The sequence below is a fragment of the Genypterus blacodes genome, unplaced genomic scaffold (genome assembly GCF_046128005.1).
Source record: "Genypterus blacodes isolate CSIRO-AG114 ecotype Tasmania unplaced genomic scaffold, CSIRO-AGI_Gbla_v1 ptg000027l_1, whole genome shotgun sequence".
Classification (NCBI taxonomy): domain Eukaryota; kingdom Metazoa; phylum Chordata; class Actinopteri; order Ophidiiformes; family Ophidiidae; genus Genypterus; species Genypterus blacodes.
The window spans coordinates 3552681-3656993 of NW_027466840.1; the positions used below are offsets into that span (position 1 = coordinate 3552681).

General features: G+C 44.0%; 11 protein-coding genes and 1 non-coding gene across 16 annotated transcripts; 7 read left to right on the forward strand and 5 right to left on the reverse strand.

The window, feature by feature from the left end:
• Nucleotides 1-245: 245 nt before the first annotated feature.
• creb3l1 (cAMP responsive element binding protein 3-like 1) lies at nt 246-26926 on the forward strand. 2 transcript variants are annotated; one of them, XM_076143671.1, is made up of 13 exons: nt 246-642; nt 8065-8197; nt 9590-9676; nt 16777-16931; nt 17033-17114; nt 18403-18596; nt 18877-19023; nt 20029-20087; nt 21319-21387; nt 23687-23789; nt 23895-24066; nt 24153-24312; nt 24688-26926. In XM_076143671.1, the coding sequence occupies exons 1-13, from the start codon at nt 532-534 to the stop codon at nt 24722-24724; spliced, it is 1509 nt and encodes a 502-aa protein (XP_075999786.1). In that variant the 5' UTR covers nt 246-531; the 3' UTR covers nt 24725-26926. The 2 variants fall into 2 exon arrangements, with proteins under 2 accessions (XP_075999786.1, XP_075999787.1); XM_076143672.1 differs by lacking the exon at nt 9590-9676.
• Nucleotides 26927-27185: 259 nt separating this feature from the next.
• harbi1 (harbinger transposase derived 1) lies at nt 27186-29920 on the reverse strand. Its single transcript, XM_076143889.1, has 7 exons — nt 29778-29920; nt 29088-29260; nt 28790-28992; nt 28591-28678; nt 28273-28480; nt 28014-28189; nt 27186-27881 (listed from the first exon to the last, which is right to left on the reverse strand). Exons 2-7 carry the CDS (start codon nt 29250-29252, stop codon nt 27681-27683), a joined length of 1041 nt encoding a protein of 346 aa, XP_076000004.1. The 5' UTR covers nt 29253-29260; nt 29778-29920; the 3' UTR covers nt 27186-27680.
• Nucleotides 29921-30030: 110 nt separating this feature from the next.
• Nucleotides 30031-35933, forward strand: atg13 (ATG13 autophagy related 13 homolog (S. cerevisiae)). Of its 3 annotated transcripts, XM_076143888.1 has the most exons (18): nt 30031-30213; nt 30641-30721; nt 30849-30929; nt 31024-31143; nt 31311-31357; nt 31440-31580; nt 31674-31714; nt 31804-31900; nt 32007-32114; nt 32229-32322; nt 32489-32587; nt 33053-33136; nt 33219-33301; nt 33380-33506; nt 33673-33750; nt 33839-33946; nt 34032-34160; nt 34248-35933. In XM_076143888.1, exons 2-18 carry the CDS (start codon nt 30653-30655, stop codon nt 34323-34325), a joined length of 1584 nt encoding a protein of 527 aa, XP_076000003.1. In that variant the 5' UTR covers nt 30031-30213; nt 30641-30652; the 3' UTR covers nt 34326-35933. The 3 variants fall into 3 exon arrangements, with proteins under 3 accessions (XP_076000003.1, XP_076000001.1, XP_076000002.1); XM_076143886.1 differs by lacking the exon at nt 32489-32587 and having other exon boundaries at nt 32007-32120; XM_076143887.1 differs by lacking the exon at nt 32489-32587.
• A 717-nt stretch (nt 35934-36650) lies between these two features.
• Nucleotides 36651-48005, reverse strand: kpnb3 (karyopherin (importin) beta 3). The gene is made up of 26 exons (XM_076143884.1): nt 47850-48005; nt 45862-45942; nt 44767-44959; nt 44387-44489; nt 44062-44158; nt 43870-43974; nt 43251-43373; nt 43009-43129; nt 42734-42821; nt 42406-42512; nt 42163-42287; nt 41928-42017; nt 41575-41748; nt 41272-41490; nt 41054-41137; nt 40811-40943; nt 40597-40718; nt 40225-40321; nt 39879-40051; nt 39598-39709; nt 39450-39505; nt 39241-39363; nt 38635-38854; nt 38316-38544; nt 37975-38116; nt 36651-37474 (listed from the first exon to the last, which is right to left on the reverse strand). Exons 1-26 carry the CDS (start codon nt 47925-47927, stop codon nt 37388-37390), a joined length of 3282 nt encoding a protein of 1093 aa, XP_075999999.1. The 5' UTR covers nt 47928-48005; the 3' UTR covers nt 36651-37387.
• Nucleotides 48006-61322: 13317 nt separating this feature from the next.
• LOC142993061 (semaphorin-5B-like) lies at nt 61323-73598 on the forward strand. Its single transcript, XM_076143669.1, has 21 exons — nt 61323-61500; nt 63018-63117; nt 63311-63356; nt 63625-63687; nt 63819-63917; nt 64033-64246; nt 64344-64629; nt 64721-64856; nt 65188-65395; nt 65491-65698; nt 66348-66465; nt 66780-66964; nt 67049-67192; nt 67275-67422; nt 67512-67737; nt 67918-68133; nt 68285-68455; nt 69766-69915; nt 70035-70070; nt 70210-70421; nt 70535-73598. Exons 1-21 carry the CDS (start codon nt 61356-61358, stop codon nt 70694-70696), a joined length of 3273 nt encoding a protein of 1090 aa, XP_075999784.1. The 5' UTR covers nt 61323-61355; the 3' UTR covers nt 70697-73598.
• A 2471-nt stretch (nt 73599-76069) lies between these two features.
• ddx4 (DEAD (Asp-Glu-Ala-Asp) box polypeptide 4) lies at nt 76070-81578 on the forward strand. Its single transcript, XM_076143724.1, has 20 exons — nt 76070-76090; nt 76177-76216; nt 76613-76672; nt 76759-76809; nt 77117-77194; nt 77349-77438; nt 77643-77696; nt 77935-77970; nt 78050-78091; nt 78266-78301; nt 78399-78541; nt 78710-78862; nt 78943-79097; nt 79325-79454; nt 79562-79728; nt 79827-79972; nt 80069-80168; nt 80242-80512; nt 80591-80698; nt 80941-81578. Exons 1-20 carry the CDS (start codon nt 76070-76072, stop codon nt 81019-81021), a joined length of 1962 nt encoding a protein of 653 aa, XP_075999839.1. The 3' UTR covers nt 81022-81578.
• A 126-nt stretch (nt 81579-81704) lies between these two features.
• ccdc14 (coiled-coil domain containing 14) lies at nt 81705-86181 on the forward strand. Its single transcript, XM_076143914.1, has 11 exons — nt 81705-81867; nt 82461-82516; nt 82719-82788; nt 83192-83264; nt 83371-83484; nt 83831-84448; nt 84568-84706; nt 84919-84995; nt 85097-85219; nt 85366-85468; nt 85624-86181. Exons 1-11 carry the CDS (start codon nt 81844-81846, stop codon nt 86060-86062), a joined length of 1836 nt encoding a protein of 611 aa, XP_076000029.1. The 5' UTR covers nt 81705-81843; the 3' UTR covers nt 86063-86181.
• Nucleotides 86182-86365: 184 nt separating this feature from the next.
• On the forward strand, nt 86366-89242 carry LOC142993136 (uncharacterized). 2 transcript variants are annotated; one of them, XM_076143801.1, is made up of 3 exons: nt 86366-86753; nt 87373-87575; nt 87907-89242. In XM_076143801.1, exons 1-3 carry the CDS (start codon nt 86603-86605, stop codon nt 88420-88422), a joined length of 870 nt encoding a protein of 289 aa, XP_075999916.1. In that variant the 5' UTR covers nt 86366-86602; the 3' UTR covers nt 88423-89242. The 2 variants fall into 2 exon arrangements, with proteins under 2 accessions (XP_075999916.1, XP_075999917.1); XM_076143802.1 differs by having other exon boundaries at nt 86373-86753; nt 87394-87575.
• A 78-nt stretch (nt 89243-89320) lies between these two features.
• On the reverse strand, nt 89321-97438 carry ankrd10a (ankyrin repeat domain 10a). The gene is made up of 6 exons (XM_076143799.1): nt 97122-97438; nt 95976-96128; nt 95414-95505; nt 91313-91557; nt 91120-91203; nt 89321-90963 (listed from the first exon to the last, which is right to left on the reverse strand). The coding sequence occupies exons 1-6, from the start codon at nt 97317-97319 to the stop codon at nt 90578-90580; spliced, it is 1158 nt and encodes a 385-aa protein (XP_075999914.1). The 5' UTR covers nt 97320-97438; the 3' UTR covers nt 89321-90577.
• trnaw-cca (transfer RNA tryptophan (anticodon CCA)) lies at nt 95753-95824 on the reverse strand. Its single transcript has one exon. It is a non-coding gene; the product is annotated as a tRNA-Trp (tRNA).
• Nucleotides 97439-97545: 107 nt separating the features above from the next.
• Nucleotides 97546-101391, forward strand: hsf2bp (heat shock transcription factor 2 binding protein). Its single transcript, XM_076143800.1, has 9 exons — nt 97546-97634; nt 97902-98009; nt 98531-98666; nt 99216-99319; nt 99604-99753; nt 100066-100210; nt 100362-100479; nt 100641-100744; nt 100874-101391. The coding sequence occupies exons 2-9, from the start codon at nt 97962-97964 to the stop codon at nt 101095-101097; spliced, it is 1029 nt and encodes a 342-aa protein (XP_075999915.1). The 5' UTR covers nt 97546-97634; nt 97902-97961; the 3' UTR covers nt 101098-101391.
• A 392-nt stretch (nt 101392-101783) lies between these two features.
• On the reverse strand, nt 101784-103674 carry cryaa (crystallin, alpha A). The gene is made up of 3 exons (XM_076143679.1): nt 103477-103674; nt 103211-103333; nt 101784-102820 (listed from the first exon to the last, which is right to left on the reverse strand). Exons 1-3 carry the CDS (start codon nt 103672-103674, stop codon nt 102608-102610), a joined length of 534 nt encoding a protein of 177 aa, XP_075999794.1. The 3' UTR covers nt 101784-102607.
• Nucleotides 103675-104313: the final 639 nt, after the last annotated feature.

Below are 104313 nucleotides of genomic sequence, written 5' to 3' on the forward strand. Positions count from 1 at the left end.
TATATATTGAATGACGGGGCAATAGGAATCTGACAGTGGCCAGTCAAAGTACTGACATAATATGCATGTATAGTATTTAATTAATATATACTGTATGTTTAAACATACACAACCTTCATGAGTTGAGCATGTGCAGGTTATGGACTGTGGGCGTGGTCTGTGATTGACATTACAGTAGGGGCGGGGCTCATTTGAATATGCATACGCTCGTGGGAGAGAGAGAGAGGCTGCGGACGCACGCGAGGAAGAGTGAGTGAGCTGCCGAACAGCTGCACGAGCGGCAGCGTCCATCCACAGCGGTGATGTCCGACATGTTAAAGTTTGGCTCCAGACACGAACCTGCAGCTGGACACTGAGACCAACCGGACACGACAAGACAGCTCGGAACCGCTGCTGCTGCAAAACACCGGCTGGGAAAACTTCGTTCGTCTTAATGAGTTGTGAGGTTATTCGCTCCCCGTTTTTCCACAAATATTTTTCCGCGCTGCTGTCCGTCCGCTTAGGCAGGTGAAGACAAACAGACACACAGCCATGATGGAGTCTATCTTAGACAGTTTGACAGCGGAGAAACTCTACCCGAGCGGAGGGAACAACCTGTTGGACCTGGAGGAGCTCAGCGACGGAGACTTCCTCACTAACGTGGTGAGCGCTGCGTCATGTGTCTTCAGCACAACTTGTGGTCCTTGTTTTGCTTTGTGTCACTCGTCAGATGTGTGAGGGTCAGAGCGGAGAGACGGACAGCTGTTTGAATGTAACGCACCTTCACCGGCTGTTCCGTTCGGAGCCGGACCTCAGGAGGGCGGTGCACAAACTCAGATCCTGACTGACATCCGGGGAAGCGATACAATATTCTCTCTCTCTCTCTTCCTCTCTCTGTCTCACAGTTTTTCTCTGGCTGTCTTATCTCTCTCTCATCCTCTCTCCCCCCCCCCCCCCCGTCTCTCTCATCCTCCTCGCAGTATCTCTCTCTCTCTCTCTCTCTCTCTCTCATGGGTTACTCTCTCCCCTTATTGCTGTTTTCATCTCTCTCTCTCTCTCTCTCTCTCTCATGGGTAAATTGCCATGTGAGACTGGGAACACAGACAGGATGGAGTTACTGGTTAACTTGCTGTGTGTGTGTGTGTGTGTGTGTGTGTGTGTGTGTGTGTGTGTGTGTGTGTGTGTGTGTTCAGCAGGTGTTCCAGTCCTCAGGCACACCTGGCATTTAAACTGGAGTGTAGCTTCTGTGATTAGGCATGTCTTAAAACACACTCAGGCATGCAACCAGCTTGTTGTCTGCGTGTCTGTGTGTGTGTGTATGTGTGTTCCTGTTGCATTGTGTACGTCAGACAGTTAATTAAGCATATATACTCTCATGTCTTCATTAAAGTGAGCCAGCCCCAATCACTCTTTTGAGTATCAATCACGCGCCCTGCAGGTCATTTTTTAACCAAAAGCAGCATCAGCTTATGTAACTAACCCTTGCACCAAGTCTTGATTTATTGAGGATTGATTGATAAGATCTGAGCCTGACTGATTATTATGGCATCTTCAATATTCCCAAGTAGTAGTTTGTAATTTTCAGATTTCTAAGTACAATTTAAGGCGCCATAAGTACCAGAGATATCATATATAACATGGACATACATGCCTGAACACACACTAGTTGTCACCATGGCTACTACTCTTGACTGTGGCTTTGAGCTATTTCAACACCCACACTACTTACCTGGCTTGGTTCGCTCAGACGTCTACCTCTTCCCAATCATAGACACTGATTTAAGGTGGACCCTCACACCTTAGATGTTAGATGTTCATAACCTTTGCTGGTCTAGAGTAATCATCACAATGCCAGAGAAAGTTTCAAGTTTTCATAATGCCTGGTTATCTGCAGAAAAATATAAATGATGAAGTATTATACGAAAAATTTGGCATCGATGTCTAAATAAGTAGAGAAATGTTGTATGACATCAAACACAGAAGCACCTTTTCGCACCTCGTTCAAAAGCATAAGGTTACCGTGGCAACAGCTAGAACACCTCCTTCCTTTGCAGCGTATCATAAAGTAGCAAAATGTAGTAGGGAAGTAGGGAAATCTTACAAACCTAAGACTTGTCATCATGATGAAAATAATTGTTGGTTAAATTTGAAGTTTGTTATTCCCCAATCTCTCACTCCCTCTGGCTCATCTTAAGCAGCACACACAAAAACACACAGACACTAGACAGACCTCTATTCTAGTCACTGAGTCAGCCCAGCAGTCTGCTTGTGGTTTAACCCCCCCTGTTTCTGGTCTAAATAAAGTAGTCCACTCTGCTGTAAAGCCACCGGGCAGGGCCGTACCACTGCAGAGCACGGGGAAGGATGGTTCATTAGCTTATGTGCTTACATAGGTTCATATATTATAGGCAAATTCAATCAAAAAACAGCTTTTGTTTATTTTTAACTTGGCCCGAGTCCTCTTCCAAAGAGCGCCTGCACGTGATGTTTTGCCCAGTTTTTGGTCCTGCAGAGTGTGAGGCTCAGACACACCATCTGGCCACACCATACATTAATGTCTTCCTCTCACCTCCCTACCTCTCAAAAATAGAATGTCCCAAAACCTCTCTGTTTTTCAGCCGGCTTGGCCCCAGCTGTCCATCAGTCTTTGTCATGTCACAATGCCCAAACTGCAGGATGTCAGGTAATGACGGGCTTCTTAGCACATCGGAGGAAGTGAAGCACACACTTTACAGACTTCAGTCCACAGGAGACTGACAAGATGATCTATTAGAACCAGACAGCAATGGGAAAATATGACTACAATTACTACAATTAACCCCCCCACCACCACCACCACCACCACACACACACACACACACACACTCATAATTTCAGTTCTCTGTGGCCTTTTCTCGCCACATGGATAAATGAGTTTGCAGGATATAATTGGTGGCGATTTGGCATGATCCTGGATATCTGCATGTGTGGTTGAACAAAGGCACCAATAATACCCCCAAGGTTTACCCTCCTCAATCCTCATTAAAGGAGTTAGCAACTTAAGAGACGTTAACATACATTAAACATGCTGCACATACAGAAGAGTGATCAGACTATAAAAAGTAATGGAGACACGGTGATCGCCTCATTTGTTTCCAATGAGCTGTGCTCAGACTAAGGTTCAGTGCAGCGAGTGTGTAGTCACTTGCGTACTTTTTCCCCTCAAAACTGTGTGTGTTCATCAATAGGATTCACACTTGAAGAGCTCCAAGTGTGTCACAGCATTAAACAGTGCTTCTGGACCCTGCTGTCCCCAGGCCTGATTAGCCAGGCAAACATCTGGAAGGATCCTTTTCCGTGTGTTATTGTGTAGCTTGAGTTTCCGATTCTTCAGTTTTTAAGATAACGGGCAGCGTTTTCTGTTCCTGTTCCACATTTATGGCATGTCGCAACCCCTGATTCAAATTAACTTTATTGTCAACTGCATGCAGGATGACAAAGCGGTGTGCTGTTTTCAACCCCCCATCAAAATGCAAGGCTTAGGTCCTGGTCAAATTTGTCCTTATTTTGGATAATAAAATCAATTGTATTTTGAAGTGAGGAGTTTTACCTAAGCCGTATTGCAACATCATATGTACTCACGCACTACATCCGTAGTCTTCTGGCCAAATTATTTTCTCTTCTGAAGCTCCCTGTCTGTCTGGAGTTTGCATAGGCGGTATGCTCAGCAGCTCAGAGTTTGTCTGGAGTTTGCGACCAGGGTTCATCCAGTGTCAAGTTAAGGCAGAGAGATGAAGCTGGCACCAAATATTTGGGGTATGCAAAATGTAAATGTTGAACATGAGCGAACAGAGAAACGTATACGTAATTTCACTTTCACGGCACAGCGTTATGAAACAGCAAAAGCATGCAGGAACACACATGCAAAAGGCGAGGTCAGGCAAGGCCAGTGCAGTGAGTTCACACACACACTCAGTTTCTTGCTTCTACTTTTTTCCCTCAGTTGTCTTCCCCCAGCCACATTCTATTCAACTCTGTTCTACTCTGTTCTATTTTGTCCGGTTCTACTCTCCGTTCAGACCCTGTACTCCAGCTGAAAAAGACACACCCATCTAATTTGCGAGCACAGTGCCGATTGGCTCCCGAGCGGTCAAATGGAATGTGAGCAGGCATGCAGCAGTGTGTGTGTGTGTGTGTGTGTGTGTGTGTGTGTGTGTGTTTGTGTGTGTGTGTGCGTGTGTGCGTGTGTGTGTGTGTGCGTGAGTGTGCGTGTGTGACTGTGTGAGGAGGAAAAATACTTCAGTTTTTTTTACTGACACACACACACAAACATAGACACACTCACACTCTTACTCTCATGTGCAGACTGCTCTTCATGTGAAGCCAAATACAGCTAACCCCAAACCGCTGCAGCCACATCTCACCACATGCAACCAAATACAGTAGAGAACGCTGCCATTTTATTATTTATGACAGCAAAATGACAATACTTTCAGTTGTATTAATTCATTCATTTTATATTAGAAAAAATCCAAAATTTTGTAAATATGAACTCGGTGCAGGAACTTGTTAGAATAGTAGGAGCACAAAGCACCGACCAATTTACATAAGCTACTACTAATATGTTACGCTACTTTTGTCTAAATTGTAGAAAAAGTAACATTGTTAAACCACCTCTGCGTTTTATGTTTTTACGTGAATTTGGACACAGCAGACTGCAGCTACTCGCAAAGGCACAGTTTCCTACCTGAAGCGCACCGACATCTAAATCGATAGTGAGGCTAATACTCAAGTAGGCCGGCTGCTACTGGACCAGAGCTGAAAACTTGACAGCTGTATTGATGTCTAGATACAAACAGAGGCTCCTCATACCGTCTGACTCAAGGCCTGGACGTCCACGGGTCCCTAAACTGTAGGCCAAAGTTGGCGCTTGCACTCCAGCCCGAATGATTTGGCCTGCTTTTTTCTGTTTTACCTGGATGCCAAATGACAGGAAAGCACAGACATGTGTAGAGACAGACCCAGCTAATTACAGGCATCACACAGACAATCTCTCCATTCATAATTAGCTCTGCTGCCGTCTTTTCCAGCTGTTCCTTTCCGTGGTTTACACCAGAGGCCCCTCTCTTCCTAATGGCACGCCAACACTGCAATAAGATATTACAATTGTCAACTAGTTATAACACATATTTCCGTCCCTAATGTGATTCTATTCCCAGACAGATAGAGAATTTAAATCCACGGGTAACGGAGAGTCCAGACAGACCTCCTGTGTTCCATCCTCAGCTCTTGGTGCCAAATCAAGCCATGCCCACGCTGACTGCCTGCTTCGTTTCACATTGCATTTGCCGCCGAGCCCAGCAGTGCACTCATTGGATCACATGGGTCACAAGCAAGTTATAAGCAAGAACTGAACAGGGACAAGAGACACAGGAAACCCATGCAGAGATGGAGATAACATACAGACTTCATAAAGAAAAGGTCCTGCCAGATGCAAACATAGGACCATCTTGCCGTGAAGCGACAGGGACAACCACTGTTAAGCTGCCTCGCCCATTATCACAGAGCTGCAAAATAGCTAAGATTGTTAAGCCGTGTCCCAAATGTGAGTGGGAATGATGGACTCTATTGTGCCACAATGTAACAGAGCAGAAAGGGTGGAGGTAATATTATGTCAAATGTGACTAACTGCTGAAACATCTGGCTGTTAGTTTGTGTCGTAGCTCAGTTTAAATCAAAACTTTATTCGCCATTTGTAAGGCTAGTTAAAGGGGCAGTGTCAATGTTTTTAAATGGGATTTTCCTCCAACAGTAAGCAAACAGGGCTGCTGTGTCTCAGTATAACATTACTTATTCACACAGGATACAGGGTGTGTGTGTGTGTGTGTGTGTGTGTATTTACACATAGAATTCTAAAGGAGTGATGTGTAACATATTTGGTTGGATTAACATGCCATGACTTAGGTTCTAACACTGAACCCCAAACATAACCCCAACAACTTCCAAAATGTGTTTCTTTTATTTTGTCCGGCCTCTACTATCTGTATTTGTCTACTCTTTCTTGGACAGCTGTATGATTCTCAGGGTTACACCTCACACAAACCTAACATCCAAAACACACACACACACACACACAGTACACACACAGCACTCAGATACTCCATGTATGCACTTCTCTTACATTTAACTGCAATATTCTCTGGCCTATACATACATATCAGTTTCCTTGGTTAGTGCATAAAGTACATACTGTAGACTTTATAAGGTACAGCTGTGCAATCCAGTACACAATAGCTCTGCAATAAACTCTGCCATGGGGAAGCTTATATAAGTTTTTGCTGACTATGTCAAAGAGGCGTTGATTCATGAGGCCATATTTTGTTGCAGTGTTGTATTGCAATGCATCGTATTGAAAGGAAACATTTGTAGCTGTTGCAGAGGAACATTGGTCCTTATCAAGATTATGAAACGCAACAGATTGGTTTTCATGACCCTCAGAAGATGGATCACATCTTTGCCTATCCTCCATCCTAGTGTAACTCATATTTGAATGACAGCTTTATACACAATATGTCACAAAAAGATACAGTATGTATGGAAAGTAAAATCAGGTTTTGTGTATATTAACGTTTTAGCCACAAATAACTTCAGCACACACTCATCCTATTCCATTAGTTACATCTGTTGTGATATTCTTCAGTTTTCTGGCAGTTCAGTTCAGTGAATAAAAATGTAAATCCAGAACTGTATTTAATGTTAATTTAATTTTAAGTTATTTCTGTCACTGCGTCTGGTAGAGATGCTGCCGAGCAGTATTGTGTTATGTAGTAATTGGTTCCAACCGACCCATCTGTGTGTGGACTGCACGTGTGTGTTTGCTCAAGACCACGGTGACTCATTCAGTGTGTGTACTTGTGTGTGTGTGTGTATGTGTGTGTGTTTGAACCAGTGAAGTCAGAGCACCGTGCTGTCCCAGGCTTCCAGAACATTGTCTTTCAGCTCTGACTCATTTATCCAGACTGAGAATGAATCTATCACGCTGGTTCACTGGTTCACACTTGGTTCCCCAGTGTCACATAAACGCCTGAAATCAGCATAAATCAATGTGTTCTCATAAGTAAGACACATTTGCTTACATGCATTTCTCCACGCTGACAGGTAAACTAAGCAACTACTCAAGGTCCTAACTACATGACTGGTTTCTTCAGAATGTGTATGCTCTGAGACAGTATTGTGTTATGGCTACACTATACAAAATAACATGTCAATCATACTTTTTAAATGATTCCAAAATGAAACACTATTTCACTAAGTTAGCCACATTCACATTGCACTTCCATTAGCTATGTTACACTGCAATGTCTCCTCGGCAACCAAGGCCATGTGGTGTTTTCATGTCAGTTCCTAGTTTCGTTTCCAAATGAGAAACATTTTCTACCGTTTCATCAATGGGGCTTTGCAGTGCAGTTTTTCAATCGAATGAGACTTCTATACCCCACATATGACGAATAATGTCCAGACTTGGTGCATAAAGGATGTTGGCTCCTTGCATGATATGCCCCTGCCATTAGTGTATGAATGGGTTAACGTGATTGTAAGGTTCTTGAGGAAAAGTGCTTTATAAGTAGAGTCCATTTACCATTGACCATACACACTCCAGCTGATATACAATATCAAGTAAGTAATGAGATGGAGGCAAAGATTGTCACAATTCTCTTTTTACACCTTGCATGTCTGCTCTGCCAGACCACGTACACCTGGTCTTCCTGCTGCCTCTAATCAATGAAATGTTTCTCAATCATCAGTTGTAACGCTCCGTAAATGGGCACCTGCACCTGTAATGCCGACTGTGAAAGCTCATGCAAAACATGAATTAGGGCCTTGTTGTTGAAAAATGGATGGAGATCATCCATGTGCAATGTGTTGAAAACGGGTGAAATGTTAAATTCAAGATGGAGATGAAGATGACAGAAAAGGGCACACACAAGATGTTTGAAAAGACGTTTGATATCACATTAAAGTATTACCAGTTTTGAGTGTTGTGTAAAACCATTTTGTCAATTAAATAATTAACTAAATGCTTCCACATCTCTTTCTTTTTTCCAGCCTTTCTCCGCTGACCAGATGGACGACTTTAGCAGTGAATTATTCAGCAGTTTCTTTGAAGACCATCTATTAGACCGCCCCCTCCTGACGGACAGAACTTCACTTTTACACATGGACCTGGACAGCAGCCCAGGTTATTACTTCTTCTTCTTTTATAATGAAACAGTATTGGGCAAATAAATATCACAGACATTGATATTGCCACGAGAGTAATGCATTAAACCTTAATGTGTGACTAAGGATACTTTGACCTCGGACCTGTCTCCAACCATGTCCAGTCAGTTTTGGGTCTGGGTCTCGCAGTGTGGCTAGCAGGTAGTGGTAGCATCTGGTGCGACTCCCCCATGAGACAGCGGTCAGTTATGAGCACAGCTGCTGTTTTTATCCAATGAAACAACTGGACAGTTAGTAATTTACTGTTGTTTTAAGTTTTAAACATGATAGGGGTGTAATAAAAAAAAAGATTCAGCTACAATTTGATACTTGAGGTAATCTTTCGTCATTCTTGTAATGCCATGCTGATGAAATATGGATAAGAAATGTTGCATATTACTTAGTTACTTATTGGCCCTTTTCCACTGCCGTCAAGGGTGTGATTCCAATTACATCTACAGTTTAATGATTGGTCAGCTGGCCGGTGCACTTGTTGTTAGCTGCCACGCAAAACAAGAAAGAGAGACAAACTGAAATGGATAAAACTTGGGGAAGCACCATTGAACGACAAGAACCAAACTCTCCTTGTTATTTGATAAGGGGATGAAATTCATCTTTCCCCCGCTTATCCTGTCAGGGTGGTGGGGGTGCTGGCACCTATCCCAGCGACCTTTGGGCAAGAGGCAGGGATAGGTTGGATAGGTCCCTGGGTAGGTTGCCAGTCTATCACAAGGCTAGGAAGTTAGTATTGTCATATATTAAATATATTGTATTGGGAGGTCTCTGGCAATTCTCACTGCTAATATTAGTTACAGGAAATTGTTTTCATGTGCCACAAAAGCATTATTAGGGCTGATACTACAAAATCTGTAATTCCAAATTGCATTTCCTCAGTTTTCCTACTGGTCAACAATGTCACTGTTGAAGTCACGCAACAGGAAAATGCACTGGGTTGCTAAAATCCTCTCTGTTGGCTCAACCAGAAACATTGGAAACATTAGACTCCATTTTGGCCCAAACCACAGTCTGGGTTTTCCTCTGCAGAGCTCAGTTGTGTATAGATGACCTTTGTTTCCTGGGATTGCTCCTACAGCAGGTTGCTCCATTTCTCAGACCCCAACCACATGAAGGTGTTTGATGTGAAATGGATGGTTAGGATAGCAACCACTACCTACATCAGTCATGGCTCATTCCATCTCAGCTTCCATGGTCTGAGAGCCAGTTTCTGTAACCTGTTCCCTCCTTGTTCCACTTTTACTGAGTCGGAACTGCACTGGACTCCATGATATGTTTAAATTTTATTGATTTTGTCAATATTCCTTTTTGATAGATAATGAATAACCCCCCAAAAATTGGTATTCCCAACTCACAGATATTCAGGCAGAGCACAGCTACTCTTTGAGTGAAGACTCCGCCCCCCAGAGCCCTGCCCTGTCAATCAAAATGGACCAAGACTCTGGTAGGTCACCATGGCTTCAGCCATCTTCATATGCATTCAGCTGTTCGTAGTTTATCCTCGTGGTCCTTCAGCATTTAGGCTGTTTCCTTATCTGATGGGGCTTTTACAAACCCAGGAACTGTGTGAGGTATTTGTGTGACTGTGTGGCATTTTTCACCAGTAGCATTAGAGCTGCTTGCCTACAATTGTCAGAGCACCGGTCCAAATTTAGCACGAGTCAACTTAGGTCTGTTTTGCATCAACGTAAATGAGCTTGAAATGAGAGTCAGAACATGGATTTCTGAAATTGGTATTGTTTCTGTGTTTCCCCTTCAATTTAATAGGCCAACACAGTGTGACAGAAAATTGCCTTTCTTTATGGAAAAACAATTCAAACGATAGCTGTTTTGGAAAATGTCATAAATTAAATGGAAAATCTATTGTCACATCTGCAGAGCTGGCAACACAGAAAGTTGGAATTTGACAACGGCTGACTTAAAATACACTGTGTGCACTCTGGCGATTATCGGAAGTTTATAAGTTCACAATAGATTTTGTCAGGACACAAACATTTTTAACCCCTGATTCTAACTAATAAACCAGTGCAAAGCTGCCTCCACGGCTTTAAAACTTCATTTTTTTTATGTTTCTGGGAAATGGATAGTTTTGTGTTGAATCACTGTAGGACCTTTCTCTCTCTTTCTCTCTGCACGGACCTAGTTATAGTTTTTTGTTGCAATGTCTCTGAACATGGTTGCAAAATATAACTACCTGCAAACCAACCACTGGAACCTCTGTCTATTTTTAGTCCTTTGGTCAGAGACCAAGCACAGTCCACACAGAAAGAACTTCTGGAAAAGTCCTTCCCAAGGTAGTAGTTCTCTGGGGTAGAAGCACAAGCCTGCAGACTGGAGCAACATGCAAGGCATTCTTAAAGACTGCAAACCAAATATCACTAGTTTTAATAGGATTAGCAATCGAAATTTCGCTGGCACTCATTGACTAGAACTCTTGCCAAGTTTACACTTCACTGTACGATTACGACAAAATGTTTTAACCCCTGTTTGAAACATTATAGTCCCTGTTACTTGTGGTCTAACAGTCTTATAACATGATTGTGTGATTGGCTGAATCCACAGTTCTTTCACATGCAGGCAATACTCCTGGAAGGAATCAATTGGATTCCATCGTTCATATACCTGAGGTGTTGGCCAGTTGGGAGTATGAGGAAAAATACAGTATGTGGAGGTGGCTTTCTCCATTCATCTACATGCTCAAGCCACTTGATTCCCAATCACATTATTAGATCTGTTACCCTGAATAAACGTGATACCTTGAAATGATCTTAATCAGAGCACTGATGTGTGTCTAGCGGTCACTCAGCACACATGAAAGTCAGCTCATCCATGACATCTTGTTGTGTTTGCTTTTCAGTCTCTTTCCTTGTTTTCCTCATCTCGCTCCAACGGTCTCTCACTCTCTTAAAAGGTATTCCATGCCTGTCTTTCTCTCTCTCTTTAACTCTGTCTTTATTTTCTCTCTCTCTTTAACTCTCTCTCTCTCTCTCTCTCGCGCTCTCGCGCTCTCTCTCTCTCCCTGTCTGTCTGCCCATTCTCAGTTCTCCATTTGTCCCTGTGATCCTGCTGTCTGAGCGGCAGGAAGAGTTTTCCTCCAGCTAAGCCCTGCCCACCTAGAACACACATGCTCACTCACACACACACACACACACACACACACACACACACACACACTATGACAGGCATATGGTTTTGAGTGTGCAGCTAAACCCAACAGTAACTCTGTCTCTCTTCTGTCAGGTCATAGCTCTCTCTCGCTCTCTCTCGTTCTCTCTTTGTCTCTCTTCTTCCTATCTGTCTCTGACGTTTCTCTTTTCTCTGTTTTATCTTTTTTACCAAACTCTACATAACTCTCCTTTATTGGTATAAATGCATAGTGACCTGCTGGCTAAAGTATCACAAAAAGATTTTTAACAGCTCACGTGAGTAAATGTGTGTGGAATGAGCTGGTTTGCCAAATGTGACTTGGATATTTTTTTAACACTTGATCTCAAATGATCTCAGGCTGCTTTTAGACAGAAGATTCAGATTGGATCATATATCTTACCATCAACCCAACCTAAAATATATCGTTGGTTCCAAATGTATGATTATGTCAATGCCATAGATAACACAAACCCATAAGTACATCAACATATTACACAACACACGTGAAATGTTTTACTTTGACATAATTAGGTCACATTTTACTTTCTTTCTTCCGTCTCTCTCTCCTGTTCTCTCCCTCTCTTTCTCGAATTGCATAACTGTCATAACTAAGCCACACATATAGAGCAGGTATGTCATATTTCTACTCCTGCATGCACAAATACAATTACATACATAATTAAAATACTTATTACAACAAAAACAAAAGACCAGACTGTTGCAGATGTCCTAGAAATACACATGGCATATTCTTTATGGACCATGAACTCCATGCAATAGCAGTCACCAGAGCCAACTTCATAGTATGAATTATGAACTATGAATTGATTCTTTTCTTGGCTTTTCCAATACATACAGAATAATTTGTTTTCATTTGAGTTCTTGAAATCTTGTGAACATCTGTTATAAATGTGTGAGTATCTGCAGGCAAGCAGGGAATGGACAGAAGCAAAGTCCATGTGATAAGTCAGGTAAAGGCAGAAAAGGTACCAACACATTAAACACAGAAAAACCAGCAATGGAAGAGATGGTTTGACCTATTTAGTTGCAATGGCAATCATTCAACAATAGTTGCCGCTTTGTTGACCAGTATGGCCATAGATGTGGAGATACAACAGGCAGGCTACCCATGTCTTGCTCTAGTAAATGACGTGGATGAACCCACCAGTGATACAACCAAACATTTGATATTTGGATCTAAACCAAGGGGAAGTATCAGCCAAAGCAAAAAGGACAAAAGTTCAGCCTATGGGTCCTACGCAGAGAGCAACCACTGAGAAACTTGGGCCTTAATAGACGCCTTCGTCTCCTGAAAGTTGTACTTCATAATCTTAATGTGATTTCTGTCATGACATGTAATACTAAGGGACAACTGAATTCCTGCCATTACTTGATTTATCGGTGTAGGCTAGCAGGTAGAGTCTGGTTTGTGTTGGCGAAAGCTGGCCTGTCCACTCCACTGAGATGCTTGTTTGGCATCATGGAACAGGTTAATTAACCATGTAGGCTTTTCAGAAGTTGTTGACCTTTCAAACCCAGTTTGTTCTGAATGATTAGATACTTTAAGAGCTGATTTCACACCTGGTCGGTTATGTTTTCCCCTTGTGACGAAGTGGCCATGGCCCGGTCACGAACAACCTTTTGGTATGACCATGATCCGAACTATCTCTGAATAACCTACAAGCTGATCTATAGCCGATGTATGGATTGAGCTGGAACCATTAAGTCTTACGTGTGTGTTGTTTGGGATATGGTCTGACTGATGATTATGACAAGGTGCATATCAGGAGGCATATTATTCAGATTATAAGGTTTTTGATGATGTATTTTATAATTGGTGTGAAACCAATTATTGAATTTGCTCAATGGCTGTTTATGAGTATTAGTATTTTTCTGTGTTTATCACTAGCCATATATTTCTCTCTCTTTCGCTTTGTGTGTGTGTGTGTGTGTGTGTGTGTGTGTTTGTGTGTCTCTTCCCCTCTGTGACGCTTCTCTTACCCATTTAAAAGAGAACCAGCGTGTTTTATTGTCGCTCCCACTGTGCTGCTCCAACTATTATTTTATTGCTGCTTCTGTCCCACTGAGATCAAACACAGTCACCACCTCTCCCCCATTAACTGCCTGGAAGGACTGCCAGAAGCCCTCGGTCATTAACCTCGTGCTTCTGCTCTCTTACCGTTGATTTACACCATCAGGTTCTACTTAACCGTTTCATCTACAGTATCATTTACAGTTGTGCTACTTCTCAATGGAAGATAATATAGGAAAGGTAGACATGCACTTGAAATGTGTGAAAGGTGGTGCAGTAATTAGGCAATGGCACCCTCTTTAAGGTTGAGTATCCATTTCATTTAGTTTCTGTAATCCCCTAAAGTACAAAACAGTTGAGAAGGTGATTATCCAGACCAGCAGTTAATTCATTCAAGCAGATATTTTCCTTTAATTCTGCTTAATCAAACTCTGCCAATAGATGTGTTGTTCCATCTTTCCATACATAAAACCGCCACAGTAGTCACAGATGTAGGAGACAATCTTCCTATTCATCAGCTCTAATACCTTCGCAGCTTCTGGCATTCATTAAAGAATTGATGGTAGAGGGTTTCCCATCAAGCTTTGGCTTAACAAGGGCTGGCAGCTTAATGAGGCTCAGACTAGCAGCAGGTCTGGCCTCATTAGAAGAGGCTTCTGAAAGACTTGCTTACAGAATGGGCCGAGGGAATTTACCATTAAACTGAATTATAAATATTTTTAATATTCAGCAATGTTTGTTAGAATGTCTTGGTGCTACCTAATACCTGTAGTCAGGACCAAAGAAGTATAATGAGTCTATGTTGACAATGGTTTCACACTGGAATCTAATGGAATTTAATTCACATTTACATTTTGCGAGACCCAAACGCGTTCATGAAGAGACACCAGGATAACAGTCGCAGGAAGCTTCTTAAAAAGAGGCAGTGCATTCAAATGAATTCGCTGCGGTTGTGCTCATTTACATAATCCAGTCTGGTGTAAATGCCCCGCTAAATTGAAAACATGCGCCGGCACAGAAATTTGCGTCCTGGACGGTAATTTACATCATGCTTAATAAATCTGGCCCTAAGTATGAACTGTTCAAACATTCCATCTCGCAGATCGGTCACAAATGGCTAAGAAATATGTAGCAGGCTTAGTATTTGGATGTGTCAGAGAGTCCAAAGCCTCTAATGTGAGATGTGTTGTGATAGGAAATGACGGCAGCGACGAGCTTCAGCCAGTGAGAGCTCGACATGGGTAGAGTGGAAATAAGGTGGCAGAATTGTAACACTTGGCTCATTTCTGGTGTGTGGTTTCGTCACTAAATCTGTTCACTGATCAGGCAGTTCGCAAGCTACATGACAGTCGCATGGTGTTTACTTGACGCTTTTAGGATAGATTCTCTCTTTACCCAATTCCCAACAGGATAACAAGTCAGTGTACTGTGACAGACCACCCCTCATTTCCCCTCTACCCAACACACACACATACACACGGCTTGTAAACTTCCAAGCATTTTACCAGCAGAATGTTGCTAGGAAACCAGGATGTGATTAAAGTGACGCTCACTCCTAAAACACAAAACACACAGCAGCCTTGTTAAACTACCACTCTATTTCCCTACACCACTGGAGCCTTGTGGGAGTATGTGTGTTGTGACAGACTTCAAAGCGTATGGCCTGGTGTTTATATCTTATTACAAATCAGGAAAAAAGCTGACTCAGTGAAACATTATACACCCTTTTTTTCGTTATGCAGAAGCAAGAAAATTTGATTATTACTTAAAATAAAATAAGAAAACAGACTGAGAGTGCAAGCATTTCTCTCTAATGTACCTCGAACACCTGAAACATGTCTCTCTATGTACATTTGACTCCTTGGTCATGAACAAACCCCTTTATTTTAGAGATGCTAAGCCATTCACTCATCCATAACAATCTAGATCTCACTGAGTACATGTTCATAGTCATGGTCCTAAATGTTTGAGTTATCCAGCCGGCAGACAAACAAACAGACAACAGCACAACATAACTACAGGGGCCTCATTTATAAAACTTTGTATCGAATCCTGACTATATCACCTTGACAGAGAGAGAAATTTGTACTTGTGGGAGGTTGAGCTGAGAAATGTGTTGTTTTTGTCGATTAAGCAGTGGGAAAAAGTAAAACTTTTCAGAAACTTTTGTGTAAGGATTCCCTGCCAATTAGGCTCATACTACCTGTTTCTTTGTTCCATGTGCACTTGTAGAAACACTCAGGCAGAAACATTCATTTATTGTACCACAATAAACTTTCAAAACCTTTTCTGCATACTTCTACTTCTGTTCTTTGTTCAGTGGGTGACATTGAGTTTTGCAGCGTGTTCTTTGCTTTTTCAGAGGACTGGCTGTTGTCATCTGTTAATGATCTAGCCTAGGACTCCAAATATGCCAGGACTTGTGCTTATAAATATACTCTTTAGTGCATTGTAGACTAAGCAGTGTGTGTGTGTGATCTCAGAGATATATCCGTATTGTGTTTTGGTGGACGGCTACTTTAAAATCACATGCTTAATACCTCCCTCTTGGGTCAGTGTGTGTGTGCTGGGGTCATAATTACACATATTTCCTGCAGTAACAGTTCATTTTCAGGAAAGACATTGAGGACGAGTGGCTGCTTCAGCCCATCTTTTATTTCAGTCAGTGTAGACAAATTATGTAGCACCGTAGCCAGAGTGATGTAGTCCAGCAGCCCATAATAACCAACCTTGTCAGCCAACACTCAACTCAGGGAAGCTCCTTTGAACTGTAATTCTACCACTTACTTCCCATCGGAAGACCTGCAGCGAAGCTTCCCCAAAGCTCCATTCATGGATCCAACCTGGATCCTGATGTGTGATTTGCTGTCATTTTCTGTAAAATTAAGAATACAATCTTAATGGGAAAAAAATGCATTTGAATTTGCATGAAATCCTGAAGTGTGTGATTTCAGGTTGACAGTTCAGGTTGACAGTAAAAGTCTGGATTAAAAAAAACAACAAGTAACAAGTAAGAAGGAGTCGTTATTAAAATACCTTCATTTAAACAACAACTTGTGTCTCCTGCCTCCTTCCTGTAACGTCACGGCTCCTTTGTTCCAGGCCGGCACGTTTCCAGGGCTCAGTGTGCAGGAGATGGGAATTTGGACCAGGGTGGAATCCTCAAAGCTGCTGCCATATAATTAGTTTTCTATGTCTTTGTTGGGAGCAGCAGCATTCTTGAATGAGCTGAAGTTGCCTGAGAGCCTTTGTCGAGACCTAAGAAAAATAGAAAAGTCCAACCAGCTGGAAGTGAAAACAGCTGAAGCAAGCAAATGATTAGAAACGTGCAAATTAAACTTGAGTTCATTCTCGCTCATCCTCAGAGTTTGAGTGGGGCTTCAGCCAGGACCTGTCAGCCATCTTGGTGAAACAGGAGGAGCCTGATGTGGGTCAAAGGTTAGATCCACCACCTTTGGATGGCCCGCCTCTCGTGTTAAACCCCGCCCCCCCACACAGAGGATCACCATGGAAACACGCGGTTAGCATCCGTCGTCACAAAAGAATAGATATTGCTCTTTTTTATTGATGATTATTTTTTGGAAATATGTATAGTAATGATTTATTTGTGTTATTCTCCAGGAGCACAATCAAGATGAGGTGAAGGCAGTAGCTATAAAAGATGAACCCAGAGAGATTGGACAGTACCTCGGCCTGGCTAGTGGTAATACACACACACACACACACACACACACACACACACACACACACACACACACACACAAACACATACACATGGCCTCCTGACAAGCTCCACTATGTAAAATCGCACCAAAGTCATTTCTAACTCTCCGCCTAACTGAGCCATGTGAAAGTAACGATTAGATTTGTGAGGTGCTTTGTCTCTAGTGCTACCTGATAGATGGGGCTGGGGGCAGAAAAGTCCCTCAAGACGTTCAGCTTCCTGGCAAGCCGATCTGTAAATCTATCCAGCGTTTGGCCACAATGTCCACAACAAAACTCTGCGACTGTAACATTTGAGACTTTGGAATGAAACAATGGAGCTTGCCAGACCCCCTTTTCTCAGAGCCAGTTTGTCAGCAGCACATATACTAAAAACAAAAGTAGTGCTTTAGAACATAATAAAAGCAACCCGATACAGTGACAGAAAGATGCAACTGAGCTCACAAACCAAAGCGCTACCAACAAGTCTGAACAAAAACCCAGTCTGAGTTGTTAGATTCCAACATGTGTGTTCACTTGAGGGCCTTATGTTGAATCATACAATATGGTAGAATGTATTGTCACACATCAAACACTATGAACAGATTGTAAACTTTACCAGCAGAATGTCACATCTGGCCCTCTGCTGGAAGAGTCGAGTCAGGTTATTTTCACACGATTTAGCCCCATTTAGTCGATGTTTAATCAGACCCGGGTGTATTTCACCTAAAAGTCCAGTCCGGTTCATGTGAGGCCAGACCATGGACAAGCAAACCGCACCATGCCCAAATATAAACATGGCACAGCACTAAATGCGGCCAGGTTCGGTTCGGTTCATTTCACGTGCTTGAAAGCGTTTGGAGCAAATCCAGGAAGTGCAAAGCTTTGTGGGATTTCCCTGTAAGTGGAGCATGTGACATTGGGATGTGTGCAATTGTATCTGCGGTCATATGAAATCTCTCATCACTCACATTACATTATTTCACCCGCAACATGATTTTTCGGACTCTGTCCCAGTGCCGGGGGACTGTATCAGTTGCAATCAGTTGGTTGTAATGAGACAAATTGAGCAACTCGAGGAAACATTTGATGAAGGCCGTCAGATGGCTTGTTGGGTTGGGATAGACGGACCTGTTTTGTGCCAAACCCCCCCCCCCGTTTGTACAAAGTAAACACTGACTGATTCTCAAATGTTCCAATGGAAAATCTGACAGGAACCAGCTGACGTTCAACTAACTCATCTCCCCCGTCTTCCTCCTCCTCCTCCTCCTCCTCCTCCCCTCCTTCAGAAGAGACCCTGCACCTCCCGCCCACGCCTCCCAGCAGTAACCACAGCGACAGTGATGGCTCCCTCCCCCCTTCCTCCCCCCTCCTGCCTCTGCCGCCCTCCTCCCCTCAGCCGCAGCAGAGGCCGGGAGGTCGCGGCTCCTCCCTCTCCTCTTCCTCGGCTATCTCCTCCTCACCTCTGCTCACTGCGCCACACGTGAGTAACTCGCTGTCGTCCTCCTCTCCAAAGTAACTTCGAGCGGATTGCTAAGCCCTAAAAAACAAGAATAAAGGAAAATATTACATGTTTGTGCAAGATTTTACATATTGTGACCTTTTGCTCCGAAATGAGTCAAACACACAAACTTAGTGAGCATGAGTAATCTGTTTTAATTCTCTTTGTTTGGCTCTAAGCAGTGGTGCTTAAAAGACCATCTGATGAGTCAATCGCTATCAAGGCTTCATATAAATTGTCAGTTCTTCCTTTGACTGTCCAGAAACTGCAGGGTTCAGGACCCCTGATGCTCACAGAAGAAGAGAAGCGGACCCTGGTTGCTGAGGGTTACCCGGTACCCAACAAACTCCCTCTCACTAAGAGCGAAGAGAAGGCACTGAAGAGAGTCCGACGGAAGATTAAAAATAAGGTAGGTAACTGTTGATGGAGCTTTCAGATGGAACTAAGTTAGGACCTTCTCTACCTGGTCTATTCACCATAGTTCCAGGAACTTCAATTGCTGTCAAGATGATAGAAAACAGATGAAATTCGTCAATGGCCTCATTTCTGCAATCCAAACACACAACTTCCTATCTGGTGAAAATTGCCTGACCTGAAGCACCAGGCTATTATGTCATTTAGTCGTCCGCCAAATAAGCAAATGTAATTTCTCCAACAAAGACGTACCAACAGTAGTGGAGTGTGCTGGTCAGTGTACTAGAGTTCGGAAATTTTCGGAAAATGTTGTCTCCCAATTGAGTCTCCAGATCTGGTAGAATTTGGTCTAGAGAGTAAAGAGTAAAAGTCTACAGAGTGGTTTTGAGAGATGCACCTCTCTCTTGTGGCCCCATTTAGACCAGACAGGAGCACATGACCAGCAGAGATCTTATACAGCAGTGTAGTGGAAAATGAAGCAGACTGCCAGCTCCATATGATTCAGCCCTGTAATGGAAAAGGGGCCAGAATCTGTCCGGTTGTTAGTGTAGAATCAAAGGTAACTACAGCCACATTCATATTATCTGCACACTAAATTGCAGAGGAATGCACACATATCTCCTCCTGTCCTTCTGCACAATCCTTCCCTAGATGCTCACACACACACAGAGAAGTGAAGTCATGCTTCAGATGACAGTAGACCTCATAAATAACACACATCTCTAAGCACAGAATGTGTCTGAAATCAAGCGCCAAATGCTTAGAAGTCTGGCAGAAGGTAGAGTTGTGACCATAGTGATGTGTGTGTAAGATGACTGGATGTACTGTGGGTCAGTTTGTGGGATCAATAAGAATAGATCCAGTATCTCTCTGCCCTGGTTCGAAATGTTCAGTTTCAATATCTTTCGTTCTTCAAAATACCTTTTGCTGAACATTTTCACTGAAAAACCGTTAATCTTCAGTTTGATCCTGTTGTCACCTCACGCATCTTTCCATGCAGATCTCAGCTCAGGAGAGTCGGAGGAAGAAGAAGGAGTACGTGGAATGTTTGGAGAAAAAGTGAGACTTTACTTTGTCTTTTTTGAGTTCCACACCAACTTTTGTCTGCATTTTGTTTCCAAATGAAGCTTCGACTGGATTTCCAGACGGTACGTTCGGATTCAGCAAACTAGCCTGGATCGTTTTGGTCTTCAGCTTTCTGTGAATGAACAATCTATGGCTCCAATAACATTGGGAACATTGGTGCAAAAAAAGATTCTCTAGGAGTGTTTTTGAGGCCAATATCTACGTCTCCATCTCACTGCAATTACTGCCGCCATTGTTCGAGGAAATCAAGCCACAAGAACTCTACTTTAATGCATCTTGGCTAATTGGCACCTGTTCCTCGGAGGCAGAGACGATTCACAAAGAATTGCTCCCGCTAATTGCACGACACTTTCATAATTTCAGTGGAATACGTAATTAACCACACATATAATATCCCCCGCCTGTTATTTTGTGCAAGTCTCCCTTAAATGCAGGTAGCTGCCATGCAAACTGCTCTTCCAGACGGTTATGTACATCCTTTCCTTTCCCTTGGACGTGACTCAGCTAATCATAATAGCTGCTGCTCCCCGCTAAGTCAGATGGCGACATCAAATTTAATCGTAGCAGCAGAATAGCATCCTGCAGTCTCTTAAATCCCTTTGACTGAATTAATAGATCGAGAACAAAGAGCAAAAGGTCTGATAAAGAGGAAATCCCTCTTTAGATGGCCTCCGTCTGCTTTTTCTCTTCTTGATAGCAGGAGGATTATTGGATGATCCTCGGCAGAGAAAGAGCACAGGGCGAGCTGAAGAAAGGAACGGCGTATAAATGAGCCACGTTGAAGACTTAAATGAGATGAGAGAAGTAAGAGAGCGGGAGATTAGCTGAGTTGATAATGGAGATCAAGAGGATTAGCAGGTGATGACAACAAGAGGGAGGAAAGGATGGCGCTCAGCGTGTCTGTCTGACGTCCTAACGTGTGTTGTCTGGGGGGGACAATGAATTTAATGATTTAATTGAATCTTCCTTCAATGTCTTTCAGCCGGTAAATATATCATGTACGACCACATGAGTTGAATAAATGAAACAAAGATCAGATGTGTGTCACGACATGAAGTCATCAAATCCCTGCTGGTCTTTGTATATAAGTTTCTACATTTCAATGCAAAATAAGTGATATTAATACTGTTTCTCTTTGTGCCTGTGCGTGTGTGCGTGTGTGCGTATGTGTGTGTGTGCCTGTGTGTGCGCCTGTGTGTCCCAGGGTGGAGAGCTACACGTCAGAAAACAGTGACCTGTGGAGAAAAGTAGAAAACTTGGAAACTGCTAACAGGTGAAGTTTTACACACGAGACACACACACACTGAAAGATTATGTTTTTAGAAAGGTAGAAAGCAAAAGGAATGACGGAGCGGTTGGAACGAGAAGACAAACACAGGATTTATCTGCTCCATCAGCTCGGCGCGGACTCACCGAGCTCACCAGTCGCCTTCTCTGTCATTATACCAGTATGAAACCAATCTGCCATCATGCTGGGGTGGGTGGGGTGCGTTGCAGGGGTTTGCGGGGGTCTTTCAGCCTGTCATTAAAGCTGCAAGTTAACAGTAGCTTTCATCATGGAAGGCAGCCCACCCCTCCCCCCTCCCCTCGCCTCCCCACCGCACACACACATCACACATGCATTAAACCACCGCAAAGGAACAATGAGTTGGCACAAAGTGGGGAAACATGAGTCAGCAGGCAGCACACCGGCTCTCAGACGGCCCCGGGTGTCTGCAGGGCCTTAAATCGGCTAAATCTGGCTGAAAGTAAAGTGAGCTAAATTTAGAATCCAGTCGTTCGCGGTCTTAGTTTGTTCAGCACGCTGAGGTTCACGGTGCTGCGCTGACATTAATACATTAACGTCTACACACACATACACAAGTTCTCAACCAAAAGCAAGCGACGGTTTTCGCAGTTTCAGAGAAGATGGATCGTATTTTAAGAGGAAAAACTCACACATTCCAACACTTCTGAGTCTGTGTGATTCACATGTCGGGGCTTGATTGACCCGGGGTTGTGTTTGGACTTGATACACCGCGCAAACCTGGCAGCAGCCCGAGACAAACTTCTGACTGATCGATTTCCTTACATGACCCCGGGTTAAGATGGCAAACCAGCCTCGCTCTCAAAAATGTGGGGACTGTTCCTTTAAAAGGGGTTTGGGCCCTCTGCCTGCAAGGAGAAGCTCCGTGCCAGTATTTTGACTGTGCGTGTGTGTGTGTGTGTGTGTGTGTGTGTGTGTGTGTGTGTGAAAATGCCAAACTAAGCTGAACCGAATAAATTGGTCACTTTTATCTGCCATTGTCTAAATTGCACACACACCCATTTGAAGTAGATCTTAAACAGTCATCTTTAGCAGTAAATACAGCTGAGTTTGACTTCAAAGACCCTTCAAGTGTGTGTGAGTGTGTGTGTGTGTCTTAGTAACTAGTTAATGGACTGCCTTGTGTTCGTGTCTTCCAGTCAATCGTCTGCTTTTACTTCACTGACTGACTCACTGTCTGCTTGACTGATGAACTGCCTCGCTGGGGGCTTGTCAAGTCTGGAACAGGAACCAGCTCTCTGTCTCCCTCTAGTGCTCACAGTTCCGCTCCTACAGCTGCATATAGTCGATACCATCAGAGCCCTGCTCCCCAGATTCCAGTTCTAAACTCTGCTGGTTGTACCGGCGTTACCTTCAGCTGCTTTCTGCTTTCAAGTCAGTTTGGAAGTCCCCTTTATCACCTTGGTTTTGTTTATAGAGATTATTCATACTTTAGACCCATCTTAAACAATTTGATGAAACTCTAAAGTGGGTGAGTTTGAACAAAGCAGCTCCATCACTCCATCAATTTAACTTGATTGAGAGGAACTGAGGCTAAATTTGAAGTTTTACTGACAAACTTACAAAAAAATTCTCGTGAATGACATTTAGTTTGGTGGACTTGGTGAAAGCGATTGTATGAAGCAGTCAGTATGAGAGTCCTCTTGTGGTTGAACTGTACTTAGTGGTGGGTGGAGAGGTGTTTGTTTACACACATGGCCACAAACACACACTCCAAATGGAGACAGAAGTCTGTGAGGAGACTTACAGATCCTTCCACCAATGGCTCAAATCCAAACCTAGACCATCCGTAACATCACATCTAAACTTACGCTTCAATATGACAGTGGTGACGGTGATGATGGTAGTGATGATGATGATGGTGGTGTTGATGGATCCTGGTAGGGGTGGTGCACTTGCTAAATGCTGCTTGAGAAGCTCCATTTTGGGCAAGAACCAAACAACATTGCCCTTTAATTCTACTGGCAGAACTCTATTTGAGTGCGTTCTGATCCATTTCTTACTCATGTTTGGCGCCTAAGCACAGTGTGAGATGAAGAGCACCGCCTGGAACACACACACACACATACACACACTGATATTTGCTGCATCTTACCAGTGTAATCAATCCCACCTCCCAAGTTTGACTCCTTCCTGTCATGTTTGCACGCTCCACCGAGTTCTTTCCCCCCAAACAACACGATTTGTGTTCATTTGTGCCACAATATGGAGGTTGTCGTAGTTATTCCTTTATTCTTATTGTGTATTTGTCTCCCTGTGTGTGTAGATCTCTGCTGCAGCAGCTCCAGAAGCTCCAGTCGTTGATTTCAGGGAAAGTGATCCCTCGTTCCTGTAAAATGGCCTCGACTCAGACCGGGACGTGCCTCATGGTAACCTGCTGCTCTTCCTCCACCATCCCTTCTCACACACATGACTGTAGATATGTCACAGTAGTTAGTATCTGTTAAGTGAAAGTGTTTCTCCTCTGTGTGCAGATGGTGGTGCTGTGTTTTGTCCTGGTTTTGGGCTCCTTCACACCTTGCCTCTCTCCCCTTTCATTCCTCACTCACTCCTCCTCCTTGCCCTCCTCCTCCTCCTCCTCCTCTTCCTCCTCTCTGTCCCCCTCCTCTCCTCTTCAATCGGGGGACCTCTACACCACTAGTCAGGGTAGGTCTAGAACTGTCATCCTGTGGCATATTGCTCAGTCACAGCATTAAAGGCGCTGACAGGTGTTTTGCGTGTGTATTGTACAGTGCGTTCCCGCAGCCTGCTCTTCTACAACGAGGAGTCCCCATTGGAGGAGACATCAGAGGGGGAGCGGCTACAGTCGGAGGACCACGCTCAAATCCAGACCAGCCGTTACGTCGCAGATGGCCACAGCAACCGAACAGCTGGATCCGAGTTCCAGCAGAGGTTAATATATTTAGATTACATGACATTACATTACGATCATTTGGCAGACGCTTTTATCCAAAGCGACTTACATTACATTACCACCCTTCGCAGAGGGGGGAGCAGTTAAGGGTTCAGTGCCTTGCTCAGGGGCACCTAGGCAGGGGCTCGAACCGGCAACCCTCCGGTTCCCTGAGCTACTGCCTCCCAGGCATGCATTTAAAAACAGTGATTTGTTTCTGGATTGGTGTCAGTCGATGGTTCATGTTGCCTTCTTGCTCCATTTTATGAATACAAAACAATCACAGCAAGTTGAAACTCTGTTGAACTGACAGATGGACATTCACTCACCCATCATCTCTGCATGTATTCTCTCTCTCTCTCTCCCGTCTCCAGGGAAACAGAACCAGAGGGGGTGTCTGAGTATTTCTGATCGACAGCCTGACCCATCCTCCTCCTGTGACCTTTCATTCTGACCCCCTAAAAAAGCTCCACACCTCCAGACTCCCGAATTAAGTTGGCTGCAGATCTACTTCCCCTTCACAACATCCAACCAGAGCTGCACGTGTCTCTCTGTTACCCTTCAGCTCACAGCAGCACCAGCCAGAGCTCATCATCCAGCCACCAGCCACTCCTGCACTCAGCCCAGACCTCAAGACTCAAACTAACGCCATCCTATTAGTGTACATTTCTAGCTATTCAAATTTCAAATTTCAAAAACACTTCAAGAATTAAGAAGAATATTTTTGCACTGTCGCTTTTTTGGCAACAAATGAAAGCAAAATGACTCCAGAGGCTCAACAATGCAGGTCGCATTGTCAAAGTGCCTTCGACTCGCATCAGTCAGCTGACCAACACTGCCACCTAAAGGGGACACATCAAACTACAGCTTAGAAATGGAACTAACTTGATTGCACTCCGATCATGTTACTTCCTCTCTACTTTATTTTTGCATTTCTCAATCCGTTTCTTTAAAGGTCTATAATCTCACTCAATTTACTCAAACCAGTAGTTTTCTCTGATTGGAACTTTTTTTTAAATGGGGGACCATTTTTCATGTCAAGAGGCCATAAAGAGGTCCTGGCATGGAGGTTGGGTAAACATGACATAAAAGGTATTTTTATGGATTTACAAATTGTATATGTAATATATTTGCAGCAACAAAAAAGAGCATATTTAATTTATGCAACAAAAAAAGAAGTATATTGAATTTGGTTTATGTTATTGTCTCGTTTTCTAAATAAAGTGTTGTTTTTTTTAAATACAAAAAAATACATCTAAGCCCCTTATAATATATTCTGAGCATCAAAAAAGAGCATATTTATTTTATGCAAAAAAAAAAAAAGAAAGTCAACATGTTGGATGATGTGAAGTTTTACATGCTAATGTAAAGGTTTACATTGCGGGTTATACGGTTGTTTTACATGGAATGTAAAACTTTGACATGATCCGTTTGTGTCTTTTAACTGTAATACAGTGTTTATGTTTCACTGCTGCTACATTCTGTTTCCTCCACCTCAGATAGACAAGTGGAAATGTTTTCAGCCAAAGAAATACAGATTATATTAAACTCTGCTGTACTTTATTATTTTATTTCCTAAAAATGCCAAATAGGTCAGGTTGAGTTTTGACAGAATGTGTATAAAATAAGGCAAAGACAACAATTCTATATTTGTAAAATGGCGCGGCTTTACAAAAATGCAGCCTTAAGTTTGCACATTTTTATTATTTTTTTGTTTTCATTTATGAAGTTTTCTTAGTGTAAATAACATTATGGCAAAATTTAAGGGCAGAATAACAAATTTGAGAGGTTAGGGTTAAACAAGAGTATAAATTACTATCCAATCAGAGGAAGAGAAGATCATCAGATCATACGGACTATATCTAAGAGGTGGAGGAATACAAAATGTAACAGCAGTGTGTGTTGTATTTATTCCTGTTTGTAGACAGTGTGTATATATTGATGAAGCCGATCAGGGGACTTAGAAGAAAACACCACTAGCTTTGTTCTTTTTTTTAACAATTTGAAGGAATATCTTGACTTGGTTTGTCTTCAATCACCACTATTCTGATAATGTGACAACAACAAAAAGGACGTTCTCCCAACTTACACTTTATACGTGTCCAGGTATTCTTTCAAAGTAAAAGCTCTGAAAATCAATCCAAAGTCCCAGCTGGAGCCCAAAATCACTCACATCTTCACGAAACTCGTCAACACTGACTTGTGAAACGCTACAAGTAACGCATGACTGCAAACCATTCCCGTCCTTTCCCTCCCCCACAGTCTTAATGGACAAATGTACATAAATGATGATGACAATTTAATGTCCTGTCGTTGTAAATAAGGGCTTAGTTTTTGTATTGTGACACATTCTGAGATTTGAACCTGTGGAACTGCAGAGACCAAAAGGGAGGGGTGGATTTCTTTTTGGGGAGGAAGAGGTAATAAACACCGAGGGGAGGGTCGGTTTTTCCAATTTGTAAAGAAACTTAGACAACGCAGCAGTTATTTGAAATGTGTTTGGATGTACTGTTGTCTCGGTTTACTGTATAGTGTCTTGCATGTTTCTCCATATATAACTATATATCTTAGTGTAGTCAAGTAGAGTAGAAAACAGCAAAATATAAAAAACTGCATCAGCAACACTGTGTCTGTGTGCTCTATTGTAGGATTCATGCTCTGGAACTGGAACTAAGAGAATTCTGGTGTTAGTTGGAGCTCTTTTGTGAAGGTTAGATGCCGAACCCTCAGATTTCTGGTGAACCAATTTATGAATCATTCAGAGTGCTTCCACTGCGATCACTGATGCTTATCTGGAAAAACTGGTTCCCGTGTTTTTGGACTTTTTGGACACCACAAGTTGAAAGGTTTACAAAGAGAAAGACACTTTCTTCCATAAAACAACCCTTTTTTTTATTCAAATACTGTTTTCCATTATGTTCCTGGAGCCATTTATCAGTGTAGACATTTTCTTCCACCTGTGAGTTACTCCATATACTTTTTGTTGAAGTTTTAAAATCAGTCCACAGCTTAGTTCAGTCAGTCAGTAAGCAACCAGAGTATAGCAGCAGAGTATATCAATGTCAACTGGTACCACTAGGTGGCAGGAGACACTTGATGTCAACGCTTCATAAACCTCAAATCCCTGACTCTCATGTTTGTTTATATACTTTGTTGATCTGGGGAATTAAATGCTATTATATCCACCAGGGGGCACTGTGAGAGCCTAAACATACACGTCTTTGGCAGTAGAAACTCATTAATCCAGGGCCTTTGATTGCAGACAATGATTCGCTCTTAGTGGCACTGATCGGTTTTCGCTCTTACCTGTGACAAACCTCGTCACTTTAACCGTCCCATGCAAGTCTCTGAGTCCAGTCAGCGTTTTTTAACTGAAGTGTCTCTGTATGAGCTGTTTCCTGAGCTCCTCAGCCTCAGTGTCCCGGTCCTCGGGTCTCTGTCTCAGCCTCTCTGGCTGCTCCGGAGGATCCGTCCTCTCAAGGGTCCATGCGTCTAAACCGGACTTCAGGGAGGCGTTATGGAGAACACAGCAGGCCAGCAGGATGGACGAACTCTTCTCTGGAGAGTACTGACAGACAGACAGGAAAGAGGACAAGACACTGAAGCTAAAACACAATTGAAATGGACTCAACTCTGGAATGAAATAGGAAATAGACGCCTCTACGGAAATCAATGACCTCCACAGAATAGAGTAGAATACCTGTAAGTATCCTTTTGCGCCGTCCAAACATCTAAACCTGGTCTGGATGGCTCTGAAGGTCCTGTCCACTATCTCATGCGTGGCATCATGGGCAAGATTATACTGATGCTCTGCAGGGGATTCTGGGTAACTAACTGGTGTCATTAGCCACTTCTTCAGAGGGTAGCGGCAGTCACCTAGGAGACAGAAGTCCTCATGTCAGACATTTCCTTTAAATAGATGATAATGAGAGGCCACTGTGTCTGCTACTGTGTCTCACCCAGCAGCCAGCCGTCCTCTGTGTCCTGCAGCAGCTTGTGGAGGTCCGATCTCTGCAGCACGTCTGTGTCTTTGAGCGCCCCGGGCCAGTGGGTCTCTGCACTGAGCAACAGGCCCCTGGCATCACAAACCAGCATGCAGCCTATAGAGTGAAAACCTTTCTTGTTGATGTATGAGCAGTCCTCACTGTTTGGGGCTTTGATGGCAACCTGGCGACGGGACAGAAAGAACGTGTCTTCACCGTGTATACGCTCAGAGGACCCCTTACGCATTATTACAAAGGAGGAGGTGGAGTTCATGGTGTAATAAAACAACAAACCTGGACGTAATCCAGCACCCCGAGGACTCCTGGGAACCCTGCGACCCTCTGAAACTCCAGGAAGGATTGTTCTTTGCTGCTGGCATCTCTGTTTGGAGACAATTAGTCTATTCTTTACTCCAATAGTTCTTCTTATAATCCCTTCTGGTTACGAACTAGACCATAATGACCAAACATTGATGTGAATGAAGGCTCGTACCTGGTGAAGGTGATGAACTCGGAAGCTTTCTCAGCCAAGGCTTTGGTCACGTTGGTCACGCATCTGGACATGGACGCCTGGCTGATGCCTATAGCGTCTCCCATAGACGACTGGAATGACCCGGATGTGTAGAAGCCCAGAGCGGCCAACACTTGAACCTCGGGGCTGATGGCTCTGGAGCGCTGCGTGCGTCTACATAGAGCCTGACGCACACACACACAAACAGCAGCCAGGATTTGAGTATGTACCAGTATCAAAGAGTGGGAGGGGCCTGGATGGAGGTTCAGGTCACACTCACCTCTCTGAGTAACTCCACCAGGTACAGGATGAACTCCCTGGGGAAGCCGAACGTCGTGAGGAGGAAGTTGTCTGACACTGAATCTAGGTCGAAGCGGTCGAGGGTTTTGTGGCCTCGGCCGTGTAGAAGCAGATCGCAGTCAAGGATGGCTATGGGGATCGCCATGGCAACTCCTGAATGAAGAAATACAGCCGATTATCCCACGATTGTCTATTTATGCAGACGTTTTTGATGCAATAGCAGATTTGAGAATTCTTATCAGGATCTATTATTTCTAAAATAACTAATCTGAAGTTCTCATACACTTTTATTCTACAATTGTTTATATTTTTAATGTCAATGAAATGTGTCCAGACCATTACAGTTTGATTTTACCTCATTTAACAGGATTTAAAAAAAAAAAAAATAGAACTTTAATGAAAAATGTAGTCTTTTGGACATTTGCACTTCAATTCAATTTCAGTTCAATATTAAGCACTATGTAAACGCGAAGTAACGACTGAACATCAATAACAACGCTGATCGCGTGTAGCTAGCAGAAGAGCTAGCAGCTAAAACAACGTTTCAATGACGTCATTTCTTAGACAGCAACGTTAGTGACCCGTGGTTACGTTGCAATAGTTGTATAATTAAGTTCTTATTCAGGTGGATTAGTTATTGTTTGCATCTGTGTTATTTTTAGCGCTTTACCTTTGAGGAAACCATCTGGCTCACATCGACCAAAACACTGGAAACACCGAACTTGTGTCGCAAAGTCGCACTTTCGACATAGTAAATGCGTCAACGTGTTTACGTTTGGATTCTCTGTTTTAAAGTCGACATCATATCAAAGTTTCGTTCCAAAAATACCATTTCCCAATTTCAATTACGAAGTGGTAACGTTTCGTTTGGTATTTGCTGTACGTTTTAACCCATGTTAAATAAATAGCAAAAGTGCCGTTGTGAAACTTCTGCTACCCAAACACGTAGACATGGAGAAGATAAACACAGAGCTCGATGCTGCTGCTGTAGCTTTAGCCTGATTTAGCGGTGTTGTTTGCTCGCTTTCTAGTTTAACGCGACGCCATACCTCTATTAAATACACTCTTAATTTCATGAAATATTACCGATTAGTGGAAAAACGAATGTAAGTGTTGCTTTTCTGCGATGCGGTCTAAAGTGCGTGGCATCTAGTTAGCATTAGCCACTGGCTAGTTGTTAGGGGGCAAGTCATTGTGCTTTGTAGCGCTTTCACGCCGTTATTCGTGAATAAAATGTTACTATTCCAGATGGCGAATATACCAATGGGAATAATGTCCAATGTTGCGTAGCTGTCATTGATTCTAGCTTCGCACTATCTCCAATTTCTTAACTAAACATCGCAACTACGCGCATTAGGCCGCGTTTAAAAGCTATAGGACACAAAATTCACCAAACTACTGCATCTTCTGTTCTTCTTTAGCGTTAAAGTGGTGCCACTGAGTTAATCTATTAAATTCCTGTAGTAACGGGGATTTACTAAAGCTTTTACTTCACTTAAATCTGACATATTGTGTTCTTTGTTGTGTTTTCAGGGTCGTGGAAAAATGGAGACGGACCTGAGCCCCCAGGATAAGAAAGATCTGGACAAGTTCATCAAGTTCTTTGCCTTGAAGGTCATTAAGCAGTGTGTCTCAGTGTAGAATAACATGAACACAGCATCGGTGTGTGTGTGAGAGTTCTGTTTCTACCACTTTAGGATATATACACATGGTTTAATTGTGTGAATGTGTGTGTCTGCAGACTGTCCAGGTGATCGTCCAAGCTCGCCTCGGAGAGAAGATCTTCACACGCTCGTCTTCATCACCTACAGGCTCTGATTGGGTAAGAGTTCAGCCTGCAGGAGAGGAACATAATCATGAAAATAAAGTCATAAATGATCAATTTATGATATTTATTTTGTGTCGTGCTCCCTCAGTTTAATCTGTCCATCAAAGACATCCCAGAGGTCACTCATGAAGCCAAGAAAGCTCTGGCGGGACAACTTCCTGGCGTGGGACGATCCATGTGTGTGGAGATCTCACTAAAGACATCAGAGGTACAACAACAACAACCTGAACCTGCTGCTCTAGATTCATATGTGCTGACAGAAAGTGATGGAGATCTCTCTCTCTCTCTCTCTCTCTCTCTCTCTCTCTCTCTCTCTCTCTCTCTCTCTCTCTCTCTCTCGCTCTCTCGCTCTCTCTCTCGCTCTCGCTCTCTCAGGGCGACTCGATGGAGTTGGAGACCTGGTGTGTGGAGATGAACGAGAAGTAAGTGGACTGTCTCCGCCGCATTTCCCTCCTTTATTAGTCCAATTAACATATATCGACCAATCACTGTGTGTGTGTGTAGGTGTGATAAAGACATCAAGGTGTCCTACACGGTCTACAATCGTCTGTCCGTCCTGCTTAAGTCTCTGCTGGCCATCACCAGAGTAACACCAGCCTATAAACTATCCAGAAAGCAGGGTCACGACTATGTCATATTATACAGGTAAGTGTGTGTATGTGTATGTGTGCGTGTGCGTGTGTGTGTGGTTTGATTAGGTTATATAATAATGCTTTGATCTCTTCCCGTCTGCTCCAGGATCTACTTTGGTGAAGTCCAGCTGAGTGGCTTAGGAGAAGGTAACATGAGCTCACAGCCTGACTGACGGGTCGCTAACCATCACCATCCTTCACTAATCTGTGTGTGTGTGTGTGTGTGTGTTGTGTAGGTTTCCAGACGGTGCGTGTGGGTGTGGTGGGCACACCTGTGGGCACCGTCACTCTGTCCTGCGCCTATCGCACCAACCTGGCGTTCATGTCCAGCAGGTAACTCACAGGAGACCAGACGCTTCAATCACACACGCACTGTAGTCGGCTCAGGTTTACTTACAAGCTTGGTCTCCTCCTCCTCCTCCTCTTCCTCCTCCTGCAGGCAGTTTGAGCGTACGGTACCCATCATGGGGATCATCGTGGATCACTTTGTGGATCCTCCCTGTGGCGGCCAGCGGCCTGCCAACATGGGGCAGCCCTGCAACTACAGGTACAGGTACAGAGACGGACAGGAGAGGAGGCTTGAACGAAGCATTAAAGGACAGACGTGTGTGTGTAGTCGTGCTGTAATCACCATTATGTGTGTGTGTGTGTTTGTGTTCAGACCTCCGGACGAGGAGGACGGGGGCCCGTTTGCTGGGGTCCAGGACTCACAGGAGGTCTGCACCACCTCCTTCTCCACCTCCCCCCCCTCTCAGGTACGAGGACACACACACACACTCCCCCCTCTGCCTCTCTGCCCCTTTGACCTCTGCTCTTCATTTTCACTCCTGTGCTTTCATTTCACTTCTCCCTGTGTGTTTGTGTTCTTACTTTCTTTTCTTCTTCCTATCTTTCTGTGTGTATGTGCGCGCGTTGTTTCAGTGTGTGTGCACACTGAGTCCTTCTCCCACTAAACTTCCTAAGCCCCTCCCCCTGGACAGTCTGCAGCTTCCATTGGCCCCTGGACTTGTCACTCACACTGTGAGTCTACTGTCCATTGCGTGTGTAACGTAGCGAGTGTGTGTGTGTGTAACGTAGTGTGTGAGCTGCTTCAGGCTGCTGCACTGTGAGTCGTGTTTGGTGTCGTTTTATTTGATCAGTTTTTCTGACAAATAATCTGCTTCACAGGCTCCTTTGATCTGCACTCAGATTACATTTAGATTCACTGAACACTTTGGTTCAGCCTCCAGCATGTAGGTGTGTGTGTGTGTGTGTCACTCATACTGTAGGTTTGCTGTGACAAAACGTGGGTGTGTGTGTGTGTCAGTAGATGTCGTCTTCTTTACTCTTTAGTACTTAAACACGTCGTTCAACTTAACTGTAGTTTGATGTTGCTTCAGTTTGCTGTGAGTGATGTAGTTTAGTTTACGCTATTTATAAATCTGATTGTACAAAAGTCGACTAATTGCATGTGAACTGCTCTCTCTCCCCTCTCTCTCTCTCTAGTTGTATGTGTCCCGGCTGTCCCATCAGCCTGCAGCTCTTGCAGGAGCAGCTGATCTCTGTCACGCTGCTGCAGCTCCTAACCAGGTACAACATCCTGCAGCACAACATGGGGTCTTCAGTCACACCGTTTCACTCCAAGAGTTATTTAGAAGTTCTTTGCTCTCAGGTGTTGCATGCTGGGAGAGAGGGAGGCGTGGCCGACGCACATCACCTCACCGTAGACCACGCCCCCAACACACCCGGCAGCAGGTTAGTCAATCTTCCAGGCTTGATCTTTTTTTACTTAATGACCTCCTGCCTCCTAAACCGCTTCCTCTTCCTCCCCAGCGCCGAAGACGGCGGGCTGCCGCACAGCGGTGACGGGCGGAGGAACACGACTCCCGCCGACCCGGTGGAGTCGCTCTCTGCCTTCACCAGGAAGGTCGGAGCGTTTGTGAATAAACCCGGAGCTCAGGTAACCGACCGCCTGAAACAAGTCAACAGATTCATAGGGTGATATCTTTGTTACCAGCAGGGGGCGTCAACCCTCCTAAATCAGAACACTGCATTTAAATCTGCCACAAAACTAAACAACAAATGAGTATAAACTAAACTGTGTGTGTCTGTGTGTGTGTGTGTAGGTAACAGCAGCCAGTCTGGACCTGCCGTTTGCAGCGTTTGCTCCTCGAGGTCTGGACTCTGAGGAGAACGACCCCATGGTAACGTTACTTTACGACCGAGCTGCAGCGTCACTGATTCAGTCTGTGTTCTTCTTCTATATCTTAAACGTGTCCCGTCTGTGTGCAGATTCAGCCTCCAGACTCGCCCTCATGTCCGTCCCCCCTGCAGGCCAGCCTTCACTCTCAGGGCTCAGAGGGATCGGGGCAGCAGGACGACTTCGTCATGGTCGACTTTGTACGCGCTTTTTTGGGCAAAGCTACAATTTATTCAGAAGACAAAATCTGAAGTTAAAATGACAAATGTCTTTTTGCCTACGCAGCGGCCGGCATTCTCCAAAGACGACCTGTTACCGATGGACCTGGGCACCTTCTACAGGGAGTTCCAGAACCCTCCTCAGCTGGCCAGCCTCTCCCTGCACATCAGCTCCCAGTCTATGGCCGACGACCTGGTAACCTTCCCCTTCATCCTGTCATCATTCAGGTCATCACGTGAGCAGAGGGAGCAGCAGTGAGTTTCATGTCTCTTCTCTCTGCAGGACTCGCTGCCGGAGAAACTGGCCGTCTACGAGAAGAACATAGATGAGTTTGACGCTTTTGTGGAAATGCTGCAGTAGACAAGCGGCGGGCGAGGAGGAAAGGACATGAAAAGAGGACAGATGGGACGGTGGCGAAGGACGGGACACAAACAGTCAAAGGGAGAGGAGGAGAGGAGCTGTGAGCGCCCCCTTCAATGTACATACTCACCTGTCTCTCACACACGTGCTTACTTTATTTGCGGCTCGACTGCGTCCTCATCCTTCGCCCGGGATCCGATCACGTGGCGCCAGCAGGTCCAGGAAGGAAGGGACACAAACAACAACAAGCCCGTCCTCATGTTTCCTCTCGTCTCACACGAGCACCACCAAGTCTTCTGAAGTGGAAACCCAACTCACTGTCGACGGACTCTTTATGCTGCGTTCGTCTAAGGGCAGCACTCGGAATTTGCGTCGTCTGAAAGTGGGAAACACACTTAACGTTTACATGCAGATTCAACTGCAATTAAGGCCGTTTGTCTCTTAAATGTCACTTCGATGTGAATCAAATCAGCGTTAACCCAAGTAACCTGGACTATGAGGTTGTATATTGATCCATTCAGACATGCAAACCTCTTGATCTGAGGCTCCTCTGCATTTCCTCAACAGACGGATTCTGGTCACGTATACATCTTACACTAGTATTCGCCTTAATCGCAGTTCGGCTCGCATGTACTCGGGTCAGCCGTCGCCGTGGGGAACCGTGTTGACGCCACTAAGACAAACGCAGCATGGATCGTTTCACTTAAGTATTTTTTCTTTCTCTTAATCTTTACACACATAACAGTCAAAGTCACTGAGATTTCACCAAATAATCCCGGTTTGTTTGGATTCAAACGGAATGGAGCACCAAGCCGTTTTCCAACCGTGAAGAGGAAACGTTTTAAAGCCGGAATCCTTGAGGGAAAAGCACTGTGGTGACCCGTTGTGTCAGAACTGTTTAGTATCTTTTATCCCTGTGCATTAGCAGGTTCATGACATTGCTTTTTTTCATGTTCCCCCCCCCCCCAGCTGGTCTGGAATTCAAACTGCCGGTTTGCAACCAGCCAGGGTCCCGTACCTGAACCTCACACACCAACATGCTTCCATTAAAAGTCTTTTCATCCCAGTCGCAACCCATTAACAAGAGAAGGAAACTCAGTGGAAGGTCGAGTCCCGTTTTAAGGCCACGAGTTAAAAAGAAAAAACGGTAAAAGCCAATCTGTAGAATCACAAAAAACCTATAAAAACCAAAAGTACGTAGAAATCAAAGTCATCTTCCACTGTCCACTGTCCCAGGACTTTGCAACCTTCTGTTAACAGTTCTCTAAACTGTAGAAAGGTGGAGGGCATCAGCCAGCGTGCGCTACATAGTCTGAGTGTAAACATTGGCACCACATTGTAAAATGTTCAAAGTGAGGTTCCACCCCACGATCTCATTAGGGGAAATAATCGTTGAGGTCTAATCAAAGTACAAACATGCGTCACGGGTGATTTTAAGCCATCGTGTACAGGAAATAATGCCACATTGAAGCTGATGTAGAAACATGTACATCATGCATATGTATATTTTGGGTTTGTTAGATTACAGATGACTTATTTCCACAGTTGAGCTTTAATTTCTTTCTCTACATGTTGGTTTAGATGTCCTAATAAAGCATGGCTGCTCTACTGGATCACCACTGGCTGTGTTGATTGTTAGATAAGTGTTTCTCTGCATGTTTCTCCATCTCTCCAGTTCCTGCAGGTGACACTAGGGGGTGCTAGTGCTAAAGCTAACAGGATTTATGCTGGTAGACTAAGACTGAGGTTTCATTACATTTTGATATTCAATTTAATTTGCAAATGAAATTCCTGCTCACTGCACATTTCTCATTCATCTTCATCCTACTGCAGGCGTTTTAGGACATTGAGGACAAATCTCAACAATCCCAGAATCAAGCGACTCATTTTTCAGAGGTTTTCACTGGAATTTTATTGTTGGTTAATTTCTGGAATTCCATCATATCTGCAAAAACTGCAAAGGTTCACAGCCGCGTCGCTGGTAATGACGCGTATCAATCATTCTCTTAACAGTTCACGTTCCTCCCGCTCCATCACATGCACCGTGGCTGTGACCCCACTAGAGATTATTGCGCAACCTTTCTCAGTGGCTCTCACCACGCTGCTGCTGCTGCTGCTACCAAAGTGACACCAACCGTTCGGCACATCTCATCTTCAAACTGGTTTACTATCCACGGCTGTGTGGGACTCTATGGAGGGACGCTGCTTACGTCCCTGTCCACTTCCCCCCAGGACAGCGATAATGTAAATTTCCTAGCTATTATCTTTTTAATTTTCTAGAGTTAGCCACTTACAAACATGCCATTAGTTTTTTTTGAACACATCCTCTGGGCTGTGGCAAACAGAGGCCATTTCCCCCCAGGTAACACTGGGTACACAGAAAAAGGAGGAACATAATAAAAATACAAAAAAAAAGTAAAATTCACAGGAGACAGGCAGTGATCGCCCAGTGTAGATTTCCACCTCATTCGGTTGCTCAAGTCCACAATAATGTCCTGTTCCCATTTCCCAAATATGGCCCTTTGCTGCGGAGCCGGAAACTCCAATGAGTTTACATCTGTTGAGAATGGAGAAGGGAGTCCCTAAGGGCAAAGCTAGACAAGTCAAACATCAGGGAACGGCTGAGGGAGAGGAGGGGGGGGTGAAGATATGGAGCTGTGATAAAACAGGGATAATCCAGTTTGATGCTGCAGATTCCCTTTGCACAGGTTGAGAACCAGGACTTGCATTTGGTTTACAGGGGGGAACGTCTGTGAGGTGGGAGGGACAGGACGGGGGACGGACAGGACAGGTCCTCCACTGTGATAAATATCCAACCTGCTCCCTAGGCTCCTCTTGAGTGTAAGGTCGGTACGAGCAGGGCGGTGGCAGCAATGGAGGAGAGGGGCAGGAGGGGGGGTGGGGGTGAAGCCAGCGTCCGTACACACTTGCAGCAGGAAGAGGAGGAAGTGTGTGGATGTATGGAGGAGATCCAGGAGCTCAGCTTTTTCTTCATCATTTGGTGTAGAGAGAGGGGGGAGCCGGCATGGTGAACAGGCACACACACGTACACACTCACGGGCTCAGGCAGTGTTCAGTAGGTCCTGTATGGCTTTCTGCTGCGTCTCATTCAGTGTCGATACGCACTGTGTCCATAATGCTGCAGAGCCCTGGTGGACACAGACACATCCACGTCACACACACACTCATGTCACTGTTCATGTCAAGCTCAGACTACAAGATTTTAGCTCAGACTTAAGCCCCAAATGAGGAAAATTGCTGCTTGAATCTTCCACTCGTGCAATACAACAGAAGTTACTTTAATAACTGAGCTGCTGAGGTTTGCTCTCCTGCTCAGTGAACACTCATCATCAACAGAGCTCATAAATGAAGAGAAAAAATCTGTAGTTTGAGCAGTTTGGAGGTTTTCCAAAATTCAAGTAGTCTAAACTTGGCTTATATTGATGCAGGGAAAATGTGTATTGGTCAGGACAAAACTTAGATTGCAATTCAACTTGTTAAAGAGCCAAACCCTGTGGGACACTTTATGGAGCTGATAATGGGCCAACAAAGACTCACTATATTTGTTGTTAGTATCGAAGTATATGAAGTGCAGAGACACCGACGGTAATTTAAACTGTACGTGCATGCCGTTGGGCCGACGGCTCACCTGTACTTGACGGATGACATTAGCCAAACGCTTGCTGCATGCGTCTTCACTCTTGACAGATTCGTTTGCGACTCCTTCTGCAATGATGAGGAAAATCCTGGGGAGGTTGGCGTTGTCGGGTCCCAGGACGATGGGATTGTTGCTGCGGACGAGGTGGGACAATGATTAGCAGGAAGAAACTAAAGTGTCCCGTAGAAAAGGGATCAACTTCAGGAGAACTGCGGAAGGAGCTGAAGAGGCACTGCAGTGTTTCTGAATCTACGTTCATAAACAGAGCAGAGATCTAAACTGAACCATACAGCAACATCAGCACAGGAGAAAGTAAAGTCAAACCGTCCCACCTTTCAATAAGGTCACACAAGAAGTCAAAGGTGTGGACGGCCTCCTCCTTGTCCTCGTTGAGTGGGAGCCAGGTGAGCCAGTGGGGGAGGATCTCGTTCACGTTGACACACTCTGATCGAAACCTCATGACCTTTCCCACAGCAGAGACGCAGTTCTCTGTGGCATTGACGTTCTCCTTGGAGCGCGATTCGGCTGCCTGGATGACTCCTACCAGCAGGGGGATGGCCTCTGGACACACACATCATACACACACACTTAACCTCCAATCACCTGGGACATCAGCAGCGGCTCTAAACACTTCCTGACCAGCATGATTACCTGTGCAGAACGGGCGGTAGCTCTCGCCTCCATACTGAGCCATGACGCCCACACCGTAGGCGGCCGCCTGTCGGACCTCCGGGCTCGTGTCGCATAGCGACTGCAACATGGGCCGCAGGAAGTATTCGGCATATTTGAAGGAGGAGGGGCTGCAGTGCTCCACCACGTCGTCAAAGATGCACAGGCCCCACTGCCTGTCGGCCCACGGCCTGTTGGGACACTACGGGACAAAGATGAGGTCAACTTCACGCTCCTCAGCTGTGTGTGTGTGTGTGTGTGTGTGTGTGTGTGTGTGTGTGTGTGTGTGTGTGTGTGCGCTGATGAAGAGGACAGAAAATACTTTTGACAGAAGCAGTGTTTGTGGGGACTGAGGGAAACCAAAGACCCAGAGAGCTACAAAAAGGGAAGCTGCTCCATTTCACTTCATGGACTTAATATTGCTGGATGAGAAAAGCAAACGCTGATTTAGCGAAATATTTATTATTGAAGTCAACTTGGCTAATGAGCATGCGGCTCTGTGATGTCGCTCATTTCCTTCAAAGTTTGCTTGTGTTCCTAGGGAGGAGTGAGGCCCGATGTGTGCACAGATGACTCATCAGTACTTACTATTAGCTGGACGATGAGTTGGAGCAGCTGTTCAAACCAGGGCAGCACCTTCTCCTTGTAACTACTGAAGACCGAGTGCAAGATGTCCGACACTTTGGTGAGGATGTAAACGTCATTCTCATCCTGCAAAACACGAGGAGAGGAAACAATGACACCTGGTGCATCTTTTACACAATGCTATTTTAAGATTCAGATGTAAAAGTGTTTACCTCATCTTGTAGCGTCTCTTCCACCTGCTCGTCATAATCTTCATCCTGTCTTTTGGCTGCGAATGACAAAATGTTTAAGTTCAGTCAAGCTGATATCGCTGAATTGAACGTGACGGGGTGCGAGTGCGAGTGAGAGTTGGATCCTCACCGTGTCTGAGCTCCTGGTTCTTAAAATGCTCTTCCAATTTTGCTTTCAAAATGCCGCCCAGCTCCTCAAAGTGCTCGTTGTTCAAGCAGCCGTCTCCCATCAACTCAATGCACTACAACACAAAACAAACTATTCATCAGGATTCATTCATTCAATGGACTGAAGACATGAACCGACGCATCAAAGCCCAAATTCTACAACAGTGGATGATAAACTAGTTTTAACATGAAGCTAAATTTAAGTAATCTTTCATCTCTGCCACATTAGTAGTAATCTGTTACCTTGGCAAATGAATGCATGATCTCAGACAGGACGTCGGAGTCAGGCTCTGTGCCGATGGACTTGATGAGAGCGTCGCACATGAAGTGCCACATCTGGGTGAGGTACTCAGGCCCTCGGACCCTCGCACACTCCAGAAGCAGGGGCATGGACTCGGCAGCTGCGACCCGGACGCGTCTGACAGTCAAGGAAGACAGCAGCTCCACCACAAAGCAAATAGCATCTCACACACACCAACACACACCCAACGTGCCGGCGATCATGGGAGCCAGGCAAGGAGACATTCCTTTATACATCAAAATAAATTCAGTGGCCAATCTTTGTTGAGCGTTTGTGACAGAAGGATATCATCATGGAAGTAGAACTTGAGTAGAGGAACCATCAGCTTCACCACCTGTTCTGTGTATTCCACGAATCCCTCCTTCAGCTCTTTGGCATAACACACCTGGAACATAAAACCACTAGTTATTGCAAGAACTGGGCAATTTAACAAACACTGTAGAGTCTTTTATGTGGAAAATTTACTTTCTCACCAACTAATTTATTGCTTTAAATGTTCAGGTTTGGGTATTTTGGACAACCCTAACAAGCAATGCACAGTCGTCTCTGAGCTCATCCTGTGCTACCGGCCATCAGTCATTTGTGGCTCTGTATCGTCTTGACCTCTACAGTCCTGATTACTTGCTGGGACACTTGTGTCTCCCGCAGCTGTTTGCTCACCAGCATCTGGCAGGCAGTGGCCTTCTCCTCCAGGCCCGCTGTCTTGATGCCGAAGCTCTGCTGGTCGCCCAGGTTGACAAACTCCCAGCCGTCATCCTCAGAAATGTTCTCCATGTCCTGGGCTAAAAGACGGGACACAGCATTTAGTTTGACTGTTACAGCGATGTCATCTTGAGGAAACGGCTAGCTGGTTGAAGCCATTGCTGTTACTTACTGTCGAGCAGAGCCACCTCAGGCTTTATGGAGGCCGTCTTCATCAAGGGGCCCATGACCACAGGCAGGTACTGCTGAAACTCCTTCCCCAGGATTTTACACATCCTGGCCCAGGCTGAGATCATGTATGAGATCTAAAGCACACACACCAGGACATGATTCCAGACCGACTAATGCAGTGATCGCAATCGTGAAATGGAACATTCGACGCAAGTAAGAAGTAAACAAAGGGGTCAAGTTCTACCTGAGGATCGTCATCATCCAGATCATTGAAGTCTGTCTGCGTCTTGAGGAGCAGCTGCATCACGGCAGAGGCGTCTGGCATGAACTGATATGATACAGAGGGAGAGAAACTCAGGTCAACATGTCCATCCATGTAAATCAATCCCGGCAATCAGTCTCAGTTTTCATTTCAAGGAGACTTCTATGTTGACTCTTTGACCTCTTGGTTCAGACTCGTACCTTGTCCTTGCCGACAGCCAGACCAATGAGGCTGATGCACTCGATGGTCTTGCCGCGAAGCAGCCGGAGTTCCTTCTGCACCGCATTCTCCACGATGTGTTTGAGCGAGGGCATGAATAGGTCGTAGTACGGCACAAACTTCTCCTCGGCTGTGTCGGCCACTGAGGCGATGGAGGTCACCACCTGCTCTAGGACCAGTTTGGTGCCTTTCTGGATGAGCTAGGACAGGAAACGCAAATCATAAGTTCAGTCAGGAGCTTCATTCCTAAACAAGCATGTATGCAGATATTTATTTCTATATACCTCTTGAAGCTTGGCGACCATGATGACATGGAGGTGCTGCACCAAACTGTCCAGATAAGGGATCAGCAATGACTTGGGACAGTCTTCAGTAAAGTTAATGAGAGCTGCAGCAGCATGAGCCTGCACCCGAGGGTTACTCTGGTCCTCCATGGTCTGAAGCAGGGCCGAGATGACCTGGAGAGGACGAGGACGATGAGAAACGTGATGCATCATAACAACAACGCAGCGAGTCATTTCCATAAGCTCCAAAAAGTTATAGAACAATTCCAAGCACAGAGCGTGGATGTGCTGGTCAACCAGATGTGAGATTTGTTTTTTAAATATTCGCAAAATATCCGTGTCATTTCTCAAACCTTATCATGGAATTTCTTCTGGAAGGTGGGGGCAAAGTCTGTCGCCATCTGTCCAATAGCATTGCAGGCAGCATAGCGCACCCTTGGGTGCTGAGGGGGGAAGAACAACAAAACAGGATTATGACTCAGTACATCAAAGCTGTGGACACACTTGACCATTGTTTAAAAAAAAAAAAAAAAAAAAAAAAAAATTGTCTACATGGCTGAAGGTCAAAGTGACAGCAGTGTGACTTACAGGGTCGGAGCAGAAGAGAAGCACAAAGCTGACGATCTCGTTGAGGATGGCCTCCATCTGCTGGTGGCAGCCCTCACCGATAGCAGACAACGCCATCAGCCCAGCATGACGGTACTTCCAGTCAGCTAAACAAATACACCCGGTCAATTAAATAACTAATAATAACTAGAACACAACTTTCCATTATCAAACAACTTGAGCAATTTGGTTAAATCAATTTCTCACTCAGGTGTGTTTACTTACGGTTCTGCAGCATCTGCATGATGTGCTGTTTGATCATGGGCAGGATGATCTTTCCCCCCAGACCACAGGCGATTCTGTCCAGCGCGCTCTCCCCCGCCACAGCATTACTGTGTGTTACAAAGGATGCTTAGTGTCACAGAGGACAGAGCGGTGCATGCAAATGTTTGAGAATTTGAACTACAACTTTTCTACAGGATCCTAGACTGACATTGTTTAATGGCAGCAGTTTGGGTTAAGAGAATATTCAGGCTTGACCTGACATCTTTCCAGTTAAGCAACAACTCCCTGTACCGGCTGTGCTATTGTCCCTCCATATAACAATGGATACCTGTCAAAGTCATCATCCTCCAGCTCATCAGCCATGGCCCAGTCTTCATCCTCCTCCAGGTCCACCATCATCGCCAGCATCTGGGGCACTGAGCACATTCAAACATGTTTCCTTTAATCCTTTCAAGCTCAGTAACATTTTTAATCAAGAGCATGGATTTGGTCACTTTCAGGTGAATCGTCCTGCCTGTTTCCAGCAGGGGAACAAAGTGTGATCTTACGACACGAGTGGTGCAACAGAAAATGAATTCAGGGGATGATGAAACAAATCCTCACCACTTTGAGCCACGATGCCCGTGTGTTTCCTCAGCATGGCTGCTGCGGTCTCTGACAAGGTCACGATCACTTCCAGCGACAACTGCCTCTGCATGTTAGACAAGTTGGTGTCGGCACACAGCTGCAAAAAAAGGGAAAAGACAAATATTGTTAGGAAGCACAAATCTGGGGCTCAATTTGTGTGACAAATATGAAAAGCTGCCAAAAATAAATAAACCATTTAAAGCCTCCAAAATGTTCACCTTCAAACAGAGCTGCAGAGTGGGCTCCAGGTTGGGTCTCAGGTATTTAGGTGCTGTATCCGCAATCTCCACCAAGGACTTGAGCACAGAGTCGTCTCCCTGGTAGCAGGACTCATTCACTGCCTAAACCAGAGGAAAATGACAAAATGTTCAACCACAAGCCACCTGTGCCATCAATAACCTAGATGTTTAGCAGAGAGCATTGCAGGCGGCGCTCAAGGACATAAACAGTACAGGAAGTACAGGCCAGTCATGATGAGGACCTGAACACTGGTTTATTATGCCAACAAGAAATCCAACCAATTGCATTTCACCAATTATTGAGAGCAGGTGTGTGTTGGTGGGCTACTGGATTGTAGTTCCTTCTTGAATGAACACAGTGCACCTCTACAATACCAGATGAAGTCCAACAGCGCAGACAGTAGCTCAACAAACCCTTGTATATCAAAGATCCTACATTTCCTCCCTTCTACATTGTAACTTAACTGGCAGTAGTATCAGCATCTGGCAACGTGTCAATAGTAATTGGTTAATATTACTGTCAAGACACGAGCTCAACACATGTGCAGAGAAATGTGTCTCGCAAGATCACGTCAAACAGGCTTGGCTGACAACACACCTGCAAGATGCCTGGCAGCAGGTCAGAGAAGTGCTTCAGCAGAGCCGTGTTGCTTTCATTGGACAGGATGAAGGACGCGGCAGCTCGAGCAGCCAGGGTTCGAATCTGAAAGACAACGGAGAAAGAAATGAAGTTAGGGAAGGAGTAAAAACCTGACAGATCTACTGTATTGGACCATGCTTCAGCTCTTACGTGTGCGTTTGCCTGGTCCTGCATACACTGAACCAACATGCGCTTGATGACCTCCATATAATGCTGCTGCTGGTTGCCAAAGATTCCTGGGAAGTTCCTACAAACAAACAAACAGTAAACACAAGTGTCAGCTTACAGGACTTCTGACTGATGTGAGTAACGGAGTTTATTTTGATCATTAATTTGATACAGTGCTTATTATACTTGGAGCAGTGGGCCTGTGTTTCATTAGGCAGGCATCACTGTAACCTTCTCTCCTTTCACATCCAACTCAGATTGTCATAAATGTGATGAAGGTAAATTGAGGTCAAGTTAATCAGCTCACCAAAAGATGTGCAGGGCAGCTTCTCGCAGACCCACGCTGTCAGAGTTGACGGAGTCAAAGAGAAACTTGAGCACCTCAGGCCACTGATTATTTCCATCATCATCTACATGGAAGAGCAAAGCAGCATATAGGTCATTACAATCAAATCCTGTTTCCTCGTCTCTTTACCTGAAGCGAGGAATGCAGAACTAAACCGGTGGAACACATTTTACAGCACTGAACCACGAAAAATCCTCCCGCTCGCCTGTTGACCTCCAAACGTCCCTTTGATGCTCCCAATGCTTGGCAAGTACCTAGCACATGCAACATCAACCTGCAACAATCAATTACAAACTAGCACGGACAACTTTGTATCAGAAAGAAAGAAAGAAGAGTATTACCAATGAGGTTGCGGGACAACTCGGCAGCAATGTCAGAGACCTTCTTGCGGATGTTGGAGGAGGTCTCCTGTTGGATGCAGGACAGCAGCTCTGTCTTGATGGCCGTCTGCATGTCCAGGGTCAGGCCTGGGTAGATCTCTTCAAAGGATGACGACAGCAGCCGCCGCAATAGTACGGCTGCCATCTGTTTGAGCTGCAAAACACAAACAGAGTATTCTTCACATCATACAGTGCAACCTGATCGTGTGGTTACGGCCAAAACATCTTCAGGAAATCAGGTGGAATTCATTTTGATTAGGTGACAAATTCTTGACAATCGTATGCTGCCTTTACCACAGGGACAAAGAGTGCTGCATATTCAAAGGCAGAGTCACTCCTGGAACTGAGCACCTCGATGCTTGCTCCCATTTCAAGACTCTAAAAATATCAGCCATGAGGTAGAGGAGGCGAAGCACGAGGAAGCGAGCAGCTGGAGGATCCAGAGTAAACATAAGCCACACAAATGCCAAAACCGTGACTCAAAACTCCCGTTTCTGGCTGAGGCGCCGAGCTCAAAAATGACTGAATGCTTGAAATGCCAGCAGTGTTGCACGCCGCGAGCAAGACAATTGTAGCAAAGTAGGCAATTTTCCCCCTCAGAGTCCAATGTCAATCCCTCTGACCTGCTCCTGACTAACAGAGTGCTTTAGTAACGTACGGCAGACTCCCCCTTTTTGTAAAATGCTTTAACAGGCTATGGGTTTGGTTTCACATCAAACTGATCTGAAACCCATCACACATTCCTGCTTTAATTAGAGCAATTCATTACAAAGCTCTCTGACTTTCTGCACATCTGACAAAATTAATCAAAGACACACATTTTCTTATCTGGACACCCTTTCATAGTGAAGGACACCATATTAGAGTGAATTTCACAACAGCTGGGAGCTTAGCTGATTAGTCATTCCCCATGAAGTGAAGAATCTGCAAAACATCACTAGTTGGGATGTAATGGGTCAAATCCACAGGTAAGCCAAATGAACATGTTAGAGAAGGTGTGTCAGAGATACAGGATGAATGGAATGAGTGTTTGGTGGTGTCGTCGTGTGTACCAACCTCCTCTGCGGCTGACGCATCTCTGATTGCTTGCAGCAAGAACGTGATCTTGCTCTGGCCAGGGATGTTGTCATAGGTCTCCTACAAAGAAAACAAACATTGATGAAGATGAGGCAGTTGAAACTGTCACAAGTACAGAGAACACGTCAAAGAGAAGAACACATAAGCCAAAATTCTGACCAAAGTATTAATTTTGATCTTTCTTGTGTAGGACAGGAATTCTTCGCCTGAAGCAACCGCACCATGAGCACACATGACTTTACAAACAAAAGACATGTTCATTCCCACTGTTCTTTGGATGCAAATAACACAACTTATGTGCTAAAAGAGCACATCTTGGTCAAGTTGCCGTCTTCATTCTAATGCATTAGTCATAAAGCCCAGTGTGCTTCATCCTACACAGTCGGTCAGACCCTTGAGACCCAGTTGGAAGGTAAATGTGTGCACCTTTTCCAAATGCCCACGCTGTGAAGAGCGGAGGGGGCGGTGTCTGTGTGTCTTTTTGACATCTCACTGCAATTGTCACTGTAACCTTTTACTTTAAACTGGCCTAACAGCTCACACTCTCAATTTCTCTGTCGCTGCATGGTGGAGAGAAAACTTAAGAATGCAGTCCTCATCCGATTTCAGCATGACAAAGACCCTGGCGAGGGTGGTACCAACTGTGCTCACCTGGTGGCACTGCCATCCAGGATCATAATAATCCAGAACATAAAAATTTAGTTCCACCTTTAAACAAGCGTTCAAACTTTTGTCAACAATGTAGCTGCTGCGTTCAGAAACTTCAGCTTAAAGTCTATGCTAACCACTGATGTCACTTTACTAAAGATACAAAATGGCAGACTTGAAATACAGCTACAATAAATAAACATGTCACAAATATCTACAATGTTGTCATGTAATCGCTGTCCAAATGTGCAAGTTTGTGTTTCCTGTGGGCTTCACCTTTGTAAAGCTTGTGTGTCTGTGTCCACACACTGATGGATTCCAGTGAGCTTAGCCATCATGGCAGACAGTCTGCGTTTTATAAAAGGAAACCGCTGACGACTAACGAGGGCGGAGTGTGATAAGATTCAACCACATCATCCTTTAGCCGGAGTGGCAACAATGCTTTGCCCCGCGAGCAGTGTGGCTAACAGCGGCGTGGAAAGTGAATAGGCCAGCAAGACTGAGCCCATACTGATCCTGATCCCCCGGCAGGCTAATCCAGTGAAAGGGGAAGAGAACAGACAGCCGGTGACGTGGGTGAAACGGCACTAAATCCTCGGGCGAGTAGTGTTAAACGGCAGCACCAGCATGTTGTGTTGTGTTCACGTCGCCCGGCCAAGCCGATTGAAGGCCATTGCTCAAGTAATGCCAACATGGCTCCCCTCCCCAAAACTCAATTTATAACAACGTGACTTTCACATCGGACTGTGTCAACATGGCTGTTACTCAGTTAACAACGGGACATACAAGTTCACATTTAATTTATTATCTTAACTAATCAATCGACAAGCTCTACACGTGTATTTGTACTTGTGGCCAGTACTAGCTTATGAGCTAATACAGCTGTATATCATGGAGTGGATACTTGGCGTGATGCTACTTCCTGTATCCCGTTAGCAAAGTAACTAGCTACCCTGTCAAGTGGCTCAGCTCTTTAACTGGCTTCTCACTTTGAAACAAACCCACGGAGTGTATCGTACAGACACACACATATACGCACACAAAGCCGGCGGCACGCCTCGCTTCGCGGCTTCACAGTTTCATTAGTTTCGCTCCAACTACGCAACAAGGTGGAGATAGTTAGCATTAGCTCGGTTAGCTGCCCAGTACTCCCGTGTCGGCTTCACCTCGCACGTGGGCTCACGAGCTTGACGTGAAAGCTCAGTGTGCGCGCGGCTACGGCTGGAGGGGTGAGCAAGCTAGCGCTGCTAACGCGAACGTCCCGATTTCTAACATTGGCGGCGCCTCGGCGGTGGAAAATCGGCGACATTTTTTCTTACCTCTGCTTGTTTCCTGACGGTGTTGTCAGGGCTCATCAAGTTACCGAGCAAGAGGTAGAACTGCTGCTGTTCCGCCATTGCAGTGAGATCCAAAAAGACCAGCCCGGTGAAGAAGCGGCCAAATGAGCCCGGCAGACTTCGCTTGGGTCACACAATACTCCCGGCACCCCATTGGTTTGGTTTATTACGTCTACTCATCGTTCATTGGTCGCACTAACTGCTTAGAAGCCCTACCATTGGCTCTCACAGATAGTCGGCCTTGATTGGATGGAATTGACGCCAGAAAGTGAATGAGCTGTTGCTATTGGTTAGAAGTAAATGGTCAAAGCGCGGGAAATGAATACGCCCATGCCTGGGAAATAAACACAATATACGGCAAACTGTAACTGCGCGTTTGTATCATTGATGTATAGATTAAATAGACCGATTGGAACAAAATATAGGATGCATGTGTTATTTGACAGTGTGTTTTATTGTGTTGATATGTGTAAGTGATGCTTGAGTTTGTAAACGATACTTACAGTTAAAGGAGTGCAAACTATACCCGTGTATATCCTGCATATGATGATATAAAGGTAAATAAAACCGGGAGAAGATTTCTATAATCGGAAATAAAGTCATATCATTGTTATTATTACATTATGAGCTGCTGCTGCCTTTACACGCTGTTACTTATTCTTACCTTTTACTTTTATATATGAGGCTTATTCTCATTTCACATTATATTCAGTGAACGTATTCTAAATTTGTTGTTGTCTATCAGCTTTTATCAATAAAGTGTGTACAGTTTGATAAGAAGTGTGTTCATATGTAGCAGCACTTCAATCATGCGGAATCACAATATACCACTAGATGGCGGTCGAGCGCTGTTCAATCTACAGAGAGGTCCTTTCTCAATGGATCCAACACCAATAATTTATAACTATTTATAATTTACTGAACTTGACTATCTATTTGATCTAATCAGTTGGACTCTTCAAAATTAATCTACCAAAAAAGTAGGAAATAATTTAATTGATTTGGTTTAGAAAAAACAGGATTTACATATTTAATTAGAGTGAGTCTACTTTGCTGTTTTCAGGCTTGTCACTGTCGGGTTTCACAAAATTTGTCGACATTTGAATTTTTTTATTTTTTTTTTTTACAGTGCAGCTTTGTAGTTGCCACACAACATACATATACACTGAATTTATTTTATTTAACAGCAATTTGCTGTTTTTTTCCCCCCTGTGCTGGTGTAGGTTTGAAATTTTTGAGTGTCATATCAACCAATACATGTGTGTTTCTCTATCGAAAAATATTTGCACAAATGGAAAATGAAATATAACGGGTGAACTCTAGCTGAGCTCGCCCCCCAGCCCTCCGCTCCCCTCCCCCCTCCATGAGTCCGAGCCCAGCCGGTCTAACTCGGTCCCGGATCAGAGTCCAGAGAGCTGCAGACTGATCCGCAACACGTCTCGACCTGAACAACTACAACTCTGCAACTACAACTAAATGCATCACAAGTGAAAGGTAATAATCGATCAGTTCATTTTTGTATCAAGTGACGCGCGTTGACTTTACAGCACAGAGCAGTGAGCGTGGCAGAGCTATGACATCACTCCGATTCAGACTCGATGTGGGTGGAAAACGGATATAATGATCATAAAGAGTGACTTTAAACGATTATCGATCTATTATGTGCCGGATTTAGGTGAAATTATTCAACTGGATTTTTCATTTCGAGCCTGGTTTAGTTTTGATGGAGGACGTACAAACAGCGAATTACCAATAACAACATTTAATCATATGGAAATCAGGTGTAATTATGCTCACAGATAAACGATTTTAAAATGTATCCCATGGCTTTGCACGAATTGTTAAGTGTACTGGTAAATTCGTCAAATTCCCCACTCTTGGGAATTCCATTAGAAAACAAAAGTCAGTGAGGTTAATAGTGTAAGATGTCCAACTGAGCACCGACTTGCCATGAATAATGAACATTAGAATACAAATTTCATACCAGTATACTGTTGCTAAATGAGGAAATAATGAGGAAACCCTCACATTTTGAAAGATTTGCAGGGCCGGACCTAGTATGTTAGGGGCCCAAAGCAGACTTTAAAATGCCACCCTGGAAAAGACTGCGATTGAAGTAGACCGCTTTCAAGTAAACAAATTGTTTATTTCAGTTGTTTTATTTTTAATTCCACCAAAATCTGTCTATAAATGACAAAACCACCATGGGGGGCCCCGGACCATAGCAGGAGTTTAATATGCAGGGCCATGCTGGATATTGGCGTAGAGAATGGAAGATGAGTGCTTTTTGTGTGTGTGTGTGTGTGTGTGTGTGTGTGTGTGTGTGTGTGTGTGTGTGTGTGTGTGTGTGTATGTGTGTGTGTGTGTGTGTGTGTGTGTGTGTGTGTGTGTGTCCAAGGAGGCACTGCTTGCAGGAGTGCAATAACAATTCATCATTATGAGATTATGAATATTTTAAAGCCAGTAAATTATCCGTGACAAAAACAGGAATCACAAGAGGCTTTGAGTGCAGATTCCTGTACTGTCGCTTCCTCAAACCGCACAGTGAGTGGATAGCAACAGTGCCAGCGCTGACATTCCTCAGCAGGGAGAAAATGACAGAAATATGAAAAGTAGAAAATAGAATCATTATTTTAGTTTCCGCCACATTTTAAAATATGACGTTCAAATCAACCCACACAGGAGTATGGAAACAGAACTGCCGAGTCTTCCACTTTACATAAAGACTTATTGCTACAGTACCTCAGGCTGCTATAATATATAACACCTCTAAATGGAAGTGGCATTAAATCATTAAACTGGATTCCGGAATGTGTTGCCCGCAAACCTCAAGCCCTCCGTCCTCCTCCACCCTGCACCCCCCCCACTGCTCCGTATGAGGTCAGGGCCAAGTGGAAAAGCGGAGAGAGATGGATGAGTGGAGAAAGAGGAGAGTGTGTTGCCGTGGAATTGATGGACAGGCGGCTGGTCGTGAAAGTGCTTCCCGCTCGCTCTCATAGCCCAGCATTCACTTTGGCTTCCCTGTGTGTATGTGTGTGTGTTTGTGCTTTACCTGTATTTAGTCAGGAAAGGCCGGTAGAACCTTGTTATGTTTTTCTAGCACAAGTCAAGTTAACCGCAGCCTCCTGCCGTCCATAACTGAACTTCTCCACTGGAGTATTTTGGTGCGCAACAGACCGGATTTACACCAGCAACCTTTCAATCACAACCATTGAGCACAGTTCTCATTAATTGGAAAAGTCAAACCAGGTGAGGTCACAGTTTCTTGAGCAGTATGTGTGGACAATCTGGCAGAGAACAACAGGAAGTGGATGGTGGACTGAATGTGACTGGAATGTTTACATCTATGCAGTACTTAGAGTATTAAGCCAGGGAGGCAATAGGATCCTGCTGTTATCTAAGGAAACATAAGGTGTTGTCAGTGAAGATGTTTCCACCTGCTTCCAGTCTAAGCTAAACACATGGTGTGTATCTGTAATGGACACACAGAGATCACATTGATACTGAGCGACTCTCCCGAATCTCCAACTGTTGCTTTAACTCTTGATGACCTTTCCCATGAAAAATCACTTTGCTTACTGGATCCCTGCTGCAAACCTCTAAAATGCAAGTGGCCCCCAGTGTTTCTACTTGTGTGTGTGTGTGTGTGTGTGTGTGTGTGAACGATAAACCTGTGCTTCTGTGACGTTTTTCCGAAACTCACACAGCCAGGCTTGTTAAAAAACGGAGCAGGTTGAATGTTTGAAGTGTTAAAAGTCAATATTTCTCTGCGGCACACAGGCCTGTTTCATAGCAGACAAGGCAGCTATTGAAGGTTTGTGACGTGGGTTTGGGGCGGTCAAGAGTCGTAGGTAAACCAGTGTAGATCCTCTTGTCGTGGATTAATTAAATTCACTGGGGATTAAAGGGAACATACAGGATATCAGTTTTGGGGGAAGCTACTTTAAAGCTACAAGTTGCCAATTATGTAAAGTAGTTAAGCTGTAGCCAAGCAACTCTCACACTACTTCAAACTACATAAAGGTTAAAGAGTTTTGCGGTTTTATTCTCAAGTAAATAAGCAGAAAAATTGTGACTTGACTAAAAAAGTTTGTGAGGATTAAAGCGATTTCCATGGAAACGTTATGTTACCAGTCCTACTCCTTTCTCGTCTGTTTGTTGTTGTGATTTTGAATTATGGAGTCGATTTGGAAGCTGAAGAGCTGGCAGGCAGAGAGGCACATAAAAGCTTCAGCCCGCCAAAAGACGCTCACACATCAAGGTCGTCCTCCAGCACGATGAACACTGACGGCTCAGATCCTCACTGAACCTTTGTGTGGGATTAAAAAAGCATCAATTCTGCTGCATAATCATCCCATCTGACATTTCTAAAATATCTCCATGATGGGTTTTTTTTATGCATTTTCAAAGCAAAGCAGTTAAACCAGAAAGCCATCAAACAACAATCACTTTTGGCACGGTACGAGTCTTCCTGGCAGAGATAAACCCCTTGAGGACAAAAATGCTGAAAGTTCAAATCATGTTTGCTGCTGTAGCGGACGGCGTTTTGGTTTCTCAGCCGTCTTTCACTTTGCCCCGGTTGGGTTTTGTCCGAGTTCTCCCCCGGTGCCTAAACGCTCCTGTAATCTCTCAGGCCGAGCGGTGACAGGAGGCCTGTAAAAACAGACCCGGAGGAGGTCATCCTGAAGTTTGCACAGGAACAGGCCATCCATCCTTTCCAGAGGGGGAGCTGGAGCTGGGTGGCGGTGGGGTGGGGGGGTGGGGGGGCCGGGGGGGGGCAATGAATGTCCTGCTCTGTAAAGGTTAGGGATGAGGCCGGGAAGTGTTACTTGTCTCTTGTACTCCGCCGGGCACACAGGAGGCTAAACGATCCCGTCTCCTTTCACCACATATGATTTATAGGCGCCATTAATTGCTGTTAACGTGCAGCTGAGAGGGAGGTCACCCCCCCTCCACCCCCCAACACTCGCCTCTCCTTTCCTTCTCTGACTGGCACCCACTTCCTGCTTTTACACTCTGTGAGCAACTGACTGATTGTCTATATGCTGTGTTGTTGCAATTTCGTAATTTAAGTGAGAGTCAGGACACCTCAGGAGTGACTGAGGACCACAGTCAAGTTGTGTCAAATCATGATACATTATTAAAATCCAGTATGTATGGACACAGTTCTGAAATGTTACTGAACAAACACATTCAGTTTCAAAGAACATATTCACATATTTACATCTTAGCTCATTTATGGCCACAGACTTCATGAATTCTGGCTGGCAAATCCATCTGTTGGCCATTCTGATTCATATTCATTCGTTTCCTTCTATTCAGACGCGCCATGGTTTACGGATTACTGTCAGACAAAAGAAACACAAGAAACATAAAGGAGACAATCGAGAGGTCAAATCTGAGGAGATCAAAGATACAGTATGTGCCAATCCCAGCTGACATGTAGTAGAAGTACAAACAACAGGGAAACATTTCCACCTTCTCTGCTTCCTGCACAGGTCCCAGTGGAGGTCAGCTCTCTGTTTAAGTCATGTTTGCTTGGGCTAACAGTTCAATGTTGACTTTGTCTCCTGATTCATTTACACATTACTGACAGTACAGCTGACAGTACTGTAGCTGTGGTCCACTAACAAGGGACGCCAGGCTCATTGTCACCCCCTTTATTCTAGATGGATCATTCCATCTGGCTTCTTGTGCCATCATTAAGAATGAAGTACAAGTCTGTCAAATTATTCCATAAAACATTATTGTTATTAAACCTTAGTTCACGGGCAGGATGGTCACCCTACTAATTATTGATTGATTGATTAATTGATTGATTGACTGATGATAAAACAGACAGAAACAGATGATGATGATGATGATGATGTCTACACGTCATCCCAACCTGACACTTAACTAAACCAAACCTTCCGTTACGACAGCACCACTTTGAAACCGTAATTTGACACACACACACTCACGCAAGTGCACACATGCACACACACATGTGCAGTGCAGACACTCCCCTCTCCGTTCAGAAAGTTAACTGTTTGTTCAGCACAAATAGGAATGCTCCTGCAGCCTGCTTCCCCCACCCACTCTCCCCCATCACACACACCCCTTTAGCCCCCCCACTCGCACTGCCTGCACACACTGGTCAGCGTGCCAGTGTGTCAGTGTGTAACAAGCTTTTCTCTCTCTGTGCCTCTTTCTCCATGAGAACATTAGAATCGGTGCCGCTCATCTGGAATCAGTTTGGTGATGGCAAACTAGTAAGTTTATTCTTCTGTGTATTTAGTGTGTGTTAGGTTTGTGTGTGTGTGTGTGTGTGTGTGTGTGTGTGTGTGTGTGTGTGTGTGTGTGTGTGTGTGTGTGTGTGCGTGTGTGTGGGTCGGTGCGTGAATCCCATGTGGCTATCTCAGTGTAATTAATTATTCTTTTGTGTCTTTGTGTCTGTCTGGCTTACTTTCTGTCTGTCTGCCTGTTTCCTGTCTGCAGGCTCATTTTTGCTTTAATGAGCTGTGCTGTGACCCTCAACCCCTCCCTCCTCCATTTTCTTCCTCCTTTCACTCTGTCACTCCATCTCTGCATACATGGACAGGCATCTATCACCATCAGGGGGCGGGCGGTTCAGGTATTGTGTGTTGGATATTCTCTTTGTTCTGTCTGAGGCATGGGGATTGGGCAGGAGAAGAAAAGGCTTCCTCAAGATGGATCAATAGCCTCAGTCTGGATTCTGAAATTATGTCTGAATGTTGCAAAAAGGAGGATAATTGGCCTTTTGGCGAACAGGAGCCACATGTTGCTCGGATGTATGTTCAGACAGTGTTGAGGAGCCCTTGTCTGCCTTTTTAAGTAGAGCGTATAGTCAGTTCTTGGAAGGTTGAAGCTTTGAATGCTCAGATGTTTTTTACTTAAATCCACATGGTCACATTTCATGCCCTGAAAAAAACCAAGCAAATATGTAATATTTTTGTTAGAGATTGAATTGTGTATGTCTCTGTATGACTGGCCCTAGTTTTATAGTCCACTTGTTAGACCATTTGAGTCTGTTAGGGTTCATTGATGCCCAAGTCTGATTTTATTGCCTAAATCAGATCTGATAGATATGTTGACACGGTTTGGATTTGACAACTCGCATGCACAGTAAAGGTTTCTGAAATCGAGGAACGCAAAGTGCCACAGAGAATGCAAATGAAAGTGTAATTATACAGGCAGTCAGTTAATTATATTTTAATGTGGAGGAGGATTAAAACACTCATTGCAGGTTGGATGATTGCTGCTATATCCCCACTAGACCACTAGATCACCACTAGAATCAAGGTTTGTAGCTTGGAGTAAATTAATATGGATTTATCTCAGTGTTTTATATCTTTTTGTGTTTTACAAATGTTCTAATATTTATTAATGAAGGTACAAATTACCCTAAGGTGCCCAAAGTAACCCTAATCCTTAACCTAACAAATAAATAAAATGAACCATAACCTTAATGTGAACTCTTAACTACAGCTGATAAAATTAAAATCTCTTGCCCAACACTGGGGGCTGCCATCTGAAGCTGGTAGGAATAATATATTAATGCATTATCCTGCTTATTATACGACAATTTAAGAAAGAAACAGAATAAAATATTTCAGTTACTGCAAATCGCAAGTTCCCACTGTGAAGAATAGTCCAATTGCTGTTACTCTGCTCTAAATTTAGAGTTACCTAGTGAACAAACACAAGTTCAATTTAAGGGTCAATTTCTGAATAAATGCAGCCTTTCCTCACAATGTTACTCCAAATGTTTCAAACAATGAATCTCCCAAAATTGTCTCAGCAGGACCCACTGCAGACTCACTGGGTCAGCCAGAGTCAGGCTGTCTGTGACTGTAAATCCAATCTCTGGCATAAATGTAGAAAAGTGGTTGCAAATTGGTAAAAACAAACCAATATATCCAGCAGAAAGTTGTTTAGTGGCGCTCAGCACTGTGAAAAGAGTCCCACTTCTACTGGCTCCTATACAGAGAGAGGGTCAACTTGCTGTTTTATGTCTTTACATAAATGAACAAAAGCAGTATAACACATATTTAAACCTTTGTCATTTGTAGCACTTCAACACACTCTGCTATCAGAAATCTGGTATCAACTATCGGGGTCATTGTTAGAAAATAATCCACCATTGAATGCCACGATTGACAAATCTCAGAGAGCAGAATAAAATTATTTATTTATTGCCTGAAGCAGGTTACAAGGAGCAGAATGTACCATTGCTTATTTTATGATGTAACTGTGTCATTTAGGGAAGGATGCAGAAAGCATGGATTTCATGATAAGAGGAAAAGGAGATAGAGAAGACATAGAGAAGAGAGGGATCAGTGCAGCTGTGAGCCTCTTTAGGATTCTCCATCTCTACCTCCTCTTGCCGGGGCCAAACCGGCATCATTAGGTTTGGCAAATTACCCGAGCGAGCATTGTGGCGCAGCCATGGCACGTTAGTGTGTCTTTTTAACTGTGGCTAAACTCAGTCTATTCACTTGTAAAAGAGAGCCGCCATTGGCAGATAGTTGGCCGGTTGCACAGAGAGGCCATTCACCCCCGTAGGAAGGAGCTGAGAACACTACCTCGGAAATGGTCCTCCCTGAATATTTTGATGGAGAGACTCTGGATGCCCCCTCAGTGTCCGTTTGTTCAAACCAACACATTTCCATCAACTGACTGAACTGCTGATTAATAGTAGCACGTTTTATAGGTGAGTGGATGGTTGTTGTCGAATGGATGCCTCTGTGCAACCATTAGTGCAGAAGACTAGCAGAGATGAAAGTTTGTTTGGGTCTGCTTTTGGTGGCAGCTGTAGTTTTTGGAAGCTCTTTGTGTTCAAGGAGGAAATCTGGGTTTAGGAATCTCAGGTTTTGGGGGTGGGGAGGTAAGTAAGGGTATTCACTAATTCTTTTTACGATAGTTGGAGGCGGTCCAGGTCCTTGGCAGGAGAGAGTGTTGACATGAAGGAGATATGCAAGGGTGAGGCACTGGACTCTGATTTTGATGCTAAGCGGGGACCAATTACAGCACTTCTGAATGTAGAAATAATTACTTGTGATTAATTTCCCTGTATATCACCTCCCCAAACAGGAATTGTCTGGACTATATTGGCACTCACTCAGCATGTTCACTCAGTGTCACAGCATGTTCTCTTGGTTGTCTGTGTAATCCTTCATGTAAGTGGTATTCAGCATTTTGAAGGTCTTTGTACACTGTTTGTAAAAATGACTGAAGGGATTTTACTCATCCTTCGATACAGAAATAGCACCCAGTGTATTCAAGCTGTGCAACCTGGGTTTTGCAGCACCACAAAGAGGGATCATCTTTGCTCTGCAGCCTCTTCCCTGCATCCATTCATTGTAGCAAGTGACACACACCGTGGGGGGGCCATCCATTTGATTGTGGAAAACACTGAAATGTTCTCCTGCTACGGTTCTACTGAATTGAAAGCCAAAGTGCTTGAATGGAAAGTTTCTAAAATGAAATTTAAAGGCTTCACAGGAATAAAGTAATCACCACTTTTGGCTTACATTTTCTTGTTAATAGAAACTATGCTTATATGGTGCATATATACAAAGATTGTTCACTGGACCACAACATTTGACAATAAACAAACTCAGTAGTTAATCAGCACTCATGATTACAATACTGGCTGAGAGAGAGAGAGAGAAAGAGAGAGAGAGGGGTTAGTTAGTAAGGTTAGTCTAGTCTCTCCTCTGCAGAGGAATCATATACACTTTGTTTGAAGAATTCAAACTGGAGCTGGTAATAAATGTCACAGTTAAGACAAAGGACAGGTCAGGACTCCATGTATGGACGCAGGTTTCAAAGGAGGAGAGGGCCAGTGTTTGTCTGAGCGTTGGGCTGTTTTTGTCGAGCTGCCGATGATTGAGGAGATCTCGCAACGCTCCCTTACAGTGTTAGCAGTGATGGCTAACAGACTCCCTGACGGCCACAGTTCATTCCAATTAAGGCATTTACACTGTAACCATAAATTGGTTGATCCAGTCATGACTCCAGTGCTGTGTGTACCCCAAATCTAAAGAGGTTACGTTTCGATGCGGATCTGATCCATTGGCACATCGAGGAATTTATTCTACACAGAATTCTTTTGTCCCATTTATTTTGTTTTTATTATTTGTTACTCTGTTGTTGGTTTGTAGTCATTATATTTTAGGACCCCCTCAAAAACAGGAGTAGTTTGAAAAGATATTTGGACAGGTGCTTATAGGGCAGCAATGGGTGTGTGTGTGTGTGTGTGTGTGTGTGTGTGTGTGTGTGTGTGTGAGTGTGTGTGTGTATTGTTTAGGTTGTGGAGTTTTTTGTTTGTATTATTCTTCATTCTTTGTACTGCACAGTTGTGGTTTGTACATTTATGCTATAAAATGAAAGAACATTTGTCTACCAAAAGATAATGGGCCGCATTTGTCGATGTAATTTCTGTATAATTTCTTCAAATGGCTTCAAATCATCCAGAAATGCACCGACGGCACTAAGTTAACAAGCCCCTATGATTGAAACAGCAGCTTTTTAAAGTTAATAGCAAACAAACTAAGACAACCTAACAAGAACATATTGCATAGCCTGGGTTGCTGCTGTGCGACATAAAAGCCTAACAACAGACAAAGATTTTTCCAGTTATTTATACTTTCTGTTTACAAGGTCGGGTTTATGTGTAATACTCTGTACTAGCCGAGTGGATGGACACAGTTTATGATGGTTAACTGGCAAAATAGGGGTCCTTTTTGTCTCCACTCAGGTCTCTAGAAATCTCTGAGCACACTGGAAACTCTTTTTCTGCAGGTACACACACACACAGTCTGTTTTCTTTGAGTGAGAAACAGCCTGGCGCACACGTGACCAATGTGTTAGTTTTACCCTCACAGGGGTCTGACAGGCAGGCCTAGCGAGGGAGATAAGTCTGTGGAAAACAAAACATGAACTCAGCTGCTATTATCGGGCCTCATTCATCAACCTTACGCAGGAACAATGATTCTAACCTCCAGCTTTTTTTCCCTCCTCTCCTCTCTTTGTGTGGCATCCATTCTCCGCCTGCGCCCGCTCGATTCTTTTCACAGCCCCCTTAAATGTGCAGCCTTTTATGAAGTTTTTGGGCGGTTTCCTTTAGATAATCGTTCAATGACTGGAAGCTTGGAATCCTTTTGAGATCAGGTGGGATTTGGCAACAAGTTACAATGAAATTGGGTGTCAGGTCCTTTTCATATTTTGCCGGTATGTCTTAAAATGAAAGAAAAAAATGTGCAAATACTGATGAATGAGGTCCATTAGCTTTGACTGACAGATGGTCCAAATTTAAATGTATTTTGTTTATCCGTCACTAGATTTGAAAGCCTGAGTTTGTTTTCCTCCCAGCAGTCCAAACACGTTCAGGTCACATGAATTGCAGACTCTGTATTTCCAATCACATTACTGGTTTCAGTCTAAGCAGCTATATGGAAAGTAAATTAAATGAATGAACAAGGTTTCTGAAACACCCTTGTGGCTCTGAAATATGTTAAGACTCTACTTCTCTGTCAGTCAAAGCCAATTTTCATCCAGATAAAAAACAATTTGGACCTCAGAGGACCTGCGGAGCGCGGCTGTGTCATAATAGTGAGGCCAGTGGTGGAGGCGCTGCATACATCGCTTCATTAAGCAGCAATGTCAGCCCAGCAGGTTGAAAACCCGCCTGCCTCCACACACATTCAGTCCGCTTTGGGAGTGACAGACACACAGACATTTTCTGCCTCCGTTGTTTAGTTCCCACAGCAGCTGCGGGGAAAATTGTCTTGTGGTTACTACAAAACAATATGAAGCTGCAGAAATGTAGGAATGGACAAAATGTCTCAAGTCATTTGAAAAAGTGATTTGATTCTGATAGCTGATTAACAGATCTCTCGCTTGAAAATGGAGAGCACCAAACATTCAGGTTGTAATTATGCTAAATAGCAAAAAAACATTTATACTCCAAAAATGATTTATACTCTTGATTTATAATACTTTATACTATAATATTTATACTAAATATTTGATTACAGGACCATGTCATTCACGTCTGCATTTTTTAAAAATGTCTACCTTTGGGTTTTATCACTGAGAAGTCATTTTTCTCAATAAGTTATGACTTATATGTTTCTCACTATTCTGACTGAATATTATAAGGAAGCAATAATGTTGCTGGGTTTAAACAGGAGATCCAAGTATTTGTGATTGTCCAAAAACATGCATAAATACATTTGTTACAGGTTTTAAAATGACACTGATTGCATTTAGACTTCATAAAATGCCACTGAATCCTGATTTGTAGGAAGAAAGTGCAGGGTGATCCCTCCTGTCTTTCTCTGGGAATAGAATCACATCTTAATACCAATACCTACACCATATGTGCATGTAAAAAACTGTATGTGCTGTAACAGTAAACTTGGCACCATTCTGCGTTGACCCGGTTGTCCTCACATTAGCAGACACAAAGTGGTGAGAAAATCTTGTCAGCTGTGTTCTACCTGTTGGCCTCACCGTTGTGTTGTTTGGCACAGCTGAGGAAATGTTCCCAGTTTGCTGTCTCAGCCATTTCCAATGCTGCATTTGCACCACGACCATGTGACCCAATAATGTTGTCATATCTCTGATATGCATTCTGAACATGAAAACTGTAAAAAGAATATCTTATATCTGCGATCCAAACACACACTGAAATGAATTTTAACATCACAAAACCTTCTTTCTCCTCTAACAATTAGCTCTGTTACTATGACCCCTGTGATCCAAGTGGCAGTCATCCGTACATGAGTGGAATTGTAGATACATGTAGATTTTTGAGACCCTCAATGTGGCTCAAAGTTCAGACACTTTGTTATTATCTTTATTACCCCCCGCATTTCCCCTTTGGCCTGCAACCGAGACTGTCTGTGAATGGAGCTCCTCGGCCATAAAGGGCACTGAGGGTCTGCATTAAATAGGGCTGACGGCTCTGGCCCATTGACTTGAATTAGCCATGACCGAGTCCTGCTGACACTGAGGGGCTGGACGCTCTGCGGAGACAGACAGAGTGGACTGAGAGAGAGCGGCAAGACTTCTTTAGGCAGACCGCAAGGAGGGCTGTGCAGGTCTAAATATTATAAAAGTACAAAATATCTCCAAAATCCTTACTTACTAATCCCTACTCCTTACTTACCAAAACCATAACATGTATTTCAGATGTATTTTGTGAAATTCTCTCCCTTTAAGACCAGTCATGTAGTTTGAAGACTCCAGCAGCAGTGTGGCGCTTTGAAGCTGAAAGGGAAGCAATTGGCCAAATTGTTTTCATCGGTTGTGTCTCTGTCTTTCACTCTATTTTTCTCGTCACTTCTCTTTCGATGTGTTCTGTCTCGCTGAGGGACATTTTGCTCTGTGGCTGTGTACGTTTGATTGAAAAATATCACTTCTGCTTTAACAGGTGTTACCTGAGGACGTGATAGAAGACTGGATGTGGTTGTAACTATGGTTACGTCTGGGTGGGGGGCATGGGCTCTGTCCCCCTGTGGCCTTGTCCTCATCATCAGTCTATCCGTCTGTCTCTCCCAGCAGCCGTATGTGAAACCTACTGATTGCAACAGGAAGGAGCATCCTGTGACCATCTACCAAGGTTAGTTGGTGAAGATCACTGACTTCTTCTTCATGTGGCATCCATTCAGCCACAGACAAATGTGTACATGTCAAAATATGTTTGAAAAAAATTTGCATAAATGGTCCCTAGAATGAACTCCCAGAATGCACATATAGAGTTTATTATCACAACATCCAGCTGAAAATGTCTTTATGCCTCCTAAAAATGGAAAACATTGCCTGGCTCCTCAGAGTCCCGCCATCTGTTTTCATGTTTGGAAGGGTTTGTTTGCCAAATGATTGCCAAATTCCTCCAATTCCCAGCAGTTAACTGGGGAGGTCAGAGGGCAAGGAATTAGGAGAACATTGGCTGCTAAACCACTTGCTGCTGGAAAGCTTTCAGTTGTCTTTCATCGTTCCAGTTCTGCTCCTGTGCATTGGGATCAGTGTTTGTGTATGTGTGTAAGTGTCCACGGTCCATAGCTTTCACTGCCTGTCATAGTGCACAAAACCAATTTGGGTGGAAAACCTCCCACTGGAAATGTGTCGTTTAAGGCAGGATTTGTATTCACTATCCACTGCTGACTTTGTCTTAAAATTCACAGTGCTACAAACATTCAAAGCTGATTATTGTGGAGACCAAGCAGGAAGGAGTTTTTCATTTTATTTCCCCCAAAAAATGTCTTGTCCTTAACCTTTCAAAATGAAAATTTTAGGTGAGAATTTAGCTTCTTTTCAAATGATTCAAACTTTACTTAAGAACAAAGGAAATACTTTTACTACAATATAGACACACAATCACTTAACCAACTAACTAAATTAAACATTATTAAAACTACAGGCAAGACAGCCAGTAAAATTGGTATTTTCCAATTTCAAACAGCATTTGAACGCAGCATTAGGCTCTGCTTCTTTTACAGGAGACACAAGAGACTGAAACTGGCGATGGGCACAAATATTATGATGCAATGGGAGGCTGCTGTCTGTAATGTGTGTCACAGATACACACACACACACACACACACACACACACACACACCCACACCCACACACATACACACTGCTAAATATCTGTGCACATTCAATTTTACGAACAATACACTCAACACATAAAATCAAGTTTGGCTTGTCACACACACCCAAACGTCAACCTTGATTAATCACATACACATAGCTCATGCGCCATGACTTTGTTCAGCAGATTGATGCCTTGAATCAGCATAATTTATAGTCACTGCAACAAATGAGGTTACAGCCAGAATTATGATGGCCGTGTAGCTGTCAGAGACTGCAGAAATGACAGAAATGGAGCTGTGAGCCAGACACCATTTGGTTCAGAAGGATTCCCACAATAACACTTGATCATGCCATTTTTTTTTGCATTTTTCCTCATCATCCTGCTTTTCCACTTCCCCCATCTCCTCCTCCTCTGCCTTCTCTTTCTCATCCTCCTCTTCCTCGTTCACGTTGACTGTGACTTTCCTCTTCCCTCTTCCTCTCCTTCACCTCATTCTACTCTTTTCACCCTCTTCTTTTGTCTGTCCTCCCTCCCTTCAGTACTGAGGCCTTGGATGTCACAGTTTTCCCATCCAGGAGTCAAGGACTACTCCCAGCTGGCCTTGGATTTGACCAGAGGTCAACTCCTTGTAGGGGCAAGGTGACCAATAAGTACACTTATCCTGCCCGACCATAGAGCTGAAATACAGAACCATTATGAAAGCTGCTGTTGATGAAATGTTGAGTTTTGATCTGTTCAAAAAGCTACAAGACCAATTCCATCCTCAGGTGTAAAATCTATTTATATAATGTGTTTTATTTGTCAGGTTTAACATAAAAAAATCTTTTTCCAGAAACTTCCTATTCAGACTGAGTTTGAACGACACCTCCCTCATACAGGTAAGTCTCGGTGATGTTCACACTAACATTTATCGAATGATTTGTTTTCATACTGGATGGAACCATCATCATCCTCAACATCCTTAATTTAATTTCTATGCATTCACTACATGTCTGAGATGTGTTTCATTTAGCGTAGCAGTAAAGGAAATATGAAGAAGTTACACAGTGCTGCTTTAATAATTATGTCTTGTTTGGATTGCAGCTACATAAATTACAGCATTTCCTCTTTGTTGTTATTCCCAAAAGTGTATGTTTGTTTTTCCAGGTGACAGAATGGGCACCTGATGAAGATACCAGGCGCTCCTGTCAGAGCAAAGGGAAGTCTGAGGTACTAAGTGCTACCGCAGTATCCTGTAGTAGAGGTCTCCAGAAAGCAGCATTTCAGTTGTAAAATTGTGAATAATTCCTTCTGAGCCAAAAAACAACCAGACTGAGCAGTTGTGTTTTGGTTCTCCACAGGGAGAGTGTCAGAACTACATCAGGGTTCTGCTGATCAGCGGGAAGAGACTCTTCACATGCGGGACCAATGCCTTTACCCCCATCTGCGTAACCAGACAGGTCAGTATAACAGAAGATTAGATTGAATGAATAGAAATCCCTACGCAGACCCAAAACAGAATCGATACAGTCAATTCAGTCACATTTCTTTCTCTTTCTTTCTCTTTCTGTTTAGATTGGTAATCTCAGCAGGGTGGTGGACACGGTGAATGGTGTGGCCCGATGCCCCTATGACCCACGCCACAACTCTACCGCCATGGTAACGGAGAAGGGCGAGTTGTATGCCGCCACAGTTATCGATTTCTCAGGACGTGACCCTGTGATCTACAGGAGCTTGGGGAACATGCCACCACTGCGCACTGCCCAGTACAACTCCAAATGGTTAAATGGTAAAAAGACAGAGGGACAGATTGGTCAATTCAAGCACCCTTTAAACTCTCCTTCACACATGCCTCTGATCATTTCATTCCTCTTGTGTTTCCCCAGAACCTAATTTCGTGTCGGTGTATGAAATCGGCCGCTTCACCTACTTCTTCATGAGGGAAACGGCTGTTGAAAATGACTGTGGGAAGATGGTGTTCTCCCGGGTGGCTCGGGTCTGTAAGAATGACATGGGCGGACGTTTCCTTTTGGAAGATACATGGACCACCTTCATGAAGGCCCGACTCAACTGCTCCCGCTCTGGAGAAATCCCTTTTTACTACAACGAGCTGCAGAGCACGTTCTATCTGCCCGAGCAGGACCTGATCTATGGCATCTTCACCACTAACGTGTGAGTTGTTGTTACCATACTTAACTTCCAATAGTGCATGTTGCCTTTGTGGTAGTAGTGCTTCTTTATCCAAGGTTAATTCCATCTTCAGGAACAGCATATCAGCTTCTGCCGTATGCGCCTTCAATCTGAGCTCCATCACTCAGTCCTTCAATGGACCCTTCCGCTACCAAGAGAACCCTCGGACAGCCTGGCTCGCCATCCCAAACCCCATATCAAATTTTCAGGTAACTCTCAAAGCTCACATTTTCTGACGATGGGTCACCTGCATTATCAGCACACGTCACACATCTTGTTCCACACATGATTACATATAACAGCAGTAAGCAGGATGATTTTGTCAACACGGACCCTCTGTGACAGAACTTTCAGACAGCAATTAAAATTATGATGAGTGAATTCTGTATTGAAGACGTTCTAGCCTATTTTTTTCAATAGCATAATTTAAGACATTTTGCTGAGTGATTTTAATTGATAGAACTGAAGAACCTGAAGAATGCTATTAAAGAGGAGAATAATATTCATTTTAATGCTGATCATTCCCTCCCGGGTGATCAGTGTGGCACCCTGGAGGAAGGCGGCCCCGGGGAGAACCTGACGGAGCGCAGCCTGCAGGACGCCCAGAGGCTTTTCCTGATGAACGACGTGGTCCAGCCAGTAACCGTCAACCCCCTGCTCACTCAAGACAGCCTGCGCTTCTCCAAGCTGGTTGTGGACATCGTTCAGGGTCGAGATACACTCTACCACGTCATGTACATTGGCACTGGTGAGCAACTGGCCTAAATTGTGTTCAATTGAAGTTATGAACATGTACCAGGTTTTGTTGATCCAAATCCTTTCCTGGTGGTTGTCTTCATGCAGATTATGGAACCATACTCAAGGCTCTTTCAACAACCAATAAAAGCCTTCAAGGCTGCTATCTGGAGGAGCTCAGGATCCTACCTGATGGGGAACGTGGACCAATCAAAAGCCTGCAAATCCTCCACAGTGATAGATCGTTGTTTGTGGGACTCGAAAACAGGATCCTGAAGATCCCATTAGCACGCTGCTCCAGCTACTCTACAGAACGGTATGATCCACAAAATAGCTCATAGGACTGTCACTGCATTTATCTTATTCAAATCAGGACTTGTGATTTCATTGAAGGAATCACCTTCATCACAATGTTTTTTGTGCAGATTTTTATAGTTTAAGCAGCTGGGCTCCCTATTTAGTATCATCCAAGTAGTTTCTTCTAGACTAGCGTTTGTCTTCTGAGAGTCGTTCATACTCTGGGTCACGTGACCTTCATGGACACTTATCGATCATATATGTCTTCCTCTGCTGCTACGCTCTGACCCCAAAGCAGTGTATTTTTCTGAAAATCTTCACAATGATCCACAACTTTCACAATTTCAGTCCTGCTGAGAGAAATAAAACCAATTTTCTTTTTTGCTCATGGCAGAGCCTGAGGACGGTGACAGCCAACACTTTGGTTCAGAGCAAAATATCTCCACCTTTGGCCAGATCATGATGAAGCTTTCTGTGGTTTACACAAGATGAATTCCAATGAGTTTTCTGTGTTATTATCAGGCCAAAATCTTTGCTTATAGATTCCATATTGATGCCCTCTATTGGTCAGGCTTTCATTGAAAGTTTTGTTGCTTGTTACTGTGTGACTCATTTAATGGAAGATGATTGCATGAATGAACCCTCTGCTGTGTGTCGGGGTATTTTAGACAGTGCCTGGAGGCTCGGGACCCCTACTGTGGCTGGGATCACAAACAGAAGCGCTGCACCACCATCGAGGGGAGCTCCAACATGAACCAGTGGTCCCAGAACATCACTGAGTGCCCAGTAAGACACACAAACAAACACAGAGGAAATATTAAGAAAAGTGTTGAGCACAGGAGATTGTAGAGACAAACTTTTGTGGCCTGTTCATCAGTTCTATGAGTACTTTAAAAACTGTTATCGGAAATCCATTTCCTGGTAATAGAGGAGACAAAGTGGCTGCCACAGCTGATTGGACCCATTTTTGTATGACAGCTGCAATTTAGACTCTTTTCGTCTCACCAAGCTGTTACAGACCAATTTCAGTAAATTTGTAATTTTGACTTCTTCATATGTATTCGTCCGGGAATTTAAGTTCTCTCAAATCTCTTGTGGAGTTGAGGAACCTGACACAGGATGGTGGTTTTAGCCCCTGGGCACCATGGCAGCCCTGTAACCATGACGATGGGGAAGGCTCTATCAGCAGCTGTTTGTGCCGGTCCCGCTCGTGTGACGGCCCAGTGGCCCAGTGTGGTGGAGCCGAATGTAAAGGTCCGACCATCCAGGTGGCAAACTGTTCCAGGTACATTATCCTTTAACACTATGCTAACTGCCACTTGCATGTGTCGCCCATGCTAATATTTACCTCTCTCCTCTTGCCCCTCAGGAACGGAGGCTGGACCCCTTGGTCTTCATGGGGCCAGTGCAGCAGCAGTTGCGGCATCGGGTTTGAGGTGAGGCAGCGATCCTGCAACAACCCTTCACCTCGCCACGGTGGCCGAATCTGTGTTGGACAGGGTCGAGAAGAGAGGTGAGCGTCACCCAGAGAGTCAACAGCAGGTCACCAGCAGGTCATTCATTTATAAAATGTGCACGTTTCTCTGTATTTCCAGGTTATGTAATGAGAAAAGCCCATGTCCCCTGCTAGCTTTGTGGACAACATGGGGCCCCTGGGCTCGCTGCAATGCTGAATGTGGAGGGGGGGTCCACTCCCGAATCAGAACATGTGAGAATGGAAACACCTGTGCCGGCTGTGCCACGGTAATTAAGTACACTAATTAAAAGTATTAGGCTAAGGTGTTCAAAAGGGTAAACAGGCAGAAAAGCATTTCCATCATTCTGTTTTCCAGGAGTATAAGGCCTGTAATCTGGAAGCTTGCCCTGAAGTACGTCGCAACACCCCTTGGACACCCTGGATGCCCGTCAACGTCAGTCAAGACGGCTCACGGCAAGAACAGAGATTCCGCTACACCTGCCGGGCACAGCTGCCCCAGCCCCAGCAGCTCCAACTCGGCAAGAAGAAGGTGGAGACCAGGCTCTGCCCCAACGATGGCTCAGGAGCCTGCCAGACTGAATGTGAGAGCTGTGATATACTATTTATATTTATGTTTAAGAGAAATCAGTCAACATCCCTTCACTCATCTGTAAAGCTCAAGTAAAGCTGAATACGAATAGTTTCATCATTAACATTTTTCAAGCAACACTATTATTTTGATTCTGATAAAGAACGTCAAATGTTCTATCTGTGTTTTCCAGCTCTGGTGGAAGACTTGGTGAAAACCAGTGTCCGAACCCAACCGCAAGCTGCCCGTTGGGGATCCTGGGAAACATGGTCCAGCTGTTCTCAGGAGTGTTCCACAGGTTTCCGAACCAGGAAGCGTAGCTGCTCAATGGCAGAGGGCAGGACCACCCTCAATGCCTGCCAAGGATCCCCAGTGGAGTATCAGGACTGCAACCCCCAACCCTGTCCGGGTAAGACATGGAGTTTATTGGATCACAGTCGGTTTCTGTAACTCATATTTTGGCTCATGGGCCCGATAAGAATGTTTATTTATTAAGATAATCGTACATATATATTTAATTTTCATATGCTAATCTTCTTAAACGACTTGTTTGTTGTCAGTGAACGGGGCCTGGTCGTGCTGGTCATCCTGGTCTCAGTGCTCAGCCAGCTGCGGGGGCGGACACTACCAGCGGACTCGGACATGCAGCCGCCCTCCCCCTGCCAACGGTGGCAACATCTGCATCGGCCTGCACACTGAGGAGGCCCTCTGTAACACACACACCTGTGAAGGTAACAGTTTATACAAAATCAGCCCAAAAATCAGAATGTGGCTACAGAACACACGTCAGATGTTGAGAAAGAGCAGGTCATCATGTTCTGTCTGTCTGATATGAAAAGGTTGTTGTACAAATAAATGTCCTCCTGTATGAAAATTAATCTCAGTTCTTTGTAATTGCTTCTCCTGGTTGAAGCTTTATAGAAAAAAACTCAGGTCTGGGCTTTAATGTTTGACACAGCCTGTAATTTAGCTGCGATCACAGATTGAGCCCTTTCTTTTGACATTTAAATGGAAAACATTGCAATTATTTTTCCTGCTTCTGATCCACATTGCTGAAATCATCTGCAGGCCATAAAATGCTAATTTGCACATGAATTTGATCCACGCTGGATGGCTGTAATTACATCTGACAGAAAGGAAGGAGCTTTTGTTTGTCTGCCTGACAGCAGGGGCCCACGGACACCTAGGGCCAGATTTACAAAGCATGACGCAAATTACCGTCCGGGCCGCAAATATCTGTGTCGCAGCTTGTTGTGTGGCATATTTTCTTAGACTGATCACGCCACTGGCTCTCTTTCCCCTGAGGGAGGCTGAGGAAGGCAGATGCAAATTTGTTCATTCTCTCTTTCTTGACCTCAGACATTTGCTTATGGTTACTGCTAAAGCCAGCCTGACAGGGAACTGCTGCCTGTGAAAGGTAAAGGGAAGCTCATCATGTCTGTCATGTTGCAGCTTCTTGCAGACAGTGACGCAATAAGGAACAATGCTCGTGGTGACTCCACACAAACAAACAACAAATTGCTGACTTTGAATTACATCAATAATTTTACATTCACTGTCACACACACAGTGGTCATTTATTTTAAAATTCCATGTCATCATCCCTCGTTTTTTTTCCTAACTCAGTGAAAAAGTGTTTCAGACTTTTCTTGTGGCATTTCCATTCAGGTTTGCGTATTCTATGTGCAAATAGGAAACATAAAAAAGCTTTTCTGATGCCAAAGTAAACCCAACTTAATCTGCAATGTGGGTTTTTTTCTCTTCCTTTTCAATCATATTCCCATTCAGTTTTATTAAAATGTAAATGAGGTTCTGTGTTCAAACACTGGGGGGAAGGAAATAAATCAGATTCCAGGATGAAAAGCAATGCTGCGTCAGAGAAATTTAAATAATGTTGATCAGTGCTGCAGTTGTTTCAGATAATGTCGAAACATATAACATATGACTTTACATACGAGGGATAACTCAACACAAATACACATCTGGCAAATTTCAACATATCATCAACGTCCAGACGCTTTCTTGTTTCTGGTGTCTTCAGGTTGGGCTGAGTGGACAGATTGGGGGGATTGTGATGACGAGGGTCTGCAGCATCGCACTCGACGGTGTGATAAGGAGCAGGAGGCTGAGGCTGGTGTTTCTCAGGGCAACGTAACCCAGTCCAGACCGTGTCAGCCTCATGAGGTACCAGGTACGTGCGTGATACAAAGCCTGTCGAACTAGTACTCTGAAAACAAACAAATAAAAAATAAGCTTAACACACAAAAACGTGATTTCATTTCTCCGTCTCTCTCTCTTTGTCTCTCTCAGTCATTTTACCCGGACAGGAGGACCAGAACTGTGCAAGTAAGTGAAAACAGTTGAGCTCTGTGTATTTGCTTTGGTTCAAGAAATGAACAGGACGTCTAACCGAGGCGCTTGTCCCCCAGCTGTCTCTTACTATGTGTCCTCTGTGTCCTTTGTGTCCTCTGTGTCCCGTCCACAGCCTTTACTTTGTTCCAGTTGGTAGCTGTGGGCTCAGCCAGTTTCTTCGTAGCCGCACTGCTGTCAGCACTGGCTTACACCTACTGCCACCATCTGAACAGACCGTCTGCCGAGTCGTCCGTCATCCACCCCAGCACGCCCAACCACCTCACCTACAACAAGCAGGGCAACACCACGCCAAAGAATGAAAAGTACACACCCATGGAGTTTAAGGTGGACTGGTTCAATGTTTATTCTTTGCAATTCATTCACTTGTTGTCACATTTTGGCATTCTTGTAACACCTCTATACTCCTTTCTCCCTTTTCTTCCCACCGCCCTCTGCAGACACTAAACAAGAACAATCTCCACGTGAATGATGAGATGTGTAACCACTTCACCTCCCCCATGCCCTCCAGCAACATGTACGCCACCACCTACTACCCTCCAAGCCTGAGCAAGTACGACTTCCATCCCGACTCTCCCTGCAGGAATTACATGCACAGCTGAGAGGAAGGGACACAGCGACCCTCCACACACACAAACACACACACACACACACATACACACACATACACCCCACCACTGCCTAGAAGTGTTAAACGCTTTTGAAGGATACGCGTTTTTGGTAGATTAACCCTTTCAACATAGTCAAGTTTATTCATCCCTTTTAATAGAAGTAGTCGAGCAGTTTTGTGTAGATCTTCTCATCTGACTCTAAATGCAATACTCCTTAAAGAGTTCAATCAGCTGAGAATCGTGTTTAGCAAATTCTCACCTTGTGACTTTGCTCCATAGTGATCAGAGGTGTAACAAACTTGAAATTTGCAATCAAAAGAGTCACATTTTTGAGATAAAGTTTTGTTTGTTTTGTTCTCAGGGCTTCAAGAGTGATAGTTTGCATTCAGTAATAACTGCTGCATTGACCATTCGGATGAAAACCTACCAAAAACTTTATGTGTTTAATTAAGACATTTTTTTAAAGACATTTAGACTTTTATTAGACATGAGACGATGACATACATACGTGATGTAACTTATTAAGCATTTTATTGCATTATTTGCATTGTCAGTTCACCTTTTTAATTTTGCAGTTAGTACATTACGTGCCCTTTTGAAACGATGAGGTTCTGCAGCATGTGAAGATACCCACAAGGTGCTTATGAGCATCTAGTACATCACTGAAAACATGAACATGAAACAGCCTCCAGCGCACTTCTGTGTACCTTTCCTCTCCATTGCTGCCACCCTGGGGTACTGAGAGGGGCATGAGAGCCAGGCCCAGACCTCAAGGGCTGCAGACATGAGTTCATTTTCATTTGTACCTGAAGAAACTCAACTACTACTATTGAAAACTTCAACAGAAAAAATTTTTACTTTATTAAACTTTCCCTCACCCCATAGGGATAGGGAGAGGAGCTTTGAGTAGAAGCTCATGGACGTTTCCCTACAGGAGGGATTATACAGGAAGAGCTGGAGAACGTAGTCAGGGAGAGGAACATCTGGGCTACATTGATTAGCAGGCTGCCTCTGTGACCAACACATGGATAAGTGGTGGGAAATGGATGGAAACCTGATAACACTGGAGACAGCTTGGATACTTTGCACTTGGATAGTTTCCGAAAATCAAAACAACAAAAAAAACATACAGAATGTGTTGCGTGAAGAATCCCCACTGTTGACTGGGGTGAAATGAAATGAGATTTGCTGCTTTCTCATGCTCAGCAGACCAGAAGATGGAAAACCATAATGAGGAGAACATTTTTGATAAGACTCACTATGTACATTGTTAATGATGTTGACCTTTCTGTCAGCAGATGTTCACAATTGTGTTTGTATTTCCACCTAACAGAAAGGTGTTTATTTTTGTCACTTCTATTCTTGGTATGTTAGTGCAGTGTTCTACAATCCCTCATTAAGGGCAACAGTTCAGAAACAGCTGGCTGCTACAACAACAACTTCAACAACACCTTTTTGCCACATTCACTTTCTCAATTTCACCAAGTCTAGTCTTGTTTAAGGCGAGATCAGCCTCTTCTGACACCTCCCTCCCTCCCTCCCTCCCTCCCTCTGGCTGGTCCAGATATCACAGGACTAGTGGGGTGACCACTGTGGGGCCATCAGACAGCTTGGTTTTGTCACCATTTCATCTGCTGTTGGGGAAACATATTAGTATCCTAATCCCACATGAGATTTGACAACATTGGTCACTGGTCTATCGCTATCATGTGACACCATATTGTCATACTGTCACAGTTCTTTACAAATATGGCTGTATAGTTGTTAGTTTAGGCTACATAATCCTACTTCTGACCCTAAATCTTACCATAAAAATGTGTAATCTTATTGACAGAGTATTTGCAAGTTTTGTTCATAAAACAAGGGTTTTCCCAGAGGAGTCTGTCTTGGTTTTCCGACTTGTTGTAGTGGAATGCCTCGGTTATGAGGTCATTTCCAGCTCCAACTTCCAAGGTAAATGGAACACAGCATAACTCATTCATGAGACACTTTTTGAAGAATGGACCCCGCCCACTCAACCCATGCAGTCAATTATAGCAACATGTAAGAAACATTCAAAAACAAAGGAAGAAGTTTTGTCCAGCTTGGTCCAGACATTGTACATGTGAGATTTTGTGACAATTGACCAAAAATTGTTAGCGGAGAAAACTCAAAATGATGGAAACCAACATCAGTTCAGGCTCTTTCTCAGAAGCTGCTTCGTCGCTCCGCTACAGCAAAAAATTATGTACAGAAGAATCCTCTTGTTTCAATAAAGTTTGTGCTGCCATTATGTGTTTGTGCGTTACACACTCACCTGTGATTTGTAACAACCAAAAGTAGTACATTACAGCAACAAGTAAACTAAAATAAAACCTTTAATATTGCCTTTATATTCATTCTGTGTCAGTATCAGTAATGTTTAAGATACTCTGCTGTAAAATGTATATTGCATATTGTCTGGTTCTAAATTGTAAATTGTACTACTGTAAATACTAAGACCAAGCAATGAATGCAGCCATTTATCACCGTTTGCAGTTTTATGTAGCATGAAACACATTGTTGTGTGTTTGTTCATGTTTGGGTGCTCACATACTGTACAAGTAAATTTAATGAAACATCCACTTCACAAGTACGTTTTGCGTGTGTATTTGGCAAATATGGTAAATACACTCGTTTTCTTTCTGTTCCTTGTTTGCATTGAAACCTAGGACCGCTGCCTCGTCAAAAACACAGTACAAGATACTGTAATATCTCGAGTTGTTGGATCAGATCAGAATGGATTTGTTTGCCCCCTAAACACACGTGCTATTATTGATGATGTAAATTTGACTAAAGATTTCCTTTTTGACACTGTGAACTTTTGCTACTATATATTTTTGTATATTACACTGTAAAAAACATAAATAAATCAAATTTTGGTGCCAAAAAATGAAGCATGACTGTGGTGATGGTAGAGGGGAGTGAATCAGTCTGGTGTGAATGTCTCTTACGTGTCAAACTTAAATCTGAAATTGACATGTTATTTTATTTCTCCCTCCCAGGAAGATAAAGGAGTTTGTGTTTAGACAGACAGAGCCACCAGGTACAAGGGTAGAGAGCGAGTGATGTGCTGGCGGCCATGTTCCACAGTCTGTGGGTGGGTGAACAGAGCAGGCTTTTCAGGAAGGAGCTTTAAAAATCTTTACATCAAATATTCTTGGATGTTGACAGCAAGAATACATCACCAAACAAGTTGTTTAAAGTTTAAAGCACAAAGTCAGAGATCTCAGGATTCTCGGGTTTTAGTGCCTCCATGTGTCTTTAATAATTGACGTGGCTAGAGAGGCTGCAGGTATACAGGTCGGTCAGCACGACCTGTAGGAGCATTTTTACCCTTTTGCTAGCAGTTATGGTTCTATTTTCTTTTCATCTGGGCAGGTAACTGATGAATAATTCGAGTAATGGTACCTGGAGAAAGACAGACTGGAATCTTTAGCGTGCAGACGCTAACATGCCCTGGATATACGATGGAAGGGCCGTGCAAGAAGCAAGTGCCTTTAACTTTAGAAGTACAACATTGATTTACACAAAAAGTGCCCCTCAAACACTTAAATTTAACTTTTTGTGTCAATAAAAGACCATTGATGGATCATTGGATAAATCTGAACTTACAGTACAAAGGATTTTTATGATGCAAGCATTGGCAAGAACAGAAAATGGATGAATAAGCCTCCATCATTCAAATTCACTCCTTTGAGTCTTATTAAAATGCAATTTTACTTCAATTAAATCCAGCCAGGTCATCCAATGTCGACCCCGTATGTGAGTGTAATATGTTTTGAGAGTTTAATCGATGACATCATCATCATCACTGAGCGACGAACCCAGACGACCCTCTTATACATGGGCTGGTGTTCTATATTTGTTTATCTACATTTTTACCAAGAGTTCATAAATATTAAACATAACTTAGAGGATGCAGAATATTTATACTGTGTTTATGGGGTGGAATCTGTGCTAGTGAACCATGATGTTTGTTTCCGTCATGATGTCTAAAAGGATTCATGACTAAGAGGTTTCCAGGCTCTACATGCACCTGCTCTATCAGCCAAGGGGGAAGCAGAGGAAGCTTCCACACACAGGGACAACTGGGAGACTCAGAAGTCAACATCAAGTGAGGAGACCACCTGGATGTTAAGTGGACTTATTTTTGTTCAGAGTCACAAAGGATGCTGTTTTAGCAGAGAGAGATTAAAAATAGCTGTGTTTCTGTGCAGCTGTGTGTAATTTTCTATAGAAAGTGGACTCTGAATTTGCTAACTTGAAACACAAAAGATTTAAAACTTCGATCCCATTGACAATTAAATTATAAGCAGCTTTTATTTTCTCTGATTCAAGTTCAAACAAGCAGTATCACTTGATAACAACAGTCAGTTGATGGGCAAAGGTTCCACACTGGTTTATATCACTGCTATGGTTCACATAGTTATCAGTATCACTTATTTATGAGAAATTATAATTCTGAAGGCTTGTTTGACTTTTGAAATTGTTGTTCAAGTGATTTACCCCCCAAAAAACTCCCGTGTAACAGTTTTAAATTATTTTATCCGGAACTTTGACTTTTAAAGTAAAGAGTGAAGTTTGGAGGGAAAATTGGCGGAACTGGCAACCCGGTACCGGCCCACCTGTAGGCGGCAGGTTAGTTTGCACGGAGCCGGACTGAGACGCCAGACAGCAGCTACCACACGTGGAGGAACGCCAAGAAGTTGACACACCTTCAGAATCTTTAGTGTAAGAATTACTAACATTTATAACTATCTTATTGTGCTTTTTATTTTCGTATTTCGTGAAATTAAATAAATAATGTATACATAAGTAAATCCCGAGTTAGCTCATTTAGCCGAGTAGCCTTCGTTGTATGCCCGAACCTGCGTCCATCTTAGTTACAGTCTCAATTGAAGATGTTTTTCCAGCCAGAATTCATAGTAAAACATTCGCTTTAATGTTTTGGTTTGGTTAAAGTTTACATTCCGGTGTAAATGTCGCCAGCGAGACTGTTTGCACCTTTACCTACAGTAATGGCCCCCTTAGTTCGCTAGTTGTCGGTAAACTTGCTGCGTCATGGCGCCTCTTTGGTGAATTTGACCCGAAAAGTGTCATTAGTTAACAACTTAACCGCGTACAGACACACTGGGTATTGATGTAGCGAATTAGCAAATTATTCATAATTGCAGCCCGACTTTGAGACGATTATTGAACAGAAAGTACAAGCCAGGTGACAGTATTTAGCTTGAAGCACACGGTAGCTCGACAGTGCGACGCAGAGGGACTTGAACGTCTCATTAGGGTCAAACTTAAATCTGGAAATTTACTACTTATTTTTCCCTTCCAGGAAATTAAAGGATGGATGAGTGGAAAGGAGAGGTGCGTCAATATTACCCACGAATAATGACCGACTTTTGTGTCTCTGATTGTCCTTTCACACCTGTTTTAAATGTCTCCATTAACAGGAAACTGTAGCCGCCATTATCCCCATCAGCCACGACTCAGGTGAGCTGCTGCCTTCACTGACACAACTACATTCATGCTTGTGTTGTCCGAACAGCTATTGAAAATGCTAGATTCAGCCGTTAGATTTACTATGATGAAAACACAAGTTATATCTTGTAGATCTACAGGCTTATGCAGAGTGCAGATCAAACTTCTGGTTGCCATGGATATGCACGGATGGCAGATTTTGTGCTCTTGTGACTGAAGACTCTCCCTCTCTAAACCAACATCCAATTTTTTCCTTCTCTGTTTGTCTGCACTGGCCACACCACGAAGTCTACTTCTTCTAACCCGCTGTTTCTCCACTATTGGTCATAGCCTTTATCCCATATTTGTTCAGTCAAGCAGAATCATCAGGGATAATCTGCACACAGTGACAAATGTTTCTGTGTTAAGGCACAAATGCAGGAGACACCTGGAACAGCAGCAGTAATGGTGGTGGTGGATTTGAGCGAGGTGAGGCTGGAAAAGGTGTCCACTTACACTCACAACCACTAGATGGCACTGATGGAACCATAACTGTCTTTTCTTTGTCTGTCCAGGCCATGGTGGAAGAGGACGAGGAGGAGGATTTAAAAGTGCATTCTCTTCAGGTACTCATGCATCTCATGTCTTCAAAAGAAAAACATTATATATAAGTGTATATACACATTATTGAGAGATGATATATATATATATATATATATATATATATATATATATATATATATATATATATATATATATTAATGATGGCACTAATAATGTTAGATGTTGCTGCTGTGCTAGACAACATTATTTTGATGCTTTGACTTTGCTTTATAGACAAAGATGAGAATTGGAATGGTAAGTACTGACAGCTTTACATTGACTACTTGTGTTGCCTGAGGCGATGTTGTTACTGTGACCGGTTGTTCTTAGATAAGGACGCCTGGAACAGCTCAGAAGGCGACAGCACAGGAGGCGGCTTCAGTGGCTTTAGTGGCAGAGGAGGCAGAGGTGAGATTCAACTTCCCCAGCTTGTGTCATCTCTCCAGCCTGTGAATTCCTCTGACACGTGTGAAGTTGTAAATCTAATGTCACTAAACTAATGTGCAAATGTATCATCAGTACAAGTAAAACGCTGTTGACATTAGCATGTTTAACTTACCAGGGCGTGGCAGAGGGTTTGGCATGGCAGATGGCACTGAATTGGATGGTAAGTTTGAAAATGTCGGTTCCCTTTTACAGGGTTTCTCCTCATGCTTGTTTTAGGTCCAAGGTGTGGGTAGTGAAGTGGCTGGGGTTGAGGGGAGTTTCACATCATTTTGCTACTTCTATTAATTCTAACTGACTTAACAGGACACGGAGAGAGGGAAAATGGTGAGTGCCCAACGAATTACATTTTGTTGTTTTTTCATTACTTTGACAAGTGAGGTTGCCTTTAATGAATATGATATTTGAACAGGGCACAGAGGACGAGGCCGTGGAGGAAGAGGCGGGGGCAGAGGATTCAACCAAGGTATTTCTGAATTGTACCATTTTCCTACATGATAAAGCACAAAGCTGTTTCATTCCAAATGTTATTTTAAATAGAGTGGTTCTCAGGAATAAACATTTTGTGATCCGTCCTTTGGGTCATGTCAAAATTCAGAACTTTGGCATTCTAGTCTGTAAATTCAGCATTGGTGTTTTGTTTATGTGATCTTAAAGTTGTTAACCTTGATATGCAAATTAGTCATGACCCCTTATCTGTCAAGGTGGTGATCAGGGAGGAAGAGGAAACTTTGGAGGAGGTCTGAGCCACGATTTGATCAGTATTTAATGAGTAACTTGATGCTGATGAATCAAGCGTTTCTCTGTCTCATTCTGCAGGCTATCGTGGAAAAGACGAAGAACTCTTCAATAGTAATAAAGGTTGAGATATTCCTCTTTATTGTAGTTATTTACCTTATTAGACCAAAGGTTAAGAATATACAGTATTTGAATGATGAGTACACATAATTGTTTGTAAAACTAAAAACCTTGAACTGTAGGTGATATTGGTGTGAAGTATAACACAGATGTGGTTGTGACGCTTATCTGATACAGACAACAAAGAAAACAACGATGCAAACGAGTATGAAAGTAAGTTTGTCCTGAATATGTGTAGCAGACCTGCATTATCACCTCCAGCACATTTTTCACCCCCACACTCATGTATGCTGTGATGTCACAACCACAGAGCCAAGGGTCACCTATATTCCTCCGACGCTCCCTGATGACGAGGGCTCCATCTTTTCCCAGTATAAGTCGGGCATCAACTTTGACAAGTATGACGAGATTGTGGTGGACGTTAGTGGCTCCAATCCACCGCAGGCCATCATGGTAGGTGGTGCAGAATTTTTCAGTCCATTGACAGAACTGACCATTTCATTATCAATGTCAAATATACACCAACTGTGTTCCTGGTAGCCACTTGCTGCCTCCTAAATTAACCAGTGTAGTTAGAAGAAGCTTTAAAAACCTGCTGTTTTGAAAACTTTTCATCTCCAGACGTTTGAAGAGGCAGCTTTATGCGAGACCCTGAGCAGAAATGTCAGCAAGTCCGGTTATGTGAAGCCGACCCCGGTGCAGAAGCATGGCATCCCAATCGTCTCTGCTGGCAGAGATATCATGGCCTGCGCCCAGACTGGGTCCGGTAAAACGGTGAGATACTTCTGAAGAATCAACCCGAGAGCTGCAATCTTGACCTCTGGGTCTTGCTTAACTGTATCTCCTTTGTCCAGGCTGCGTTCCTGTTGCCCATCCTGCAGCAGCTGATGGCCGACGGCGCGGCTGCCAGTCGCTTCAGTCAGCAGCAGGAGCCTGAAGCCATCATCGTGGCCCCAACAAGGGAGCTCATCAACCAGATTTACCTGGAGGCCAGGAAGTTTTCCTATGGGTATGTTGAGATTAAGGGTTTGGCAAAGTAACGCAGACATTGGTGTAAGGGTGGTCAAATATAACATCTTATGAGATGATATGTCAGTAAGGGATGTTCACATCAGCCATTAAAAGCTGATTAATAACCACCTAGTGTTCTGAAATGTCTTTACAGAATTTTTCCGCACAAACACATCCTGCAAAAGCCATGTACAGTAAGTACTTGTTCTACTCTGACCCCTGTAGGACCTGTGTGCGTCCAGTGGTGGTTTATGGTGGAGTCAGCACTGCATACCAAATGAGAGAAATCTCAAATGGATGCAACGTGCTGTGTGGAACTCCAGGGAGGTTGCTGGATATGATAAATAGAGGAAAGGTGAGTCTCTTGCATCCAAGTGTTGAGGGTGCAACGCTGGGAATCTCTGGGAATGATGTGATTCAGTTCTGGCTGTGATAACAATTCTCCTGGCACATCACCTCCAGGTTGGTTTGTGTAAGGTGCGGTACCTAGTGTTGGATGAAGCTGACCGTATGTTGGACATGGGCTTTGAACCTGACATGCGCCGCCTTGTGGGCTCCCCTGGTTTGCCGTCCAAAGAGAACCGTCAGACCCTGATGTTCAGTGCCACATACCCCGAGGACATCCAGAGGTATGCTTCTCAATGCACAGCACTTTTGACACGACAGCACTTCTAGAAACGACCCAAATCGATTGTTGCTAACTGAACATGGACGCGTGCTTCTATAGGATGGCAGCAGACTTCATGAGGACAGATTATTTGTTTCTGGCTGTGGGTGTGGTGGGCGGAGCCTGCAGCGACGTGCAGCAGACTTTCATCCAAGTCAACAAGTTCTCTAAGAGGGAGCAGCTCCTTGACATCCTCAGTACCACCGGTAATGCCTCTTACATCCCCCAACCAAATACCAAGTTTAGAATATTTTGTTTTATATTTCAAATCAGTTCATGGCTAACGTGGGTGTTCATCACAGGAACGGAGCGCACCATGGTATTCGTGCAGACCAAGAGACAAGCAGATTTTATTGCCGCTTTCCTGTGCCAGGAAAATGTCCCGACCACCAGCATTCACGGGTAAGTCGAGGTGTCGTGGCAATTTCCAAAATGATGCATAGACAGTCTGATGATGAGCTTTCTTGCGGTGTAGTGACCGAGAGCAGCGAGAGCGGGAGATTGCACTGGCTGATTTCCGTTCTGGCAGATGTCCGGTCCTGGTAGCCACCTCCGTTGCCGCCCGTGGTCTGGATATACCAGATGTGCAGCACGTGGTCAACTTTGACCTCCCGGACAACATCGACGAATATGTTCACCGCATTGGAAGAACTGGCCGCTGTGGGAACACGGGTAAAGCGGTGTCGTTCTTTGACCAAGGTTGTGACGACCAGCTGGCTCGATCGCTGGTCACGATCCTCTCAAAGGTAAGAGCGCCACCTGAGCTTGATTTTAAATGGGCACAGCCAGTGTTGAATGGTTTCCAATGCTTTGATGGTTGACAGGCGCAACAGGAAGTGCCTTCGTGGTTAGAGGAGTCTGCATTCAGCGGCCGTGGGAGTTCAGGGATCCACCAACCAAGGAAGGACTTTGCCTCTACAGACAGCAGGAGGGTAATGCCTATGAGGAACATTCTTCTACCTGTAGCAGAGTTACAAAGTCACAAGAAATGTCTTTCTCTTTTAAAGAATTAATTAGAATTAATGAATAATCTTTAATCTCATGCAGCATTAGAGAAGTACAGTACATAACAGCAATATTGGTTGGCTCTCAGACCTGGAAAGTGGTTTAGGGTTCTTGTCTGGTGTGTCCCTGTGGAAGTGATATCGGTGTGCCTGCTGTCCTCTGTCCTCAGGGAGGAACTCTCCAGCACAACGGCAGCTCTCAGAGCCAGCCGGCTGCTCAGGCTGCAGCTGATGAAGAAGAATGGGAATAGAGCTGCAGCAGCACAGCTCACAGCTTTGACCTTTTTCCCCAGGTGTTTGTTTTGTAGTTTTACTGTGATTTTGTATGAAGGAAGAAACTGTTTTTCTTTGGAGAAAATTGTGCAAATAGAAATGAGAAGTGGGGTACCACTTATGTAAATTCTATTCACTTACCAGTCTGCATTGACAGATGCACTATTGTGAAACTTTGATTTATATATTTGATATATATTGTGAAACTTTGATTTATATTGCATTTAATGTTCTTAATTTGGGGAAACAATTAAGTCAAGTTAATTATGTTCTGTTCTGTTCAATCTTAGTGACTGTAAATTACAAATTGTTGTTTGAAGCAAATTGTGCATTTGTGTTTTTTCTAAAGTACTTTCTCAACAACATAAGTGTGTTCATTACTGCCTGCATTTGATGAGTCGAGTGTCAATTTCATTCAGATGCACTGACGCTGTTACTTGGATGAAACCTTGGTAATCCATCTAATAAATACTGAATCTGTTTTCTTTTATATCAACACTTTGTCTCAAGACTGAATTAAAAACAATGTCTTATTACTTGGTCTACTACAGGCAACCATGAGAACGCATGGACTCCGCCTACATTGCTTTAGACCAATCAGGATCCAGGCCGGCCTGTTTGAGCCAATCATATCTCTCCAAGCGTTCCCGGATCTGATAGGTCATTTTTCGGTTCTCCTTTTAAACAAGTGTGTCGCTTGGTGCTGCTGGATCTGCAGCCAAAGCGAGAAACATCGACTTAATCTCACCACAAAGCTCATTTATCGACTAAACAACCACACTAGCGTGGTGGTTTTAACGATGAAAGGAGCCGCTAAACGCAAGGTAAGAGCGGCCAAAAGATCGAACGAAACTCCGTGTGGAAAGTTTGTTTTTAGCATTTGTCTTGTTTCGGTGGCTAACTTAGAGCTGCCGTGACAAGCAAATAGAAGAGTGGAGCGGACTGTGAATGTGTTAAACTTGTGTTGTGTTCAGCGTGGCTAATTTAAACTTAACTGAGTGGTAATAGTGACAATTCAGTCTAAAATGCAGCATATAACCGTCTCGCTTGAACATTTTTAACACTTTGGAGTCACACCGCCTCCACTTGAACACGATCTAGACAGTCCAGTCATTGTTGACATCATGGGAAAAGACTTAACCTATAGGTGTGGATAGGTAAGGAAACTAAAGTATAACAAAGGGTAAATGAGGCAATATTGAAGATGACTCACTTTTCTAACATTGCAGCCTGAATCTGAGTAAAATTGTGTAAATATTCCAAAGGTGGGAGACAATCATTGTTTTGCAGTGTTTTAAATTAAGTTTCAAGCCCTGAACAAGTCATAAAGGGCCCTGGGTAGTAGTTTGAATGGTGCTGGATATCAGCTGTGGGTCCATTACATGCGCTTTGTGATCGTCGTGTTCTGGTTGTACAGGTGTTGACATCTGGGAGGCTGACTGGAGGAGTGAAAGGACAGCAAACTAGAAGACGGTAAGAACACTGAATGAATGAGTGGTTCTAATGTTGCTTTTCCGTCTTTTTATCTGCTCGTCATCTTTAAACAGGAATGTAAAGAAGGTACATATCCTGCTTTACGCTCTTGTGGTCTTAGTGGAGTAAAGCCAGTTCAACATCATTTTGCCAAATGCATCAAAGCCACTCACCACTAACTAATGAATGTTCATGCTGTTAGAGTGACTCCAAATGTGGCGGCCTACTCCCAGCCGACCTACTCGCCGTACTCCGCAGAGTCTGAAGACCAGGTAACCACTGAGGACATTTACAACCATCAGTAAATATCCTGTATGTTGTTGGTGTCCCCGACTTTTCACAGCCCTTGTAGAATCCTATATACAGTCATTTTGGCATGCTGAATGCTTCTCCATATGTAAATGGGAATAGTTCAGAAGTACTCTTGAGCAACTTCATCCTGAAAGGAGAAATTGGGCCCACTAGAAGGCACTTTTTCTGGGTAAGGACAGTAACTTTCGCCTTTCAGTGGACAGTCTGAGTTATGGTCTTTATATCAGAGAACCTGGAAGTCCCCTTAGTCATCTAATCTTTATAGTTTTTCCATTTTAAATGGCACCATCTAAAAATACACCTAGTATATGTCTACTTGTCGTGCTTGAACTGAGTTTTCACTTCTAATTCCTCTCCCCTGAGGTCACCACACTTCATAAGGGGCTGGATCGCTGTTCTGCCTTGCTCAACGGCATGCTTCAGGCAGAGAAGGCTGGTAAGATTAATAGCTCATAATAAAGATGGGCCCTTCCTCATTTCCCAATTATTTTTGTGGGGACTCTGCTATGTCTAATGCTGTGTCTTGTGTGTTTGTCTGTAAGTGGATGTGTGTGTAGAAGGCAAGCCAAGTTTTCCCAGAGCAGCGAAGGGTGGAGGAGCCAAACCAAAATCATCTCTCGCCCTAGGGAAGAAGACCGTCAAGAGACCACCAGCTGGTAAATAAATCCATGGCCAAGACTACTGAACCTTTACCACAGTAAACACAATACATTATTCTAGGATGATTACAGTTTTAGTCAAACAGTCTGTGGATTCCAGATCAGTGGTCCAGCAACAAATGACTGGGCACAAGTGGAAAAGGTGTGATAATCCATACATGTGTCATGAGAAAAGCAAACTAGATGCCTTTGTTTGTATGAAGAAGGTCTAATGGAAAAAATGAATGGGCTGGTGGACAATATTGATGCAAATTAGCCCTGTCACATAAGATAAGTAGATAAGATACTTTATTCATCATCATGTTGCATGCAATTCACAGCAAATCACAACATGTCCCTTTAGGTCCACCTCCAAGCCAGAGGAGCTCTCAGTCTGCACGGTCCTATCCAGGTCTCAAACCCATCCATCAGTCCAGTCCATCTAAACGAGACTCGCCATCTCCAGCTAACGTTCACCATGAAGGACACGCCACAGCTCCTAAGAGGCTTCAGCCCGCCGTGGCAGCTACACACCACACCACACCTCAACCTGAGTACCCGTCTTCTGCCGTCTCTCTGTCCCAGCCGCAGACCTCCCTCCTTCTGTCTATGTCTCAGTCACATTCTCAGCACCAGGCCTCCTCTCACACAGACCTGCCTCCTTCCCCTCTCGCTCCACATCAGCCTGGCTACAAAGCTCCACGTCCTACGCCTTTGCCGGGTGGAAATCAAGGAAGAGAAGATGATGAGTGTGTGCCCGTGAGGGATACGAACACGGAGTTATACACACAAAAACAAAGCCGTGCCACAATGGCGCCACACGCAAAGCCGCAGCCAGAGGATGCACAGGTAGATGACGTCCTTCAGGGTGCACAGAGTGACCTCGGTGCTTGTTCAGGGGCCTGCACTGCTGAGACGGAAGGGAAGCTGAAGACGCCGCAGCATCTGTTTGGAGAACTCAAGGCTCTGATTGCAGGACAGGGTAACCCTAAATCTGATACGTCTTGGTGTTTGTTAATATCTATCCCAAACTTGGTTGGTTTTGGAGGAGGCGTGTTACTTTGAGATGTTTTGTGTGTGTGTGTGTGTGTGTGTGTGTAGGCAGTGTAGCAGAGAGGTTGCTGTGTGATCTGGAGCACGCTGTGTCCTCGTCACCTCTGAGCGTTGCCCGTTCCGATCTCCTGGCTGAGACTGAACCGCTCCTATCGTCGCTACTCAGCCAGAACACTCAGCTGCGCAGGTAACAAACTGTGTGTGTGTGTGTGTGTGTGTGTGTGTGTGGATATGATGGATAGAGGTACAATATTTAGCAGTATTTGGTATAAAATTTGATTTCACAAGCATGGGGAGAATCATGCACTGCAACTTTAAACACAGACTTTATAATTTATATCAGCGATTAGGTCTTTAGTCAGAATGAAGCAGTTTTGTGTGTGTTTGTTTGTGTTTCAGGCGTGTGGGAATCCTGAACCAGCAGTTAAAGGAGCGGGAGAGACAGCAGAGGCTGGAGACACACTGCAGCTCAGAGGGTAAAACAAACGGATAAATTCTGTACTTTCTCAGTTTATTACTTTGAAGGCATCAAAAAGGCATGATGTGAACCCCCCCCCCCCCCCCCCCCCCCCCCCAGTGTTGCTCCTGCAGGCGGAGCTCACCGGACTCCAGGATGAAATGGCAGAACTACGGAAAGCCCTGCAGGACACACAGACCCAGCTGGGAGTCGCACAGACGGAGAACATGCTCATCGTGACAGGTTCACAGTACAACACAGCAAAATCCACAAATCCTTAACTCCATGATGTGTTGTGAGGTGATGGCAAAATAATGGTCGACTTAACTGCTTAAGGACTTTTCAGTAAGACAACTGCTGGGTTTGTGTGTGTGTGTGTGTGTGTATAGATCTGAAGGTCACCAGAAGCAGATTGCTGGACAGTGAGAGAGAGAAGAGCGAGTTGGCTTTACTTGCCCAGCAGAGACTGGAAGAGGTGCAACGACTCAACAGGTATGGGTTGAACTGGGTCTGAACTGGCCACCAGGTCTACATCAGTCCTCCGCCCAGTCTTGTCTGCAAGCCTTCTTATTCCTTGCTGTCATAGCTGCCTTGATTAAGCCTCAAGATCTCTCTGCTCTTTCCTTCTGTCGTCTTTTTTTCATCAGGATTCTTCAGTGTAAGAATCAGTCACAAGGCCCAACAGAGGTGATCAGCCTGGAGTCAGAACGTCTGCTGACACAGCAGCGTTTCGATCAGTATCAGCACGGCCAGGATCCATCAGAGTCCTCAGTCGAGCGCATCAGCCAGTACCTGCTGTCGCTGGGTCAGCCGGAGCCCACTGAGCTGGTTGAAACGAGAGAACTGCAGGGAAACGAACGTGTGGCTGCAGAGAGAGACACCGCAGGTGCAGCCCGCTTACCTGCAAGACGCCTCGACTTCTCACCCTCTAACTGCGATGACGAGCCTGTGTCATGTGACTGGAGCATCGGCTCAGAGACGACCTTCAACACAAGGGACGAGATGGCGTTCAGAGATGGCTTAGCGGCCCTGGACGCGAGTATCGAGAGTCTGCAAAAAACTATAAAGATGGATTTGGGAAGGTGATACATGCGTAGATCCTCACACACTTTTCAGGCTTGTATTTAAATTTTTGGCTATTTTAAGTGATATTTAAGAATGTAAATAAACGATGGAGATGAAAAAGCCTTTCTTTCAAATCTTTCAAATGATTTTTTCCAAAACATAAAAAGTAACAGGTGATAACTAGACCACTATCATATCAGTCTAAAAGTCCAAAACCAGTCTTTGGAAAAACCCTTGCACTGTGATCGACTGAAGAAATCCAGGAAGTTTTTATTGTATTTTTTTTACCTTATAATTCGAAAGTTATGGGCCAAATTTTTCCAAAAGTCGTATTTACTTCATTGAGGAGGTAAATATTTATGTAGTTTAATGTGGGATTTGTGGCTTGTCGCTTTTACTTTGAAGGCCGGAAACTGGTCCGGAAGTAGTATTTTTATAACAAACAGAAGCTACAAATCTGGACTACGGCCCAAACGCAACAGTTCCACACACAGCACCGCGCTGTAATCAGCCTCTGCACGCGGCCTGTTCCGGAGCGGAGAGCGGGCAGAGGAGAAGACGATGGCCGTGTGGCAGGAGGAGACGGAGGAGCAGCTGGTATGCATGGTGCAGGAGAGACCCGCTCTGTATGACATCACGGAGAACGTGTATGCTAACAAAGTGCTGAAGACACACCTGTGGAGGGAGATTTCTGATCGCCTGCGAGTGTCAGGTAAGCTCCAGAACTTTCTCTCTATTTGACCCGCTTGTTCGGTGATAGCTGATGAGCTGATTGGACGCTGATGACGTGTGGCCAGCTGTGTGGCTAACTGTTAGCTAACACAACTGAGAAGCCTCCCGTGCTACGAATGCTGCAACGAATGTACTTTAAGGTCTTTTAACATTGTTCATTTGATTTATTGTTTACTCGTAGAGGCGCATGTTTTTTATTTGTTTGCCAGTGTGTCAAAACGCCCCAGGCAACTTAAAAAGAGCGAATTATTTAACGAACGCTAATGTAAACAAACAAACAAGGGGGCGTGTCTCGGCGGCGCTAGTTTAAATCATGAATATTTATGAGTTATTTTGTATAATAATGACGCTCACGCCGTTGCTAAGTAACAGTACGATTGTTTTCATGTAAAAAAAACAAACTTAGGTGTTTTTAAAATTTTAAAAATAGACTTTTTATGACATGTCAAAATTCAATATATATGTTTTAAATTACATACAAAAATGAACAACAATATTTAAAAGAAAAAAACTTTTGTATGGAAGAAGTACCAAAAAAGGAAGTTAAAACCGAGAATTCAGTTGAACATGAAAGAAAACGAAATGCCGTTGTCATGCAGCTTCACCATGGTGCGTTTCAGAGAAGGAGCTGAAGAAGAGGTGGCAGTCTTTACGGACCCAGTATATCCGCTATAGGAAGGCCGCCATATTGGGGAGCTGCGGGGCCGTAAGGACCGGAAGGCAACAGTGGATCCTGAGCCGCCTGCAGTTCTTAGACCCACATACGAAGAGGAAAGAGGGCTGGACCGACCTCAGTACCAGAGTAACTAAGTCTAACTAAAACTTGACCAAAAAGCTAGACAAAAACTTTTATTATGACGAGTGTTATTGTCACTATCGGCACCATGTGTCATTAAATTGATTTAGTAGAAACATTTGAAATATCACAATGGAAGTTTAGTTTAAAGTAGTGGAAATACATTGATTTAGATCAGACCGAACCTTTACCATATCTCACCACATGATGGCAGTAAGGAGTCACTTATTCAGTCATTTAGTGCCTTGTAGTGGACAGTGTGGACCTTGACTTACATAAACAGAACAATGCACCTCTGCTAATGTAATGTAATGAGTTTTGTGTTTTTGTCTTCAAGGAAACATCATCCGATTTCGATTCACCTTCAGACGGCACTAACTACATCAAGATCGAGGTACAGCCGAGCCCACCCAACAGTGACACCCCGTGGGAGCCCCCCTCGGAGGAATCCTGCGTGCCTGAACCGGAGCCGAGGCCCTGCTCCCCCCTGGAGGAGACCACCGCAACGGTAGGAGCTGAGGAGGCGCCAAGCCCCCTCAGAGAGGAGCTGTGGCCCTGCACCTCCAGCGAGTCCAGTGCCTCCAGGCCCTTGGCGAAGCGTAGGAGGACGCAGCTGGAGGAGCCCGTGCCTAACGAGTCCACGAACCTTATGCGCATCATTTGCTCGACTCTGGAGAGGATCGTTTCTCACGTGGAGCAGACGGACGATATCTCCAGGTACTGCAGGAATCTGGAGAGCAGAATGAGGAAGCTGCCTGCACACCTTCAGCCCCATTTCCAGCACGAAGTCGACACTCTGATATACAGATATCTGACTGGAACTGATGGACATGGGAGTGAGAGCGGGATGTAAATCTAAAAATCGGTTTTGGGTATTTGTTAAATGTATATCTGCTCCGTGTTGAGATTGTTTATGTGGTCCGACTTTCACTACTGTGACTTTTAATTCCTGAATGGGTTAGATACTAATCAGCACTTTACTCTACTTAAGTAAAGCAGGAATACTACAATTCTCAAATAGTATTAGTTGTAAAATGTACAGTATTATGTGGTAAGTACAATATTTTGTACAGATTAGAATTTTATACCGCCAGACAAATGTGTCGCAAATAGAAAAATAGTAATTTAAGATGATTACGTTTTAAAACAAACAGTGCATTCACTCTTACATTGTTTTTAATGTCATTATCACTTGCCATATACACCCAGTCAAACACACTGTGACATCATTCAAACCGCAGCAAAGCCTTGTTTAGTTTTTTTGCATGTTAAGTAGTAGTAACTTGATTCAATTCACTCAAATTATAGCATCAGAAATCCATGTTTGTTGGGGCTAATGCTCCTGCCGTCGGCCTCGATCCAGGCACCAGGCTGTGGACCTGCTGCACTGCGGCTGCTCCTTGCTCCCAAATACCATGGTCAGAAAGCACTGTTACTATTGATTATTTAGCATATCAATTATTGACTGATTTACACTGCTTGTTGGAATATTAATGACGTAGTCTATTGTGTGTATGTACTCTTGAGTATGTGTGTGTTACTGCGAGAGAGACAGGTCGAATACTTCAATTTAACAATTCCAACTACTTATTTGCTAATTTTACTTTCTTTTGCTGAACTGTAAACGGTACGATTAAAACTTGAGATATACATTTTTAAAGCAAGTGCCGGTATCTCACTGCTTTTCTATGCAGATCAGACATTTTCACTTTAGATATTCTCACACACAACATATATGATTCACACACAGGTCATTTTATAGCAATTTAATAAAATTGTTTATGACTCAAACTGCAAAACATGTTTATAATAGGAAAACGGGAGACAAACAGAACACGGTTAAGTAGAAAAACAGTCATCAGAAGTAGCAGTGCCCGGTCAAAAAACACGTTGGCACACTGCACAGTCCTGTAGTGTTTACACAAAGATGTTTCCCAAAATGAATACAATGTAAAAAATACAACTTTTACCTTTTTAGTCATCTGCGCTAGAACATAAATAACCAAACTGTCAGAGTTACAAAGCATCGAAAAAAGACAAATCGATACATTCCCTTTGGTAGATCTCGTTTTTCGTTGCCGCGTCAGTGCAAGACTCAGGGCTGCCGTCTTAACGCCAGAATTAAACCCAATCCGACAACCCGTGATAGTGCAAAGCCTGCCAACATTGGCGGTGTACTCGCAATTTGATCTAAATACAAATCAAGCACGCTGGTCTGAATGGGTATGAGGGAAGATGGAAACTAAAGGAAGCTGTAAGTTGTTGGTACAGGAAGTTCCCGAGATGAAACTGGTTGATGTGCGTGCCTCTTGTTCTTAGCCGAGTGATGCCTAAAGGACGGTTGCTGTTCCCGTGTAGCGAAGTCTGCTGAGACGAGGCTAACTAAACTAAGAGCAAGGCCTTTTCATGGACGATGGTGTTCCTTAGGATCCATTATTCAGACTACAGATCTACAGACCTGGTAAATGAACACCACTTAACACCGAAAATGCTCCAACTTCCAAATTAAACTAGTTTGGATGCAATATCGCCCCCAAACTGATGAAATGTTAGCTTCCACCTTTGTGTTGAGTTTTGGACTAAATGCAGATAAATATACGAAAAACGAGCCTTAATAAACGACCTCACACATTCTAGAAAATGCTTGTTTTCCATCCTCTCCACAGTTTGATGAGAGGATGGAGTTTCAGATGGACAGAATGTGTTCAGCCTAGCTTAGCACAGTGAAAGGGAGCAGGGGGTAGGGAACTGTTAGCCTAGCCTAGCTCCAGCAAAAGTGACACACACACATACATTCCAACAACTCCAAAGCTAATCGTCAATACATCCAAGAGTTGGCTGTTTTTTTTTTGTTCCGTGTGCAAACCCATCACGAGGACACTTCAGGGCGAGGCTAACTCCCCCTGCTAAGCTATCTCTGTATTGAACAGTACAAAAGATGGACGGTGGACTTTACGTAAACTAAGCATTTCTGAAACGCGCATTGGACGGTAAAGCCTTTTGTGTTCTTAGGAGCCGTGGAAGAGCTGGGTGGCGCTGATCACGGCCTGGTTGTACCTCTGCTCGGCCCGGATGCTGCTGCTGTACTCCAGGTGGCTTCCGGTGTCGGTCAGGTCCTCCGCCGTGTCCCCGAAGCCGTGGTAATGTCCGTAATGCAGTGAATCCACGCAGTCGGACCCCATCAGGCCCCACCAGGCTGGCCGGTGGGACACGCAGCTGCTGGGGCTCCCGGTCAGGTGCAGGGAGCCGCACATGTCGGCAGCAGCGCGACTGGGCTTGTTGGGTGCCTCCTGATGGGCTGGCAGTGAGGGCAGCCGGTCCGGTGCCGACGGGCCGCTCATGGGCTCGGAGGGGCTCTGATGGTGGCCGTTGGCGATGGCGGCGGTGTCGTCATCTGCCAGGTTAAATACAAAAACAAGGGTGCCGCTCTGTCAGACGGACTCCAACAGCATGAGGACATCAGGACGATGTCTTGGACCTTTGCTATGTGTAAGCTTGCATGACGTGATAATGATGATGTATGCTGAAATGGAAGGTGCAACAGTCCTACCTGAGCTCAGCTCCTGTGCCGACTCCATGCCCGTACTCCCCTGCTCCTCCCCGGCGCCTCCACTCTGCATCGATACGTCCACACCTACACCAACAACAAGGACATCACGCAACATTTGGTGTCATGAACTTTCCTCAGGCTCCCCTATGAAACCCTGACCCTAAATTGCGGTTTCATGAACAGCGATTCTCACCGTTACTCCTGGCTTTCTTTGCGTGCCCAGGCTCCGCATCGGTCAGCAGCCTCTTTCTGTTAGCCGCTCCGTTGACGGGACCTTGGCCACAGGGGGCGCCGTGTCCGTTCTGCGCACCGTTTGCGCGGAGCCCGTTGATCTGCAGCAGAAAGTGGTTTTGGGCATTGGACAGGAGGTGGAAACAGTCGTGGGAGCCCTGAGTGCGGGCCAGGTCTGCTGCCATCAGCCCGCTAGCGTTCCTCAAGCTGGAGGGCGAAAAGGAAGGAGTGAAGAACGGCTTCCTGCTGCTCGTCCCACAATGCCTCATCTCTAGCATCACACTGGCCTACTGATGGACACACCTTTACACTCATCATCATATATGACAACTAAGGACAATAACCTACACTCTCATCTGTGACGTTGCAGTGGAAGATGATCAGAAACAGCTCGCTGTCATTGTCTTCTACTGATTAGAGTCATTGATCTTAAATGTGTGTTTTAATAGGAGTTATCATTCTAGAGATGTTCTGCTTTGACTTAGCAGGTCTGTCAGGCCAGAACCCTCATGCAACCTGGGGCTAAACCTGGGGAGAATCCTCTTGAGCGTACTTCAAGGTAAGTTATACATCTAGTTAGATACTAATATGTTTACAGGTGACTACAAAATTCTTTACTTATGACCTTGAAACGTCTCTCGAAATGTATCAAGACTGTTTTGTAGCCTTAATGGGATTATTTATTCTGGTCTTCTCTGACACTGTACCTGTGTGTAGACCTGTCACTAGTGTTCAGCTTCAGAGACGGAGACCAGCTGTTGCTTTTTGGAAACATCTTTAAAGCTCCACAGCAGCTCCATCATATCTGAAGGATGAGAGCAGTTTGGATCGCTGTTGCACTTTACGATACACAAACTGCAACTGGATGTTCATTAAGTGTAAATCTTAAAGCACAGAAGCTAAATACCTTGATTTACAATCTGGGGACGGCTACAAGTACTTTAACTTAACGACTGACGATCCCCCACTGCAATGCAACAAAGCCTCACATCTCACTCTCTAAAAGGAAATGATACAATAAATAGGTTTGTATTTACCTAAAAATGAACAAAATGATCTGACTTTATTTTGCTTATGTGCTATCTTCAATGTGTCTGGTCAAAAGATCTAAATCTAGAAACAGAAGCTATCATTCCTTCATGATAAAACACAATGAACAGAGGCTAATGTTACACAATTAGAGCAATAAATCAGAATTATACATTGAGCTGAATGTGGTGAACCTAAGGCTCCTTAAATGTTTCCCCCTACAGGCTCTGTGTCCGTCAAAGGAAAGGTTCATCTTCCTCAACACCAGACAAAAGAACAAACTCACTGGTTGAACACTTACAGTAGTTTAAAGGTTGTTGCCACCACTTTTTAGCTGTGAATTTTCTGGCCCGTCTTTAGAGTTTTTATAGGCAAAAATGTCAAATATATGGGCAGTTTGTTTTGTTATTTCCTACCATGAGTTTCATAACAACCCCGGCTCTTAAACATGAGGTTTCGCCTCCTTTTCTCATCGTATTGCGCCTTTTAAAAGTAAATCGATGCCTTTCCTTGTGACTTACAAAAGCAGGACTCGCTCCCTGCTGTGGCACTGGTGTCATGGTTACATACAGTGCATCATATAAGGCCTACATACAGCCCGTTACGTGTAATGCACGGTGATGTAAGTGTGCTGGGCGGCGGCAGCAGGAGGATTTGATCTAAGTCTATGTTACAAAAGCAAAATGAGTCATTATTTGCTGGCGCAGGCAGCATGAGATCTAAATCCGGTTTCTGCTTTTGTCTGGTGCTGAGAGGAACTTTGATTATCAGGGTTGAAACATAGTTAAACGTTAAATAGGTAGTACAATGTTCCTTTTTTTTTTTTACATTTAGGGAAAGAACCTGTAAAGGAAGCATTTCTTTCTCTTGCTATCCCTTCAATCCCCTTGATTCCCTCCACTCTCCTTCAGCTAAAGCACAGTAAAGCTGCCACTGAGACTCTTGGAGCTCCTGGGTGTGTCCACTGAGCTCTGGGTTAGTTAGCTAGCACATGTCTGAGCTTACAGAAAAAAGGGTTAACAATGACTTGGAGGCTAAGCATGCAGGTCTAAACATGACTATCATCATCATAATCACTGCTCTCTTAGCATTAAAACCAATCACTGCAGGAAATACCTCGCCAGTATGCCAGGTTGCAGAAACTGTAGGAAGCGAGAGTGAACACTCATTGCCACAACTGTAAGATGCTCGCTGATGCACTTGTGGCAGATTCTGCAGTGCCTATTTGGATTGCTCCCTCTTTCTGGGATTACTTGAGAAAATCAAGTAGCGTTCAAAATCAATAGCTGTAACACATCAAAACGTGCAGGGTATTTGTCTCTGCCAGCACAATCTTCAAGTTACGATCAACCTTCATTTACATTGAACTTTTCTTTTCTTTTTTTTTTTATCTAAATGCTGAGACAGATTAGGATTAAACATGAAAACAGAAGCACATCACATCATACTGTCATCCTCCTCACTGACTGCCTGTGGATCAGTGCAAACATTCAACCGAGGGAGAAAAGCTCATGTGACCCCGGGACTGATCAACGGCTGCTCGTTTGATTTCCCCTGAACTTTAACTTGGGGGGGCTAGAGAATGAAAATGATCTCAGGGATGAGGCGGATAATTATGTCCCTGTGTGAACTATAAAGTAAAACCTCCAGACTAACATAAATACACACGATGGCGACTCATTTCTTGTAAAGCCGATGTGGGGAGGCAAATGGAGCATTTAGTCTTAATCAATCTTCCACAAAGGTCAAAGGGACGACGTTTCAAAGCTGTGGCTGCACCCTTTGAAACAACCTATTCATTGCTCAAATCAAAGCAATATATTGTGGCCAGTGGCGCCCTCTGTAGGCAACGGGCGGCCTGATTTATAACTTTGTCCAGGGAGGAAGAGAAGGCAAGTGAAATTTAAGCCCCTTTCAATTCTATCATCACACAAATTCCACAACCTGTCCAGGATTGTGATAACTGTAGAAGCTGTGACTTCCGTGTAACAGAAAGACAGTCTATGGTTGAATAGATCTAATTTAACAGGGATCCATTATGCTTGCTTCCATCTCCAATTGAGAAATGGCTTCACCAGCTTATTCCCTTTTTGCTGGAGTGCAAACACTAAACCAGTGGTTCCCAAAGTGAGGTGTGCGACCCCTGGGGGGGGGGCGCAGAGCTACTCCAGGGGTAGTAGCTCTTCTGCTCTATAAAAGGGGGGCGCGAAAGCAAAAGTTTGGGAACCACTGCACTTACACATGAGCTTTTCCACCTCAGCGTCAGATTGAAATGTCTAATTTCTGTCTCTACTATGCAACATCTGAGAAATATGGCTGTGAAGCTGTTTTAAGGAAATACAACACACACACACAGAATCATTGGACATCAATTCTGAGCTAGTAGGCCTGCATAAGACATGGACAGAGAAATGATTACGCTGTAGATGTATCTATCAGCCCAACATCAGCTGATTTGAGAGGGAACTGGATGTAATTAGGAGGTTATCAGTTGTGCAACACTGCAAAAAAAAGAAAAAAGTCACAACCTCTTTAGATTGGGAGAATTGGGAAAGTTGATGGACTATTGAGAAAAATGAGACCTGGATTTAAAGAAATTCAAAAACAAATTGATTCACTAAATATTAAAAATAGAAAAACGTCTTAAAGGATTTTATTTATTTACAAAATCTGTAGTAAATTGATTGAATGAATAACACCCGTGCAAGTACACTATTATGTTCTTTCAATAAATATAAGTATAAAAGTACAATAATGTTGGTAAAAAAAAATCCAATTATAGAAAAGTAAAGCAAAACATGGCTGTCTAGTTCCCTGGCAAACAGCTGATTGGGCTTTAATAGCAGCACAGCAGTAAGGCAACGGATAAGGATTTTAAAAAATGGGATGAAATATGTGCTCTTTCTCCATTCAACAGATTTGAGTGCAGTGAGTGAGTCCTTTCTCTGTAGCATTGCTGCTGTGTCAGTCACAGGCAGAATGGCAGGTTTTACCACGTGGTTGCTGCAGCGCTCTCACGCTGCAGGTTACTTACTGAGGTTTAGCGCCCGCTATCAACAGCACCTGGATGCACTCCAAGCTACCTGAGCGGGCCGCTTTGTGAATGGGAGCCTCACCTACAAGGTCCTGCAGACAGAGAAGGCAAGAGAGCATGGACGTGCGTTACACTGGAATCAATACAGGTGATTAATATATCATTACTTCCTTACTATGAACTCATCTCAGTACACTTAAGCCTCCTTTAACTACTACTACTTCTTTCACATCAGAATAAATCACAAGATTCTTACAGGAATTTGTATGTTTGCATGCAGGGCCTTTCTAAGTTAAGATAAAACTTGATTTATCGCACGGGAAATTGCTGAAAAGCAATTGACCCCGACGTGATTTGAACACGCAACTTTCTGATCTGGAGTCAGACGCGCTACCGTTGCGCCACGAGGCCTATGTCTTAAGGCAGGTGTTATTTCTGCTTGCTGTTGCTAGTTCCATGCTTGATCACACCACAGTGAGTAGAGAGGAGAACCTTCTTTGTGACTTTAAGAGTAACCAAACATCAAATGTGACATCGGATCAGATCTCATTGAAAGACCGACCTGCCTGTTGACATCAGCTCCGGCCTGTGTCAGCCACGCCACACACTGTGGATGTCCTCCAAAGGCCGCGATGTGTGCCGGTGTCTGGCTGAAGCGGCTTGTCACCGCGTTCACCTCGCAACCCATCTGCACCAGCCGCATCACACACTCCAGCTGTGTGTCACACGCAACACAAGTCACCTTATTGTATATAGATTTTGGATGATGGAAACAGTTTTGCAAAAGATGAAGGAAATAAAACATTCATGCAGCTTATAAAGACAGACTGCAGCACTACATCATAGCAAAAATGTATATTATTTGGTCACAACACACATTCTTTAATCATCAAAGCACAACTATGTAATAACAAATTCAATGCCAGGCTCCTTGTGTTGTTCATGGCGCCTCACCTAAATGGAAAGGAGCCATCACTGTTGTCATTTCACCATGACAAGTGGATATTTGTTCATGTTTGGCCAATTTCCTGTTTTGTTTTGTTTTAATTTTTCATTTGGCGCTTAAAGAACCTCTTCCACAGCAGCCAATCAAAACCGTCTGGCATAGCGTTACTTTCCCCCCCCACCCGAGATTCGACAACATTGAGTGATTGGTCAAAAGCTATCAGGTGACTCCAAAATGTCCTACTTTTTTCTCGGTTTTACACGAATGTGACCGTATACTTACAGATTCGGGCATAAATAACCGTACAACAACCCCTTGCGCTAGAACAAATTGTAAAACTTGAGTCTTCGTACATTTTGTCACTTCCGGGATGATTCCTTCTACTTCTTCCGCATTGGCTAAAGACTGCCAGACTACCCGTCTAGTTGTCAGAACACGGGTGGTAAAAACTATCAAATAAGGTCAAGTTCCTGCTTATTAACCCTCCAAAATATCCCTACATCCCGCTAAAACTTCACCTATCCTGTCGCACCAGACCTCCATACTCCAATGAGGTTTTTTAAAAAAGCTTTCATGTTTTCTAGTTACGACACGGACATGCATACGCATTACAGAAAACCTTAACTGAAACATGTGTGCTTCATGGCCAATTCGGCACATATATTATTGAGTAGCAACGCATTATTTTCAGAAAGTATTAACTGTGTCCATTTCTGTCCTACCAGGAAAGTCTCCTAATCTAGCGAGTAACTTAATCCCTACCTGGCCGTAATGAGCAGCCCAATGTATGGGGGTCCATCCGTAGCAGGAGTCCTCCGCCGTCAGATGAGCGTGGTTGGAGAGCTGCTGTAACAGGGACACCAACGCTCCCACATCCCCATCCCGACATGCTCGGTGGACGGGGAACTGACTGGTGAACACCTCGTCGCTGGAGAGACCTGGTTCTAGCCCGACCGACATGAGTAAAGTAAAAGAAATGAACGAAACCGCACGTTTCTCGAAGGTGAACCAGGTCCCAGACGGCAAATAAAAGCGGTTCAAACACAAAGGAAGAGTAGCTAAGCCTCTGTCTGCGCAGATGGACCTGTTGCAAAACCCGGCCTGGAGTCTAGGAGCGTGATTGAGCGGAGTGGTGCTCCATTGTTTGGCTGTGTGGATCACCGTTGCCTGGATTTATAAATCACCGCAAAGTTTTCTTCAGAATAAACCAAAAACCTGTAATATCAGGGGCGCGCCCTCTAGAGGATAGAGGGAAACATTGCTATTTCATTTTAGGTATGTAATTTCGTATGAATTAGTGAACAAAATTGACAACATTTTATTTCTTTATAAACCGAAGGTGCTTTTTTGTAACGGTGGGATGCATTTGTCACATCCCCTCAAAATAATGGTAACTTTGATAAGAACAGAGGCACAACAATGTAAAAGGAGCTTTATTAAGCTAGTAGTTCAAATTCCACGGTAAATATGTTGCCATTTTGCATTTTCGAACTTCAAAAAATTATTTAATTTACATTTTTGTGACGTCTTACGCAAGAGCAGCAGCAACAGGAGAAGAAGGGGGCGCTGAATATAAGTAATTAAAACGTTGAAGAAGACAAGATGGCTGCATCAGTCGGCGGGAAACACCTGGTCCTCCACGGAGCAAAGGTAAAGGCTACGTCACTTTCACGGCCAAATTCGTCCATTCTTACACCCAGTACTGCTCTGAGACAGTGTGCTTACCTGTCTGGCGCTGAGCAGGTTACAGCTAAAACCATTTGAAATGATTGGGTGGAAGGTGAGAGTCTGAGGGGGGCAAAGTGGATGAACGCACGCACACACACACACACAAACTCTGCAGGCACAGCACACACAGAACTTCTCAATCAACCACCTTGTCTAACTGCTGTGTTATACATATGAGCAAATATTGAATTCGACCTCATTAAAAGCTAATAGTAAATAAATGTTTCTATTTTAACTGTTTAAGCTTGTGGGGCTGCGAACATTGTAGATTTAAATCATTCACTTTCTCAATACACAGAAAGCTGTCTGCGGCCCTAAACAAATACAAAAACAAATGGTCAAATTGACTCATTGATATTTCACATGTTTCCAGAGTTGGTTGTCCTTCTTGCTTAATCTAGATTTAGTAAGTAAGTAAGTAAATCTTATCTCTTGTCTTTCAGGACGGCTTTGTCAAAGTGAGGAAACGTGATTTAGAGAAGTTGACCACAGAAGTAATGCAGCTCCGGGAGTTCCTGCCCAAAGTTCTGAACAGGGACCTCCGAGAAATGCTGCTGAAAGCCGGAGCCAGGGAATCAAGTAAGAGCAAGGGTCACATGACTGCTGACAGCCAATGAGGCGAGCTGCTGGTTGCGCACCTTGCTCAGAGAGCCAATGACATCATCCTGTAACAATAGTATTTACCCTATGAGATCATCGCATCAACATCACTGATGCCATCCTGGACTCTGCAGCTACACTACTGTGCCATGCTCTCACAGCCTCCAGTGGCCGCAGCTTCCTGCTATTTCAATTTAAATCTACTTGTATCTCATATTGCCTATTGTACCTAAGGGTCTACGTAAAAAGTTTAAGCAACAATAATAATAAAACAACCTTCCAGGTTCATTTAAAACGAACCTTGATGATGAAACAATCTTAGAATAGGATTTTTTTTACCTTCAGTACAGCACAATCCATTTAATTTAAATCATAATCACATTATGGAAATGTGTCGCGCTAATAATTATCATTAGAATTTAGGTATTCGTTAAAGACTGTGTGATATCAGTGTGACTTTATGCATTTTCCGTGTTCAGATCAAATCTAAATCATAATATTTGTGTGTATGTGTGTGTCTATGTTAAGGGATGGTGCATGTTGTGAAGGAACAAGAGCAATTGCGACAAGAGTGTGTTCACCTCCAGTCGCGGCTTGAAGCCATGCAGAGTGAATGTCAGAAAGAAAGAGAGGTGAGAGAAGACACAGATGTTTGTATGTGTTTGGGTTCTTACAGGTGGTGTGGAGATGCATTGAAGTGATTTTTATGAAATGTAAATCAACTGTATCAAGATAATCAAATGGAACTGAAGATTTCTGACGCATGGCATCCTTTTAACTGAATTGAATTACTTCAGGGACAACGATTTACACCCCTTCTTCTTACATTCCAAGATCAGTGGTTCCGTCTCATGCTCTATTACATTGCGTCATTGCCCACATATTGCTGTGTGTGTGTGTGTCTGCATGGGTCTAGGAGAAGCTGTTGTTGCGTGAGCAGTTGTGGCAGAGCGGCACAGAGCTGCAGCAGCAGGCAGACTTTTGCTCTGGTCTGGGATCTTCAGCCTGCAGCCTCCTTTGGAGCTGCTCAGCCAGCGAGGACACCGTCACACACTGGCTGGCTGATGTGAGGAACCTCCGCTGTCTGTCTGCGTTCTTACACCTAAGATATAAACTTTCAGAGTAACTATTTAGTATTCTTTATCTATTATTCTGGTGTTTCATTAATACAAACTAATGAACCAAGTGCGGATTCTTACATAAAACCTCATCATCTGGCCCATTCAACATGGTCTCCCCCTGGTGGTACAAACACGTTATCGCATTTTGTATTTCCCTACTGCGATTCCAGATCATTACAGTGCCTTCCTGATGTATTTCTTATGCTCATGACTGGGGAGCTTATGATATTCAGAGTGTATGATTGACGATGCTGCAGGGGAAGCTGCCGTCCTTCCTGGCTATAGCTGCTCAGACCCTGGAGAGCTTCATTACATCTCTGGACGAAGAGGTGAAAACTGAAACCGAGGACCACAACTCGCACGAGCACCAGTTTGTCCTGGCTGTGGCTGGAGTCATTGCTAGTAAGTTCATATCCGCTTTTGTATTGCAAATTTTGTACCTTTACCTTCCCTGATGGAAGGTCGTTTTTGTAATCTAAATTTTCGTGAATTTTAATCATTGTCTCCTCTTCACCCGGTTTCCAACCTTTTTCTTTTTTCCCCATCCAATCAGACGTAGCAGCAGTGCCGCGTGGGCGGGACTTCCTATCCAGCTCAGCTCACCTTCTGCTTGACACACTGATGAAGAATCTGCAGCTGATGAAGCCTGGGATCTTCCCGAAGCTGAAAGTGTATGAGGAACTGTGTTAGAACCAATATGAACCACACAGAACAGATGTTCCAATTTGTGACTGAGTTAGTCAATATACTTACTGGCTGATTACTTACAGGTGTAGCTTGGTCACCACTTTCTTTAAATGAATGTGAAGGTAATTTGAGTGTTTTGTTGCAGATTGATGCTGATGGCTCTCTATAATGTCAGCATCTGTGTTAGAGGGCTGAAGTACATCAGTGAGTATCCAGGATTCCTGCCTCTCATCTGGAGACTACTAGAAGGTGAAGGTGTCAGAAAACACACAGTTGTCATTTTAGTGATCAAATTCCTGAACAGATAGAAGCCAAGCTAACATATACTATTCTGTGTCCACTGAGCACGTCTCTGATCCCTCTGTTTGGGCCCGACAGATGGAGACTGGGAGGTCTGTCTGCACTCACTGCGTCTCCTCCAGTCAGCGCTGTTGGAGGAGGAGATGCCGACCTCTTTGGCCTCCTCTCTGCTGGATCCGAGTCTCCTGGCTCGTGTCAGCCAGCTGACGTCCGGCATGCAGCCCACGCTGAGACTGGCTGCCCAGCAGACCCTGGAGGACCTGCAAGCCTTCCATCAGGTAGGAGAACCAGGGGTCTGTTGAACCGTTACAGCTGGAACACACAAGACGACCAAACGAAAGAGGCTATGATCCTTCTGCCGTGTGTTTCCAGGGTCAGGTACCTAAGTAAGCAGCTTCTGAAGCAGATTCTTCACCACATGTTCCGGTGGATGCATTTAGCACACTTTGGAGATTTGTTTGTGAATCAGTGTTTTGGTGTTTCCTTAAGTCACTGAAATGAAAATGTGGAAACCTTTATTCTACCATTACAGTATATAGTAATGTAAATGTGGTAACGTGTTTATACGAGCTACATTAAAGCTGAGAACTGATAGATCACTGGAAATCTGTTTTTATAAAATACAAATTTCGGTTCTGTTTAAAAGTTCAATTTGTCTTTTCTTAAAAGTACAAAAACACAGAGGCACAGTTGTACTGAGCCTTTTGCCCTGGTGTGTGGTGCAGATTTGAGGCATTCTGCTCTAAAAAATATGCGTTATGTCTCAAACTGGCACACGGGTGTTGATATTTATCTCGATTAGTATTTCTATTTCAATATCACTGACTTTAGAGTTTCATTTAATGTCCAAGCTTGTTGAAGGCTCCACGTTGGACAGATTCCACCAGTTAACTGTGTCTTTTAAACTCTCAATCAAACACCAAATGTGCTCAGTAGCACGTTCACTGATTATGTAATTAGCTTCAATCTTAGTAAATTAGACGTGTTACAAGTGTATTCATCTAGCTCAGTGTCTGAGAGTTTCTCAACAGCCGCTTACATTAAGTGAAGTCACGTGTTATGCTGCACTGTGGTTATTATGATTTCAGTTTAGTTTTTGTCTTTCTGTCATATTTAAACTTAAGGTTTTATTTTCATTATCGAAGTGCTTAGTTTTTCTTTAAGTTTCAGTTTTAGTTACCAACAACAACCTTGCTTGATATACTGTATGGTTTTCCAGCTATCTTTAAACAAGTACAGGACAATAGGACCCTGTGTCCATTGTGCACCCAGAGTCTCCCAGAGTGAAAGGTGATACGTTTTGAGGAGAATACATCCAAGCAGAGCCGCCTTCTGTTAATTACACAGTTTTATTGTGTACATTTTAGTCTTCAGTAGTGAGCAGGTATCAGTCCAACAAGGCTACAGGACAGGATATATTCAAGAACAAGGAGAGAAGAGGGTTCAAAAGATTCCTCACAAGGATGAAACCAGCCAGGGGCTTGCAGGAGATCAGTGATAAAGTTGGACAAAACATACCGACCTCCAAGCCGAACCCCTCAGCTGGGCCCTAAAATCACTGAACAACAGTGAGAAGAGTTTCTAAAAGCAGGAATGAAGGGTCAGGTCTTGTGGACCCCAAACACCCAATGTTTTGCTTAAACTCATAACAAGTATACTAAGTGCTAAGTGCTAAGAATGATCTATAAAAGGAGAAAGGGAAGCGAGAACAGTGGAAAAGGGTAAAGGAAGTAAAGGAGTGGAGCATAGAGACTTCATGGATTGTTGCAGGTTGTAGTGGGGAAGAGCCCCTCAGTCCCACCGCCATGGCCTCTAAGAAGATGGAGCAGCAGCGTTGGTCTTTTCGTCACGGGTGACGGGGATGCTGCGGTCGCTACGGCCAAAATCACCGCCCCCGGTGACTTTTGGGCCAGTCAGGTTCAGCAGACCGTCAGCTGAGATGGTGCAAGAGATCGCCGACTGGTCAACACTGGTGGGGAGGCGGTAGCGGCGGTGAAACTCACGAGAGATGTAGCCATGGTCATCCTGGAAAACAGCAGGGTTAACATTTTGGTGTGTTCCATTTGGAGGACAACACACAGCATCAAAGTAATTGAGCAATGTCAAAGCTGTAATAAATATTGAACTGTAAAAAACGCAGCAAAACTGTTCTAATTTTAACCGAATCCTAAACAGATATTTTAAATTTTTTAAATTTTAATGCAAAATTTAATCTGTCGCTGCTTGAATAAAAGTTTTTTTTTTTTTTTTTAAACGATGATTTAAATGCGATGCTGGCTGTCTAGAAATTCTATAAATATGCATACAGTGTAAAAGAACTATTTTCCCCTCTGCGCTGAAATGGTTTCCTATGGAGATTGTTGAGCACATTGATTATCAAACACACTTGGTGGTGTGTGTGTGTGAGAGCGCTACCTGTCTTTCTTCATGCTTGCCCTGGATCTCCAGGTGGTCATCAGTGATCTTCACAGTGAGCTCTTCAGGAGAGAAATGCTTGACATCCAGGTAGACCATGAACTTATCCCTGTCAGACCTCACCTGATAAACACAACAATAATACACTTTAGCTAAGTTAACCTTCATCTAAATCTGTACAGGAATTTTAAATTGATCACGAATAGTGATGGCTGCTGGGTTAGGAAGAACTTCGCTGACATGGAGACTGGATGTGCTCTCGTTACCTCAGAGATGCCAGAGTTGGATGAGTCCAGAAAGTTGCGGAAGAGCGACTGTCTGTAAAAGGGGCTGATAGTGGAGGCGGTGTAAGGGAAGAGGTCATAGTCGAACATGCCCTCGCCGAAGAACTGGTCGAAGAGTCTGGCAGGGTAGTTAAAGCCTTGGCCACGTCTGAACCAGGGGCGCTGGATGTTGATATCCATACTGTCTGAGCTGAGAAACGTGAGCGTAGCAAAAACCAAAAGTCCAGAAGGTAAGGGAGAGGAGTCGAGGAAGAGGAGTTAGCAAGCAATGTCTCTGTGCTGCTGCTGCCTCCTCTTTATATACCTGAGGTGCCAATGAGAGGCTTTAGCCACAATCCCTCTGGAATGGCATTATCTCATAGTGGGTTGGGCCGTGTCAGCAGAATTAGAGTTGGGGAATGGGGCACCCTTTTGCAACCGGGTCCAGATCCTGGTGCGACCCGGTGCCACAACCCACACACCAGACAGAGAGGATCTGCCAAAATAAACTGTGTCTGAGGAAGATGAGGGGGGGAAGTGGTCAGGATTGAACTAAATAGACAGATGGATGTTACCTGTGCGACACAGCCACATTCCATTTCAGCATAAAACACACACACACATACGTCTATTCAGTGTGAGTGACCTAATGGCGCTGTATTGTTGTGTGTCTGTGGATGGATGAAGGGCAGATTTAGAGACAATGACAGGCAGTGGATGCTGAGGGTCAATGGAGCAACAGCAGCTCTAGCACAGAACGAGGAGGAGGAGAGATGGTGTGGAAAGAAAACAAACCAGTGAGGATGAAGGGAAAGAGGTAGTAAACAGGAGAAAAAACTG

What these genes read in the sequence shown, in the direction of transcription:
- ankrd10a (XM_076143799.1), bottom strand. Translation starts at nt 97,319, where the DNA reads ATGTCGGTCGGGCTAGAACCAGGTCTCTCCAGCGACGAGGTGTTCACC. An exon ending in GGGCTGCTCATTACGGCCAG is followed by an intron (nt 96,129 to 97,121) that starts GTAGGGATTAAG and finishes TGTGACACACAG; the next exon opens with CTGGAGTGTGTGATGCGGCT. An exon ending in ATAGCGGGCGCTAAACCTCA is followed by an intron (nt 91,558 to 95,413) that starts GTAAGTAACCTG and finishes TTCGCCCTCCAG; the next exon opens with CTTGAGGAACGCTAGCGGGC.
- LOC142993061 (XM_076143669.1), top strand. Translation starts at nt 61,356, where the DNA reads ATGGTTACGTCTGGGTGGGGGGCATGGGCTCTGTCCCCCTGTGGCCTT. An exon ending in TCAGCCTCATGAGGTACCAG is followed by an intron (nt 69,916 to 70,034) that starts GTACGTGCGTGA and finishes TGTCTCTCTCAG; the next exon opens with TCATTTTACCCGGACAGGAG. An exon ending in GGAGGACCAGAACTGTGCAA is followed by an intron (nt 70,071 to 70,209) that starts GTAAGTGAAAAC and finishes TCCCGTCCACAG; the next exon opens with CCTTTACTTTGTTCCAGTTG.
- kpnb3 (XM_076143884.1), bottom strand. Translation starts at nt 47,927, where the DNA reads ATGGCGGAACAGCAGCAGTTCTACCTCTTGCTCGGTAACTTGATGAGC. An exon ending in CCGTCAGGAAACAAGCAGAG is followed by an intron (nt 45,943 to 47,849) that starts GTAAGAAAAAAT and finishes TTTTCTTTGTAG; the next exon opens with GAGACCTATGACAACATCCC. An exon ending in GAGGATGATGACTTTGACAG is followed by an intron (nt 42,513 to 42,733) that starts GTATCCATTGTT and finishes TGTAACACACAG; the next exon opens with TAATGCTGTGGCGGGGGAGA.
- hsf2bp (XM_076143800.1), top strand. Translation starts at nt 97,962, where the DNA reads ATGGCTGCATCAGTCGGCGGGAAACACCTGGTCCTCCACGGAGCAAAG. An exon ending in TGGTCCTCCACGGAGCAAAG is followed by an intron (nt 98,010 to 98,530) that starts GTAAAGGCTACG and finishes CTTGTCTTTCAG; the next exon opens with GACGGCTTTGTCAAAGTGAG. An exon ending in AATGTCAGAAAGAAAGAGAG is followed by an intron (nt 99,320 to 99,603) that starts GTGAGAGAAGAC and finishes GCATGGGTCTAG; the next exon opens with GAGAAGCTGTTGTTGCGTGA.
- creb3l1 (XM_076143671.1), top strand. Translation starts at nt 532, where the DNA reads ATGATGGAGTCTATCTTAGACAGTTTGACAGCGGAGAAACTCTACCCG. An exon ending in CAAAATGGACCAAGACTCTG is followed by an intron (nt 9,677 to 16,776) that starts GTAGGTCACCAT and finishes GCTCATCCTCAG; the next exon opens with AGTTTGAGTGGGGCTTCAGC. An exon ending in CTCTGCTCACTGCGCCACAC is followed by an intron (nt 18,597 to 18,876) that starts GTGAGTAACTCG and finishes TTGACTGTCCAG; the next exon opens with AAACTGCAGGGTTCAGGACC.
- cryaa (XM_076143679.1), bottom strand. Translation starts at nt 103,674, where the DNA reads ATGGATATCAACATCCAGCGCCCCTGGTTCAGACGTGGCCAAGGCTTT. An exon ending in CCAACTCTGGCATCTCTGAG is followed by an intron (nt 103,334 to 103,476) that starts GTAACGAGAGCA and finishes TGTGTTTATCAG; the next exon opens with GTGAGGTCTGACAGGGATAA. An exon ending in GCAAGCATGAAGAAAGACAG is followed by an intron (nt 102,821 to 103,210) that starts GTAGCGCTCTCA and finishes GCTGTTTTCCAG; the next exon opens with GATGACCATGGCTACATCTC.
- ccdc14 (XM_076143914.1), top strand. Translation starts at nt 81,844, where the DNA reads ATGAAAGGAGCCGCTAAACGCAAG. An exon ending in GGACAGCAAACTAGAAGACG is followed by an intron (nt 82,517 to 82,718) that starts GTAAGAACACTG and finishes TCATGCTGTTAG; the next exon opens with AGTGACTCCAAATGTGGCGG. An exon ending in CGTCAAGAGACCACCAGCTG is followed by an intron (nt 83,485 to 83,830) that starts GTAAATAAATCC and finishes ATGTCCCTTTAG; the next exon opens with GTCCACCTCCAAGCCAGAGG.
- harbi1 (XM_076143889.1), bottom strand. Translation starts at nt 29,252, where the DNA reads ATGGCGATCCCCATAGCCATCCTTGACTGCGATCTGCTTCTACACGGC. An exon ending in GGGTGCTGGATTACGTCCAG is followed by an intron (nt 28,481 to 28,590) that starts GTTTGTTGTTTT and finishes TCCCGTCGCCAG; the next exon opens with GTTGCCATCAAAGCCCCAAA. An exon ending in GCGCAAAAGGATACTTACAG is followed by an intron (nt 27,882 to 28,013) that starts GTATTCTACTCT and finishes TCTGTCTGTCAG; the next exon opens with TACTCTCCAGAGAAGAGTTC.
- ddx4 (XM_076143724.1), top strand. Translation starts at nt 76,070, where the DNA reads ATGGATGAGTGGAAAGGAGAG. An exon ending in TGGTGGTGGATTTGAGCGAG is followed by an intron (nt 76,673 to 76,758) that starts GTGAGGCTGGAA and finishes TTGTCTGTCCAG; the next exon opens with GCCATGGTGGAAGAGGACGA. An exon ending in CCTCTACAGACAGCAGGAGG is followed by an intron (nt 80,699 to 80,940) that starts GTAATGCCTATG and finishes CTCTGTCCTCAG; the next exon opens with GGAGGAACTCTCCAGCACAA.
- LOC142993136 (XM_076143801.1), top strand. Translation starts at nt 86,603, where the DNA reads ATGGCCGTGTGGCAGGAGGAGACGGAGGAGCAGCTGGTATGCATGGTG. An exon ending in TGATCGCCTGCGAGTGTCAG is followed by an intron (nt 86,754 to 87,372) that starts GTAAGCTCCAGA and finishes GTTGTCATGCAG; the next exon opens with CTTCACCATGGTGCGTTTCA. An exon ending in GGACCGACCTCAGTACCAGA is followed by an intron (nt 87,576 to 87,906) that starts GTAACTAAGTCT and finishes TTTGTCTTCAAG; the next exon opens with GAAACATCATCCGATTTCGA.
- atg13 (XM_076143888.1), top strand. Translation starts at nt 30,653, where the DNA reads ATGGAGACGGACCTGAGCCCCCAGGATAAGAAAGATCTGGACAAGTTC. An exon ending in GGGCAGCCCTGCAACTACAG is followed by an intron (nt 32,115 to 32,228) that starts GTACAGGTACAG and finishes GTTTGTGTTCAG; the next exon opens with ACCTCCGGACGAGGAGGACG. An exon ending in CCACCTCCCCCCCCTCTCAG is followed by an intron (nt 32,323 to 32,488) that starts GTACGAGGACAC and finishes GCGTTGTTTCAG; the next exon opens with TGTGTGTGCACACTGAGTCC.